The sequence below is a fragment of the Drosophila novamexicana genome, unplaced genomic scaffold, assembly GCF_003285875.2.
Source record: "Drosophila novamexicana strain 15010-1031.04,08,12 unplaced genomic scaffold, DnovRS2.1 tig00000817-arrow-arrow-pilon, whole genome shotgun sequence".
In the NCBI taxonomy this organism is placed as follows: Eukaryota; Metazoa; Arthropoda; class Insecta; order Diptera; family Drosophilidae; genus Drosophila; species Drosophila novamexicana.
In genome coordinates this window covers 2,511,580-2,655,758 of record NW_020824827.1, presented here as the reverse complement: position 1 = coordinate 2,655,758, position 144,179 = coordinate 2,511,580, and the positions used below count along the sequence as shown (strand labels likewise).

General features: G+C 43.3%; 4 protein-coding genes across 5 annotated transcripts in view; 2 read left to right on the top strand and 2 right to left on the bottom strand.

Moving 5' to 3' along the window:
* LOC115764026 (papilin) overlaps window positions 1-21,947 on the top strand; it is a 22,471-nt gene extending 524 nt beyond the window's left edge. The window contains exons 1-20 of the mRNA XM_030706858.1: window positions 1-1,006; window positions 10,783-10,843; window positions 10,904-11,082; window positions 11,147-12,175; window positions 12,234-12,537; window positions 12,592-13,481; window positions 13,770-13,816; window positions 14,798-16,555; window positions 16,630-16,809; window positions 17,047-17,217; window positions 17,310-18,337; window positions 18,396-18,579; window positions 18,642-18,839; window positions 18,925-19,095; window positions 19,376-19,950; window positions 20,014-20,164; window positions 20,617-21,063; window positions 21,171-21,329; window positions 21,400-21,516; window positions 21,574-21,947. The exon at window positions 1-1,006 is cut by the window's left edge and continues 524 nt beyond it. Of these exons, the coding sequence (XP_030562718.1) occupies window positions 984-1,006; window positions 10,783-10,843; window positions 10,904-11,082; window positions 11,147-12,175; window positions 12,234-12,537; window positions 12,592-13,481; window positions 13,770-13,816; window positions 14,798-16,555; window positions 16,630-16,809; window positions 17,047-17,217; window positions 17,310-18,337; window positions 18,396-18,579; window positions 18,642-18,839; window positions 18,925-19,095; window positions 19,376-19,950; window positions 20,014-20,164; window positions 20,617-21,063; window positions 21,171-21,329; window positions 21,400-21,516; window positions 21,574-21,737 (7,836 nt within the window). The 5' untranslated portion in view covers window positions 1-983 and the 3' untranslated portion in view covers window positions 21,738-21,947. The remainder of the gene's footprint in view (window positions 1,007-10,782; window positions 10,844-10,903; window positions 11,083-11,146; window positions 12,176-12,233; window positions 12,538-12,591; window positions 13,482-13,769; window positions 13,817-14,797; window positions 16,556-16,629; window positions 16,810-17,046; window positions 17,218-17,309; window positions 18,338-18,395; window positions 18,580-18,641; window positions 18,840-18,924; window positions 19,096-19,375; window positions 19,951-20,013; window positions 20,165-20,616; window positions 21,064-21,170; window positions 21,330-21,399; window positions 21,517-21,573) is intronic.
* A 466-nt stretch (window positions 21,948-22,413) lies between these two features.
* Window positions 22,414-23,246, top strand: LOC115763978. The gene is made up of 3 exons (XM_030706783.1): window positions 22,414-22,541; window positions 22,599-22,826; window positions 22,891-23,246. The coding sequence occupies exons 1-3, from the start codon at window positions 22,470-22,472 to the stop codon at window positions 23,221-23,223; spliced, it is 633 nt and encodes a 210-aa protein (XP_030562643.1). The 5' UTR covers window positions 22,414-22,469; the 3' UTR covers window positions 23,224-23,246.
* A 151-nt stretch (window positions 23,247-23,397) lies between these two features.
* Window positions 23,398-57,333, bottom strand: LOC115763977 (dynein heavy chain 10, axonemal). The gene is made up of 48 exons (XM_030706782.1): window positions 56,376-57,333; window positions 55,681-55,730; window positions 55,398-55,521; window positions 55,082-55,188; window positions 54,089-54,297; window positions 53,179-53,318; window positions 52,494-53,122; window positions 52,224-52,414; window positions 51,567-52,161; window positions 51,199-51,505; window positions 50,749-51,135; window positions 49,145-50,039; window positions 48,920-49,081; window positions 48,673-48,864; window positions 48,326-48,617; window positions 48,098-48,256; window positions 46,396-46,548; window positions 45,788-46,006; window positions 45,590-45,724; window positions 43,970-44,391; window positions 43,563-43,758; window positions 42,380-42,613; window positions 41,917-42,022; window positions 41,446-41,566; window positions 40,420-41,164; window positions 39,835-40,362; window positions 39,073-39,231; window positions 38,250-38,360; window positions 36,808-37,641; window positions 36,650-36,742; window positions 36,412-36,572; window positions 35,991-36,315; window positions 34,458-34,646; window positions 33,737-34,396; window positions 33,534-33,676; window positions 33,112-33,476; window positions 30,743-33,048; window positions 30,034-30,105; window positions 28,916-29,384; window positions 28,708-28,850; window positions 28,104-28,434; window positions 27,911-28,042; window positions 25,278-25,489; window positions 24,777-24,917; window positions 24,564-24,668; window positions 24,393-24,494; window positions 24,094-24,240; window positions 23,398-23,569 (listed from the first exon to the last, which is right to left on the bottom strand). The coding sequence occupies exons 1-48, from the start codon at window positions 56,914-56,916 to the stop codon at window positions 23,420-23,422; spliced, it is 15,189 nt and encodes a 5,062-aa protein (XP_030562642.1). The 5' UTR covers window positions 56,917-57,333; the 3' UTR covers window positions 23,398-23,419.
* Window positions 57,334-71,786: 14,453 nt separating this feature from the next.
* Window positions 71,787-134,225, bottom strand: LOC115764156. Of its 2 annotated transcripts, XM_030707032.1 has the most exons (7): window positions 133,613-134,225; window positions 104,800-104,845; window positions 84,160-84,308; window positions 82,827-82,918; window positions 82,459-82,569; window positions 72,387-72,656; window positions 71,787-72,328 (listed from the first exon to the last, which is right to left on the bottom strand). In XM_030707032.1, the coding sequence occupies exons 3-7, from the start codon at window positions 84,293-84,295 to the stop codon at window positions 71,951-71,953; spliced, it is 987 nt and encodes a 328-aa protein (XP_030562892.1). In that variant the 5' UTR covers window positions 84,296-84,308; window positions 104,800-104,845; window positions 133,613-134,225; the 3' UTR covers window positions 71,787-71,950. The 2 variants fall into 2 exon arrangements, with proteins under 2 accessions (XP_030562892.1, XP_030562893.1); XM_030707033.1 differs by lacking the exons at window positions 82,459-82,569; window positions 82,827-82,918; window positions 84,160-84,308; window positions 104,800-104,845; window positions 133,613-134,225 and adding an exon at window positions 73,461-73,914.
* Window positions 134,226-144,179: the final 9,954 nt, after the last annotated feature.

The window sequence follows — 144,179 nt, the reverse complement described above, 5'->3', positions numbered from 1 at the left end:
AGCAAAGGACCCTTGCTGTCGACATGTGTTCATCAGCCACGCTCGTTAGGGGCGTCAAATGATCTTCGACTTCAATTTGAACATGTGAGTCAACAACGCAGACAGTAAATCACCGGCCCGGCCTGGTGGGTACTTTCAACATCCACAGGCACAACCACACACACACGTATATGGGGAACACACACGTGCAACGCATGAAGATCAGTTGCAAAGTTGCCAAGTTGAATGAGAGAGAACCAGTTGGAAGTGAAGAGCGAAATGCAGGCAACAAAAAACTCGCATCGAACTCAGTCGCTTGTGTTGGCTTCGAGTAGCCGGTTCAAAGAAGGATCATACGCATTAAGAACTTCAATAAGTGATCCACAACAAAAAAAGAGAAGTATATGCTATAATTGCATATACGAAATAAGAAACGCCGCTCGGCAACTGCCTAAGCCCTTTATCCAGTTTGGGGCTGATTAGAGACAACACAAAAAAAGCAGCGGAAGCCCAAGCCCGCTGATCATGGCGCTATCGCCACAGTTGCTTTGACGCCGACGTCGACGGCGACGCTGACGGCGACGGCGACGGCGACGCAGAGGCAGCGGCAGCCGCGATGCTGAGGCAGACGCCGCCTTGTGGTGCTGCAACAGAATTAGAGCGATCTGGTCTCGTTCAGTTGGTGGCGTGCGCTCTAGCCCTGCGGGTGTACTGTGATCGTGATCTCGATCGTGAACGTGTGTTGCAAGGACGATAGCAAGGACGAAGACGACAACGACGCCGCGAGATTTGTTAGCCTTATATGTGTGTCCTTTTTGGCAATGCGCAGGCGCAAAGTGCAAACGAACGAATGTGCCCAGTGACAAATAAGTGTGCCAAATAATTAAAACTCAAGTGTGAAACATTTCAAGTGCCTGTGCATCAAAAAGCAAACTTCTAAATATTTGTGCAGCGCCAAACGCTGTCGATTAGTATAAAGCAGCAGCAGCAGCAGCAGCAGCGAAATGGATTTATCGAGGCGGTTGCGGTAAGCATCTGACAAATATGTATCCCACAGATACAATTGCCAGCCGCAGCAGCTGAAGCAGCAGCAGCAGCAGCAGCAGGAGTGTTTGGCTGGAAATTGATTCCTTTTGTGCTCGCCCACAAATTACAGTGTCAATGCGAATTTTAATTTCATTTGAACTACATGTGCAAACACTTGACTTGGCTCCCAGCTGGCAGCCTGGCAGCCTGGCAGCCTGACTGACTGGCTTCCGCTGATTGTCCTGCACACATGTGTGTGGGCGACTGTGTGTGTGTGTGTGTGTGTGTGTGTGTGTGTGTGGAAGTGCTGGCTACGTGCTGTCTGTGCAACAGGCGCTTCGCTGTTGACAGTGCGCGACTGACTGCCATTATCCTGGACAACATTTTGTTTGCATGCCAAATTACATTTGCCGCTTAATTGAAGTTTGTTAATGAAAATTGCAAATTTTGCAAACAATTTCGAAAGTATCCTTGCCGCCATACAATTGCTCTCTCTCTCCATTAAGTTAATAGTTGTTGCTATATGAGAAAATGCTCCTCACGCATCTTTAATAAAGCTTTCTCTATAGTCGTATGTAGCCATAAAATCTTAATGAAGTCATTCAATTCAAAGGATATCAAAATAAATATAGTATAATTGTAGAATAGAAATTTGTAGAATTTCTTTTAATATGATCAAAGTTCTTGCGGCCCACATATGCACTATCGATATTTCCGGTTACCTGTTACCTGTGCGGACAGCCCATTTTGCTTTTAGCTCTGGCATTGTTGGCTTTTGAAATTTGTGTGCGAACACAGAAATCAAATCAAAATTTCATATTGAAATGTAAATATTTATATGCGTGTGCCCATCGAGTGTGTGTGCGTGTGTGTGTGTGTGTGTGTGTGTGTGTGTGTGTGTGTAGGTGAAGTGCGTGTGCTTTGAAGTACTCCCAAAAAGAAAAAGAAAAACTTTGAAATGAAGCGAAACAGGCAACCGTTCAAAGTTGATGCTCTGCTCGGTGGCTCGGCTGATAGATCTTGATGGAGCTGAAGCTGAGGCAGTTGCTCTCACGCACACGACGCTGGACATCTATCTTTCGGCTGATCTGATGACCGCAGCGCACTGTGTGTGTGCGTTTTATTTTTGGCCAAAGTCATAAAGTTGCCGTCGCGGTGGCCGGTCGCCAATATGCCCAGAAACTTGTTCCTCCCATGCCAGACACTGGCGTGGCCTGGCTCTGGCTCTGGCGCTGGCTCTGGCCAACTGGCAGTTAGCGCATCCATTCGTCAAGTATTTTAAAGTTTTTCGCGAAAAACGCTGTGTCTGCCACTTGAAAAAGGAAAATGCTGCGCGTTGTCAACGGCGAGGTCGCTTCTTTTTTTTTTTTTTTGTATATTTCTGAGATTTTTTTTCAGTGGCTGCTTTGTTTTTTGGCCGCGCTATGTTCTGTGAAATTGCGTCAGAATGTGGCCAACACATGACCTCTTTAGCGTTGACTTTGCCGGAGGCGATAACGACACGTGTTTAGCAATAGATTGAATCAAAGTTTGCGCCAACATACACATATTCTTTTAATCTGTCTAACATACATAAAACAAACTGGATATTTATTCTCGATCTGAACGCGAGAAACAACTTGAATTAAATGCAATGCCTAATTGAGGGAATATTTTGCAAGTTTTCTTGCTTTTATTTTATCATTAGCTAATGATATTAAATTCAGCCTATCAGTTTTTGATCATTTCGTTTTTTTTCAAGCACATTTCTTGGCGAACAAATGCCTCAGTTCAAGTATTTTGCCCATTACCCAACTTGAAATATTTGTCGGTAAGTGAGTCGATTATTTAGCTGGCCGATAGCTGTGACTTGTCGCCGACATCAACTCGGCCCGGGTCAATAGACAGTCTGTGGCTTAATGGTACAACCTAAACATTTTAAGGCCCTCTCATCTATGTGTGGGGCCATTAACAACTGGTCGTATAAGACTCTTATTGCGAAACTTTGTGGCTCGTGACGTCTTTGAACTTGACTCAGACGCTGTTAATGTCGATCAGAGTAAGCGGAATAAAACAGATTGTTATTCAGCTGTAGATGATATGCCATGTTTATGTTCATAGCTTAATAGATATGTAGATCAAGTTAATGCAGAGCGCCAAAAATAAATGCTTACCTCTTATGTATATGTATGCGCCGCTCCAGTCATTGTTTGTTATGTTTAAACTATAATTTTCCGCTGAAAACCACTAAATTTCGACCAGCAACAATTTGAGCAACAACAGCAACAACAACATGACCAAATTGTTTATTGAGTGTTTGTTAGCATTCATCTAAGTATAAACAATAAATTCCCCAAATTGATGCTTTGAAAAGGAAAATGATACACGTACATGTGATACAAAGTGGCCCCAAGAAACCGGCGAATCATGCTGCCAAGACGGACACGATGGCACGAGGCAAACAAAAGCACATCGCATTGCATAATTGAGCCTTAATTACTATTTATAAATTGTTTAAACAAACGCTGATCTAATGTACTCCAAGGGGTTCCCAATGCCTTTGCTGCTGCTGCTGCTGCTGTTGGCGCGAAAAACACGCCGGAAATGTGCTTGAATTTTGAAATTTGATGTTGAGCATGCAGTTGGTGGAAAATGAAATTAACGAGAATATCGAATGATGCGGCAAATGAGCAACAAATTAAACACAAGTCCACCAAAGACTTGGACAAACGACTTCTCTTGTGACTCCTTCCATGGCTCAATTACGGTCCAAGTTCATGGCAGCCATGTTGCACGCTGCATTTGCAACATGTGTGCTTGAGGTCCCGACTGCCGACTGCAAACTGGCCCCCCAGTGGCAGTTAATGATCATGATCTGGCGAAGATCTGCAGATCTTGTTCCCATGGCCTTATGCATTATGCTTAATTAACAAAGGCTGCCGACGACATCGTGTTTAATTATTCCATAGCCCGGCGTTAAATCAAATGCCGGCTACCAGTTGCAAATATGTTAATTTTTCGCCCAAAAGCAACGCACATACATATGCACATACATAAGCATATGCATATGTATGTACATACATAATTAAATCGATAGTCGACTCTGCAGGCCCAGCATTTTCATGAGGTCGACGCACGCTGCAACGCGGAAGATAAAAAGGATGCCCCAAACAAACACACACAAAATATGCCGCCGCAAAATTGCAGAGGCCCAAAACAACAAAAAACAAAAAACAAAAATAAAGAAAAAGCCAAAAAAAATTTCGCATGACGGCAAAAATATCCAAAATTTGCCACAAGGGAACCGAGTGACAGTGGGCATTAGCAGGCAGCGCAGAGGCCTCAACGAGATGCGTCACATGCAGCAAAATGTGCCCAAAAAGCTGCGCTGCCAGCAACAGACGCAACAGTCGCAACAGTCGCAGCAGCAACAAGTGAGGCAGACAGAGCAAAAAGCCATAAAAATCTTATGACTGCCGGCTAAAGAGGCGAGCTGGCAGCTTGTTGTTGTTGTTGCTGTTGCTGCTGCTGCTGATGTTGCTGTTGCTGTGGGATGTTGCAGACGTGACTCAAATTCCGATGACAGAACCGGAGCAAAATAAAGCCAAAATTGAAATAAAATAGGGACATTGGGAGAAAAGCACAGGACAAGTTTTTTACGACAGCCTGCAACTGCAACTGCAGCTTGTTGCATCATTTAGCATTTATATAAATATACATATCTTGTACAGGTAGATGGCTTGATTTATCTGCCACCTTCAAAGCAAATGGCAATGGCAGCAACAGCCCGTCAGTTGATAGGAATTTGGAAGAAATGCTGCCGTCAGTGCTGGGAATAACAATTCCAGTTGATAATTGCGTAATAAATCAATGTCTGTTCTACATTTTGGCTGTCGGTCATTTAGTTAAAATGTAGTCGGATTCGCGAGCATCGTTTGGCTCTTCAAAGCGATAAATGTAAATAATTGCAATTGTTGCGCGTCACGTTGTCATGGCCAAAAAGGATGAGCTATTTTTTAGGAACGTTTCAATATCTGAGGCAATACGACGAGTTAGGTTAGTCAAGTTCGCCTTTTCTATTAAATATATATTTCTTGGTTCAGGTATTGCTGAAGATATTATAGCTTCTCGCTGTTATGTATGTTCGAGAGTTTTCATTAGATTGTTTTTCTTTTTTTATTGCATTTTAAAGATAATTGAAACCAAAATCCAAACCTGTAAGATTCACATGTTATACTTGTAATCCGTGTACTTGAACCCTGATCCATGTTATCCTATAGCGTAGTTTAGGATCCTCGTTAACTAGATTAGTTAATGGAGTTGACAAATTTAATAATATACTGAATAACAATATAAATTTACTTTTGAACTAAGCTCCACCTAGTTAAAAATTACGTCGACTTCTCTAAGAGAATTTGCTGTTACGAAGCCTTTTAGCATTCTGCCCCAAAAACTTTAAAGCGATAAGAGAGAATACTTAATCCTTATGCTTTATTGTAAAGTAATGTCCACATAATAATTAATTAATTAATGGAGGACTAAATATTTCTGAATGTCGAAAAATGCTTTTTATCCCCAATTAATAATTAGTACAGATACTCTAGCCTGATAGTATGATACATTCTATTAAGCTTGTGAAGTTGTTTGCTTCTTAAATTCCATAAAATATTCAAGGAAATTAATAAAATTTAAAATTTTAGAACATATTCATTAACTGTAGTTTTTATTCACGAAGCCGCAAAATATATCTTATTCAAGCGCAGACCATTTATTATATCAAATGTATGAGATGCTTGATGGTAAAATAGTTTTAATGCTATTTTAGCGAGGCTGAAAAATGTTTCTACATAATTTCATAATAAACGCCTTTCGCTTATGTTTACAATGTGTGTATACAAATACACATGAATGTATATCGCAGAAAAAATGTGCACAATTTTTGAGTTCTTCTATTTCTTTATTAATGTTGAGTATCTAATTTATTAGCTATATACTCAGTTAAATAAATATCTATAAAAAGTCTGCAGGTAATTATGTGCTAAAATCTTTTCGAGCAATGCGCATCCTGGAGATTCTATTTTCAGAACTGACCAGCACATAAACTGTTTATACATAGACTTGATAAATCGGGCCAGTTGGGCGCAACTAAGTACAAAGTTCGAAAGTTCGAAAGTTAATACTTTATGATTTTGTGCTTTGTTTTCGCTGTGCAATTAGTTATAAGTACTTGGAGTAGCACTCGCACTTGTATGCGTATTCGTAATTGTACAACTTTGGAGCACTTGAAGCAGCTTGTTGCAATCGCGTACCGAATGAGTTGGGCAAATAGAAAATTGCCAATGTTTGCCTGTGCCGCGAGCCATGAGGCGGGAGAATGAGGCGTCGACGGCATTATGATGCCTCTAATTAGCTGCCTGGCATGTTTGTTGTTTTTGGCGTTGTTGCTGTTGCTGTTGCTGTTGCTGATTTTGTTGTTGTGTCTCGCATATTGCAGTTCAAGTGCCTGCTGCCCAGCCGATGCAACATTTGCCATAAAAATTTGTTTACAAGTGTTTGTTGTGTTATGCAAAGTCAAACATTTTCGCCTGCCGCTGTCAGCCAGTGAAATTTATGGGTCAGTAAGTTGCTGCAGCTAGCACTAAAGTGAAATGCAGCAAATGCAGCAATCATTCGCCCTCTCTCTCTCTCTGTCTGTCTCCTTAAGTATGCCTATCTCTTTCTGTCTGTGCTAGAGCTTTACTGTGCATTCTGTTTGCTCATTTGCTTTGCTCGTTTGTTCAAATGCGTGACAAATATTTCATTAGGCATTTATGCACACTTTGTTGCTGTTGTTGCTGCTGCTGAAGTGCCTTTTAGCCCGAAAAGAGGCAACTTTGTTGGGGCTCGTCTGTTGCATAACCCTGCCCGCTAGGTGCCTCTCATTTGGTAAACAATTCCAGCTTAATGTTTATTATTTTCACTACTCAATTAAGTTTAATTAATTTTGAAATTGATAATTGGAACGCTTGGCAAGTGTTTCTGGCAGCCAGCAGGAGCCCAAGCGAACCCAAGCTGAGCCAAGCTGAGCCAAGCTGAGCTGTCAATGTCGTGTGTGCATGGCTTTATGCAAATGCAATTAAAATTTCAACAATGCAAACATTTACATCCGTTGCAACAAATGTCGACGCATCGTGCCAGCATCTTCATAGACTCATCCCCGCAGTCATCATCTGCAGCAGCAGCATTTACAACATTTACCTGACAGCAGCAACATTTGCCTGGCCACACCTCAGCCAGAATTTGGCGTTTCGCATTAGCCTGTGTTTGTCTTGCGATAATTGTCTGACTATGTAATTGTATTTACACGCTTCCATATGTGGGCGTGACAGTTGAAATGGCAATGCCAACGTATCCTTTCAACTAATGAGGCCACCTGGCCTGGGAGGCTGCACATAATTGCTGCCTGTTGTAACAAGGACAAATAAACTACACGCTCCCGAATCCAGCCACAATACTCTGGAATACAATGCACAATGGGGGTTATTGGGCTACAACTCTTCTAACCTTGGTAGTTTTGGGGCTTTATTGGCAACTTATCACAGCAAATGTATTTAAATGTTTGTCATATTTTGTGCATTCAATGATTGGCATCATTTTGACTTTGAGTTCAACGTTGGCTTGTTTTTTTAACTGCATTTCAATTTGCTGCAATGAAATCAGTTGCAATTCCATTGAGGCACATAAGAAATGCCAACATTTTTTACAATCAGCATTTAAAACGAGGGGGCAGCCAAAGTCAAATGATTGCAGCTGGCATCGAGTGGGAGAGACGCGGGGCATACGCATTCCATCTTCATCAAAGGCTCGGGTGCCTGCGAAATGAGTTTGAGGCTGTTGTGGCATCTGCATGGTACGCACAAATGTGCTGCGTGCTGCACTCTTTCATTGGCTTTCAGTACATTCTTGTACTTTTAAATAGAACACACTGCTGCCCCAGCTGCCCCAGCTGCCGCAAGTGCCACAAGTGCCGGGCCCAACTATTCAGTATGGGTTAATCAAGTGGCATGGGAAACAGCGCGAAGAGTCGCTCCTTATGCTCCTCGCCTAAGTGGGGGCGTTTGCTCGACTCGACCTCGTCGATGAGTCATGTTAACATAAACAAATCAAACGCGCTGCTTTCTATCTATTCAGGTGTGGAGGCTGCCTTCCATTTATTTTTGTTGCCGACTCTTTGTTTAGATTTAGCTCCGACTTGCCACATATTTTAGCTAGTTTTTGGCTTTTGTTTAGCATCGAATTTAAGTATTGTACAATTTGTTTGTGTTCTTGAGCTTGGCGGCTAAGTGCACGCACTTGTACAGTAAGTGCTATTGTTATGGCTGTTCTTGTTCTTCTTGTTGGGGCCAATAAACAGGCCCGTTATTTATGATGGCCATTGCAACATGTTAACCCACAAATGCACTTGTTGCTTGCCAGACATTTCCAAATACATGCACATCCATAGGATGTAAATTGAATGTGAACAAACATTGCCCCACAGATGGGTGTGAACCAAATAATCGACTCAATTTTCCTAGACAAACGCATATATTGACTCTACAAGTTGTTGAATGATTTTCGTATACCTAATCAGCAGGAGTTAACATAATGTATCATAACTAAACGTAAATGTTGAGCCTTCAAAATTACTTACATGGGGCAGATAATATTCAGAATTTTTTGATGGTAGTTCTTTTTCACCCTTCCATCGCCTTTCTATGTGATTTTCATCACTAACAAATGATTTCATATTGTTCAAATTCAGTAGTTACAAACAATTGAGACAGAGTACTCATCACTTTTAACTACTTACTCATTACTACTCCTACTTGTATTGTAACGAACTCTTGTTTTCCATTGTACTTCAGAGATTTCTCTGAGCCAAGCAACGAACAATGCAGACCATTGTTTGATTGTTTAAATGGAATCCTTTCATTTTGGCTTAAATGGGCCTGTAAATTGACCCGGACCACGCTGTCGAAAGTCGCCGCAAGCCGCTGCCTTGATCTTGGCCATTAGTGAGCAGCGAGCAGTGCTGAGCTGCTCCAGATTGACGTCCATAATCCAATTGGGGTCAGAACGAAGGCAGCACTAACATTGGCAAACATATATTAACCTGGACATGCCCCTGATGTTATCTCATTTTGTTGTAAAGTTTCAGCCGAATTTTTAGCATTTCCGCCTTTGTTTGACATTTATTTGGAGGCGGTGTGGCTGAATTCCAGTGGCATCCATTTGATGTGTACGGGTAATGCTTGGGCATATGTATTTGACGATTGCGGCAGCTGTTTATGTTTGTGTCACGTGGCATCCGCCATATGTGGCAACAAGAATTCTGTGTATAATGTTTTGTTTTCGGCAAGATTCGGATATGTTTCACGTAGTGGGAAAATTGTGCGTAATCAGCAGGCAGCCGCACATAAAAATGAAATCACGAACTGGTCGCGGTTTCTGCGGTCTCAGCAGATTTCACTGAATTATCCAATTAATCGCCTGGTCCGAGGCTGCGACAGTGTCCTAGTAGTGTATCCTGTTTGTATGACGCAATTGCAAAGGAGGCGTCTAAGCGTCGCCGCGCCGCCTCGAGCTCGGTTCAGCCAAGGCTCAATGGACTGTGAAATGTGTGCCGTAGCATTGTTGTTGTCCTTCTCGTTGTCGTTGCCGTTGTCATAGTCGGTGTTCTGGCGTTGTCGTGGCGCACTTGCCAAAGCAATAGGTGTCCTGGCATTGGTTTCAAAAGGGAAATGCGCTCAAATTGCATTAAAATGCCAACACAGAAGCATAAAAATTATGGCCACACACTTGGCGTGCCACACTGCCCTGTCATAAGCAGCACGCCTGCTGTGCCCCCAAGTCCCAATCGCAGTCGCAGCCAGTCGGAGGCGTCCAAGTGTAACAAAACGCAGGCTCCTTGCACGCAGCGTCAGAAATTAAATTGGCAAGCCACCAACAATGAGCCTGGCCTGGGGCCACTAAGCTCTGCTGCCTGCAACATTGAACGCTTTTGACATATTCACGCAACTTGTCCTCGTCCTCGTCCTCGTCCTCGTCCTCGTCCTCATTCTCTTCCTAAGCACTGCTCCGTCGACTTTAGCTGTGGCTGCGGCTGCGGCGTCGCCTTGTCTGTGGCATAATCATATATTCTCTGCTGGCGGGTACTTATTATTTGCTTGTTCTTTTCTTTTGGCAAATCGGCAGGAAGCGCTGCTAAATTATGTCTTGTTTATGTGGCACTGCATATTTATGGCCAGTGTCGCGCGGCGCAATAAAAAAATGTTCTTACCAAAAGAATGAAATTGCAAAAATTTGACTTGACCAACTTCCACTAAGCGCCCACTCCACCAACACCACGCCGCACAATGCAAAAACAAGTTCAATGTTTGTTTGCTCTGCCCAGTGGACAAAAACAAGTTCACGCTTTTGTTGTTGTTGTTGTTGTTGTTGTTGTTGTTGTTGTTGTTGTTGTTGTTGTTGTTGCTGTTGTTGCGAAGCCCTACAAAAGTTTATTTGTACACCTTTGAGGGACGTGGCGTGCCTCTTTTGAGAAAGTCTTTGACAAGTGACTGACTCGCATCTCCCTCTCTCTCGTCATCATTATTTGTCTCGCATCCGCCTTTTAGGTTTTTTTTAATGAGCCTGTGCGGTCAAGCATGCGGCAAAGTCAACAAATATTTGCAACAAGTCAACACGTGACGATGTGCCTCATGCTTTTTATGAATGGGCGAGCGAATTGTGAGCACAAATTTAATTAAATTGTTTCCAATTTCTCTCTACTTGCAGCTCAACTGCCTTGATAGCATTCATAGTACTTATAGGCATACAAGACTCACAGAGTAGATTCGTAAGTAAAACCCATGGCAAATCGTATCGATCGAGCTCTATAGCTATTATTCCATTGTAGCCTGGACTACGCGCAAAAAGACAGTATGGCGCAAATCTGTATTTGCCCGCCAGTTCCGTGACGCCTGGCGGCGAGGGCAACGATCCCAACGAGTGGACCGATTGGAGCTCACCCTCGGATTGCTCGCGCACCTGTGGAGGCGGCGTTTCCTATCAGACGCGCGAATGCCGCCGTAGAGAGTGAGCTATCCATATTGGAGATCCCAAAGATACTATAATAATCCACAATTTTCTTTCCGCTTAGCTCGAATGGCGAAGCTATGTGCAGCGGCGGCAGTCGTCGTTACTATTCATGTAACACACAGGACTGTCCCGAGGAGGAGCCGGATTTCAGGGCTCTGCAGTGCTCGCGCTTCGACGATACCAAATTCGATGGCGTGCTCTACGAATGGGTGCCCTACACCAATGCGGCCAATCCTTGTGAGCTGAACTGCATGCCCAAGGGCGAGCGCTTCTACTATCGCCAGAGGGAGATGGTCGTGGATGGCACACGGTGCAACGACAAAGACTTGGACGTGTGTGTCAATGGCCAATGCATGCCGGTTGGCTGCGACATGATGCTGGGCAGCGAGGCCAAGGAGGACAAGTGTCGCAAGTGTGGCGGCGATGGCAGCACCTGCAAGACCATCCAGAACACGTATACCTCTAGTGATCTGGCTGCTGGGTATAACGATCTGCTGCTCGTGCCCCAAGGAGCCACGAATATTCGCATTCAGGAATCTTCGCCATCGAACAACTATCTGGCCTGCCGCAATCAGACAGGTCACTATTATCTGAACGGCAATTGGCGCATTGATTTCCCACGTCCCATGTTCTATGCGGGCTGCTGGTGGAACTATCAGCGCAAGCCGATGGGCTTTGCGGCGCCTGATCAGCTGACTTGCAGTGGTCCCATAACCGAGAGTATCTACATCGTTATGTTGGTGCAGGACAAGAATGTGAGCGTTGACTACGAGTACAGCATCCCGGAATCTCTGAGCCACAGCCAGCCAGATGCACACACGTGGACGCATCGTGAGTTTGGACCTTGCAGCGCGTCTTGCGGCGGTGGAACTCAGTCCCGTCAAGTGACCTGCAACAATCGCATTAATTTACAAGAAGTCGATGAGGCTTTGTGCGAGGCTCAGAGCAAGCCGGCCGAGAGTCAGGCCTGCGGTACTGAGCCATGTGCTCCACATTGGGTTGAGGGCGAATGGAGTAAGTGTTCAAAGGGTTGCGGATCTGATGGCTTTCAAAATCGCACTGTTAGCTGTGAGCGCATTTCGTCTGATGGGTAAGTTGTGCCTAGTGCTCCAGTGAACACAAATGATGAAAGACATAATATTTCATAGTGTTCACACGGCGGAGGACGATGCCGTTTGTCTAAAGGAGGTAGGAAACAAGCCAGCAACAGCTCAGGAGTGCAATCGTGACGTCAAGAACTGTCCGAAGTATCATTTGGGACCCTGGAAGCCCTGCGACAAGCTGTGCGGCGAAGGAAAAGAAACCCGAAAGGTCACCTGTTTTATTGAGGAAAACGGTCGCAAACGTGTCCTGCCCGATGGGGATTGTGTGGAAGATAAGCCTGAGGTGGAAAGAGCCTGTCTACTGGCACCTTGCGAAGGTGTTGACTGGATCGTTTCCCAATGGAGTGGTGTAAGTAAAATTTATTAACTGCAGGCTCAAAAGGATTTAACCTTTTTCCGTTAGTGTGATGCCTGTGGTCAGAATACCGAAACCCGTACTGCCATTTGCGGCTCCAAGGATGGCAAGGTATACCCGGACAAGTTTTGCGGATCAAAGGCGCCCGAGTTGTCCAGACCCTGCACTTCTTCAAAGTGCGAGTCGCAATGGTTTTCGTCCGGTTGGAGCAAGTGCTCAGCAGCATGTGGAAAGGGCGTACAATCGCGTATTGTCCTCTGTGGAGTTTTTGATGGCAAGAGTATTAAAACAACAGACGACTCGAAGTGCGATGCAGCTACGAAGCCAAAATCGGACCAGGAATGTGAAGGCGAAGAAAAGGAATGTCCTGGTCAATGGTTCACTGGTCCTTTTGGTCAGTGTAGCAAACCTTGCGGTGGTGGTGAACGCGTTCGAGAAGTGTTATGCTTATCCAATGGCACAAAGTCCCTCAACTGTGATGAGTCTAAGGTTGAATCAATTTCTGAAAAGTGTAATACTCAGCCTTGTACCAAGGATCAAGTCCTGCCTCTCACTAGCACTGATAAGCCAGTTGAAGATGATGAAGAGGAATGCGAAGATGATGACGAGTTTGATTTGGTCACCTCTGACGTTACAGATGAATCAAATGTCACAGATGATGAGTCAAAAACAATGTCGACCACAGACGATTTAATGTTGAGTGACAGTCCTTATACAACTTCTGAAGACGCCTCTGCTTCTACCGACAGCACAGTCGAAGGATCAGGCTCAGAAAGCACTTCTGATAGTGGATTCTCAACCGAAGGTAGTGGAGATGATGAAGATACATCTTCGACGGATGCATCTTCCTCTGGATCCACGGACTTGTCTACTGAATCAAGTGGATCTTCTGATAGTAGTGATTCGACCTCAGAGGCCTCATCTTCTTCTGTATCGGGATCCACTTCAGACTCCTCAGCAGGAGGATCAACTGAATCTACTTCAAGTGTTACAACGGATTCCACAACAGACACATCGAGCTCGGGCTCAACAGACTCAAGCTCAACTGATGTAACGAGCTCAACCGAAGAGTCAAGTTCGACGGATGCCTCAAGCTCGACAGATGCTTCAAGCTCAACAGATGTCTCGGGCTCAACAGAGTCCTCCGGCAGCACTGATATATCCAGTTCGACAGATGCCTCAAGTTCCACAGATACCTCAGGCTCAACGGATGGTTCCAGTTCCACAGACGCCTCAAGTTCAACGGATGTTTCAAGCTTCTCAGACGCTTCAAGTTCCACGGACGTCTCAATCTCAACAGAAGAGTCCAGCTCGACAGATGCCTCAGGCTCTACGGATGGCTCTACAGATGGTTCTTCCAGTGGATTTACAGATATGCCTATCGAAACTTCATCATCAGGGTCTACTTCATCTTCAGAATCCACTGAATCTAGTAGTTCAACAGAAGGTGTATCATCTACTTCAGAATCCACAAGTGATGCAACGAAAGATACGACTGTCATATCGACTTCAACAGATGTTTCATCTTCGACAGATTCATCTGTATCTACAGATACGACTGCCTCAACAACAACTGAAACTACGACGGAGCAATCGACAGAATCAACCCAATCGACTAGTTCACCAGACTCAACTGAGAGCACCACAGAGGGTAGCTCGACCGCGTCATCTGAGACGAGTAATGCGTCTAGCGAATCATCCGATTCAACAACTGGCGCTACTGAAACTACAGATTCTTCAAGCTCAGGCTCAACAGAAAGCACCGAACAAGGATCTACAGATGGGTCAACAAGCAACGATAATAGCAGCTCCATTGACGCTTCTACTGATACATCGACGGATGGTGTAAGTCATAGTTCTACAGAAAGCTCCACAGATGGTTCGACTGACAGCTCACCAATAATTTCGACTGGCTCCACCGATGGCTCGTCTTCTGGATCATCTGATAGTTCTACGGATGGTTCTACTGATGTTACAACCGATAGCTCGTCCGATGGCTCAACTGACTCTTCCAAATCTTCGGAATCAACTGAGTCTACGACAGCACAAAGCTCTACCTCATCGGAAAGTACTTCGGAGGTTTCAAGCAGTGGCTCAACAACTGAAGGAAGCTCCAGCTCTACTGACGTCTCAGGCTCCACCGTCAGCTCAAGTTCCACCGTCTCTAGCTCCACCGACAGATCTAGCTCCACCAGCGGCTCTACAGAAACGACTGGAATTACAACTGAATCTTCTGAATCTACTGGCTCTTCAGCGTCTACTGATGGTTCTTCTGAAACCACCGGGTCCACCGATGCTTCCTCCACTGATGTTACTTCTTCAGAATCTTCCGACTCGACGGCCACCACCGAAAGTGGAGGTACTACCGAAAGTGTGGCGACTACAGATACTACGTCTGAAAGCTCAACTGGCTTATCAAGCTCAACTGGTAGTTCGCTATCTACGGAGGAAGGAACTACCAACGATATCTGGGGCACGTCTGATTCCGATGATGAATCAAGCACTCCACACAGCTGGGAGACAACTCTTACCCCGACAAAGGATAAACTACGTAAATGTAAGCCTAAGAAGAGGAACTGTGAAAAATCCGAATTTGGTTGCTGTCCTGATGGCAAGTCAACAGCCAAGGGACCATTTGACGAGGGATGTCCAATTGCGAAAACTTGCGCTGATACCGAATTTGGTTGCTGCTCAGACGGAGTTTCTCCAGCCGAGGGCAAAAGAAACAAGGGATGTCCGAAATCTGATTGCGCGGATACACTCTTCGGCTGTTGCCCCGACAAATATACAGCTGCCGAGGGTGAGGATAACGAGGGATGTCCAGAGCCAACAACTTTGCCCCCAACAACAACAGAAGAATCAACTATTACCACATCCACCGAAGTTGAAGGATCCGGCGATTCCACTTTGTCAACAGAGTCGGATACCGCTGTCACGTCTTGCTCTTTCACTGAATTCTACTGCTGTCCTGATGGAAAGACACCTGCCAAGGGTGAGAATTTCGCTGGCTGTCCAGAACAAGAAGATCGCCAAGGCTGTGATAAGTCTGAGCACGGTTGTTGCCCAGATCGTCGTACTCCCGCTGCAGGTCCTAATGGCCAAGGCTGTGCTGCTTGCACAAGCGAACCATTCGGCTGCTGTCCAGACAATCAAACGCCCGCTCACGGCCCACAGGGCGAGGGCTGCTGCATTAATACACCTTACGGTTGCTGCCCCGACAACATCCGATCTGCATATGGCCCCAACTTTGAGGGCTGTGAATGTCAAGCCTCTCCGTATGGTTGCTGTGCGGATCAGAAGACATCGGCACGTGGACCACAACAGGAGGGCTGCCCATGTGAGACCACTCCACATGGCTGCTGTCCCGACAAGATCACAGCTGCCAGAGGACCCAAATTTGAGGGCTGCCCTTGTGAAACAATGCAGTTCGGTTGTTGCCCGGATGGCCTCTCCTTTGCCAAGGGACCACATCACCAGGGATGCCACTGTGCCCAGTCAGAGCACAAATGCTGTGAGGATGGCAAGACACCAGCTAAAGGACCGAACTTCGAGGGCTGCACCTGCGTGGAGACCGAGTATGGGTGTTGTCCAGATGGTGTTACCAAGGCTCAGGATGACAAGTTCGGCGGTTGCGAAAATGTTCAAGAGCCACCGCAAAAGGCATGCGGTCTACCCAAGGAACAGGGTAGCTGTGGCAACTTTAGCGTCAAGTATTACTTCGATACAACCTATGGAGGCTGTGCTCGTTTCTGGTATGGCGGCTGTGAGGGTAATGGAAATCGTTTTGAGACCGAGGCTGACTGCAAGGACACGTGCCAGGAATACACCGGACAGCATGTTTGCCTGCTTCCAAAGAGCTCTGGCCCCTGCCAGGGTTACACCAAGAAGTGGTACTTCGATACAGATCGCAATCGCTGCGAAGAGTTCCAATATGGCGGCTGCTACGGCACCAACAATCGCTTCGACAGTCTCGAGCAGTGCCAGAGCACCTGCGCCATTAGCGAGAGCTTACGTAAGTAAAGGGTGAAATATATGAGTACCTAAATTGAATTTCGAATTGAATTTCTATTCCATATTCCATTATAGCCGCCTGTGAGCAGCCTGTGGATAGCGGACCGTGCAGCGGCAACTATGAGAGATGGTACTACGATAACCAGACCGATGTGTGTCGTCCCTTCAGCTATGGTGGCTGCAAGGGAAACAAGAACAACTATCCCACTGAACACGCTTGCAGCTACAGCTGTCGCCAGCCTGGAGTGCTTAAAGGTTTGAGATATTATTTGTTTATTTACCGTGGTTTGGTAGCGTAATGTGTATTAGCAATGTTTTGCCCTGGGATAGACTTAAGCATGAACTTTTTATTTTATCCTGGCTAATGGTATGTTTTTCCACAATTTCCTTTCCTTTGCTTGGCTTTTGTCTGTGCATGATTGCTTGTTACTTGCTATCTATAACCTGAACTCCTGCACGTTATCCTCGCCTCACACGTACACACATACCCAGAGCAATGCTCACTGCCTAAGCAAACCGGTGATTGCAGCGAGAAACATGCCAGATGGCAGTTCTCCGAATCCGAGAAGCGTTGCTTGCCTTTCTACTATACGGGTTGTGGTGGCAATAAAAACAATTTCCCCACATTGGAATCATGCGAGGACCATTGTCCTCGACAAGTTGGTAAGCTTTAAATGTTGTTGCGATCGCTTTCAATGTGCGAAAAGTTGTTTTCCCGAGGCTCAAACACTTTTAACACTGTCCCATTATCTTAGCCAAGGACATTTGCGATATTCCCGCTGAGGTCGGTGAATGCGCCAACTATGTATTTGCCTGGTACTACGATACCAAGGATGCTGCCTGTCGCCAGTTCTACTATGGCGGCTGCGGTGGTAATGAGAATCGTTTCACCAGCGAAGAGGCTTGCATGGCTCGTTGTGAAAAGAAGCCGGAGCCACCAACTCCTCCGCCAGCGCAGAGCGCCGTGGACGTCTGCGATCAACCGGAAGAACGCGGCAATTGTGACAGTTATTCGCTTAAGTGGATCTTTGATAGGTCTAGTGGTGCTTGTCGCCAATTTTATTATGGTGGCTGCGGAGGCAATGGTAACCGCTTCGAGACCGAATCTGACTGTCTGCAGCGCTGTGGCAGACAGCAGCCAGAACCACAGCCCCGACCTCAGCCAGAACCACAACCCCAACCCCAACCCCAACCACAGCCGTCAGGAAATCTGTGTGATCAGCCAGCATCTGTGGGCGATTGCGCTGAGTATGTGCTCAAGTGGAACTATAATTCGACTTTGGGTAGCTGCCAGCAGTTCTACTATGGTGGCTGCGGGGGCAACGATAATCGCTTCGATACCGAACAGGATTGCTCTGCGCGTTGCATTGCAGGCGTAGATGAGGAACCGCGCCCAGAATCCGAAACGGATAAGTGCTTCCGGGCCCCAGAGCCTGGCAACTGTTATGAGAACACAACGCGCTGGTACTACAATAGCCAGGAGGGACTCTGCGATGAATTTGTTTACACGGGCTGCGGAGGAAATAACAACAACTTTGCCACCGAGGAGGAGTGCCAGAATGACTGCCATCCCGCGCAGGAGACCTGCTCCCTGCCACCAGTGGCCGGACGCTGCAGTGACATTTCACAGCGGTGGTACTTTGATGAACGAACCGGTGCCTGCCATCAATTTGAGTTCACAGGCTGCCGCGGCAATCGCAATAACTTTGTGACCGAAAGTTCTTGCATAGAGTACTGTCGTCGTGATCAATCGCAACCGGAGCCGGAACCAGAACCACCAGCTGTAAGTTAATTAATTAGATAATCTGTTTCTATTGGTGCTCATGCTTTGTTTGTTTAAGTCATTTTCGGTGTGCTCACAACCTCCAGAGGCCGGAGAATGCGACAACGAGACCACCGCCTGGTTCTACGACAACGAGAAAATGGCCTGCACAGCGTTCAGCTACAGCGGCTGTGGCGGCAATGGCAATCGGTTCGAGACCCGCGACCAGTGCGAACGCCAGTGCGGCGAGTTCAAGGGTGTCGGTAAGTCAAACAATCAATATATAATTCAATAGTGTCCTAGTTTTATTAACGTGTTGTGTTAGACGTTTGCAATGAGCCGGTGACAAGGGGTCCCTGCACACAGTGGCAGACCCGCTACTACTACGATCGCGATAGCCAGACCTGCCAGCCCTTCACCTATGGTGGCTGCGATGGCACTGGCAACCGTTTCAACGATCTCTATGAGTGTCAAACGGTTTGTCTGGCCGGCCGCGAGCCACAGCCTTCGGGTGCGGCCAAAGGTAACAACGATAGATGTCAGAGCTGCGAGCACTTCGTTTAATATATTTTTGTATTTTGAATTTAATTTTGTCTGGACGTAAGTAGATATCTGCCGGCTACCGGTGATCATCGGTGTGTGCAACGGCCGCGCGGTACAAGAGCGTCGTTGGTACTACGACGATGAGCGCGGCACTTGCGTGTCCTTTATTTACTCGGGTTGCTCAGGCAACCAGAACAACTTCCGTTCCTTTGAAGCATGCACAAATCAATGCGGAAGTAAGCCTGCCACAGAGCTGACACTTAATACCAACTGCACCCGAGCACCCGATCACCCTGCACCCAAATCAATACCTAACCTAAATACACCAAATTCTGCACCCTGCCTCACTTTCTTCACAAACTTCAAGATGCTTGATTGGTTAAGCGTAGAAGTAGCATTCCTTAGTAGAAGTACTTAGTTAGAGCACGTTCACTAGACATAAGCTTGCACGCAAATTGGTAGATAAGCTGAATTGCCTATGCGAATTCCAAAACTGATCACTTTCACTTTTCACAGAGCCAGTCGAGAATGAGATCGGCAACGAAATCTCTCCCAGTCGCTGCGAAACCTACGATAACGAGTGCCGTGATCTGCGCTGCCCGTACGGCGTGCGTCGGGTGCCCGCCGAATCGCAGCCGGAGTGCGAGCAGTGCATCTGCTTGAATCCCTGCGAAGGCTACCCTTGTCCCGACGGTCAACAGTGTGCCATTGATGTGTCCAGCGCCGGTGATCGCGACAATCAGTTTGTGCCCGTCTGCCGTGACATCAACAAGCCTGGTGTCTGCCCACAGTTGGCGGCTAACGCTAGCGAATGCGCCCGGGAATGCTACACCGATGCCGATTGTCGCGGCGACAACAAGTGCTGCAGTGATGGCTGTGGACATCTCTGCGTGGGTCCAGCACGTCCCACACGGCGACCAAATACTCCGCCGCCGGCAGTCATTTACCCAGGCGAGGTGAGAGCCACGCTTGAGACTAAGCAGCCGCAGGAACTGGATGTACAGACCTCGATTGGCGGCATTGCAGTATTACGTTGCTTTGCAACTGGCAACCCGGCACCGAATATTACCTGGTCTCTAAAGAACGTGGTGGTAAGAATTCAACAGGTTTTCAATAAGAACCAAAACTTGATGAGCACTTTATATCCATTTTAGATTGACACGAACCAAGGACGCTATGTGCTCACCTCGAACGGTGACCTGACCATTGTTCAGGTGCGTCAAACCGATGATGGAACCTATGTTTGCGTCGCCAGCAACGGCCTGGGCGAGCCAGTGCGTCGCGAAGTCGCACTGCAAGTAACAGGTGCGTCTCAAATATATTTACTTAAACTATTCCATAAACATGTGCAAATTATGTAAATTTAATTTAATGAGAGGCAATGTGGGTGCACACTTTATTCATAAACATGATAGGAATTTAAGCAAGAATATGGTCAGCTTAAAGAACTTTAGGGTCAGCCGCAGTCATATTCACAAAAAACCAAGGACCGAACCAAACCCTAGGCTCATAGATGTTTGAGGAATTTTCGCTTAAAAACAGAACTTTATATAAATAATATAGGTTAATTATGTTTGAAAATAATTTGCACGTGGCCTTAAAAACTTCGGATTTTCGAAGATTATAGATACTTGTATTATATATTATTGCTTGATTTGGTGTTGGCGTCAGAACTAACCGATTTTTCTTTACGCAATTGTGCATGTTGCTTGCTTTTAACAATTTGCATGTTTTTGGTTACGTGTTGGTGTTGGTAGAGCCTAGAGATGTGCCCGCCTACATCTATGGCGATAAGAACGCCACCCAAATCGTGCAACTGAACCGACCGGCGTTGGTCCGCTGCCCGGCTGGTGGTCAGCCCGCGCCCCATGTTAGCTGGTGGCGCAACAATCACCTCTTCGGCATGGGCAGTGAGACGAGTCGCGCCGAGATGAACCGCGACTATTCGCTGTTCTTCCGCTCGATACAGTTGTCCGATCTGGGCCTGTATACCTGCGACGTGTACAATAACAAAGGTCGTCCCGTCTCGCTGCATGTTACGCTTAAGGCGGTAGGTCCAGCACGCGCTGTCAACAATGAGGATGCCAAATACTTGCAGTATATCATTGACCCGGCAACGGCGCCCGTCACCCAAAGGCCCACATATCCCTATAGACCATCGCGTCCGGTCTATGTGCCACCCCCTATTGTGCACGATCCGAGAAGTAAGTACAATTCGCATGATACTTTTACGGAATGGTTTGTTTTGTGTTTTTGGTTTGAGCATAGAGCTGAAGGTAATTGGAAATTTATATTAATTATCGCCTTATAGTCGATGCCCGAGCTGTTATTGGCCTGGACCCGCAAAATAGCTACACGCCCGGCTCCACAATTGCGATTGGCTGCGCGGTGCAGGGCAATCCGGCACCCAATGTCACCTGGACTAAGGACAACACGCCTTTATACGTCAACGAGCGCATCCAAATAACATGTAAGGCTTCAATCTCTCTTAATATATCAGAGCTTTGGTAACCTTTATCCCTCTCCTTCACTCCACGCAGCCGACCCGCATCGCATGGTCATCCATGATGTTACCACCGAGGATACCGGCGTCTATGGCTGCACAGCGCGCAATGCCTATAGCTACAGCACTAGCCAGGAGACAGTTACCATCGAATGTAAGCAACTGGATACTTGAGGAGGAGATAATACTAAAGTTTTCCTTGTCTTTGCAGCTGTCATACCGGTATCGCCCGAATGTATTGACAATCCCTATTTCGCCAACTGCAAGCTGATTGTCCAGGGCCAGTACTGTGTGAACAAGTACTATGCGCAGTTCTGCTGCAGATCCTGCACATTGGCAGGCCAGATAGCGCAGCCTCATCCTAATGCGCTTTAATTCCATACCAAACTTTAAAGCCTAGCAGCATTTTTGTTGGACTTCTGCATTGAATTGAGTTTAAACCAGAAAATATTCAGAAAATGAGCAATGTCACAAAACCAGCAGAGAGACCAAATAAGCCCGCCAATTGCATAGCCCACAGATCAAATAAAATAACGAACGTTTTGCTTAGTAAATACATATATACATATACAAATATATATCCTATATACGATGATTTCTTCCAGCACAAAAGAAAATAGTATTAGTACTTTATGTTTTTTGTTCCTATTTATTTTTGATTTAAATTCAATCCATAGAAGAAAGTGGCTAAAACTTATTTTCATTTTATAAATATTATTTAGTGTTTTTTCTACGATATTTGTGCAACGAGTAAAGCAATTTAAGTCTAAAAAATATTTGTAAATAAATTAAAATAATATAATAAAGAGTGCATATGTATAAATACTATAACTCTTTCATTCTACAACCACCCACACACAAAATTCATTTCAAATCACCAAAAAGTATGGCAACGCCGTACAATAAGGGATTATTGATTTTCCACCGAGCGCCACACGGCAGCTGTTTGTTGGATTCTGCGCTGTGCTGCCTTAGGGTGGATGGCTTGGAGTTTGGAGTAGTACACAGAGAGAGATAGTAAAATTTGTTTGTGTTTGTCATCGCGTGCAGTTCTTTTTATAACAAAATATTTAGAACAAACCAAAACATAGTTTAAGTCGTTGAAGTATGGAGGACAGCGGCATAGATAGTGAGGATAGACAGTCGAATATATATGAGGATGGTGCAGCGGGTTTGTTGGTAAGTTGTCAATTTGTTCAACACAGAAACGAAGGCTCATGGCCAGGCCCAATGCAGAAAACAGCCAGTGGAGCGCCCAAACATATGTCGGATCTGGAGTTTGAGGTGGCATTTAGGGGTGCCAGCAAGGTATATGCGCCCACGACCATTGAAATCGATGAAGATAGGGCTGCACGAGGGACGGAGCGCAACGAACCGCCAAACACCTGCCGCATACTGCAACGAAAACTAGAACTGAAGGTCGAGCGTGCCAGGCGCAATTATACACAGTTTCAGGAGGAGCAGGTGGGTGCACTAAATCAAATTGAAAGTCCTTGAGCTGATGATATATAGTTCATCTATTCTCTAGGCAACTAAAACACAAGCGGCAACACTTATACCTATTAATCGTTTGCCCATTCCGGGCGAACAGGAGCAGAAGCCGCTGGTCGATTATAAGTCTGAGAGCAGCGATGAGGCGGAGGAGATATCCTTCTTTCCTGCACAGCTGAGGCGTGCCAAACGACGTCAGCAGAATCACGAACTTACCGACACTTTTAGCATTCAGGAGATGACCATCGAGTCGGATCTGGACTCCGATGACAGCGGTGGCACGCAGAATCTGGAACTACTCTTGCCCTCCATGAAATCAAATATGTTGGATAAGTTGAAGAGCTGCTTTGGCTGCTGTCGGCGCAGGTAATGCCAGGAGACGCGGCAGAGCAAGAGACCGTCAAGGCACAAAACACGTTATTGAAAGGCACTAGAAATTCACTTGTAGACACAATATACATAGCGTACATTAATAATTGCCAATACAGATTTGCAAATATACATTTATTTGCGTTCATCTAGATAACGATAAAGATAATTGCTTTCAACACATTTCATCGCCATCTTTATGTATCCGTATTCAATGTTAGACACACTCCCTGCAGTATCCAATGACTCAGATCCTCGGAGGTGGCCAAATTCGCCTCGAACACCAGACCCACGCCCATGGCATTGCGTCGCAGCGATGTTGTATACACAGGCGCCAGGAATGTATTCTGCAAAGGTTATAGCTAATGTTATTGAGGAATTTAAATGGGTATTTTTACTACTGCAACTAATGGAAAATTACGAATTTAGTTTGAATTGTAGAATGTGCGGTATTAGGCAGTCTAGGGATTTCAAGTCGAAAAGATACTATTTAGCTTGTTCAGTTTCCTGATCTAGCCCTACTCTACTCTGTTCGAAAAAGCTTGGACTGGCTGTTCCTATACTCCGTCGCGGCCCCTTTGGTGGTGGCAAAAGTTAAAGCACCCCGCATTTAAAATCAGAAACAATTAGCACAACAGCTGCAGCCCCATTAGCTGCGGAGGATGCGGAAGCTGTTGGTAATTTAGTACACAGCATTTAAACAAATATCAGCGAGGGCGAGCACACCAGCCACCCCCAATTCACGTTTTACGCTCCGCCAACCAAACGCATATGTGTATACAGAATACAGGATACAGGAGGACATTAGTACTTGTCTTTTGCAGACGGCGTCGAGCCCAGGCCGAGAGCCAGCAGCGGAATAAATACAAACCTGTAGCTTAAGCCGGTGCGCTTCAATAGGCACCACGGCCAGAATGGCCAGCTCTTCAACCAGAACTTTTGGATGCGAGCGCTTCAGCTGGCCAACCTGCATGTCAAAGCGTGCCCCCTCTATGTACAGGCCATGCACATAACAGCCCTGCAAAAAGTTCAACGATTAAAATGCAAACAGAATTCTTAATTACGAAATTAGTGCCAGGCGAGGGTGGGCAGCACTCCTCTGCTGGTCACATGGGGGGTCATAGTTTTGCATTTAGAGCCGGACGGGCCAGACGATTCGACTCGACTCACCGTCGCTGGGCGCTCTTCGACGTCATCAGGCTCCGAGTAGGTGGTCACATAGGTGAATAGCGTGGACCGATCCAGGGGCCAGGCGTTCTTGCGGCAGGCAATCTGCAAAGGGGTAGGGGTAGCGCTATGTTAAGCAGGCTGCCATTATGGAGAAACTCATATGAAGCTAACCTGAACCAGGGCCGTGAGGTAGCTCTGCGGTATATGTAATCCGGACAGCCACATGACCAGCGGCTCGCCCGATATTGACCAATACTTGTACTGCACGGCGCGTTTCTAAAATACCAGGTAAAAGCGAATCGCTGATTAGTAGGTCTGGATCTGACTGATTTGGTCCGTCAGGCTGATTAATGAGCCGCTACTGTAGCCGGGACTGCGACTCACCTTTAAGTGCTCCAGCCAGCTGGCCAGCTGCTTGCATGTGGCCGGCGCCAGTTTGGCCCACGAGGCTGGCAGCAGGCCATTGAATAACGAGTTGGCAATGTTGTCCAGGATATTGTCCATGCCGATTTCGCCGGCGATGGCCTGCGGAGAGCATGCAATTAAATTAAAAGGCACAACGACGGCACATATGCATGCATGAATGGGTGAGGGGCGCGAGTATTTGTGTGGGCGCGGCGGCATCTATGCCAAGACAATGGCAACGGCAACGGCAACGGCAGCGGCAGAGTTCATTTGCATTTGTAAATTTATTTTGGCAACAAAATGCAGAATCGTATTCAAATTTGCTTATGGGCAGGACGTGGGCGACCACGAGCATTGGCACGAGTCACCAGCCAAGTTGGCAAATGCATAAACAAAATGCAAAACAAAGCTGAAGGATTTATGTGAGCTGCCCATTGACAGGCATTGCTAGAGGCACAGCCACAGCAATCTCTTAGTTACCTTGCGCAGCAGCTCCAGCGTCTTCTTGATGCGCACCACCAGTATGTTAAATCGGTCCAGCTCCTGCAGCAGCACCACGCCTGTGGGTGACAGACTCATTTGGATTTGCTTGCGGATGCGCCAGGTCTCGAAGGCGGGCGGAAGTTTTTTCAGTATTCCCGCAGCCACTAGGTCGATGAAGTCGTCTCGACTGATGCCGCCCGAACCCTCACCTAAATGGCGAAATTGTGAAATAAGTGAGGATTGACAATGGCAGAGAAAGCCACCATTGTTATATATGCAACATTTTGTGGTCTACACTGTTTCTTTTTTCCTACCCTTTTACATTTAATTTTTATTTATTTCTTGTTTTTATCCTCGACTGTTCCGATTTTTAATTGTCAATTAGCAAATACTAAAGCTCATGAATATGCAAATTGTCGGCAGTATTTCAGAGAGCTACCCTATAAAAGCAGAGCATGTTCGAATAGAAGCAGGATTAAAGGGGAAACTATTTTTATAGAGTACAGCTCAATTTATATTATGTATGATTGATTTTTGTCATAACCCCAGAATTAGACTCACAACAATTTGCATGTAGATCAGTGCTGACGCATGTTCCCATAATGTAGGGATTGTTATACCCTAAGCCCATTGAAAATGTCAACTTTGTTTTTAGAATAAACAGAATAATCATCGAAATTAAAGCCAACTCCAAATGGCTGTTGCCTTTTTACAGATATGCGCACATTCTTTGGCACAATAAGATATATCAACAATATCGATCAAAGAAAACGTGTGGTCAAATTTTCTATTTCCTATAAATAGAATTGCAATTGCAATTGTTCTGTGTGAAAGTGAAAAATGTGTATAAACACTTTCCATAAAATAGGGCATTTTTAGGCTAACGCCTGAGCAAAGCAAACATGCACGTAGCGAGTTCTTTGTGCATAAATACGAATGAATTTTCAAATAAAATCAAAATATTTATGTAAAATATCAGACAATGTAATCGATGTTCTTTACCTTATTAACCCTTTACTATTATATTGGAAATGGGTAAAATATGTATTGCATGGTACGTGCAAATCAGGTTCAGGGTATCTCTTAGTCGGGCACTTCTAACTAGAGCACACTTGCCACTGTCTAACTTGGCAGGTTCTTTAATAAAGATCTATTAGAATTATTAATTATGGTATGCTGGGCCAGAGATATGAGGTACCAAAAAAGTGTCCTTTTTCTCCAATCTACAGAGTATTTCCTAGTCAATAACTTTCCTTTCGTACAAGAACATATATATATATAAATATATATATATCACGGCAATTTAAAAAAAAAAACTGTTCGATTGTGCTTGGTAAACGTTAGTCCTTTCCATTTATTTTTTAAATCAGCTGCATCGGTGCGCCTATTATTTCATTTAAATGTTACAGGCTGTCTGCAAGCGAGGGAGCGGGGGTCTGTTTACGTAAAATACTTTACCAGTTTTGACATTGTTTGGTGTCCACTTGCTAGCTGCGTTCGCGCAAAGGTGTTACAAAAAAGCAAAAATTTGGTTAAATTGAACATATACATATATGTATATATGGAGTTAAAACATTTTTGCACAATCATTGACATGGCATACGCATGTACGTATGTGTGTTTGTGCATATATTACAGCATTACAGCATCGAGTGCGAGTGCGGAAAATGGAAAAGTGCTCTCTGATGGCGGTTTTAACACGCTTAAGCTCGTAACGCAAAATTATCGACTTTCGGGTGACGTTTTCACCAATTTTTGTTGCTGCGAATGCGAGGTTTAAACTGAATTCGCAGCTTTTTTGCGGCGATTTGTGGCGATTTGCGGTGTGCGGGTGGCTATAAATGCGTGAACGAATGTATCTGTGTGTGTATTATGTGTGTGTTTGTGTGTGTGTGTGTGTTTGTGTCGAGTGTGTGCTTCTATTTTAATTTTTAATGCATGCCCTGTTATTGTATGCCGGCTATAATGGCGCATGCAATAAAGTTAATTGCAAAACCGCAACTAATTAATTAAATTAAATTAAAAATTTAACATGCCCAAAATGCAACAGAAATGAAAATCAACAAGATAAAATGTAATAAACGGCTGACAATTGGCACACGCTGCATGTATGTAAATTAAACCATTTACTTGTAAATGGCTTCCGTTTTTTAACCGAACTGTCAAACACTTTATCGGATGCTGATACATGTGTAAGCTCATGTCGCAATCAAGCAGCAGGTCAATTTTCAAAATGCGTATAAAAAACTAAAAAGAAATATAAATATATATATATTCCTGAAGCCAAACCCAACTAATGAGCTTTAGTATTATATAAAGTACTACACATATTTACTATATACGAATAGAAAAATATTATTAATTGCAAATAAAAATAAATCGAGTTAATTACGACATATAAGATCAATAAATGAGCAAAACATTCTTAAGGACTGGGAAATCTATCCGAATTAAAAAATGGCCTCAGCAAACGGATTTACGAATTTTTGATACTTTAGTAAATATATAAAAAAAATATTTTTAAAAACTGAAAAATCTAAAAGTGTACTTGGTAAGCATATTGAATAAAGTTTGGCAACAAATCAATGTACCCAGAATTTTTTGGTGTACACCATTGGCCAGTCACTCACCAGTTTGTGGCTGCAACTCAATCAGGCTGTTCCAGATATTGCGCGCGGCCATTGTGTAATAACCGATTTCCGCGTTTGGATGCAAACCAAATACATCCGGCTTATTGACCAGAGGCAGTTTGTCAATGTGAGCTGTGAGCAATGCATTTCGTTTGTTAACCGTGTTCCACTAACAGATGCTCTGACTACTTACCAATGAAGTCCTCCTTAAGAACGGTCTCCTCGTCGGGCAGGCAATAGTCCACGTGCTCATCCTCGTAGAAGTGGAACGATTGGAAGACATCGAACAGAAAATCACCCATATATTCATTCATATAGCAGTTGGTAATGCGTCGATCGAAATCATCAATGACTCGGCCGCCGTACATGACCTCGCCAATGAGATACTTGAGACTATTCCAGGGTATCTTATCCTCGGCGCAGCGACTCAAATAGTTGCGCAGAATCTCCGTGCATACCTCAAAGTCCGTATCGTTGAAGTCGTAAGCTATGTTCCAGCCAAGCTTATCGTATTTGCGGCGCTCCTAGTGTATAGGGAATTCGAATAGGGAGGGCATGTGAAACAGATTAATTTGGGAAAAAGTAACTGCGCTATCAATAACAGTTTGTTGAGCAAAAAGCACAATGGCAGCTCCATCAATTGGCCAACTTGGGCGCAGTTGTGTCCAAAATGCTCTCAACAAACAGCTAAAAATGAACAAATTAATAAATAACGAAGTGCATGGCACAGACGGAGCAGCTGCGCCAGCTTTTCGTATGCAGCTACAAATTTGGCTTTTTGTTGTCTGAAAACTCACTTGCACAACACCATGGAAAAAGGCGAGCACATAGATTAATGGACGATAGGCGCGATGAGAGCATGCCTCCAGACGATCCTGTCGCACCTTAAAGAATGTCGAGCGCAGGTTCAGCTTCAAGCCGTTGGGTGGTTCAGTGACCACTATAGACAGATGGAGTATAGGGAATTTAGAGGCTTCTGGATTGTACGGCTGATGAGATATTTACCCTTGAGGGACTTTTGCAATATGCCGATGGGGAACGTCGGTGTTGGATCTGTGGTAATCCATAGCCGAAAGTCTGGATGCGGATTCTCGACCTTGTCCAGATACTTTTCCAATTCGCGCACAAATCTAACCAGCAAATGACCATTTTGCAGCATCAACCATTGACCCTGTCTGAGGGCGGTGTCTAACATTGTCAACGCAGTCTTCTCCTGCCCCTGGCCCAGCGAAATGTGACAGAAACTGCCCATGCCTCCAAGTACGATATCGGCTAGTTTAATCAGATCATTGGTGGGATCCGAGCCGGCACTGAGTATAAAGCAAACGGGAATCGAGGCGGTCGTTTGTTCATAGACGGCGGAGAAGCTAACAACCGGTGGCATAATATAGAATTCATCCATGGTCTCCACAATGTATTGATTTATGCAACGGAAAATTCGATCCACACGGAAGCAGCGCAGGAACAGCAGTTTCTGTGGTGAGAGCATGAGAAATTAATCGGCCTTAGACATTGGACATTCTTATAGCACAATGACAGCGACGCTGACTGACGGCGCTCATCGATGTGCCATATAGTTAGTCCTTGCCAGCACTTGTATTGTGGCTGTTGCCATCGTCCTTGTGGTTTCTAGCTTAGCTCAAGTGCAAATTGGGCTCGCCGCTGGTTTCAAGTGCGACTGCCGGCGTAAATTGCCGCTCAACTAATGGCTTGGAAAATTGATAAAATATGGTAATGCACACACCCACACACACAAACACACACACACTAAAGATACAGCCATGCTGGCTGACAAAAACAGGCTGCTAATAACTTAAGCAGAAAATGTGCGCCAAAGTTGCAGGACGTAGCAAAAGTCGAGTAAAACTGAACCAGCCCAGACTGTGTGTGTGTGTGTGGGGGTTTTTGTGAGAGCATGGGTGTTATGTTCGTGTGTGTGTGTGTGTGTGTGTGTGCGGCTTGTACATAATAATCCACTAGAAACGAGCATAAAGTACGAAATCCAATAACGCTCGATGGCAACGGCAGCTCCTGGCAAGGACCTACTCGGACTAGGGCCAAGCGGCAGTCACTTGAAGCTAAAAGCATGCAAAGCAAAAGCACACAGGAGCAGCGGCACTTGCCTGGAATGCATTGCATTTGATGTTGTACTCGCCGGGGCATTCCACCTCCTCAGGATTCTCCAAGTCGTACCACTGCACCACCACGGGCCATGGGCATTCGCCGATAAGTGCAAACAGAATGAGCATCGGCAACGGAAGCCATTGAATGCCACATGCCAGTCAAGAACAGTTCCAGCGACCATCCAATGTCCAAAATTGTTGTCGTCGTCGTCGTCGTTTTTGTTGTTGTTGTGTTTATGTATTTTTATGGGGTAGTCACAGACGCAGTAGTTGATAACAGGGCATTGAAGTTGACGTTGACATGAAGATGGCGTACCATAAAATCGTAAAAGAAAAAGAAACAGAAATATATAAAAATGTTGAAAGTATGAACATGGATTGCTTAACCCATTAACGAACGCATATAGATAATGATGCTGTAAAGCATATTGGCGTTTCCTTAAAGGTAAGCAGAAAAATCAAGCATACGCGCTCTAGTCGGAATTGCCCGACTAGCGTATACTCTGTACAGACACGCACACAAGCATATACATATGTATATATAGCTGGACTTATATATATATATATATATACATATACATATATGATATGTTATTTAAGCTTGACTAAGATGAGAACTATTGCACATAGGTGTGTGTAGTATGATATCATATATCATGTTATAGAATCTGACAATATATGTATGTATATGCCACCCAAGAGGGCCTACCTGCTTCCACTCTGCCAAGTTAAGAGTGAAATGATCTGGCAGCGAGCCAAACGTGTCCGGAAAATCAAAGGCTAATTTGAGGACATCCTCCCAGCTCTTTTCAGGCAGCCATTTTGTGGGATTACTGCGCTCGCTCTTTGTCAATGCGATGCTGCCCTTGATGAAGAAATCAATTTCCGCCTGCGACAGGACTCCATCACGCTGCGCCAGTTTTGTGGCGATCTGGAAGGAGAAGAGCAGCTTGTGTCGCTCAAAAATGCCCGTGCAGCCATAGCAATAGACATTCTCGGTCAGTGTCTTGATTATGTTGTTCAGACGCTTGGCCAGCACCGTGTCCGGCACAGCTTTGCGCAGCGAGTAAACGAAAACATCAAGATAGGCGGCGAGCGCATACTGATACATGCTGTTCACCGTGGCCATGTCGGCAAGGGCAAAGAAGAGGACTGCGCCGCGCTTGGCAGCCGCCCGATAGCCGTTGCGAAGGATTTCAATGTCAGCGGCAGTGTCGCTAGCCAGTTTGAGCTGCTCCATGACAAGGCCGGCCTTGGATTTCGTGTTCTCCAGAGTCTCGACCAGCTCGACGTTGTCCAGCATGTTGCCCGTTGAAGTGGCCAGCTCGCGCAGGAGTGAATCTTCGAGCTGCTGCAGCAGCTGTTTATTCTCGCTGGTTTGGGCTATAAGATCCGAGCGCTGCTGCTCGAGATCAGGACGTTCGGTGCCAACCACAACGCTAAGCAGCTGATCTTCCAGACCAGTCTGGGTGACTGTATAGTTGATGACCAAGGCCTTGGCGTAAACAGCGGGATCGAATTTGGGATTGGAAAACTTGGTGGTCAAATAGAGTCGGAATCTGTGATCCCAGTCGACTTCCTTATCGCCCAACATGGTAAACTTGCGGCCTCCCTGAACACGAATGTTCTTTTGCAGAACGTCATCAATGACAGGATCGATGTAGTCGTCCACATCCTCGAATAGTACAGGCAAGCCATACATTATGGCCATTTCCAGCTGCTTTAGGAAGTCCGAATCGCTAAAGGACAGCACCTTGAGATTATTACGATGTTCCCTTTTGCGAATCCACTGCAGCGCCTGCAGTTGAGGATCTATGCAGAGTGGAAAACGCGAGGCGCGCATCGTAAGAATGCCGTTCTGAATGGAGAGCTCATCGGGCGGCAGGCCCTCGTTGGACCACTGTGAGATCTCAACATCGGTGGTTAGATAACTATCAATTTTTAAGGGCAATTTCGCAGGTATGCCCAGCGCAACGATATCCTCCAGCCAGTCGTCAAACACCATAGCCTTCCGGAACTCCCATGTAAAGGCACCTGTATAAGCCAAGAACGAGGCACTGATGAGGCAAACGCCAACGCTGTCGATCAGCTGTTGGCCCAGGCTGGCCATTTCAGCGCTCCAACGTATTAACTCAGAAGAAAGACCACTGATCAACTTATCGGATGCGATCAAGCGGCGTTCGGCCTGCTGCATCATCTCGGTCAAGGCCCGCATTTGCTTCATGGAGGTGGCATAGTGCTGGTTTAGCTCATCTAGTTTCTCCTCCAGCTTTTGAATCTCAGAGTTCAAATGATTAAGCAGCTTTATTTGCACGTCCTGCTCCTCAACCAGAAAGTCGACGCGCTCTTTCTTTGGCTTGACCTCGCGGTAGACATCAAAGAAGCCCAGCACCGCCTTCACGAACTTTAACAAGCCCGCTCCGGCTACGGAAATTTTCCCCATATCATCGAGATTTTGTGTTTTCATATGGGTGCGACAGGAGGTGATTTGCTTCTGAGTTAAGGCCTCGCAATCCATTTCCATTAAGCTCTTAAGGAAGTTCACATCACTCATCATTCCCTTGGCACTCTTCCAGCTGATCTCCTTGATGCCCTTCAATATGGCAACGCACTCGCATACAACCTGCACGGCTGCCGGGGGCGTGGCAAAGGAACGAATCTCAGTGATCTGGGCTTTTTCTAGTTCGGAAAGCGCACGACGCGCTTCCTCTAACGCTGGCATTGCATCAGCCAATATCTCCTCAGCCTCTTCCTTTTCAACGGCAATTTGCTTGCCTTTAATTTCCACCTCGACGGACTTTTCAGACGCTTCGGCTTTTTTGGTGTTTGCCTTTAGCGTGGAAGACTCTATGGTAACCAACATGGCCTCGCACTCCTCTGCTGCAATGGCAACATTTTTCTTCTGCTCTGTCACTATAATGCGCAGCTCGTCGATCTGCACAGAAGCCTCTTCAATTTTCTTAATACCCTCCCCAAGCCGTTCGCGCTGCTGCATGATGTGCTTATGCTTCTCCTCTGGGTAAGGTAAAGGTAATAATAAATGTAAATCAATCTTAAACTTGGCATCGTCAATCTTACCCAGTAATCCCAGATAGGTGTTGATGTAGTCCAAGTAGTGCTTGGGCGTTACAAAATTACTGCGCCTCAGCTTCGTTTGATAGTCCTTGGAATAGTCCTGAATGGTCATATGAACATGGACCACATGCTCGATGATCGCCTCGCGATGCAGCGGGGGTATCATGGGGTGCTCGGTGAGGAACAGCTTTGCCACCGCATAGAGCGCTTGCTTGGGCCAGGGGAATACCCAATCTATGTACGTGCTGCCAATGAGACCGGGGAAACTACGGCAACGATTGCGGAGGGCATCGCCAGCTGGAGACATGCAGAGTACCACGTGTAAGTTCTCGGCGCAGGTGCGCAGGAAATACGCCCAAACAGAGTCTCTGTAATAGGAAGAAGAAGTATTAGCTGGGGTTTGGATAAATCTTTCAGGTTCTCACTTGGATGCAGAAAGACCCTCCTCTTCGGCATACTTTCGCACATGATTGACAATACCGTCTTTATCTTCATCTGCAAATAATGCAGGCACTTGGCCCACCGTTAGAATGTTGTTGATCAACTCCAAGAAGCCCTCCTCGGCTATCTGCAAGTCAGGAGAGCTGTAAGTCATATCAATTATAATTTGAACTCATTTAATACACACCTGTGCGCCTGTAAACAAGAACACGACCTTCTTGCGCTTAACTCCCGCGATGTTGTACAATACTTTAAGGTCCTCGCGGAACGAGGTTTCGTTGTAGCCACGGGAAATTGTGATTTCAAATACCTCGCACTCGGCCGCAAAGGCCGAAAGGCGAGTGACACACTTCTTGCCGCAGCCCCCGACGCCAATGAGCAGCACATGACCGCGATTCATGCGCAGTGTGCGATGCACCCGAGTCAGATGCTCTAAACAATCTTCGAACAAGACTAGCGTCATTTTTTGTCTACGTTCGCAGTACTCGCCCAAGATCTCGGTGAACAATGTGTAGACCGCTTTGTAATCTATGAGATCTTCGTAGAGGCGCGGCTCAGATTCGTTGGTGAAATTGCGAAAATCGCCGAAAACCAATGGATCACGTAGCACAAAGTCCTTGAGCGATAGAATCACCTCCGGGCCCTCATCACCCTCCTCATTCTCCTCTTCGTCCTCTTCCTCCTCACGGGCTGCGGCAGCATCTTCGGCAAGCGCATCGTATAGCAGTCGAGCCTGTGCTTCTGCTGCTGCGGCTTCCAAGTCAATGAAACCATGTTCTTCCTCAAACTCGGGGGGAAAACGTTCCTCCACCTCGGCGGCCAAGTTGCGACGAACATTGGCTATGTCCTGCGTGTTGAGGTTAAACAAATGTAATCGACTTTACAGGAAAGCTTTCGGAAAAACTTACCGTTTGCGAAATAAGACGATCGCATATTATTCTGGTGAACTCATTACGCCAGACACGTAAGAACTCTCGAAGGCCCTTGAAATTCTCGGGATGAATCAAAAGCATGCCGGCAAAGATGCGCGACAGATCCTTCAGATTGAAAATGTAATGGAACTTCGATGGCGTTGGCGGCAGATCTACAATGACCATCTGACGGGCCCGAAGGACAACAGCAGTAATTAGAACAGGCACTTGCAAGTGGCAAGTGGCAAGTGGCAAGGGGCACGCCCTACAAATCAATTTTATCTCTTCTGCTAGCAATATGCATTCAAATACTGAGCATCCTTTGCGGGAGGTGGAAAGGGGTCCAGGGGACCTGGACAACTTGCATTCACCTAAATTTACAGCCATTATCGAGCTGCAGTTGCCGCACCTCTCCAGTGCTGGCAATTCAATTCAAATAATTCATTTTATTCCATTTCGTGGGACATTAATATCTTTTGGACTGGCGCGTCGAGTGTGTAAAGAAGACATACGAACTAGACAGGCCTGGGTAGGTACTACTCTACTTCTGAAACCGGAATCTGCAGGTGTGAGTAAATCATATTCCATTTTTTTGGTTTTTTTTTTTGGCAGTCACTGTTGGAGCTGGTGCTCCCTCTGCGTATGCTGCTTGTGGCAATTGTGGCGACAAATGCATTTTTATCTGCACGCAATGAAATGCGATAATATTTTAGTGTCAACAATTGTTAAAAGCACCATAAACTAATGCTCCTGCCTTCGGAGGGGGGGATGGGGGAGCGTGCTGCGAAAAGAGCCTTCTACAGTTCAATACTTGAACATAATCAAATTTCGCTCCAGCCAAGATGTGCTGGCAAAGATAGGCGGAGTACCGAGACAGACCTAGACACAGTCAACTAGGCAGCAGTCGAGGCGGGTGACCATTGTGTAAAAGGCCAAACAGCAAATGGCAATGCTACCAGCCCCAGCCACAGCCCCATCCCCAGCGCCAAGCTTGGCCCTCACTGGAACGGCACTGGCATCAACTGCCACCAGCACTGAGCTGTACTCGAAAAACCAATGGAGCAGCCATGGAGAACGACGCTCCTCTTGGTGCATTACAGACCATTGAATAATTTCCATTGTATGGCAGCGAGGCAGCAAAGCAGATTATGAAAAATTGCCTTTATTTGCATATGTAAATCGAATTTCATAAAATTTGTGAGAGATTTTAAAGCGCTCTTCAGAATGCGATAGCTTTTTGTTCGCCCCGCACAAGAATTCATACAAATTTCCTACAACAAAAAAATATACAAAAATATTTAAACTGTTTTTAACAGTTTCTTAGAATAAAATTGGAGCGTATCGTTGGGGGGTATATCGAATATGTTTCGTCTAACTACCTTGAAAATGTTAGTTCTTATAATAATAAAAATGGTTGAAGCGAGGGGAGGGAGGTTTCGACCTGGGCTATGGTATAGAAGATTAGGGTAATGCTTCACCAATATTAGTGAAGAGAAAAATTAGATTAAATCAAAACAATAAATATCAAACCTTGAATAACTTGAGGGTCATCACTACAATCATGTCAGCAACCATCATAAAGCGCTGCTGGAACTTGGAATATATTAAATGGCCTTTAAAGATGGACGAGTAGATTTGGATGAGCGACTCATCGTTGGGGAATACGATGTTGTATGTGGAGAACATGCTGATGAAGCGCGGATCCACTTCGTTGCGGCCGCCGCCAGCGGTACCCATGGCGGCATAGAACGTCATATCCTTAAACTTCTTCCAGTTGAGATCCTTGTCTCGGTCGTACATGCCACCCCGCTCAAAGAACAACTTTAACAACGCAATGGGCTGCTGCGTGCCATAACTGTGGGGAAGAGTCGAGTGAAGTGCTTTGCAGTAGGGGAGCGGTTGGGGAGTCTATCAGCTGTCGCTGGCAGTCGCCTATTTGGCTTATACTCACTCATCCACCTGCGGCATGTTCATGTCATCAATAAAGCAGGCAATTTTCTTGCCCATCGGTGGGCCATACGTATCCTTGGTGCGCTTCTCGACGGCCGCCTCTAACGTGCGCTGCACATCCAGCGACGAGGTTCTCGATGAAAAATTAATATTGAGTATGACCTGAAAAAGTGGGAAAGGTTTGAGAGAAAGCTATATTGCGTGCAGCTCTTCGCTTGTGCGAGACATTTTTCAATTACATTGACAGACGGATTGAGATTGCGCAAATATTGCATGATAGTAGCCGTCTTTGATGTGCCAGCCTCGCCCACCAGCAGAACGGGTCGTTTGATCTGTGAATCCAATCGAAATTAATATTATCGTTGAAGAGACAGGTAAATAGCTCTAGGCTACTTACATCGCTCATGAGGCCAAGCAGCCGATTGGTGCGCGTATTGTCCACGGTGGGTACGAGAATTTCACTAAACTTGACGGCTGGATCGTGCTCGTATGTCTTCACGACCCACTCCCAGGCCTTCCAGCAATTATCCTTCACATCCCAGAAGTAATCATACAACGTGGGCTTGCTCTGGGGAATCTGTCCGCCTTCGGCGGGCGACTTCTGCGTGTCTTCGACCAGTGGGAATCCGGCAATGCGTTTCATGAACTCATCGAAAATGATCTGATGCCTCTCAAGCAGACAGGCGCCGAGTGAGCCATAGACAGCCTGCAAGAAGCAGCACTCCAAGCTGTCCATATTGTAGACTTTGAGCACAGGCTCATCCGAATTCTTGTTCTCGGGCGGTCCATATGTGGGCAGCAGTGCGTCATACAAGTTGCAGAACTGTGTGACCATATTGAGATCCGTTTGCATAATAACCATCTTGAGGGGATTGCCTTGCGTGGTGCCGTCCAAACCTTCCAATATGAACGCTATGGCATTCACAATAATCTTCTCGAAAAAATTGTTAAGCATCTCTCGCTGAGGCTCCGGCCGGGTCAGTACCCAACGCTGCCAGTACGGACTGTAGCGCAGATTCTTAGGATCCACATAGACCATGCCGGCACGCGAGACGGTGGCTGGGGAGGCATAAAACAAATTGCCCACCTCAAAGAGTAGCGCACAATAGTTCTCCAGGCGTATGCGCTCCCCGTTCGCCAATGTTAACAGCTTGTTATCATCCATAACAGAGTTCATGTTCTCAATCCAAAGTGCATCCACGTCGCCATCAAAGCAGGCATAGCGGCGCTCCTGTTTGTGTTGAGCGGTGTTGAATTGCATTAGCCTGAGTGTGTTATTCAATGCCAGCAGATTCTGACTGGCGCTGGCAAAAGCTATGGCTATCACATATACACCGTCACTGGCGTAGTGGGCAAAGCTAGTGCAAGAGATTACCTCGGCGGGCCAAATGCCCGAGTAAGCAAAAGAGTTGCCAGGAGACTGAGTATGTTCAGTTATTGCCGATAGGCAATGCCTCGGCCGCAGGTTGTGCAATGGGATGTATTAGCGAATGGCATGATTTCCGCATGAATGATACACATGGAACGCCAAACCAACACACACCATGCCACCTCCCATTCACAGCCACATCCTAGAAACTCGCGTCTGTTATATTCAGCTAGCGTCTGAATTGACACTGAACGTTGTTGTGTGTGTGTGCGTGTGTAGGTGAGCCTGTGCGTGTGCGAGGATTAGCTGCTGTTGCACTTCAATTCAAATGGGATTACTATGGCGGCCGCGGTGGCGTCGTTGGCGAAGGTGCAAGGTGACGCTCTGTGTGACCCACCGGTGGTTCGACAGCAGCCAGCGCAAGCCAGCGCCAGAGAATATTGGGGAGGTGTTTCGTTTCCTGTACTTACCTCACGCTCTATTGGCTTATTCATTTCACGGAATATATTTGAAAATAATCCGTCGATCCAATCTCTCGTCTCCATATCCAAATAACCATATAATTCAATTACCGAGCAAGCCTGTGAGAAAAGTTCACATTAAAGAGTTTTTCAAGAGCTATGCATGTTTTTCCTATATGTATTACACATGCAAATAGTATTTGTTGCCTAGAGTACAACATGCATTTGTTTTTAAAACTGTGTACTCTCAAAATGAGACATACATAGTTCTGGTCTAACTTGTGAAAAACCCATTTAACGTCTGCAATTTAGTCGGACTCTGTATCTCTGCTCTGTTAACAACTACTTATTGCATAAGTTTCTATTGAAACTGGACAATTTTGAGTGCACTTATATTTTCTATTGTGAAAGCAAAACAAAGAGAACTGTATTATTAAAGGGAAACAAAATCACATGAATGTCCCACTGCTAACCAGCTGGGTCATAATGGAAGAACTTGACATAAAAACTGAGGGGAAGGTCCACAATTAAGCTCAATGCAACGAAAAATGAATACTCTTTCTTTCCTTTTATTTTCCCCCAACTTTCAAAGATAATATAAACTGCATTAGTAAATACTATAATCTAATAAATTCATATACTTGTAGTTAGTGAATTTTTATGTTTTTACTATTTAAACTTTTTAAGAAAATCGTATGCTCCTAGTATTCAACTTTTGTAAACATAATGTTGTAGTTGTTATGCTTTATGTTTAGAGTATAAAAATTGTGCGAAACGTAAAACGATTTGTGTGTGTGTGTATGGAGGGAGGCAGAAGTGCCGGACCACTTACCTTAGGGTTAAGCACAATGCACTTGGTGGGCAGGCCCATGTGGCTTTGCGCTTTGACCAGGGCATTTATGACAACAGTTTTGCCGCCACCTGTTGGGCCCACAAGCATGGTCGAGTGGCGGGTCATCATGGTCTCATACATTTGCACCACTTTGTCTTCCTGCCGTCGTACAGTGTGCGAGGGCAAAAGGTAAAGGTGAAGGCGTTGCCGTTGCCGTTGCCGTTGTTGGGGTTTGTCATAAATGATGTCGCCAGCGGGCGGTCGGTCAAAGAGACGAGCGCCATGACATCAGTTGGCCAGCAGTTGACATTGTGTGTGACATTTGTGTCATTTGTGCAACGTTTTGTTTGATGAAAATGGCAAAATTGGATGGTAAAAATGGCCAGGTGGAGACGAAGGCAGAGAAAATTGTATTAGTGAAAATTGTCAGCAGAAATCAGATAGTAGATGGGACACACAGAGAACTGAGCAAAGTTAAAATTAGATGTAGGCAGCCGCACGAGGGTGGGGGCAGTTCTGTTCTGTCCTGCAAAATGCTTTGTAACATTTCCACCATTTGCGATTATGCGACAAAGCGCAATTTACAAAGTGTCAAAGTGTCAACGATGACAACAGGACTGCAGCAGGACAACTCCAGCAACTACTTCTATAGCTCTTTGGTCTGTCTGTCTGTCGGCTAGTTTTTGCTTGTCAGCCATGTCATGACTGTGCAAAACCAGCACACGCAACACAGAAAGCCATTGGCAGCGTAGAAGCACTCACCTGGTCGGGCAGTAGTATGTACCCATCGTTGACAAGGACGTGACGCGTTGCTGCATTGAAGTCTGGATAGCCTATGCGTGGGCAATCAATGCCAGGAAACAGATCCTTGATAAGGCCCAAGAACAGTGGCACATCTTCGAATATGAATTTGGGAAAATTCATGTCCCGCAGCACGCGCATCAGGACCACCGCCTCGGGCAGATCCTCCGACTGACGCTTCATGACGCCAGCCATGCGCAGCACAGAGTTGAGAGACCGCAAACCCCAATCGTAGTGGCACTGCTTGGAGAGCTGCTCCTGAGCCAGCGAATAGAGTACTGTCATCTTCTTTGCCAGCACCTTGGCCGTGAGGAAGCCGTCGGAGAACAGCGAAATCAGGCAAATCAGCTCCAGATCCGGCTTAATGCAGGTCACAGGACGGAATAGAGCTTTCACCGATTCGGGCAGCTCAGTGCGGCCCGCATAGCCTGGATTCATGGTGACAAATACGCCGCACTTGGGATCCAGACTGATCTCAACGCCTTCGAACTGTCGGGGGGAAAGTTACGAAGTGTTTAACAAGATTACAAAATGAATTTTACGCACCACAAAACGCTTGAGCTTGCGTATCAAACCGTTGCGTATGGTCTGCAGTTGTGTGGAGATCACACTGAGCACCGATATGTCGATACGATTGAACTCATCAAAACAGCCCCAGGCACCGCATTGTACCAGGCCAGACAGGATGGTGCCCACGGCCCTGTAGTCCATGCCCTCGCCACAATTTGTGACCACACAGAGCAAGCCCATCGCCTTAGCGAGATCCTTGACGGTCTCGGTTTTGCCAGTGCCGGCGGGTCCGGCCGGTGCGCCGCCTAAATTCATGAGCAGCGCCTGGGTAATGGTTAGGTAGATGCGATCCGTCAGCGGCGTAATGACCAGACGTCCATTCAGACCCATGTACTCGTAGCCGAAGTCGAAGCTACCGGAGCACTGCAGCACATGCAAGTTGTCATAGAACTTGACCCAGTAGAAACGAAGCTGACTCTCCCAGCTGAATTCGCTGGCATCCAGCACGTTATCGCGCACAAAGTTATCTATAATATCCCGGGCATGCACATCAATGGTGCAGATGGCCTTGAACTTGAGCCGATCGTTGCGTGATAGATTGGAGCGCACTTTCAGTACGAGCTCCTCAATCTGATAGTTGCTCTTCATGAGGAAATCCTTCATGGCACGCATGTTGCCATGGTTTTGGGCCTGATCGAATGCCTCCTCCACCTCGGCCGTCCACCAGACTTGGCTGGCTGCCAGGCCCACCATGCCCTGGTAGTTCATTAACCAGTCCGGTCTGTGGAAATCGAAAGTGCCCAATGACTGTCAATTTAATGCAATTGGCCATAAATATGCCGGGACGTGCGCCCCGGCCGGCTTATACAAAATAAAATAATAAATCGCGCCAAATGACAAAATTATACAGCACTGTCTCAATGTAAATCGCTGGCCATAAAAGGGGCTGGAGCCAGATGGGTGTGGCAGTCGGAAGCGGAAGCGGAGTCCGTGTCACATTTGCGACTGGCTTTAGCCATCATACATATATATATATATATATATTTTATGTTGTTCACTTACCTTGAAATGACCAGATCGGTGCCGAAGTCGTAGATGCACGTCTTGGTTATATAGCGATTCGAACGGCGCATTTCGTCCAGCACATCGTTCATCCAATGTTCCACGCGACCCTGCGCCCGGGCTGTCCAAAAACGAAAACAATAAGAACAAGGCCAATAACCACATAAATAAACCCCAGTCGCCAATATCAATAAGTGTATACAAAAACAATAAAAATCAGAGTACCCAAATTACAAAAACAACAACAATCGAATGCCCAATCATCTCCAGCAGGGGAAAATGGCAGCGCCGACTGCCTTCAAATTAATTAAAAGAAATTGGTCAGCCAGCCAGCCAGCCAGCCTGAGCAGAGAGCTGAGCCATAAAAAAGTTCAATTTTAAAATTGGCAATCAGTGCGTAGGGACTCTGTCCGCTTGCTGGCTGATTGGGAGAGGGATTGGGAGCGGTAGTGGGACTCGGGGTGTACTTACTGAAAACGCGAAACTCCATGACCTCGCCCTCGCTGGATATCATGGCGGTAACAATTGTGTGAGCGCCCTCCTTCACCAGGCGTAGCGACTTGATATTGTCGTACATCTGCGGATGCGGAATGAAAATTGTGAAATCAATGCGCAGGAATACATTTTTATTTATAAGCCAAATAAATTCATAAAAATTTACCACGGCTCTGGCCTGTGGGTTTCGACCAGTGCATGTGCTGCACAAATGGCGTAATTTCCGCCTTGGACATTGGCCAGAAAGCATAAACAGTGACATTAACTTTTATGGCAAGATTCTCTTACACTCGCACATACACACACACTCGCACACTCACGCCCAGCCATACATAAAAATAATGTTGCTGGCAGTTTAGCAAATCTGTTGTTGTCACACTCATAACCACACCCAGATTCACCCACCCATACTCACACATGGTCGAAAACTTCAACCCACCTTAATGATGTGGTTCTGCACTGCAGATGGCTCGCTGCTGCCCAAAATCGAGAGCAGCTCATCGGTGGATATGAAATAGAAGCGCGGGAAAATGCGACGCTTTGAGTCCAAATATTCGTTTAACGACTTCTGACAATTTTCCAAGCCAATTCCCAGACTTTGTATATCCAATAAACGTCCGGGCACTGCACAAAATGGCGCCACTAACGGATTTTTGGCACAATCGACCATGATCTGCAGTGGAAGAGGAAGCGGCAGTTAGAACAGTAAATTATTATGAAAAGCAATGAGCGCAACAAAAAAACAACAACAACGATAAACCATCAAGCATAACACAAAAGAAAAATATATTAACTTGTTAGTGCTTTGTTGAAATACCCTTGAAAAGGCAACTAAAGAAGAGAAATTTAACTACAATTCATGATAAAATATTATAATATTTTTAGATATTATTAGACCTAGACCATATATGTTTGCCTAATATTAAATATTTTACACGAGTTTTCACTGAAAGGGTATTTTCACTTTAAGCAAGGACGGAAATATAACTACTGTCCTTGTAAGCTGCATAAAAATATTAGAGAACACATTTGTTTGGAAGGGTATAAACATAATACGAATGTCGAAAGCAAATCAAAATAATAAATCATTTCATAAATGGCATCAAATATGTCGGCAAATGTTGCAAATGAAACGTAAAGTAAACGAAGCGAGTGGCGAGCAAGGTTAAGTGAAGTTAAGCGTCTAACACAAACACAAATCTACACACTCTCCCATACCCACACACACACACACACACACTCGCAGACAAACGGGTGTGTGTGTGTGTGTGCTTGGCAAGGTGAAAGCGTTTGGCTTTGGTAAACACAGCGCCGGCTGACGGTGCGTATGTGTAATGTAATGTAATGTGTGTGTGATGTATGGCTGTAGGAGCTGAGCTGTCTGAATGTAGGCATATATAGTATGTATTTGTAGTAGTTGTATTTGTGCGGCAACACAATTACGAATACGCAAAGTGGTCGTTTGCATGCGTATTATGTTTACCGTTAAGTAAGGCGTCGCCATATTGTCGGCGTACATTAAATCAACTCAAATAAATTGAGTAGATATTTTGGAAATGGCAGTGGCGAGCAGGCAAATAACCAGGATAAACAAATATATATACCAAACAGCAAATACTAACTCTGCGGTACGACTTGTCAATGTCGTCAAACTTGCGCGCCTCCTCCGGCAGCTGTGTGCGTATGTCGCCCCCAATGAAGATGCCCTCCAAGTAAAGCCACTTTCGCTGTACGACCAGCCACTCATCAATGATTTCTGAAATGAGCGCCAGTGCGCGTTCCCATCGGTTGACGGTCTCCAGAAAAGGGCCAATGAATCTGCAAACGAATAGTAAATAGATGATAGAATACTCCAGTTGAGAGGGATGTCAACTATGAGATACCATGTTCATGGAGATAATTTTATTAAATAGGGGAAGGGTATGTGAATTTTGAGTGTACTCTCGACTAGCAAAATACCATGTATATAGTGCTAATTGTGATCCCAATTTCGAATATCTTCAATAAGAAGTACGCTGGCAAAACTTACTGACTCGCTCCCATTGACTGCAAGTTCATGGCATTATCCTCAAGGACTTGCGTTATTTCATCAACTGGTCCCAATATCCAGCCACGGTCCTCCATGCCCTTGAAGTGCTTGTTTACCTTGAAAGTCATCGCAGCCCATGTTTCCTCCACGGCGCGTACGCCTCGCTCGATTTGCAGCTCCTTGATGGCGTTGGTGAGGATCTGCTCGGCGATTTCCTGATACTTATGCAGTTGCATGGCAAACATGTTGTCCAGCGTGAAGCGTGCGGGCGACATGTCGAAATATTGTCCCGTCTTCTCCATCAGCTGAAGCCAATGGCGCTCGCGCAATGCCTCGTGCTTGAGACTGACCATCAGCGGAACCGTGGCCTTGAACTGCTTCATGTGGATCTCCAGCTGCTGGCCTGTGGGCAGCTGGCGCACCTGCAGCGGCGAAAGGGTATAGGATAGAGGGTAAACGGTTAGTTAGCGCCGTCAAATCAGTTGAAACAATAGTGCGGTGGTCGGCTGCTGTCAGTTGTGGCTGCATACGCATTGAATTATGACGAAAGTGCTGCGGCTGTGGCTTTGTTGGTTTGGTTTGGTTTTGGTCAACGGCAGCGGGCTTGCTGTGTTGGCCAAAAAGCGCAGTCTGTTTACATTTGCGCGCGTTGTCCTCGCCTCTCGCTCTTATTGTTTGCACATGCACACATTCGATGCATGGCTGGTGCGGCGCTGTGCGGGCATAAATTAAATTCCAGCACGGGCAACAGCAGGGAGCGCAGGCTTGTCAACATGGCGAGGAGGAGCACAGTGCAGTCCGGCGCTGGCGTCAATCGACACCCGTTGGCATTTTAATTATTTTCAATATTGAACAAATTGATTTGCATTTTGGGACACTGATTATGCCTGCCGACTAGGCCGTGAGGCCCATCCAAAATTATGCATGATAAAAGCTGCATTAAAATGTGTGCATGCCAACTGATTATATTCAAATTTCCGTACATTGTGCTATTTATATTAATGATAAACTAATGAAATAGTTTGCATGCTAATCTATGCATGTAATCACTGTTCAGAGATGCGAATGTAGTCCCATTCAACTGCCAACCGCGCCCACTTTCAGTCCGAGTGCGCCCACTTTTCGCCAACAACTCGGTTCATTTGTATGAACAAAACTTTTTGGCGCGACAAACTTTTGGCCTGGCCAGAGTGAAATTCCTCAGAAACTTGTTAGTGAAGTAAATAAATCAATTTGTCATAATCAGTTTAGGTGCAAAATTTCGACGCTGCTAGGCCAAATTTCACTTTCCTTGTTTGTTGTAAAGGGAAAAGTCAACAAGTTTTCAGAGTTCGACTATCAGACATGCCTTCTAAAATCAGGCGCATATGAACTTTATGAATCTCAAAAATTGGTAACTCATACGTCAGATTCAATTTTAGATACGCAAGAAAATCTGGGTACCCAAAAAAAAAGTCTACCCGCTTGATTTTATGCCAATACAGGGTATCAAAGCGAACTGAATGCAAAGTATTTGCTTGTTATTGTTTTAACGCCTCTGCAATTTTATGAAAAACTCCAAGCTGGCCGAAAACTTTGCCAATTAGGCAAACTTTTTATCTGAAACGCCTTAGGACTTACCGCTTTGGGCATTTTACGGAATTCCTTCAGATAGCTCTCAACGCCCTCGGTCAGGAAATTGGGATCCAAATCGACCCACAATGTCTTGCCCCAGATCTCGCGGCCATTCTTTTGCGATCTGTACAGCTTGTAGATCTGATAAGCGAATATATATTAACAACTTTTGTTTGGATACTGTCATATGGATTGGGTCGTTACCATCTGCAAGCCCTCGTACTCGGATTGTACGCGTGCAAATTCATGATAGTCCACCATGGGCATGTCAAACAGACGCTCGGCATTGGCCAACTCCTGACGCCTCAGTTCTCGTTCGTTTACTTTTTGGCCATACGGATCCATCAAGCGTACGCCTCGTTCCAGCTCGGGGCCGCAGGAGCCAGGTCCGTTTTCGTCCCAATCCTTGATGAATTCATCCAGCTGTGGAGAATGAAAGGACAACGCAATGTTAGTGCAGTACACTCGTCAAGTGGCACTGTTTGATTGCTGCGCTTTGTGCAGGGCTCGCAGTGCCACGCCTTTCGCCTATCGCCCCTCGCGCCTCATGCCTTAATTCAAATAATAAACACTTCAAGTTAATTCATTTTACGCCGACAGCGCCGTTACCGCTAACAACTGGCAATAATGGTTGAGGAAAAATCCAATTAAAATGCCATTGAAGGGAAATAATAATAGAGGGAAACAAAACAGAATTGCAGAAAACGCAAAATTGAGGAAATGCAGGGTCGACAGCGCCAACTGAAGCCCCATACCTAGGCTCTGTCTCGCCCCCTCAGTGAATAACGCCTGGCATTGTCTTGACAACTTACATCGTCGCAGAAAACGTCGATTTCTACGGAAGTCATCTCCGCGAACTTTTGCTTAATTGGTTGCAGCTTCTCCGAACGATACAGCGCGGATAGAAATAGACGCTTCCAGCGTTTCTCCAGATGATGGGCCATCAGCATGTCCTCATACGAGAACTGTAAAATAGAAAAAAAAAAAAGGAGAAAAGACATGAGAACGCACCCACATTCAAATTAAGCAATGTCCTTCAATTATTGCTGAGTGCAAATAATAATCATGAATAGTGCCGAATTCCACTAACGAGCAGCCAAGTGCCGCTTCCACAACCGCAACTGAAACTCGGATTAAAAAGACTGCTCCAGTCTTGCGTGTTCGCCTAGACGATGCCCTATGAAATATTTCTGTTTATAAAAGTGCAATTCTCTTCATATGATATACATATATTCTTATTCTGATATTCTGACCTTACCCTAAAAGTGCCAAAAATATCTTCTACTATTACATAGGATTTTTAGAGCCCTATCCACCCGTTTTAGTTGGTTACTGGGTATGAAAAAAAAAATAGCACAGCTTTCAGGGCCGTCGCCGCAGTTGGTCGCCGTTGCATAAATTTTCATATAGCCTTAGCAGCTTTTGCGCTGCATGGCTGCCTGTGTGTGTGGGTGTGTGTGAGTGTGCATTTGTTCATTCATTAATTTATATAAAATGCAAGTTAATTCCGTTTTGTCTGGGCCAGAGCTAAGCGCCGCAGCCGCAACGAAATGCCATCAATAAATGAACGAATCTAAAATGGTGGACACACAAAATGGTGGACTAACTGTGCCGGAGAGTACCGTTAGCAGTTAACTGCTGCCACCCGCTGGCTGTGTCTAGTTCGACTGTTGCGTTTATGTAACCATTTTGTGTGTCTGTGTGAGTGTATGTGTTGTGCCAAATACGGAAAGCCATTTTCAAATGATGCTCCACTCACTGACCACCAAATATGCATATGTAAACAGTCTGTAGCTGCAGCCGGCCGCGAAGGCTTTATAGGATTTCGAAAAGGATTTCCAGAACAGCTCATTTGAGTACCCAAATATGCGCATGGAGCAACTTGACATAAGCGAATTTCGTTAAGCCAGTGAATATGGCTCTACATATTGGTTTTATTAGATTTAATTATATCATGGAGAGTTGGATTGATGACATTTGGATACAGACCCGAATATGACAATTATTCGACTAGGACTAGACACTATGAACACAAACATTCTAGCTTCCTTTTCTACATACATCCACAAATTACACATACACACACAAGCCTATTGCTGCAATCCATCCGAAAGTGTGTACATACCAAATCACAAGGCTCTACCTCGGAAAAATCAGTTTGTGACAATGTTGGAAAAAAGAAGCTACCGACGTTTTTTTTATAGATTTAGCGGAACCGGTCAACTTATCGATGATTTGACATATTTTTATTTGCATGCACCATAGGAGAGCCTACATATGATGCCGAGATCGGCGTAATTCAGCAGATAGATAGGCAGACAGAAAGAAAGAGACGGACGGTCAGACTGTCGCAGCTGAATCAACTTGGCTCTTCAGGTTAAAATAGAGCATATTGTCGGCATACTCTCTATATAGCCAACGTTCTGTTAGTATTAGAGATTGTGTTTATGGAACATATTTCAGTTTTTATATATAAAAAAAAAAATGAATCGGAAAGACAAACAGTTAGCTTACCATTATTTGGTGTTCACTTAGCACTGTGAAGGTCTCCTGCATCTCATGTATTTTCTGCTCATTAGTCAACGTTGACGACTGGACGGTGGCTATGGTTTGCATGACCAGCTTAAAGTCCTCCAGCTCGCGTGTGGTCTTATTAAGATTCATGCTCAGCAACTAGGGAGAAGTAGATGAGTAATTGAACTGGTAGAGAGCTAGTGGACCATATGGCTTGTGGCTACCCACTTTGATTTCGTTTCGCATGTTCCTCATATTGTCGTTCACATGCTGCAATAGCACCTCGCCCAGTGTGGTGCACCAGTCCTTGGCGTGTTGTTTGATGCTTTCTAGTAATGGGCTCAAATTTATGCGCACACATCTGACGTCATGGTGCTGGCGCATTTGCTGCAGGGTCTCCACAATGGTCGAGTAAAATGTAAATTTCTCATCGATTTCGACCAGTGTCACTTGGCGTTCCACAAACTTTTGGCATATCATTTCCTTCTCGAAGGCCCACAGATTGAAGTACTTGCGAAATCTGACAATGCCGAATGGAGGCATTTACATAAACAGGCAGGAATATTTGTACTCACTGCGACACAAAGCCTTTTGCTTCGCCCACGACTTTTGCGGCCAATTCGTGTACGTTTATGATAAGATTCACTATGTCCTTGATGCTCACGACATCTTCGTAAAAAGTATAATTATATTTCCACGATAAGCCCGCATCAATAAGCGGACAGTTGAGGCAGGTGCCACTCATCCAACGTGTAAATATTTTCAAGCTGTGTTTTGTTATGCGACGCGTTAGCAAGGGTTTGTTCAGAATCAAGTACTTACCGTGTCAGATAATCCTTGGCTGCGGTAATAATGATGTTCTGCAGCTCATTTGCCGACGGTTCTAGCACAATTTCGGACATGAGCAGCACAGCGCTCACCTCAAACATGGGCTCATTCGATAGCAGACGATTGATATAACACTTTAAGTTGCTATAGGTCATGCTGTGGAACACGAATGCAGATGAAGATGAATTGTCTTTATACACTTTTCAGTTAGAAACTCACTCAATAATACATTTATAGGTCTCCTCCTCCCAAAACTCGTAGTAATTACGCATTTTTTCCGAGCGGCCCGTGAATGTGCCCAATACCAAGCTTTCTAGTTTAATGAGCACCGGTCCCAGGGAATCGTAAAGCTTTTTCATCTGGGCCGCTTTCTGATTACGCGACGACTCCAGCAGCTCGAAATATCCTTGACAGCTGTAAACACCCGTACCACAGGCAATTTCTTGATAAATTTTCTGAATATCTTGTTCTTCCTCGGCCTGCATGATTGTAACTATCTCGCCGGTCGTCGACTTGAAGGTGCGCGCCATTGAAATTTTCATGGAGTCATGGGCTATGCTATGGCTAGGCGTTGTGCTTGTTGTTATGGATTCTTTGGAATCAGATACTTCGTCATCCAGATTAAACAGATTATATTTTTGGATTTGATCGATACGGTTGCGCAAGTCCATGCGTATAAAATTGATTTGCGATACGATTGAAGTCAATTTTCGCAGCTGCGAGTTGATCTGGTCACAAAACTTGCCAATGTTGAATGATATCCAGGTGTAGCGGCCCACGCCCATTTGTATGAACAGCTCTGTGTCGTAGATGTGTTCGCGCAAAAATACCACTTCGGACATGGACAAATTGCTAATAAGCGCATTGTATTGATTGATTACCTCGGACAGCTTTTCAAAGTCCTTGAATAGAATGTCTTTTCTCATAATGGCAGTGCGCAGCACCGTGGGAAGCGTAAAGCCCAGCTGCTCAAATAGCTGACCCTCGAACATAGTGTCGAACACTTCGCGATTCAAGTTGACTACAAAGTGCATGTCATACTCGATCAGAACCTTTTCACCAACCAGTTCTCGCCAGATTGGCAACAAATGTTGGGATTCCGCACGTATGAGTACTTGTGGAAACAGAAAGGAATGCAGATTAATTTTATATATAATTAATAATAGAAACTGTTATTGGTAATGTGTAATGCAACATATCAGCAAATTATTCATTTGATTACTTATTTTTTGAACAATGAACTAGAAAACTGCAAAATTACATAAGTACACAGCTTCCCGTAATATTGATATGCACAGTAAAGCAAATTTTCAACTATATTTAGAGCAAACTTTGGATTAATAATATAATTAAATACGGACTATAAAGGAATTTGTCCTCATTGCATAGTTACAGGGTATTAAGAAATATTTAAGACGTAGTAAGACTAAGTATTAATTATGGAATTTTTGAATTTGAAATTGGACATATATACTTCTGGCTTTGCCATGACGAAAAAACATAAGTTATTCTTAAAATATAAACAGAGTTTGTGCTGCCTGAATAATTAAACTGTGAGCAACCATTTGGGTCGAATGTGAGCGCTAAGATGGGGTCTTGGGAACATATATCTCCAAGCTGGAAAAAACACAAATAAATATGGTTTGTGGGGCTTAAGTTTCTGAGCCGGGGAAATTGGTTGTTGGGAGGATGAAATACTTGGTATTATTTTGCGAAGTACAGATAAAATGTTGGTACCAACATTATTCAAATGCTAGCACTATAATAAATATAATGTTAAGGAGAGTGATGTGATGAAATAGAATCAGGGCTTGTCTACTCACCTTCACAAGTCTGCATGCACTCCCGATCCCGTGCTGTGATATCCTTTGGCTTTCGCTCCCTCATACTAGCCAAAAAGGAGGTTGCTTTGCTAAGCTGCAGGTTCGCATGACGTGTCTTGCCCACCATCCACATGATCATCGCGGTGAGTACCGTGAATCGATTGATTTTGCACATGACACCTATTTGAGCGGCATCTACAGCAGCTTGTGTGTTCTCACCTTCGTCCTCCTCTAAGAAGCTCATCGAGAGTTGTCCATGCAGACTGTTTTCAGATTCCATTTCCATTAGGCTCAAGCTACCGCCATATTGTGAATTATGCACTTGCAATGCTGAATTGCCCCGGCTCTTGGCCTTCAGTGTTTGCGTGGCTTCCGATATATAATTCACTATTTTGCGAATGAAAAATTCGATTAGTAGAAAGCTTAATGTTCGGGGTAACAAACACCTACTGGTTTCCTCCTTGCATATTTGTATGTTCAATATGTATGAGCGATTGGTATGGTTTATTATAAAAGTCGAGTTCTGCATATATTTCTCGAAGAGTATCTTTTCGAATTGGTACATGACAGTCATCAATTCGAAATATTGCTTGAATGCGCTGCGCTTCAGGAAGCTATTCTGCATAGCCGGATCGTCTTCCACGGTCTTGAAGGCCAATACAGAGTTTTTTAGTTTTCTGCCCAGCAAACGCGCCCAACAGACGGCGCTTATTTTGGCCGGTTGCAGTTTTGCCATTGGCGGCGTTTTCTTATGGTGCTGTAAATATATACCATAATAACAGCGATAAAAAAAATAAATCGGCGACAAATTTACGCACCGTGAAGACAGTTTCCACGTTGTTAATCTCGCTAACGAAGAATCGTAAGAGATTCTCATGTTTGGTGGAGACGAACTCCTGTAGAACCTTGCGCGTATCGATGGAGTTTGCATTTATTAGCAGTTTAATACCCTTTTTTGCTGAGAGCAGCGAGTTAATGCTCTGATCAATGACCGCCTTTGCCTCAATTTCTAGCATCTCGAGCCGTCTATTGAACTGCTCCAGCGAGTACTCCCAGTTCTCCCAATTGCTGGGCAAGAACATATCATAGTCCACGCTGCGAATCAGATCATCTAGCAATCGATAGATCTTACGCATTAGATTATCCACAATGGCCGGATCGGTGATCAGTGCCTTGAGATTGCGTCCAAACAGATTCTCATACTGTATAAACACGCGCCCCACATACGCAATATCCACGGACACTTGGTATATATGATTCACTTCTTTGAAGAGCGCTTCACGATCGAACTCCCAGCGGGAGCCGGCACCGGACTCCTCAATGTGCTGACGGCTCACCTTGTAGGCCTGTTTCCAGCAGCGCAACAAGTTCGCACAGTTGTTGGCCGTCTCATAGGTGTACGAGGCAGAATAACTGACAATTATAAAGCCATAAATAATTGAACTTCAGAAACCTTCTCTCTACTCTGTACTCACCGAAATATATTGTCAAAATTAATTATTTTTTTAACCTTCTGCACGAACAAATTGGATATTTCACAGAGCAGCACTTGCATTTCGGGATCACGACAATAGTAGCTGGACATGGTCCAGATGTGGCGCAGCCCGACCATAACATTTGGTATCTGCATTATGGCCATTTTAAAGCTGTCATAGTTTTGTATTTTCTGAAGAAGAGATGGAGAAACAAGGATAGAGACTAGAGACTTGAAGCCGATGTCAGGCTGATTTCTGATTTCTACACACCTCCAAGTAGTCTGTTACGGTGCCCAAGTAGTCTGCGTTCTCTTTGGCCAATTTAAAGCGATCCTCTGTCTTGGCAAGCACCTTATTCCACTCGGCAATCACCTCGGAGCCATCGTTCGTCAGTCGGTTGAGTACGGCCAATACAAATTCTGTTTTCAGTTGTTCCAGTGTGCCGTATAGATCGATTTCCATTTGATGCCAGTAGCGATACTCGGCCATGGGTGTAAACTCATCCAGCTTGCTATCTTTCAAGGACTTCATTGTCTTATTCAGATACTTCATCCAGCCGTCCACCACATCCTCAAGCTGTACTTGTGTGTAAGTGGGTATAAGCTCCAGCTTCCTGGTATCCACCGGTACGCGTATGACCGCTTCTTCGAATTCGGTCTCCTCCTGGCCGGGCAGCACGTAGGACGAGGGCAGATTGAAGGCCCACACAATATGATTGATAGTCCAAACGATTTCACTATCGAACTCCTCAATCTCCTTGAGCAATCGACGCTGTATTGGCTTAATGCGTGGAGGGGTTAACTCCTCGGCAATATGTTCCGCTTCCACCTTAGCTTTGGTCTCATTCAGCAGCTTTTCCCAGCGCTCGGCAATAGTAAGCTTTTCAGGTTTCTGTTCCGCTGTAAAAGGGCTTCAATGTATTATCCCGCTATCGAAATTCTGGCAAGTAACTTACCCTCCTCCTCAGATGATGATGGCATATCGACGGGTACATGGTGCATCTGGTCTTCGTCCTCTTCATCTGCTTCGGGCTTGCCTGTTGCCTTTTTGGCCTGCTGCAGCTTCTTGGCCTGGGCTTCCATTGCCTTTTTCTTTCTGCCATGTCAAAGAAAATAAATAAACAAATGAACACAATTAAAGTCGCTCGACATGTAAAATTAACACAAAGCGTAACGAAAAGCCGCTGATAAGCGAAATGAGCAGCAAATGCCAACAAAGGACAACAAAGCGAGCAAACAGGACAAAAAGGACTTCACTCCGATTGCGCTGGCTGCCATGCGACGAAGGCATTTTTTTTAATGCACAAGTGTATGCCTAAAAAGGACGACCAGAACAGCGCTCACTGGTCAAGTGGCTGCTTGAGTAGGGGCCGCAATGAAAGCAATGAAAACCCAATGCACGGCTGAGTGAGGTTCCACCAGGATGTGCCATAAATGTTGGCTTCCAAACCCAATGGTGAGGGGGGGAAAAGACAACACTGATGTCGACGCTGGCGCTGACGCTGACGCTGGCGCCGTTGATGGCAGCATGAAATCCGATTAAAAATAAAAATTCTTATCGGATGCGCTGTAATTTATGTGCGAAAAGGGTTATGCAGGATCCCGAAAAACAAAAAAAAAATAAAAAGAAGAAACTGTAGCCGCGTCGATGGCAACCAGTGATAAATGCAAAACAAAGGGCAAGCGAAAAATGTGCACGGAAAAAAAAAGTCGAGCAAAAAGCCAGTCGGAGCAGGCACTTCAGCCAGCATATAACCAATAAAGCGCGGGCGTTACGCCCTCCTATTGCCCCTACTGCGGAACCCTTGCCACCCGTAAGCGAGGCGAACGCGTTGCCGCGCGCTGCCTTTGTTAAAAGTTAAATACTTTTGTTGTTTAAGCGCTTTCAAACGAAATTCCGATGGTTTGGATAGCTCCAATAGACCCGGCCCCGATTCCTTGGCCTCGCTGGAAACATTCTCCCCGGCATCGCCAGCGCCGCCGCCACCCTCCCTCTGGGCGTCATTACTCTCCATTTGCTGGGTGTCCGCGGTGTCCGGTTCGCGAAATTGAAATTGAAAAGCGCTTTTGTAAACCTGCAATAGAAAAAAAAAACTAAATAAAAAATAAGAATAAAATTGGAAATTTCATATGCTGTTCTAATAGGCCGAGTCTGCTGTGTGTGGAGAAGGCAATCTAATTGATTTGCCGCGTTGATTTGCCAAAACCAATTTTCAAAATTTTCAACAAATTCCCAATTTATTTTCATGCAAAGAGCAAATATTATGGCAGTTGGGGTACGCTGCTGCTCTCCCACGGACCGCAAAATTTGCAAGCTGCCAAGTCTTATGGGCGGACGGCGGGTCGAAGTTCAGGGGTTGAGTTTGCCAGCCAGCCAACCAGTCAGCCTAATGGAAACCGCAACACATTTTGAGGCTATGATGAAGCAATTTGCGTTGAAGCTGTCCGCTTAAGGCGTTGTGGGCGTGAGGCTGTTGCCACACCCCTCCAAACCCTCTGAATGCTTGTTGTGCGCTGAAGCGCAAAAATCTTTCGCCACAGCGTCCATTTTGATAGATGACTGCCTTGTTTTAGGAATTAATTACAATTCGTCACATTTTGTTTTGCGGTTAAGCATGGACGGCCACGGCCGAAAATGGTCTAAGCACAAGGGGCGACGGCGGGGTAGGGCGAGTGTGGTTCATATTGAAGCTCTATTGGAGAACAATGGGCACTGCTCCGAAGCCGTTGATTGATTGAATAACGTTTTATGGGGTGTGAAATGAGCGAAAGGGCGCAAATTTGAGTGATTCTGGTTTGCGGATTGTGTTGCGGCATTAAGTGGCGCATTTTGATGACCAGCTTACTAGTCGGACTTACCATCTTTAATGTGTCTCGCAGCGAGTCAATGAGGTTGCCCCTTATGGAGCCTAATAGAAACAGTAATGGCATTTCGGCAAAGCATTGCGATATCTCCCTGAACCAGGCTGGAAAAAAATAATAAAATTGATGAGAAACTGCACAATAGAATGCGTTCCATTGTTTATCACAGTTATCAAGACAATATGAATGGAATTATGTATCCATTCGTTTAGTCCCCAATAGAGATTAATTGAAAAACATGAGTTAAAGAAACATTAAGCATTATATATCATAAAATATTATATTTATATAATCTATTTTACTTGCAACTTACGAATTTCTCTGGCATTTTTGCGCATTATGTAAACATATCTTATTTTCGGATCCATGGTATGAGACTCCATTTCGCCAAAGTGACAATGAAGAATTGGTGTTTTCACATAGGCGGGAACAATTTTCTAGAAATGGACGAATATATTTATAATTTTTAATTTGTCAATGAAATTTGTTTGTACGAAAGAGTATAAAAGCCAGTTGAAACATAATTTTGTGACCAAGAGTAGTATGTATGGTATCTATATGAAGTGAACAGTTGCTTTCGACATGCTTGTACCTACCTTAACCTCGACGTAGACCGGAACGTAGCTTTTCTTTTTGGTTTTGCGACCTGTTGTAATGGGAGGATAAGATTAAGTGCATTAACATTGGCGAATGGGCGGCGTGTCAGGTGCAGTGCAGATAGATGAATGTGACTGTGAGCTTGTGATTGACGTGCTGAGAGAAGATGCAGTTGGGGGCATTTGCATAGCCATTGTGCCGGAACTTTTCGGTTCCATTTAAATGCAATGAATGGAATGAAAGTTTGCTGTTATCTTTGTGCCGGGCAAAGCAAATCAAATGAGCTACATTCGCGAACGCGCGAATGGTGGGCGTGGCGCGTGAATTCAAATTAAAAGTTGCAAAAGAAATGAATATAAGGCAGGCGCCCGAAATGAGGCTCCTAAATATTTATGATGTGCTGTGGGCAGCGTGAATCAAAGGGAGGACAACGATTTGCGTTTGATATTAAGTTGGACGGGTAACGAATTTATGCGTTGCATTCGACCATAGTGGGGGGAAAAGGTGCGGGTGCAAAACTTTCCAAATTAAAAATGGCGTAAAGAACAAAGGAACATCGAGCAAGTATGCGTCATATTTACCATTATCCATATCAGAGCTGACTGCACGAATGAGCGCGAGTAGAAAGAAAAAATGTGTAAGCATGTCGTTTCGATTCTAGAACCAACATCTGTTAAGGATAACAATTACTTACGTGTGCGCTTGGAGCGTGCTGAGCTTTTGGCGCTGCTGGCAACTGTGGCATCCTCCTCGCCCTCGGCCTCACCCTCGGCTTCCGTCTCAAAATCGGTGGCTTCGGCTGCCTCCGTTTCGGCTTGTTCAGCGGGTGGCTCCGGATCCTGTCCGCCTTTTTTGCGCCCCTTGCCCTTAGCAGCACCTTTCTTTTTTTTCTCCTTTTTCTCCGGCAGCGAAGCTCGCGGCACTTCCTCCAGCACAGTGATCTCTTCCTCCACGAGCCTGTCGAAGAACGTGCGCCACACGTACATGATGACGCGATCCAAATGTGCCTGCCGTTCATAGCGCTTGTTAAGAAACTGATCCAGAGCCTGCCTATGTTCGGCAATCAAAGTGTTGACATAAACTGGATCGAATACGCCCAACTGGTTGGCAATGATTGTCTTCAGCCATACGACTCGAGGATCGTCTACTTCGATGTTGTCCCCCGAGGAGCTAACATCCTCGTGGACCGATGCACTCACGGTCTTCTCCGAACCGCTGCGCGTGCTGTAGGACATTGGGAATGGCGGCGCTACCAAGGCAGCCCTCCTGACTTACTTGGCTCTGGCTACTTCAACGCCCGAGTGTGTTTGTGTGTGTGTGTGTGTGTTTATTTGGTTACCGGTTGCCGCTGAGGTTTGCACATCAAACGCTGAAACGTTGCCGTGCTCTGGATAGCTACTTGAGTTCCTTCTCCTGTTGTTGGCACCCTCCTTATTTGTTGTTGTTGTTGTTTTTTTTCAATCAATTTCAGCTGCCGCTGTGCAGTTGGTTTTTGCGCTTGTTTGTTGTCTGCGGTGCCGTGTGCTGTGGCGTGTTGACTCGCCCTGGCGCGCTGGCGTCTGCAAATCCTTTTATGTAACCTGGGACAACGTCTGCGGCCGCGGCGGTTGCCAAATGTTGCAAGCCAAATATAAACGCTTTGAAATGTTGAATGCGCTGCTCAATTTGTAGCAACGTTATGTGGAAAATATTTCATTTCCTTTCATAATATACATATACATATACATATATATCGCCGCGCTGCCTTGATTTTGTGTTTTAAGTTCCCAACTGTGAAGTTTTGCTTATCCTCGTTTTCATTGTTGCTGTTCTTGTTGTTATTATTATTATTATAGATGTTGTTGTTGGGGATATTGTGGCGTTGCCTTGGCTGGCTGTTGCCATTGTTGATGTTTGCTTAGCAACCAGCTCTGCTCCAGCACATGCCCTTTTGCCACCTGTCAGCTGCACTTGCAACATGCAACAGCGCCGGGTCAAAAGTGTTTGCTGCCCTCGGGGCGTACGCGTTGCGTAAACAAAACACGCAGCGCTCACTTAATGGCTATGCACATTAGCAACGTGCCAGGGACTTTGCCAGGCAGGTCAGCCCCACACCCAATCCCACCCTAGCGCCCACTTCCGCCCCGGGTCAAGTGACTGCATCGTGCTGGATGCTTGCCATTGGCTTAATAACTGTTTAAGTGAAATATAGAAATAGAAATATTTACAAAGCTATTGCAAATGGTGTGCCCATTTGCTAAGCCTTCTAAGGCTTCGCGATGAGTTTACTTTGAGTGTTGCAGTCGTAGACAAGCCACTTCCCCGCCCGAACGCGCCCCTCACTAACAACCGCTCAAATCAATTGAAGACGCCACGTCAGCTGCTTTGATTGAGATGCCAATGCTTTAGGGGGCGATGCAAGCGCGGTCTGTTTGCGTTCAATCAAAGATTGCTGCCTGCTTAGAAATGCCACAGAGAATATATATATTTTGCATATACTTCATATAGCACTTACAGCGACTGCTTGAGTAAACTAATTTCGAGAGCTGCGATTTTAAATGGGAATCACTTGATTGCAGTGCGTCACTTTGTTTCATTTAGCTCAGTATGAGTCCCATGCATAGTAAAATCCAAACAAAATTAGGCGTATTACCAAGCTTCCAATAATCCAAAGGCAGTTTGTTGCTGTTGACACTTCCTCCGGGCAATGAGCTGCTCCTTGATCTATTCCTGCCGGCAGGTGCGACGAGAGTCGAGCTCAAAACTAATTGAAATAAATGAATGTTTTGTCATCGAAGCAGGCAGACAGGAAACCAGGTTGATATCTGGCCAACGGTTGGATGTCGGATAAAGTGCCGCAGGCACCAGGAGCATCATTAAAATGCTTGGTTCAAACTGTGCGTATACTTAAAATAGATTGTTCGGGTAACATTCGGTACCTTGTGGCTGTAATTTTTATCCGTCATGTTTTTATTTGTATTTATTATTGCGTCGCTTGACTTTGCACCAAAGCGTTCATTTTGTTTGCAGGTGAAATGCTTCACGCAGCCCGCAAAATGAGAATTTATTGACTTGTGTGTGTGTGTGCGTGTGTGTGTATGTTTGTCCTCTTCTATAAGTGGGTATGTTTGTGCTCTGCTGTTTCCGTTTGCGTCTTCTATCTGCACCACATGAGTTTGATAAACACACACACGCACACACACACACACACCACAGCTTTGACACAACTTGAAGGATGCTCGCGCCTTGTTTGCATTTGCGCTTAATAACTCTCAAGCGCTGCCAAGCATTATAGCAACACATAGAGACACACACACACACATGCACATAAATAATTAGCCGCTGGCATTAGTTATGCGCATGTATGTCAATGTGCTTAATTGCAAGTGCAAGGAGCTCGAAAATGCCCTATGAGCCAGGTGTGATATTACCTTAGTGAAAACATATCATATGTACTTTGCGTACCGTTGATGTAATTGGAATCACTTTCAACTATTTAAATGTGTGCTGGTGAACTCAGATTAAAGATGCAGAGTATTTCTTGAAATTCGTCATGATGATAAATTTGATCGTGCTTATAGTTGATAATAATTGTTTGAAATATCACATTAACATCAGTTATATTTGCGCATGAATAAACAGAACAATAAGCTTTGTCAAGAAACCTTGACTAGGCTGAGTCTTATACATATATATATATATATATATATATATATATATAGACTATAAAAAGAGAAGCACGTAGGAATGCTAATATATTTCTGAAAGAATACTCAAGAGATAATAATATATGCCCATATATATACAGGCCATACCTTTTTCGACCACACTCCACGGAAGTAGTTCACAAAAAAGTTTGGTCAAGAATGTTCTCCCAGCATGAGTCTTATGCTTCCATGGTATGCTGTTATATTTTTGAAAGGAGACTCAAAAGATTTTAATGTATGAATTATACATAATTCTTGCTACAGGCCATGCCAAATTCGACGAAAGTAGTTTCATTTTTTTCAGTTCAAGGTTTCCCAGGTCCGGCAAATTTCAAAGTGGTATTAAATGAGACTGTGCCTGTGCCTCTGGCAAGCCTTGATCAGTCTAATTTGAATTCGTTAGGCCTAGGCGTCGTCAGCCTTTCACACATGTAGTGCTGGTCAAGCTGCTTATCGGGCGGGACAGCAGCTTACAGGCCACAGCACGTTGCATGCAGCAGTTTACGGAGCTGTCGTTGTATATCCGTTTCCGCAATGCAGAAACTTTCAGGCTGTTGCAGCTTCGGCTTGCTGGCCTGGTGAGAAGGTCTTTGTTCTAGCCTATAAAATGTCGGCAGACATTTCGAAATGCTCTGGCTGTGTGGCTGGGGTGGATGCATTTTGAAGCGGGGTGCCTGCCGGTGCAGCTTTAATAAATCCTTGCGATTCGGCTCCCCGCTGCCCTTAAATCCGGTCAAATACAAATAGGCAAGCAAATGTGTCCATTAGTGTGCACAGAATTTCCCATCTTATCTGTCTGCAGTCGTTGTTCATGTGCGTCCATTAATAAACATTGTCAACTTTGAGGCGACGCCTGCAGTGCTCAATTGCAGCGGGATGGGCACTAAAGCCGCAACAAGTTCTGTAAAATTCCATTGCACATTGCACATTGGCAGGCTCGCATACTACTACCAGCCTCCGCCTCTGGCAACTGGCAGAGATTGTGCGCTTTGCGGTTATCTAATGAGTCGACGCCTGAGAGAAGATTCAGCCAAACGAACCGCATCCGATGCTGCTGAACTTTCCATTCGGGAGCTGTTCAACCCTTTGATCAAAGCAATTGCCCAATGCAGCATTTTTGAACTAATAAAGCGCCAAACGGACTCTTTTCATTTCTCTGTCGGTGCGTGTGCTTTCGTGTAGCCGTAGCACTGTCCAACAAATTGTTCTCTTTCAATGCAATTTGTGCAGCTAGGAGTGGACCTGCAAAACCAGCGATGGCAATTTATCGCTATTGCACTTAATACCGATTTTTTTAGCTGTTGTCGATACATACATATCTAATCATTTACTATATAATGTTCCTAAAATATAAATTATATTGCATATATTTAATTACAATAGGATTTACCCTTTGCAAGCGTTTCCCATAATCCAACCAGGGAAGTGGATTTTGCAAGACAGACCTCTGAAAATGGGAACAAATTGAAACACGTGGACCTTTAATAATATAAATTGAGAATGCTGTTATTAAAGTAACCTCAAACGGCATTCTCATATTGAGGAGAAAGAATAAAACTCACATTCTGTTTTGTCAGTGCAATTTATTGACCTCACCCATGCGCCATGACTGCAACATGTTTGGACCCTTTGCTTCTACATTAGCCATGCTGTTTAGAGCTCAGGCTAATTAACGGCACAGTGATTGCCCTGATATTTCCATTTGCTTTCCCTGCACAAACACACACACGCACACCTCCTCACACACATACACATATATATACTCGTGAACGTAAAGGCAGACACACTCAGCTAAGTAAAAAGTAAAGTTGGCTACAACAATATTATGCAAAAACAACTTTTTTGAAAAGTCAAAAACTTTTTGACTGACTTAAGTTTTATCATATTTTTGCGCCAGCGAATCTCAGCCAAAGATTCGCCGCCGTCGCTCAGTTTCAGTTCAATTTGCATACGCACTCTGAGCATTATTTTTATTTACCTGATTTAGCGTTGATTTATGATTTTATCTCCTGCAAAAAAAAAAAAAAAAAAAACTTAGCAGAGATGAGAGAAAAAACGCGAGCAGAAAACTCAAATTGAAATGCAAACGTGGCCATTGGGCCCCACGGCACGGCTGGACGAGCAGTTGCTGCTCCTTCTGCTCCTGCTACTTCTGCTACTCCTCCTATTTCTGCTTCTGGAGCTGCTTGTGTATGCGACTGGGTTGGCCATAACTCAAAGCTGAAGCTTTGTTGCTTACCAATTGCTGGCATCGCGTCACGTGTTTTCATTTGGCTTCTTCGCTCTCATGCCAAGTGCTTGGAGAGATTGTCACGTTGCCGTTAAAGGAAATCGCTGGCAACATCATTCGCTCCTGAACAAAGTCGGACGGGGAGGGGAATGGCTGTTAAAGGAGATAAGAATCCGTTACACTTGCACAGTTTGTGTATTGCATCAACTGCATTTGCTGCCTTGGGCAAGTTGTGTCAGCAGAATGCAGCTCCTCAAATGATAATGTTTTCCTTGTGCTCTCCGGGCTAATTAATGTCGCAAAGATTATCCAGGGACGGTTATTCGTAATTAGGATAATGGATATAAGCGCCCATCTCTTGGCTAGGCTAATTACTATTTGCCATATAAGTATATGTCAAAGAGAGTCTGAACTGCCTGTTAATATTTATCTCTGACCGGTTCATTGAGTGGATGGTTACCTTATGTGATGTACGTGCACCCTTATCGCGATTTTCAAGAGACTTTTGTTTATAATCTGATTCACACTTAAATAACTAGATGTAAGTAATGGCATAGCTGAGGCGACGATCAAACATAATACCTCCAGCATGTCGGTGATGATATTACCAATTTTTGTAATTTCTCTAGGCTTCTCTAGTTTTGCTTCCAATTCAACTATAATGAACAAAAAACAATACAGACCTAGCTATCCAGCACGTTGAAGACAAAATACCATTACGATTAAGGGCTAACTGCTTTGAAAATATAGTTGTAAACTTTGGTGAAAAAATCTTGACATCAGAAAACTGGCTGAAACAAAAATTTTTCTCAATAAAGCATATGTTGAGATAGTCCGAAGCCTGTTAGATATTGTTTAAATATAATGAATAAAGTGAAGCAAATAAATGTGGAGATACAAGTTTGATTATAAACAGGCAAACAGACAGACCTGGCTATATCAACCCGGCTGTTGATACTGATCAAGATTGTATAACCTTTTATGAGCTACAAATTGCATAAAAAAAAATTATAAAACGCTCTACAACAGTAGAGTTTATATAGATGAAAACATAATCAATTAATTGATATATGTAAACTCATTAATTTATTTGAATAGAATTAATTGAAATGGTTCATGTTCATCAAAGTAATTGCATGCACAATTGAACGGCCGTTAGCCTGTCTTTTTCTGTTATACAGAAAATGAATACAATTTCTTAAATTAAATATGCTATTGATGTTAATTTTATATCTTTTTTGACAGCCCGACAGGATGTGCTGTCAACGGCTGCTGTAAGGACGACGAGTCGAGATCAGCAAATATTGGGCTCAGCCCCCGCTGGCCATTCACCAGGGGCATGTCCTGGCCGATGGCAGCCGTCATGTGGTAGTTTCATTAAAATATGCAAGCAATTTTGCGGTAGAAAAACACTCGAAACTCTACAAAAGCGACGACCTGACGAACCGCCACACATTCGTTGGCCCCCCCATACATGCGAGGTAGGTCCCAGCGAATTTTTCATAATTGCATCGTTTGGCACAGTGAAATATTTTGCAATATTTAACAGGCACTGGCACTGGCAGCGGGAGCGGCAACAGCCAGCTGCTGCAACTGTCAGTCTGGTCAGGATCGAGGAATAAACAGACAAGGACGAACACCACGCAGAAAACGAGCGCATGGAGAGCGCATTTATTTGTCACTTATCACAAGAGGCTGCCGCTGCCACTGCCGCTGCCGATGGTGCCGCCAGCCCGGTGGGCACTTTATAATTTCCATATCCACACATACGCACTGTAGAACACTGGGCTCGAAGCTTTTGAAGAAATTTACTTGATTGCTGCGACACGCGCACACACACAAACACACGCGCGCAGACGTAAGCAAATATGGGCATATGTGAGTGGAGCTGCGGTTTGGGCCAGGACCGCGGCAGAAAGTTTTTATTAATTACCTGCATGCGGTGGCTGTCGGTCACGCGAGGCGTATGAGTAATATACGCAAGACACTCGTGTCCAACGATGTTTTCATTTAATTTCATGTTTTAATTTTCACGCAATTAACGCACAAAACTTTCTCTCCTCCCCTCTCTGTTTGCCTATCTCCTTCTTGAAAGTTTAATTGGCCCAGATGACTGACGACACCTGCTATTAAATACGCAGAGCCAAACAATTTAAGGCGAAATGCAATTTAGTAAATGGCAGCTTAACGGAAGCAGCGGTGCGCTTTTATGTTTTCTAATAAATGAAGTGAAAATGTTTTTAGCAAACAAATTTATGAGGCGTGCTATGCCGAAATTATGATAAAAGATTGACGCGTATGCTTCTGAGAACGTACGTATGTACGTTCTGGCGTGTATATGAGCGCCGGGGTGAGAGCCAAGCAAATATGCGCAATTTCGTGTTTTGGCAGCTGAATAAAATGAAGCACCGAACCAAAAGTGGCGCGTACTCAAATGTAAAATGTTTGTTTGCGGCTCTGGCCTCGTGGGCAGCAGCGCGGGGGGTTGGTGCCAACTCTTCGGGAGGGTTAGCCTTCGTGCAAACATCAATCACAACGCCAGTGCCCCGCGGCACGGGCCTGGCCCAGGGTAACAAGTCAGTTTATACAGAAAGCATGAAATAAGTGTGTACATAGCAACAATTCAGAAATTCAAAAGATGCGCAATGAATGTAGGCATGTGCCAATATCTGTGAGTGTGTGCGCTTGTGTGTGCGCTTGTACAATCATAACTGCAGTGTAGTGGAAAAATAAATATGGCGCCAAGTCGCGATTACACACACACACACACAAGCTCGCGCAGGCACAACACACACCACGCTAATTTCCGTCACGTTGGGCACACAAAGGAGTGGCAGGACACGTGAGGAGCTGGCAACCCAAAAACGCCAGCATGCCTGTGTGTTTGTGCGCGTGTGCGTGTGTGTGTGTGTGTGTGTGTGTGTGCGTGCGTGTGTGCGCGCGTAAGCGAAAGTCGTCTTGGAAACATAAAACTTGCAACATTCAACATTGTAAAGCAGCTTCAGCAGCACCAATTGGCACTGAGGCGTAAAAGGCAGCAGGAAATGCAATAACAACAACAACAACAACGACAACAACGACAACAACCAAAAGCATCAGTTGCTCTTCAAATTGTGTTGCATGAGTCTGGGTATTCTGAGCTCTGCACCACTTTTTTTTTGCGTTTGAAAATGGTTTCAGAAAAAGCAACCTAAGGTTTTCAGAATGTGACATTAAGCTTACAGTAAAGATGCCAACACTTCTTTGCCAAATTAACTTTTAAAATCACTCGAATAATATGCAGAAAACAACTTGTTGTCTGACAATTTAAATAAATAATGTTGTAGCGCAACAAAACAACTTTTGTGCATATTGAAAGTAACAAGACGAAAACCACAATAACTAGAAATTCTACTCATACAATTATTACATTTGGTGTTACATATGCTTATATATATATAACGTATATATCTTTTGCTTCCTAGATTTCAACATATTTTAATTCAATTTAATGGTATTTTAGTAGCGTAACATAAAGCATGTTTGTTTGTAAAGGTCACTGTCAATATTATTTTACTTGACAATATATTTCAACAAGGCTGAAAGCCCAGTTTGGTTTTTGATTGAGTTTTTTAGTTTTGGTTTCAACCTTAGTTGTCACTTTTTTTCAAACTCATAGCTCTTCAAATAAATATTCATTAAATTTCTAAAATCTACACTATCGTAAGGGAATTGTCAAGAAGTAAAATATATACCATCATCTGACCAGATTCCAGGTTCGTTTCAGCGCTAGATTAGTTAGGCTTTAGTTATGTAGAGAGAAAGTTCTTGTCTCGATTAAGAAACAAATGCTTTAAATTGCATATAGAAAAATATATTAAGAAAAAAACAATAGACTTATTGCTTAAAAATATGCTTGTAGCAAAAACTGAAACGTTCATTGACATCAGCTCAACATTTTTTCCTCAACCACAGTTCTTTTGTCTCAACCACAGCTTTTCTATCAAATAAAAATGCAAAGTTCTGGCTAAAGTTAAATTCTCAAATGCCAATATAAACTTTCTTCTTTCTCTCTTTGCTATAAAATTATTTTAACGCACAGAAATTAAATCAGCTTTAAACCAAAAGGCCAGGCCAAAAACAGTTTCAAATAATTCAAAAAGAAGAAAATCAACTAGAATTGCACGCGCTTATAGCTCAAAGCATATTTGCTTTGAATACCCCGTAACTATAATAATGGATGAGGTTGCATCAGCCGAAACATGTTCAGGTCGAGTATGCTCGACTGTAATACCTACACGCTTTAAATATGCTGTGGCTTTGGTTTATATCAAGGATATATGAAACATTCTTTGTAATAGTTACTGCTGTCAACGGCATTTGGCAGCCTTCTTTGAACCTGAAACCATATTAAATCGAGTTGAATTTGAATAGCAGGAACTAAGCCGCAGGCAAGTGAAGTTAGGCGACTCCAGAAACAGAATTCAACACTAATTTTCCTAAAACCATTGCTTGAAGTTTCCACAGAGCTGTGTGAAGCATGTAGAACAATAAAAGCGCGGCACAGTTTCGTTGATTGAGGGCGGGAAAGCGGGAAAGCGGGGTGGAGCTTGTTGAAGCGCATGAAAAGGGTCTGGGTAGGTTCTAGTGACTTCTAGCCGCGATTTTCAACTTAATTAATTAAAAGCAAATTAAAAGTTTTAATCTCTGCGCGGCAAATTGTTGCTACAAAAGGATTTTCAGTTGGCCCAAAATTCCAGCTGCCTGGCAAGGGCCAAAAAGTGTCTACAGCATTCCATGGGGTAAATATGAAGAAGGCTCAGCTGATGAACAGCAATAATAAACTGTGGCAAAACATTACAAACTGTTGTTGTTGTTGATGTTGTTACTGTTGCTGCTGCTGCTGCTGCTGTTAATGCTGCTGGCAGTGTCTGATGTGAAAACAATCTTGCCGATGTGCACAGCAATAGCAACAAGAGGAACAAGAGCAATTTGTTGACTTGTAAAAGGGTTGGCTTTGTTGGGCTGTTTAGTTCTCTAAGCCAGTGTAAGCAGATTTTATCTTAATTCAATGGAAAATTAACAAATTTTCAAAAGCCAAACAGCGGCTGACACAACACGCAAAGTCAATTTGTTAAAATGATTTTCATTGTGTTGCCAACAACTTTACCTGAGAAGCAAAGAGCCCAGAACCCAACAGATAAACTTATTTTCAACAGCTCGACTCAGTTGAGCTTAAAGCTGTTTACAAGAAACTTTGCTTTCTCTTGGACAAATTAATAAAATGAGTTTAATTCTGGCTTGGCTTGCGTTCTGTAATTATTAGCTGACCGAGCTGTGTATATTAACGGACTTTCGGCAATTTAAAGCAACTTATTGTTTTTTACTGTCATGCTGTTAAATGTGCAGCACTGGCACGATTTTCACTTGATACATGACAGCAAATCAGAGGCTAACCGATTGCACGTAGCAGCAACATGACCAATACAGCCAATACCCCTCGCCTGATGCTGAACATCACTTGCTGAATTTATGATGTGCTGTCATCGCTGTCGCAATGTGCTGCATTCATCACGTGGCCGTCAGTTGCATGTCCAAGGCGTCGGATGGCTGTCATAAAGGATGCTCATCAACGGCTGCTAACGGGGCTGTAAAGCGTTTATGGGCTGCACAAGAAAGCTGAGCTCTGGCCGAGTGGAAGCTCAAGCTGGAGCTGATTCGCATCGAGAGACACGCCTGCAAAATGCAAGGAATATTTTGAAATGGTTTCTTTTACTAATTGTGCGGCTTGCAACTCACAGGCTGGCACATTCAAATTTATAGGCTGTCTTAGTTGTTGTGGGCGTGGCCAGCGTCTTGTTTTGCATTTACAAATTGAAAATTTGCTGGCCAAGAGCCGCCGTCGCCTACGTCGCGTCCGCCGCCTGCCAAGTAACGTCTACGAGCATGGCGCCGCATTTAGTTGCAACATTTTATTGGTGACTTTTTGGCAGAGTTTGCCATTTGGTGTTGTTGCTGTTCTTGCTGCTGGCGCTGTTGTGGATGCTGTCACTGGCTGGTGTACTCGTAAATGTCAGGCCATGCATTTGCATTTCAATTTCCATTACAATATACAATTTGGAGCACCAGCGCAGCGTTTGACGCCCACCTAAAATGCCACGCCTCCGCCCCGTTGCTGTTTGGCCGCGATTAGCGCGCTATAAATCTACAAATTTTGCTGCATTTTAACAATGTTTTTAGCTTCGCTGTGGCAGCCAATATTCTCCGCTTCTCCGGCTGTTGTTGTTGATGCCAGTGCTGTTAAATGCATGCAGCGGCCATAAACCAAATCATTCAGCACAGCCACGCCCCATTGAGAGCCGTAAAACAAACATGCACGTTCCGAGCCCCGATCAAATACTCCAAAATATCCAGCTCATTTGGCTAAAGCTTGCTCCGAGCTGGGCGCATTTGCATTATTTGTTGTCCCGTACGCATTTAATTATAAGACCAGCTTTCGCATTTGTCATGGCGTACACTGATATTAACATATAACCCTTGCTGTATCTCATCCATGCCTTGCCACGATTTATTCAATATAAGGACTGATCAACAATTTAAAGCAACCGAATTTTTGCTTTACTATACGTTTCTTGAATTTAATATCTAACGAAGAGCTTTAATTTATATGCTTACGGAAATAGACATAGAATTTGCTTGAAAAAAATAAATGTGTTCTAGCGACAAGAATTTTATAATTTGTTTCTTGTTTCTAATTTGGCCGCTTGTAAAATGCTTTTATAATAATCAATTTTTGTTTGATGTTTGTAAGACTTCAGGAATTTAATAACTCACAATTCCATATTCGATGCAAGACTGTGGAATTGCCAAGATAATATTTTGCTATTCGCAGTCACTTAACTTACAAGCCCTTTTCAAGAGGTCTATTGCGTATGCTCCCATTTATCCAGTTGCCAGGAGCGACCCTGGATTTGAGCTTTCGTTGTGTTAGCAAAGTTTTCACAGAATTCACAGCGCGCTGTTAAGAGCTTCTGTTTTGGGTAAATTATTGTGGTACTTGTTCTTTAATCCCTGTGTATAGCATCAGCATGCGGCAACATTTTGCGTTACGCATACGCCGCATATGCCTGTGTGTGTGTGTGCGTATGTGTCGATGACACAGCAAAGCGCGTACGAGGGGAACTTTAAGCATGAGCCCGATGAGAATGACTGCACAATTATGAGGAAGCAGGGAAAATGGGCAAAGTGGCTGCGTCTTGCCTGCAACCAATGGATCGTAAACATTAAGGGCAGGTAAGCGATAGGGGCCAGGTTGTTGTTAGTGCACCTACCGTGTCTATAACAGATGCGCGTGCACCTCGCGTTGCACTCCTTGTGCCTTTTGAGTCTACTGAATCTGGAGCAGCAGCAGCAGCTAATTAAGACAAACTAACCTGTGCTTGTGCGTGTGTGTGTTGTCTGGCCTGGGATCTTGGAGAGTGTCCTTGGACGTTGCGGGTGGCAGCGCTGCTCAAGGGCGATCCAAAGCCTCCCTTCGGCGTGCGAGTGTTTTGATATACGGCTTTGTTACAATCACAATGTGTTTACATGGCGCACAACAGCAAACGCCGCATGTGAGACCCGTGAGCCAAGTGCACTTAATTTGTTTGCTTAATTTACAAAACATGAGAGGGCGATGGTAACGGCGCCATCGTGGCAATACCTGAGCTTCAGCCAGGCCAGCATATGTTTGTATGTCCTGCCCAACGGCTTGGGCTGATTCGTGTTAAGTCTATTTTCTGCCTGTTTGCATACCACTCGCCACTTTTGCTGGCAGATGCCATTGCATGTACTTAGAAGCAAGTACTATATGAAAACAAGGCCATCTCCACCGTTTATAATGCCGTGTAAGTGTGGGATTGGTAAGTTAGTGTGTGCTTGTAGTCAGCTTATTGCCGAAATTATGCAATGATATTCGTAATTGGTTTTAATCCCCAAAACTAAAATAGCAGCATAATTGGCACTGCACACGCAGCTGGGTATGAAATAATTGTTATGCTAATTGAGCGAACTTACTAAATTCGACAGGCTTATGGTTGGGGTCTTCTTTACGCCTCATGAGTGCTTTTGTATATGTGTGCGATTTTATTTAGCTCGAATCATACTTCTCTCTATAACAATGAACACATATCGCACATATATTTAATCACACATAAGACACTTTTTTGAAAGAATATACTCCCAATCTCTTACCACACTAATTCACACAATTTCGAATTGGATCTCATAATGCTGAATTAATTTTGTGTGGCACATTTGTCAATCTAAAGGTAATTTAACCTATTTAGCGTATTTGAGAAGCTTTCAAGAAATTTATAATTCGAAGCATTTACATTTTTGCTAATAAAACTAGTTTGAGTAATTGTATTTTATTTCTTTATTTCGTCATATAATTTTGCCATTATCGTTTATAATTTTGAGCTTAGTTCTTTACGCGTTGGCGTTTTCTTTTTTTTTTCTATGGCGTGCTTTGATTTGTTTTCAAATTTTATTTATTTTTTTTGTGGCTTTTCTTACCACTCATAAATAATTTATAATTATGCGTATTGTTTAACATATATTTCTGTTACTGTTTTGACTTTTCTCGCTCTTTTGAATATTTTCGCTACTCCATTGTTTGTTTTGTTTTTCGTTTCCTGTAGTTTAGTTAAATTTTACATTTTAGTTTTTGTTTTCGTTTGCAAGACGTTTTTATTTGTATTTGTATTTTTTTTATTTGACAATTTGATTTTCTTGTTTGATTTACAACTGTTTAGCTTGCTTTTCATTCAGTTTTGCTTTAAATATAATTTTCATGTAATCTGCCTATTTCTAAAAGAGGTTTATGCGTCGCAAAGTTCAAAGCTGCTTTCAAGAGTATTTGATGAACTTTGTGGAATTTGCATGGCATGCAGAAATTTCCCTTTTCTTATAACTAGAAATTTACGAGGATTTTGCACAGCACATAAACCTCTGCAATTAACCCTATTTATAGATTTTGCTCTGCTTCAAATATTAGTTTTTCTTTGGTTTACAATTATTATAATATTATTCAACTAACATTTACTCTCTAAATTCATTTAGTTTGACATTTATTCTAATCATGTAGTTATATAAATTTATTTCAATGTAGCCTAAAATAAAGTTCATATTTTGCAGCCAAAAAAATGCTTCACAACAAATACGAAATGTGCAACAAAAAAAAAACGAAGCCACAAATTAACCACAATGCGAAAATTCAATTAAAATAACTTTACTCCCATTCATTTTATTTATTGGCATTTTCATACAATTCTTTTTTTTTTTTATTATTATGTCATAATTAGCCTTTCATTCGAACATTAATTAATATTTGTTTATGTTATTTTTACTTTACGCGCCGTGCATTATTGCATGTATCTATTGTTGTTGCGTTCATCTTGTTTATGATTTTCGTTTTGCCTTGCATTTTTTTTTTTTGGTTTGTGTGTTTATATTTTTTTTATACAAATAATATTTACATAGCTTACGTGTCTAGGCTGCGGTTGTTGGAGGGTAGGGTGTACTTAACATATAATTATTTTTTACTTATATAATATTAATTTTTTCTCTTTCGTTAGTTATAATTTAAATTAGGTTGCAAATGAGTTTTTTCTTTTTTTTTTTTTTTGCAAGTGCATGTATTGTTTATTTTAGTTTATTGATCTTTTAAATTTATGTTTGTGTATTTGTGTTTTATTTGCAGATTTTGACATCACACCACGCCTTCAACATGCATAATGCGTGTATGCATTAAGTATATATTTTTATTAATTATGTAAACATATTTTCGTAGTTGCGCTCGGATTTGTTGTGCATGTGTTTGAGCGCAATTAATTAACCGCCGGCATTTTGTAATCACTTGTTTTCAGCTCAGATTTTATAAATTTGCAATAGGTAATTTAAAATAATTGGATTTTAATCATAATCTTAACATTTCTGTTGCGGCAGCGTGAAAAATATTCATTTTAAATGCACGACTCTGGCGCCGTTCTTTTTTTTTTTTATTTATTACTTTTTTTTTTTTTTTATTTGTTAAGCGTACAACAACAACATAAGTTATAAGGGTTACCCACAAGGACATGCCGCTTCGCGTTCACAACGCGAACCCGTTTTGAAAACATTTCTTTCTTTATTTTGTATTTTTAATGTTCTTTTTTTTTTTGTTTTGTCTTTTGCTTTTTTATAATTTGCAAGCTGCACTTTTGTGCATTGTTTGCATTTGTTATTTTTTAATTACACTTTGCGGGCAGCTCGTTCGGAGCCTGTGCTTCTTGTTGTTGCCGTTATTGTGTCTGCTCGACCATTTGCTTATGTGGCATGTCCAGTGTGTCCTGGTCACAGCTGTGCCGCCGCCAGGGTTGCCACGGCCAGAGTCAGCACGCCGATAGCACTGCAGCTGCACTGTGCAGCGCCGGTGAGTGCTGAATTATCCGGATCGCCATTGACATAGCGTTTGGAGCCCTCGAGGCCCAGCAAATTGGGTGAAATGGTTGTCGGCGGTGCCATGCTTAGCCCAATGCGCTGCTGCACATTCTTGTGGAACACATGCAGTATGGATACCTCGCAGAGCAGCAGTATGCTGGTCTGATATTTGGGCATTGCCTGGAAGAAGCCCTGCAACACCTGGCTGTGCGGATAGATTTCCAGGGAGGAGTATGTGGTCGAGCCCTCAAATGCGTCCTGCGTTATGCGCTGCAGCGGCGTTTTGTATACCTGTCACGGCATTAATCAGCACCTGGCGATTTACTACAAATCTTAAGTTTGTACCCACCTTGCGGCCGTTGATGTACCAAGTGATATTAGCCGGCGGATAAGAGGGTCCCACTGTGCACACGGCCTTGAAGTTGTCGTTGACGCCAATCACCTTCTTGTCCACCTGCATTGCCGGATCGTCTTTGGGCAGCTCAATCACCTGCATGTACGCCGACCGTATATCGGTATGGAAAAGCGGTGCATCTTCGGACACCTCACACTGATAGCTACCGGTGAGATCTCGTGTGACTCCTTTCAGTGTGACCGACGTTGCATCCGAGTTGGTGAGCTGCAACGAGAAGCGTCTCTTTAATTAAAAGGCGAATTTCAACCGCAGCTCAACCTTTGAATTTCTTAATTCAAATTGATTTAAAAGTAATAAATTGCATTCAATAGACGTCATGTGGCATGAGCATTTTGTTGATTATACTCTTTGCCAACAGGTTTACTAAGTATAAACAGAATTTAATTCAGAAACGAAAAGTAAAAAAAAAATTAACGACCATAAATTGGAAACTCATATTGATTTTTTTTGGTCAATAAAAGCTGAACAGACAGTTTAAAATCCTGCTTAAATCCCTGAAATATATTTAATCTGTTTTTAATTGAGAATAGAGTTGAATATGAATATGAATATAAGGCAGCACAGAATTCCACACACAAAAATGAAAGTGAACTGGAAATGTAATAATTTAATAGACAGTTGCTTTCAAAGGTTGCGAGGCAACATTTAATGAATGTTCATATATATTAATCAATTGCAATTAATTGCACATGCAGGTTTCAAAACCACGACATAATTTATGGTCTCAGTAGATTTAACTGGACAAGAAAACTGTGTCATCATCATAGGAGAGGGTGTAGAATCTTCGTTAGCATATTGGCAAACAAATTCTTGTTGCTGGCAGCCTTTTGGCATTTGTTCTGATAATTGGCAGCAACCGCTGGGCCACTTGGCCCAACTCGAGCGTAGCCTGCTGCTCAAAATCCACTTCAGCACACCAACAGCAACAGCACTCGCGATTAACGTGTGTGTTGTTCGCTTTGTTGCAGATTTGAGATGCTTGCATTTAAGTGCGAACAACCCTTTTACGTTTTGCATATGCCGCCGCCCAATGCTGCACATGTTTTTTGTTCATTTGCATCTATACTAATCCTCTCTGTGTTGCTCCGCCTGCCCTCCACTGCCGACTGCCAGCTGCTAGTCAATGCTCCATTGTGTTGGGCTCCGGGCGCCCACTGCTATTTACGACTGTTTCAACACTTTAGCGCATTGCTCTCCTGGCTTTCTATTTAGTTGCCGCTGCCATTGCCGTTGCTGCATGGTCATGTGTTGTTTTCCGATATTGTTTTAGTTTGTTTTTTTATACTTGTTCAAAAAGTTAAAAGAGTATATTCGCTTCAAGCAATAATTTTCAAGTGCTTTTGGAACTGAAGACACTATTATAACCGGACACCCATCAGTCCGCTTATGGAAAAGCTACAAAGATCTTATAGAAATAGAAACAAAATAAAATTTCACGCATCGACAATTTCTCTTAATTAAACAAAATAATAATTTTAAAATGTTCTTTAAGAGATGAAATACTTCTTCTTGGTGCGATTTTACAAAAAATGTCGTTGATATTTAAACAATCAAACGAATTTCATTTGCATCAACACAAATATGAAGCGGAATTCTATGTGAACTATATTTGTCAAGAGTGAGAGTTCTTGTATAGTTATTGGAGAGTATTGAAATAATGATGAAAAGCTTGCGTCGACGAATATTGACGGGTTATGGGAATTGTCCGTAAGGGTAGCTTTCACTGGATATGTAGGATTGGTTTTGTTAAGAAGTCAGGAAATTCTTTATCTAAATATATAGATACTTGAAATTTCATAAATGATTTCTGTATATTCGAATTTGAATGAAAAGCTGTTGATGAGCGCCTCTATTTTTAAAAATTTCAGCTGATATCATAGCTAATGCTGTTTTTGCACTGCGAACGAGTATTCTGCAGTCGGTTCCACCCGACTTCAACATACTAAGTCCATTCGTAGATAATACTATCGATAAGGGAGCCACAGTAGCTACGCGAGTGCCGTAGCAAATGCCATCGCCATCAAGCCAATAGCCACAGCTGGTTTAGTGCTCGCGGCTCCTTTTTGGCATATTGGAATTGGCATTGGCTGCTGGCTGTTGGCTGTTGGCTCCCGGACCTGGATTCTGGGTGCTGGGCACTCTCTGGCGGGTTGTGGTTTTAGTGGCTTTTGGATTTGTCGACGTTGATCTCGTTACGCAATCGTAAAATGAAAACAAATGTGAAACGTATTGATAAGGTTATCTATATGCTCTGTGTGCGTGCTGTTCGCGTATGTGTGAGCTATGAATAAATGTGCGATATGCCACAGAATCCAGCTTAGTAAGAGCCGCATTTGGCATCCGGGAACACGAGTTATGAGTGCAACATTCTAGTTGCACTGCAGCAGCACAGCTGCATATTTGCAGTCGGAGTTGGAGCAGGTCACCAGTGCCTGTTGCACAGCTGGACGGCTAGCGATTATAATGTACAACGTGAACAGGATAAGCCGCTTTGAATAATTATCCCAGATGCATGGCGTTATCTGTGGGCATAGCAGATACATAAGCACAAACAATAGCCAAACATTTTAAAACTCTATGTCAAATATTTTCTATTACTCCCGTATACTCTATGTGAGTTGCAAATAAGTATACTCGTTTGCAAAGCAATAAGATAATGTTGGTTTTGTGTCTTGATTGCCATTCCTCTATCGAAGCAGGAGACAAACAAATATGGAATTCACTAGGATCATGGTGTATCAGGATTATTTGTGATGTTAGCCGTTTTCGAGCTATAATTACACATTTTTTAATGAGCACTTCTGTGAATCTAAGCACTGATCTGAGCACATTTAGCTGACTGCAGAGCATTAAGCTGCAACAGTCTTGCTTTTTTTTTTTTAGTTTTTAGCCAGATAATTAGATGCTCTTTATGAAGCTGCAGCTGCGACTGGCTGTACGCTCAACCCATTCAGAGCATTAAATGGCGTTAATTATGTAATCAAACAGACATATATGTGTGTGTGTGTGTGTGTGTGCAAACATATACATTTATATTTGTATGTAAATATTGTCCCTCTACAATTTATTTATTTAGCTGTTTGTCGTTGACGTCGTCGTTGTTGTGCTCTGCGGCTGGCTGGAATGATGATGATGGCTCCTGCGCCCCACTTTGTTGTCATATTTATTTAATTGCATATGACTTTTGTTGTTGTTATTGTTGCTGTTGTTGGTGTGCCGTGCTTCGTGGCTGGCGGAAACGGAAGTGGCAGCGCCAGGAAGCGCGCCAAACAAACGCAAATGTCTGCCATTTTGAGGAACTATGTGCCCGGTCGAATCACAGTCACACACACACACACACACACGCACACACATTTTAGTTACTCATATGAAAATGTAGCGACATTTGTAGCTGCTCTGGCAGGCCGTAGGCAAGAGAAATGAATTCTAACTAAGCCCCAACTCAACTCAACTCATCTCAGCCCAACTCGACTCGAATCGACTCAGCTAAACTGAACTCAAGTTGCTTTTGTTGTGTTGGAAAAGTTTTTGTCGTTGCGCTTTTTTTCCTGTTTTTATTTATTTGTTGGCTTTTAATTTCTATTTATATTTTATATTGCTTTAGTTGCCGCAGCTGCAACTCTGTGGCATAAAAAATTATGCTACTAAAGCGCAATTTTGCATTACAAACATACGAGTATGCACGTGTGTGCTTGTGTGTGTGTGTGTGTGTGTAAGTGAGTGTGAGAGTAAAGTATTGTTTCAATAATTCTGGCTTTATGAAATAATAACTTTACTGCAAAACCGCTTCGCCGGCTGAGCAGCCAACGTCGAGTTGTAAGAATACAATGAATTTCGTTGCAATGCGCCCCTCTCGACCCCTCCCCGATCCTACAGTGTGTGTGCGTGTGTGTGTGTGTGTATGGCCCACACTCGAGTACTTTTGCAGCTGCAGCCACGCTTCTCGTTGCTGTTGTTGGCTCCTCGCTGAGTTTCCGCTGTTTGTTGTGCAGCAATTTTAATTTTGCCAACGCTGTCGCATGCAGAACACACACACACACGCACACACATAGACACACATGTCGGCACACATACAAGCGCATATAAGTGTGTGTGGCTCAGCTGCAGCCTCGTTTGCATGCAACACTTTATGAATTATTGCTGTATCAACTCAAGTCGCGGTAGTCAGCCAGCCACACACTCCACACACACGCGCGCACACACACACAAGGACACGCACATGCACACACAGGCACACACATGGGCACGTATTATGTCATTCCGAATTTCCGTTGCCTCGAGCTTTGTTGGAACTAACGGCGCTAGCGTTGGCGGCTCGTTCCCGCTTCCATTCCCGCTTGCATTCAAAGCTCCCGTTCCCCACATCTCCTCCCCCTGCTCTACAAGCCAATCCCGTTCGCCTTTATAGTTGCCCGTTGGCATTTTACAACTTTGACTGCCTAACGCGCTGAGCGCAGTACGCAGTGCGCCTGGCAAAAACCGACCACAAATTTACTGAATGAGATGTTTCCGGTGCGGTTGTTCTTCTTCTATTTGTTGCTGTTGCTGTTGTTGCCCATTTGTTGTTGATTTCGTTGGTGTTGTTGCCGTGCTGCTGTGAACAATTTTTGGTGTTTGGAAAATGCATGGCTTTTTATTGTGCTCATTGTTGGCGACGGCGGCACACGCCATGTGAATGCCGTGCCAGGGAATTGCGCCGGGATATGGACAGTGTCAGATGGACGGACCTACCAGCTAGTTACGAGTATATATCTATATATATGTATATATGTAGCCATGCTCTGTGCTTGTCTTGAATGCAATGTGCATTTCGCATTTCGCAACTCGCATTTTTATTTATTATGTTTATTTGCAGCCATTTGTCAACCATTTTTGCCAAGGCCGCCAACCACATTTTCAGCCACAACAACAAATACAATCTGCAGCGTACAGTCTGTAGCATGCAGCTTTACTAATGGTAATTGAAGTTGCCAGGAAAAACTGATATAGACAAGGTAAAGAATTCACTTCCCAAAGTTTAATAAAGAGCACTTAACGCTTGTAACCAGCTAAAAATATGAAAATATTGTTGCTTTTATGTAGCTTGATAAATTTGAACAAAAACTGTTGCAACTATGATTTATCTTGAATTTTCATTTCAGCTAAAATTGAACTGCAAACTTTCATCTTTAAGGCTTAACTATATATATTTTGCAGCTTATCTCAATTTGAAGAAAAGAGAGAGTAACAATTTGATATATCATAGCTTATAAAGTATTTTCGTAAATGTAACAGATTTATGTATTTATATTAATGCTTGCGAAACGAAACTTTAATAATAATCTCTTACGTAAAAGCACAACTTTGTGCTGTACATGCAAGCTTTGCAATTACTTTTATTGCAGGCATAAGTAAACTTTGGCTTTCTATACACATTCAATGCATTTTATTACTTTGCACATATCACTTACGTTTGTAAAATGTATTTTAGATTAATGAACGAAGGTTTTATTAAAGCATCTCGAATGTAGTAAGTAATTTTACTTGCTTAATATAAAACTGAAGCATTCTGGTAAATATAATTTGTCGCTACGAACATATTCAAAATGATTTATCCTGACTGGCACAGCTTTCACTGTAAGAGCTAAGAAGCTGATATTTTTGCTGTAGTTCTTTTATCACGGGTTTTAAGATTTTCCACCCGCAAGTGGATAAATCGAATAATAAGGTTGAATAATACTTTTTTGTTTTCCATTCTTTGTAAAAATGATGCGTGTATCGTATCTTTGATGGGAAATGCTCGTGAAAGGTATTTCGTTTATTTATTAGCTTCAAGCTGCACTCTATGTAAACTATAACTTTTATAGGGGATATGAGTGGTAAATAGCTGTCTTAAAATTTGAGTAAAATCAAGACTAGCAACATTAAATTAACTTGCAATAATGGCAATTTGTTATGAAACCTTAAAAAAAAGAGAATTAGTAAAATATATCACTCTCCAAGCAGTGCTCAATTAAACTTTTGCAAGTTCCAAGGCCAACGACTGCGACGGCTACAACTAAAACGCTCTGAGGCTGTGGCCTCGCCCAGTGTGCATCTAATTAACAACATTCAGAGCTGTGCGCCTACCCACGAGGAGCCAGGGCCAAAACAAGCCAAATTTATCCAGCAACTGCGGGTGGTCTGGTCGGCTGGCTCATGCCGGGCGCAAAGTTTTTGGCCACTTCTGTTGCCGGCTGCGTCTTCTTTTTTCTGCAGGCGGGCGGCGAGTGCATTAATTTTAAGGGCACATTGCTGTGCATAAATGCGAGGCGGAGGCGTGTCGGGTTATTAACAATGTTAAAAGCAAACGCCAGCAACAACAACAATGCCGGGAGAGGACACTAGACCAGAGGACACTTGGTGTGTGACTGCCGCCGCCATTACCGCGAACTTAATGCGGAATAATTCCTTCCGTGTTGACAGTGTGCAAAAAGTTTTCGGGGCACAAATTTCTGGTCCGTCCGACCGACAAGGATGAGTGCGAGCAAGAGGACGAGGCCCAGGCTCAGACAGAGGCCGTTTGGTTGGTTGCTCGCTTCGGATTTTTTATTGTTGCGGACAATGAATAAGCCGCAAAAGTTTTGAGCACTTGGCATATCCTATTCCTGTAACTGGCACCCTATATTCCACTCTCCCCCCTGGCTGGCATATACCCGCCGCCTGGCACAGCGGGTGGCCCTGGTAATTGTGTGTTTTAATTGAAGATTGCCAACGTGGCTGACGACGCTGTCTCTAAATTAAAAATTTAATTACATTTAACATGATGATTATTATTTCTCTTTTTGTATAACCACAGCGCAGTAATCGTTGCTGTTCTTGTCGCGAGTGACATGCGACATGTGTGCCCAGGGGGGTTGGGGTGGTTGGGTGGGGTTGTGGGCAAGGTATACATATTTCTATGTTGAATGACTTTTGAAGTTTGTTGGCGCGTCGCGGGGGTCTACAATCAGGCGCCCCTTGCTGTCTGTGCCCATGCCTTGATCTGCATACATTTACATTCCAATAACGCTCAAGTGGACGACAGAAGTGCACTTGGTCGGTTGGTCGGCTAGCCACGCCCACGCCCATGCCCACGCCCACGCTCCCGCCCCCGCTGACAAGTGCATTGCATGTCAGTCACAGCAGCAGCAGCAGCAGTATCAGAAGCAGCTGCCATTCAAGTGTTGTCCCGAGCACGAGTGTGACTCTGAATGCACGCTTATCGCTCTATATGGTCTGCCTACATACACACACACGCACACACACACACGCTGACATACATGCACACATGCACACCGATATAAATGCATATGCATAATCATAATAGCCACGGCCTGAACTTTTCTCATTAAGCGTGTTTAGCTGCTTGAAATGATTTAGGAAAAGTAAAACAAGTCAAGTTATAATGTTTTAATCTCAATTATGGTACTTGCCACCATTTCGCCTGCATCTCTTTACTTAGCCCGACTTGTCTCAGCCACCGGCACATTCGTATTCCCACACTCCAAGTGCAGATTGTACAGTGATCACTCTGTGTGTGTGAGTGTCATGTTTGCCTTGGCATAACTTAAAAATTCCATTTCAATTTGCATTTGTGGCTCTGGATGGCCTTTGAATTTTGCCTTCGTTAGCAGCACCCGCAGCAGCTATCAATGTAAATTAGAAAACGTGGTGCTTCATTTCGATTCGTTGCCTTGGGGTGTGGCATATTTTCATTTTCGTTTTCTTTTTCTTTTGCTGTGTTTATTTTTTCACTTTCAAAAGCTGCCTTTCAATATGACCGACATCTGCTGCTGCTGCTGCTGCCAAGCTGAGAATAACCTTCAAACTTAATTGCAAAGCGCACGTTTGCTAAATCATTTGCATTAACCAATGGACACGACGCTCGCCTCTGACCCGCCTCTCACCCATCTTGTTGCCTCTTTCTGTGGCTGTGGGCTTTTTCACCTTTTGCGGTTCATAGCTCATTGCATCTCAAGTAGTCCGTTTGTTTTAGCACAGAGAAAAGCGAATTTGCTTAAATTAAAAATTGTAGTTTAGTCCTTAATGCCACTTGAGCATGCCGCGCCCCTAAGTAGGCTACACAATATGCGCATTGATTCCAATGCCAGTGGAGGGTTTTTAGTTTCCGATCCGCTGACTATATGAACCACGGCATCAAAATATTCAGAATAAAACATAAAATATAATTAACATGAAATGCTAGCTGCTTAAATTGCTTCACCAAACGCCGCCCCTCCCCCTCAACCAGTTACAGGCAACTGTAATCGAAATATTTAATTAGTGCGAAAATGCTTTTGAATGCCAATTAGTGGCAAATTAACATTTCCACAGGGCTGCTCGTATTGAACGGAGTTTTTCTCTCCCTCGTTTTTATAATTCTTCTCTTTGTCTTTCTTTTTATTTTCCCAGCTACCGCATAGAGCGCAAATTAAAGACACAATCAGAACAAATTAATCAAGTCCGATTGCTGCTACCGCTGATTGATGTGGCCTCTTCTGCTCCTGTTCCCCTCCATCCCTTTGGGTTTCAAAGAGCGAGACAGAAAGCGAAAGAGAGAGAGTGTGCGAGTGAAATGGCAGACATTGACAGGATATGGTGGGCGGGTGGCAAATTATACTCATAAGCGCATATTTCGCCCTGTTTCGCATTGTACTATATGGGGTAAAACAAACATTGCCCCATCTTCCGGGCCCTTCTCTTGATGCTATTATTTATTATTATTTAAGGTCGGCCACTTGCGAATTTGAAAAATGTTCCATGGAGTATTGGTAAATGAGTTTGGAAATTTTATGTGCGGGCGAATGAGTTTTCAATTTATATTTCGTGTTCAAAAAAATAAGACATGCAAAAATGTTGTTCATGGCAAATTCGATTTTATTTATTTATGATTATACGACAAGCGATTTTTTCCAGCGCCTGTGGCGCATTGTAGGGTGCCCTCGGGTATGTGGGTTGGTCAATCAAAATAAACGCTATCATTTGAATTTGTTAATCATAATTTAAAGTATTATTTTATAAGCTTGAAGGAAAAGCAGAAAATTGATTTAAGTATTCAACTAATATGCGAGCCTTGGAAAATGTTTCGGTTTGAGAAACATTCTAAATGTTGTCCCAAAAATGTTGTCGCTTTGCACTTGGCCCGCAATTTATTACGTACTTTGCGGCTGTTGTTTTTATTAATGAGTGCAGTACAGAGCAAGCACTGGGGCTCTGCAGATATGATCAACTATTACATGCCTTACATGAAAATCATTTAAGCTCCACTTACTTGGTAATTGACTACCTAAGTCAGAGAGATTGTTTTCTACTCGATGTAAATCAATCTGTGCATTCATTACAAGCTGTTACGACGTACGTTCAGAAAGTAATACACCCAACTATATTTGAAATATAGGGTATATATACAAACATGAATGCGAAACGTATTCAGCGCGAGGTTGCTCTGCTTCAGTTGCTTCTAGTCGCGCCATAAAATATTTTGCACATTGCGCAATATTTCAGTTAGTTGTATTCGCACTTTTCAAATTGTGCAGGACTCACACACACACAGTCACACACTCACACACTCACACACTTACATGACACTGCCAGAAAATGGCAAATAAAAATTGCGCATAACTGCCAGCTACTGTGGTTGAAAGAGTGAGAGAGGGAGAGTAAAGAAAGACAGGGACAGCGTGGCCGGCAGCTTTATTGGTGTTGTTGTTGCCGCAGGCTGCATTTGGCGCCCCAGTCGCCATTGTGCACATTTAAATAAATATTTACACAATATTTGAATGTTTTCGCAATTCCATTTGTTGAAATGCAAACTTTGCTGCAACGAACAAGACACATACGCGGCACTACGGCGGGAAATTCTGCCCGATTTGTACGTTTAATTGACAAAAAATGAAAAAATGAAAACACAATAAATCTATTTATTTAATAACAATCGGCGTGCTGACGCCTGGCTAAGAGACCGGCGAGATAAGCCCTGTGTGATCGCATGCTTAATTTCACTTACATCAACATTAATGCCTGCAACAGGAAAGACAAATGTGGGCGTCGCCTCGCGTGGTACATAGCGATAGAACTCTTCCTGGCCAAAGTACCAGCGCACCGAGTACAGCGCCGCCTGCAGAAAAAGAAGAAGAAGCAGCGTTAATGAAAAGGTTGACTGGATGGCCGCCAACAGAAGAAGAAGGATACGTCCTCGACAACGAGTACGAGTACGAGTACGAGCACGAGAATAAGGACTACGACAGCGAAGACAAAGTGCTAGTAATTATAATAATTAAACAAGCCGTCGCCGTCGTTCTCGAGCCCGTGTCCGTTCCTGTGCTCATTCCCATTTCAATTGTCGCACTCATTCCCCAAGGAAGTCTCACTTACCTTCTCCAAATCGTATTGACAGGACAATGTCGCTGCATTGCCCATGATGACTGCTTCCGGCACGAATATCTTAAGATCCTTCAGTCCATGAGCTGTACAAGTGAAAAAAGGAAAGCAAAGCAAAGGATGAGAGATACACATTAAGGCCAGCTGAAAAAAGTAATCAGCTTATGATGCAGTCCTATGTCCATTCCTGTTAACATTGCGAGCCATTTAAGTGTGTGTTAAAGTGCATCGCATCGAGAACTTTACGGCGAGCGGAATCCATTGGACTCATGGAAAAGCCTACGGTTTGAACTCGATTATGTCACGGCATAAAAACTTAATTACACGCGCTCAGGGATCGGATGCGCGAGCAGTTGGAATTGTGGGTGTCTGCAGCCGGATCCGTTTACATGTTAATTTATGACAATGCATCGAGCAGCACCGTGCGGCTTGAATTTAATGCAATTTATTTAATTTTTATTTTCGTATTCATGTGCATTTTCTTTTTTTTGTCGCCCTTTGCTTTAATTGAGAAATGTGGCGCATGCTCTGTTAAACAATTAACATTGCATAAACGTGCGCAACACGGCGTATGAGCGATGCGGCATAATGAACTTAATTTGTCGCCATTTAGATGGACGGAAAAAGGGTCTGACTGATTTGGACTTTTATTATTTGTATTTGAAATACAAATACGTAGTTAGATAGTCCGTTACCACTGCCCAAAGGATAAAATGTTTATTTTGATAATGTGGATAACAATAAAAGGAATGTTATATTTTACTTTGACATGTGACAGTCGTGTAATCTGTTGCATAATTGTTATCGCTATGAAATCAATCGTATTTTAAAATCTATCAATGATTTTATAAGCGTTATCCCTTGACGGCATCAGAATAATTGAAAATTATATAACTCCTGAAGAGTAGAAATGCCCTCTCTGAAACTGGTCAATTGGCTGACCCCAATGCGGTAGGCCGAATTATGGCAGCTTTAATTGAACAAACCAATATTCATCAAACGCTTTACAGTTCAGCTCGACTGGTCGTGGCGAGTGCCGGGTGAATTATGTGTAATATTTTATAAATTGACTGGTTAACGAGTGTGCGTGCTTTTTTATGCACGAGTGTGGGTGGAGTGCAATGCATAATGTTAACAGTCATGGGGAAAATTAAATAATCAATTGTAACCACATTTGAGCACGTAGCTTGCATAATAAATGCAGCGGCAACAGCCGACAAAGAGGCACAAAGGGCAGGCAGACAGACAGACAGACAAATATACGAACTTAACTAAACTATTTTATGAATGTAGTATAAGCTACACTTATTTGTGTAAGCATACTTACCGCTCGGCAATAAATTGGAGATTATAATGCAGCTCAAAGCCAGCATATTGAATACTGCATGCAAAGCGGGTAAGCTTTGCCTCGGTCTCAGCACGCAGGATCTTCGTCCTTTTACTTTTCCGCCATGGCTGCCCATTTTTATAGTTGCGCTGCAAAGAGTTTGAGAGTTAGACGCATGTGTGAGTAAAAGTTGCAACTTGCATGTTGCAAGTTGTATGTAATCATATTTGAATTGATGCTCTCGTGCTTATTGATAACTGGCCTGGCCTGCTTGTTAAACTTGCCACATGCACCCTGCCACAGCCACAGTCACAGCGACTGCTGTCGCTGCCGCTGTTCCCGTATAACGCACATCCTTTGTCAGTTTGACAACTTTCTAAGGCTTTTAAATGACACGCGTACGCAAGTTTCAGCAGCGTCGACGTGCTTAAAAACTTTGCAGCAAGACAAAAACCTTTAACTAAGCAACACAAACACACACATATCAACACGCATACGCACACACACACACACACATAGACTCATGTTAGCAATACCCATACGCAGCGTGCACCAGCAGCAGCTCGATGCACAGTGTGATGGAAGACGAGCACCGACCGGTGTCTGACATTTCAAATAGATTCAATGTGTGTGTACGGGTGTGTGTGTGTGTGTTTGATTGGCAGTCGAATAGACAGACTGACGGACAAGCAGACATATGCTCAGAAAGCTGACCACAGCATTGAAAACAATTGTCAGCTGCTAGTTGCAGTTGGAACTTTCCTGACGACTTGGCTGTTCGGTTTGCTGCTCTTCTTGCTGCTGTTTCATTGTATCAATTAGACCGCAACTAACAACAACAACAACAACAACAGCAACAACAACAACAATAGCTACGATAGCAACAACAAGCAGAAAAACAAGATATCGAGCAACAGTGTTATGCTGTCGTGGCCACAAAAACAAAAGCTAATGGTCAAAAGTTACAAATGTGGCACATTGCCAAGCAACAAAATTTGATAATGATATTAAGGCATTAACTCAGGGCGAGCTAAGAACTTAAGCCTGGCGTCAGGACTTAGAGTTATTTGGCTCTTTAGCAATTCGAGTAAGCAGCACATAAACATAAAGCTCTGGAACGCAGCTTAAATGGCATTTTCAAAAAACACAAATACATACTCCAATACGCACAATATTGCGTAAAGTGCCATTAGACGGGCATCGGGTCGGCTCGTTCGCCAAGCAACTCTCCAATCATTTTGTGCTTTTAAGCGAGAGACTCAAAGTTATTGTCCCTTAACCACAGACAACAACAACAAAAAAAAAGAAGGCAGTAACAAAATACAAGAAAGCCATTTAACTAACTACTGGCTGAGATGCGAGCTGTGCATTTTGCAAGCCCATCGAGTTGTCGGAGAAACCTTTTCGACATTTTATCTACAACCATAAGCGTTTTGCAAATTGTCCAGGATATTGGGATGCGTGTCCTTCGATTTGTTAGCCGGCATGCCTGCTCTCATGTGAGCATTTAAATTAAATTTAAATATTATTGTTGGCAAGTCGATTAAGCCCGGGTCATCATTTCAACTTTAATGTCTTTGTTTTATGGCTGTGAACGCCGCAGCACGCAGCTATATGGTATACCGGGCAGCGTTCTAGGAGTCAGTCTCCGTTATGATGTACCAATACAAATGCAAATTCCTTGTGGTTGTCATGACCTTATCCCATGCTCCCGCATTCCGCCCAACTACTAGCCCGATTGTTATTGTTGGCTGGTTCTGCTGCTGCTGCTGCTTTTGTTATTGCTCATGCCATGGGAATTTCCGAAATTTCTATTACGCATAAATTTTATAACAACAAACTCTCAATTATTTCATTATGATTTTAATTAAAATTTTCGATCAGAAACATAAACTTCGCTACTGCGTCAATATGACTGCCGGACGACTTCCGACCGACTGCTGTGCCCTCTAGCCCTTTATTTAAGTTACAAATCTGCGTTAATTTTGGGCTGAGGAATTTGCTCATTTTAAATTTATTTAAATTACTTACTTTATATATAAACATTTTCAAATAAATACACTTCCTCTTTCTCAAAAAAAAGACCCTTTCTAAAAGTATTTCAATGAGTTAATCTTTTTTACTGAAAGTTGTTTATTCTACAATATACATCTTCTTTCTTAAAAATCGAGAAAAAGGGTGAGTAAATTATATGAGTATATTTGCATTTTTGAAAACTCGATTCTAAATGCAATGGTCCGAGGAATATAATTACAGAAAAACCTGTTGTTTGAGTTGTCTCTTTTTTGTTTTATATAATTACATGCGCATAACTTTATGATTCTTTTTGCTGATTTTTATGGATACGAGGCATAAAGAAAACGTTTCGGCACTTAATAATTCAATAAATCTTGATTTTATTCTATTTAAATGCCGTTTTGTAGACAAAAACCAAACGAATTCTAATGGCAAAATGTTGAAAGTATAATTAAAAAAGTTACAGCTAAGCTCAATAAAAGCAACTCGCCTTCTGTGTGCGTGTGTATGCTTGTGGGTGTATGTGTGTGTGTAGGGCGACCCTAACTTTTTTTTAAGTGTAATAAAACAGTTGATTATGACGTCATTAACGCAAGTCTAAGCACGCTAGCAAAATGCCGGAAACTCTGAAAAAATAATCAAATTAATTTTTTATGTAGAAAGTTTGCAATTTACCAATAAGCCGCGAACTCATCATAAGAGCTGAGCCTCGGAAGCTGCGTGAAGCTTAGCGCGGAGAGAAGATGTAGCTAAGGAGGGCGTGGTAGGGGGGGGGGGGGGGGGGGCAGAGGGTGGCAATGCTAACGTTGCTTATTCAAATTGGAAATTCAATTGAAAGTCAAATCAAAACAAAACAAACGGAATCCCGTGATTGACAACATTTCAACTGATAATGAGCACTTTGCTTCAAGGCCAGAGGAACAGAGAAAGAGAGAGAGAGAGAGAGAGAGAGAGAGATAGAGCGAGAGATAAACGAGAGTTTGAGTTAAGTGAGATGAGAATGAGATACAACAGGATGTGTCAGCACTGCTATCGGCACGAGTATAGGTGCTGTCTGTACTTGTAGGTGGGTACTGACATTTCTTTCGTGGCATAGAATAAAAAAAGAGAGAGATAGAGAGATAGAGTGCCAGGTCACAGATGGCTGACTGGTGTCCATGACGGAAGTCATGACGTGCAACAATGCTGACCCAGCAGTGAGGCTGCGGCATCCTGGCTGCTCTCAATTGCCAACACTATTGATTTCAGTTTCAGTTTCAGTCTTAGTTTATTTAATGCCAATCTACGCCCTTTGAGCCGGCCACGTAGCCAATTTGCAGATAGGTATCGCCAATATGAGCAGAAATTGGCTTGCTTAGCCGATTAAGGTGGGCTTTAACAATGGCAACTTGAGTCCAGGCTCAACCATACTTAAAGTGTTCAGACAGCCGTGTGTCGGGGGCCATCATTCACGTATATACGTACTATATGATTCATTTGTTAATCGCCAGCTGTCAGACCAGCGCACACAGCTACACGAAAACAATAATCGCAAGTCAAGAGAAATCGCTGCCAACACACACACATATATATATTTACATAGATATGTAGGAAACAAATACTTATTTATATAAAGCGTTAAATGCGCCTTTGATTGATGCGACACTCGCTCAAGGGCCACTCATTAGGTTTAGTGCCACAGTGTCTGCCACACACACGATAAATCCAGCTGCCAGGCTCTGCAGAAGTTCCTCAGACTGAGGAGCCGAGCCTCTAATCAATCAATCTGTGTTTATGCTTTGCCTCAGCACAATGGCAGCACAAAGGGAAAAAAAAGAATAAAGAAGAACGAAGGCGGCGCATAATGAACAAAGCGAAAAGCGAAACTTGGCGAAACAATTGCCTCAGTTGCTGCATCGTTTGACGAATGCCCCCAGGCAAATCTCAATCCAAATACGGAATACTATAATCGGTTCCATGCCACTGGTTAGCCAAGCATCAAGAGTGCCGCACAATAAAGGCAACCAGCAGCCACCAAAAATTCCTTCTATGTTTGCTTTGTGCGGCGTTGGCGTTTTTACAACTTCCGTTTCTGGGACAGAGTTCATCACAGGTTCACAGAGTGGCAAAGGCATTGGCGAGGGGATTGGCAACGGCAAAGGCAAAATTCCTGATTGCCAATGAAGGATTAATACGCCGGTTGCTCCTGTTCCTGATGCTGCTGGTGATTTGAGACGCTTTGATTGCAGCAGCGTGTCGCTGCAGGCGACACTCACCAGGACCCTGCGGAAGCTTTGTGTAATGACACAAAGGATTGCAAATTGCCAAGGCACTTCCTGAGAGGACATTGATTTTGGTTTCATATTTTCTTTTTATGATAATAGTGTCAGTGTTGCATGCAGATCATAGCCACAACTGCTCGACTTGGTCAGCAAGCATGGCCACAATCGGATCCCAAGATTTGGCTTTAATTATAAGTGGCAGACTAATGAGTTATTTGCTATCCATCACAGATAGTACAGGATGCCCCATTTGCCGTAGCCTCCTGTTCAAAATTGAATCAAGTACTAAATGCGGTTTGCCATTTCGACTTGCAGCTGACTCCGGCACCAGCTAATTGCTGCACTGAGTACATGCGGTCGATGCGGCCGGAAGTGGCCCAAATTTGGTTGGCCATGATGATAACGCATTGCGCAGTAATATGCATATGTAACATATAAAAATAGATAACATTCACAGAAGAGAGTACTAAGTAGCCGAGCGAATATTGTCATGTCCGCCTGTTTCTTTCTATAAGAAGTGTGCCCATCTTTTTCAACTGCAATGAATCGAATGACTGAATGAATCGAATGACAATATACAAACAATATTTCGAAAAATAATCGATTGTAAGCACTAATAAAGCTCAATATTTTAACTCTCTCGCTCAAGGGTTTGTAGACGCTTCTCTAGATCAAGATTCCCATCACAATATTAACATGGGGGGAAACCGTTGACTCTTGATTCGTTGAACTTTAGGTATATTTTCAAATAAGCGTGGATATCGAGATAGTATGGACAAAAGTAATACTTATCTAAAATTTGGAGCAAGTGACTTGTCCCGGACATGGCAGCGGAACACCCGCTGGTTGTTTCAATAAGTTTTCAATAAGATCAAATAATGCATTTTCGACATTTTGGTATTTGTACTTGTAAAGAAGTTGTATGTAAAATGTTTGGAACCAATTAAAGATAATTTGACCAAACAAATTTTCAATCAATATTGAATCGGGATTAACTGTTACTAATTATATTCACTCGACCCAAGCAGGACTATTGTGATTGAAAGTGCATTATGGTAAAGGGTAATATTAGTTAATGCAATGAAAAGGGAAGTACATAATGTTGTTGCACAATCCAAAAGATAAAGAAAAATGCTGTTCATTGTGTTGCAAACTTTATCGCAAAGTTATTATAACAGAAAAGGGTAGAAAAAAGCAAGCTCAAATGAGTTGACATTTTGAAAGCCAAAAAGTTTGCGCACCCACGCAAAGATACAAACAGATAGAACGCTAGAGAGGGGGTGAGATTGCGAAGCAGAGTTGGGGAGAAAAATAGAGAGATGGAAGAATAAAGCCGAGAATCAGATGAAAGCCATCTGAAGTTTGTATTAGTTAGTTGCTGGCAATGCCAAAGTCCAAAGTCTGCCGTCCGCTCGGCTTGCGGGCTGGCTGAGGCAAACACGGAAAATGCATTTGCAACTCGAACTGTAAACCTCGAAACCGATAAATCACATGGTGAAAAACGGGCATTAGTATATTTTGAACAAAGGAAACTTAAAGGATTCAAGCTCTGACTGTCCGTCGCTGCCTGCTGTCGGGCTGCCGGGCTGCCGGGCAAGAAGGCAATGACGAAGTCCAGACGACGCCGGGGCCCTGTTTGCATTTGGCGCTGTCCGCTGCTATTTATGAAAATAGTTTTTGGAGCAAGTTGCTCTCAGAACCGACCCTGTCGCTATTGCTCCTCTCACTCTACGTCTGTTTATGTGTGTTGTGAAAGTTTTCTAACCACTGAAAAGTTGGGCAAATTGTGGCCGAACAATGGACGGCAGTGTTGTGATTTCTCGGCTCCAATTTCAATCATTTAAGTTGTGTTGGCAACGTGTGGCAGCACGAGCTAATAATCTTTGCCGTTTATCAGATTATCGGCTGGAAATTCAATACATGTTTACGCAAGCACAAAGAAAGCTTCAAAAATAAACCGTATACCAGCAAATGCGAGTTGCATAAATATCGCAACGCTCGGGGCACAACTCGCATCAGTTTCCACGTCAAAGTCACTCACATGCCGTTTTCACTTGGTTATTGTTCATAAGCCACGGAATTTTCCATTGCCTGTCTATCGGCGCTGCTTTTTACTTGTTAATTTACAAATAAGCAGCATAATCTTGCAACAGGCAACAACCAAGCAATGAGGCAAGGCAGCTCACGGAAGATATTGGCTTACATTGCCCGCCGGGCTGAAACTTTGTGCGTATATCGTGACTGGCTGAGCTCAATTTAGTTTAACTTAAATAATTAATTACTTGCCGTTGCCTGAGTTATGAAATGCGCAATTAGGCGTATTTAATATTTAATTAAGGGCTTATAGCGATCCAACAGCAACAACAATCCAACACGGCCAACTAAACAACGCGTGCCCCGGTGTGCACGCAAACACACAGGAGGTTATGGCACCGGGGGAATGGAACGTGCCAGAGTGGGGGTTCCTGAATCGAGGCGACTGGATTAAGTGGTAGCTTAGGCAGAAAAAAAACAGAGGGGCGAATGGCATATAAAGTTCGCCAGGGAATAGGTGACTGAAATATTGCTGGACAGTCCGCGTTCGACGGTGCGTATACTTGATTTGCAAAAAGATACGCGAACAACACCACAAGCTATATTAAGAAATGTGGCATGGTGGGGGGACGGGCAAACAGATTGATAAAATTCAACTACGGGATAAGCAGCTCATGGAATAAAAGATGCTACGAAAGATTGCTAAGTGATAAAAGAAAGTGACTTGAACTGAATTTTAAGCTGGACAAAAAAGATAACCTGCGACAGGAAATGAAAAAGTGAATTATTCATATTAAAAAAATAAAATAAAATATAACGAAAATAACCAAATACTTTAAGAACTATTGAAGGTAGGTATTTAAGGTTCAAATAAGCAGCAAAAACTTTAAAGCATGGACTGGATATATATTTTGATGTTTTTATACCCTGTAACTATTGCAAATGTGGCTGTGTGCAAGTGTAAGTGACAGATGGACTCCAAAGCAGGATTGTCCATCTAGATACACGACTACCCGACTACTTCTTAATAGTTATTAATAATATTCATGTGTACTGAAAATCTTCTTATATGATTTAATAAATAAATTACAGCATTAATTCAATTCTGGCTCCTTACGGACCTATTCAAATACTTGGGATTAAAGAACAAAGTTTAATGCATGCATCGGTATCTTCATGTGGTTGCATCCTCATGTGTGCGTATCTTTTAGTAGGTATCTTGAATATATTCTCAGTTATTGGATCAGATAAACTTGTAGATGTAAAAATATGTTTATGAAGCAGCCAAAAGACATGCAATTGGCCATTAGGCAGCACTAGAAATACTTTCAGCTAGTTAACTTGCTGAAGATCCCATGTAGATACAGAGGCTATAAGAGAGGCACTGGCTGAAAGTCTTGATAATTTGCTGCTGCCGCCAGAGTTTACCATCCAGCCCTCAGTTGAACGATTTTTATTTTACACTCATCAAAAGATAAACGAGACAAGCTAATGACATTCGGGCTTAATAGTCAGGGTCGTTGAGGGGTACCGGGTAGAGCTGACAAGTGACGAAAGCGATGGCGGCAATGAACTGAAAAGAAAATGGCGGCGGCGGCGTCGCCAAGACAAGCCATAAAATGGCAGAAGAAGCCTTGCCAAAACAGAGAAATAGAGAGTGAGAGAGAGCAAGCAAAGAGAAAAAAAAGTGTTTGGCAAAAGACAGACAAGAGTTGGGCGTGGCCAAATATCTGTGCCTGGCCTAGAAAAGGGCGCAGCAGATAAGAGTCGTTTATGATGCCAACGTGCCATACGACGCATTCAAAGCCATCGTACATCTTAAATACACACATGGACATGTGTGTGGCAATGTGTGTGTGTGTGTGTGTGTGGGTGGATGTGTGCGTGCATGCCGCAAGACAAATTCAAATCCCTGGGTAATTAGGAGTTGCGTTCATGTCGTCGTGGTAATAGTTTTATGTTGCCACATTGTTGGCGACACGCTGCGTGGCAACAACAACAACAACAACAGCTACTACAAAGAAACAACAACAACAATGTTGACTGAGATTGAAGCGTGCCCCAGCCATTTTGGGGTTAATGTTTGTCTATGCCGTCGCTTGCGTGACATGCAAAGCTTCTGAATAGTTAGCAGCAACTGCTGCAACTACGACAGTCCGCCAACCCCCTCCCCAAAGGGGCCGATCCACACTCGGAGAGTCAGCTCCAAATCCGGTTTCGGTTCTATGAAATTTAGCATTCTTTGCAGCTGGCTCTCATCAGCTGGCTGCATTTAATTTAATTTGCCGACGATATTCCCACTAATTAACCCGTTGCTTAATTTCATTTTGTCTAATTTATTATAGAGCTGCACAAAAGTTGTGGAAATACATGTGGGAAATGGGTTTTTTTCTTTCGGAATGTAAATGGTTGGGGGGAAGGTTGGCTTTGTTTTGCTGGCTTATGTTTGCGCATTTGGCATTTTTATTGAAGCTAAAGTTTTGCGGCGGCTACATGGCCAAGGATATAAGAATACATTTCAACGAGGATAAAATTATACATATTTATTTTATTATGAATTTATGATTTTGTTTTTCTGCTGCTGCTGCTGCTTGTGCTCGGGCATAATAGAAAGCGGAAGCGGAAGCGTGAAATGAGCTTTTTGCATAAACAGCATGGCACACCAACACACACACACCAACACACACACACCAACACACACACACCAATAAACACTCACACATAGACTCGCGTTGCCCTTGCAGGTGGCAGTTGCTGTTGTTGCTGTGGCATTTTATGACACGAAACTCATAACTTTTGGGGCGCTGCTTATTTTGCTCATAGTTTGCCACATAAATTCACAGACAAGTCGCTGGCATCGTTGCCGTCATTGCAATTCTTCTTCTTCTTCTTCTTCTTCTTCTTGCTGTTGTTCTTGTTATTATTGTTGTGGTTGCGGCAGCCGCTGTACTAAATAAAGTGCAGCAGCCTTGCAGGCGCTGCATCGCCCACAAGATAAAGTGCCATTTGAAACTTGCGGTTGATATTTTTGTGCCATTTTTTGTTGTTTGGTTTTTTGTTTTCGAGCTAAGGCCGCGCCCATTTTTTGAAGTTCCTGAGTGCGCTTGCAAATTTTTTATTCGGCATTTGGCGCTGAGACACGAATACAACTGACATGGACCAAATATGCAACTCAGAACAGATTCTTCGTTGGGAAAACTTAGTCTAAGATTTGTTGCTGTTTTTGTTGTTGCGGATGGTGGCTCATTTGGCATTGCAGGTGATTAAAATGATCAAAGCGTCGGCGCTTGGCACGGCTAAATGTTAACGCTTTTTATGCGCCGCCTTAGTTATAATTTATAACAAGAAATAATGCGCCATTAAAACTTTGCGAGCCCAAGGAAAGTGGAAAGTGGAAAGCGGAAAGCGGAAAGATGCCCAGTTCCAGCCCCAAGCTGGGAGCTGTCGCAGCTGCCTCCCAACTTTGCATGCACGTGTTGAAAATGCTAGCGATACAAATCTAAGTCAAACTTGTGGCAGGGGCATGTGGCATGTAGGGCAGCTCAAAATGAAATCAACGCTGGCAGATAAGAATCGTTTGCGTTGCAAGCTCGTTAATACATTTTTGATGAGACACAACAAGTGGCAAACACTTGGTCAGGCCAGCGAGCAGGGCAGTATGGCAGGGCAAGTTATGAGCAAACTTCTGGCTCACACACACTCACACTCGCGCACACTCACATATATACTGACACACTTTTGGCCGTTTGCGTTGTTTGCCGTTGCTTTTGAAATGTTTCTGCCGTTGCCCACATAAATCAAAGCAGCAAACTAAAAGGCAGCCACAGGCAGCCGTGGGCAGCACGGCAGCCTGGCCGACAGGCTGACAGGCTGCCAGGCAGCGCGGCAGGTGCAGGCTGTATCAGGCAGCAACTACAGTTAAATATGTTGTAACAAATAAAGTACAGCAGTTGGCCAAAAGGGATCGGGCAAGTATATGGGTGGTTGGGGGGCGTACAGTCCACTGCTGCTACTCGTCAGCTCATTCATATTTATGGCATTTTTGCATTCAGCCGACATCATTTCGTAATGTAATGTGAAGACCAGTTACAGAGTGCTCTGCTATACCCCGTTACCCTGCGTCCAACTTACTTGCCCGTGCTACTTTGGCCCTGCAGGCTAACTGAAATCAAGGCAATTGGCACGTTGCTCATACGCAGCGTTGGCCCAGTGGCTGGGCCTGACTGTGGCTCTAGCTTGGCTGGCTTTATGTTTTGGTCATTTATGAAGCTCATAAATTACACAAAAATTTCTCCGTTGGCTTCTTTGGCGAAAATTACTCGCAAAAAAGGAATTGTCTAATAAACTTTGCAATAAATTCGAGCATAAATTTTGTACACAGCGTCGCAGTCGAACTTCAAGCGTTAAAACTATGCCAACAAAAGCCATTAATTCCAGTCAGCAGAAATGAAGTAAAGTGTCAGTTCGTGGACCGTGCAGACACTGGAACTGGGGGTCAGAAGGGTGGTCAGTCGGGCCGCCAGCAGCGGAAATTAAACACTGCTACCACTGGCCTCTGTTGCTGTTGTTGTTGTTGGTTTTGCTTGCTTGTCCAATGGCGGACTCATAATTAGATGATTTAAAGTTATCGCGAAAGTTGCGATGCTTGCACCTGGCAGGTGGACCAGCAGCCTTTTTCTCCCCATTGGCTGTTCACTTTGCCAAATGTCTTTTGGAACTTAATTGCAAAGTTTGGCGCTGACTGTGGCCAAATTGATTTTGTTGAACTTTGGCGCATAAATTATGCGATTTTTAAACAGCATAGTGGTTGAGGCACTTATATAAAGATATATATATATACATAGCATGTGCGGCATTCGTTGCCAAAAGCTTTAAAAACATAAATACATACATACAAATAATTTGGCATTAATGAAATTCACTTTGTAGCGGCAGAGCTTTGAACATGCCGCGGGCTCAAAGTAACTGAGAGCATGGACCTTTCTCCAGGACCAAGCAGAACAGGGCAGGATAATGAGCACACACGAGGCTGATGATCTTTTGAGAAGTGTGTGTGTGTGTGGGTGTGGGTGTGTTGGCCTATGTTTGCCTGTATGCAGAATGGATTAAAAAACTTTTGATTAACCTTATCAAAAGCAAAAGCAGTGTAAACATCGCACAGACACAGCAATCAGTACAGCGATGCCAACAAGGATGCGTGCTTCGAGCAGCAAAAAGTCTCATGCAAGTTGTTAAAAGAAAATAAGTAACTTTTTGACAGGCTGCCGCTGCCTCTACCTCTGCCTCTGCCTCTGCTGCTTCTCAGCACACAAAGCTCACACGAGCTAAACTGTCAGCCTAAATGTTTTCTTTTTGTTGCTACTCTTATAGTTGTTGTTTTTTTTTTCGTTGTTCTTCCTCTTTGCACAAAGCAAAAGCATAGCAAAAAGTTTTTATTTTTAAGAAGGCAACTCGCTTAGCCTTTTACATCGTGCAGGGCAAGGCAAATAAATTAAAATAAATGCAAGAGGGCAGCAGAGTAAGTCGCTTCAAATTTTATGAAGTATGGAGTATTCAAAGATGATAAATTGTTTCTTAAGATTTCAAAGCATTGAGATGTTATTTATAGCGCAATCCAGCCTTGGATTTCTGTAGTAAGTCGAAACTCTTAAAAATATGTTGGCGTGCACCCATCAGGATAGCTAAAAGGACATGCTCTTTATTATTGTCCGTGATACGGGGCAATATGGCACACTGAGTAAACGCTAGGTAAAAAACTCATTAGTGCTGTCGTTGCTCATGCTCATAACAATTATGTCTCATCAGCTGCATAAAAGAAAACCTTCGCCTTTCATTTGTTTAGAACTTTCATATTTTCTAATTTAAATTAAAGCACAAAAAAAGCATAATTACACATGAACGCATTGTAGTTGACAAAGCAACTGCTTTAAGACAAATTTTTAATAATTTTTGTCAACTCCCATCCATATTTAGTTTCATTGTTGTCGGGCGTTGCCAGCACAACGGCTCCATTGTCCCTGTTGTGGCCTAATCAACCGACTAGGTAAGGAACTGCTTTCGTTGAACATATTCATATAAATTGTTTCGTCTCAAGTGCACAAAAGAACAAGTTCGGTTTTCATATTTAAAACATTCATATTTTCTTAATTAAATTAAAATAAAATAAAGGGGAGTCTGTCCTCCTTCTTCCGACAAAAATTCACATGTCTGCATTGTAGTTGACAAAACTATCACATGGAAAGAAATATGTTTATTAGTACTAACTTCCATTCATTTTCCATTTCTCTGTTGTTTTTTAATAAAATATTTTTGCTTTCTTCTTTGTGAAAATAAAATTTTAAATAAACACATCAAATAGAGAATCGCACCATCAGCTGAACCGTATCTCTTAAGGCTAACTGTCTGGGCGAACTTTTTTCATGTCATTAAAATAATTGATTAGTAAGGTTTTCGTGCTGTAAAGTATGTTTTTTCGTGCTGATAAATCCACAAGCTTATCAATTTTCGTATTCAAATATTCCCTCATTAACAGTTTTATGCTTCATTAATATTACTTTATACCCTGTATATCCATTCACACTGTAAAAAACAATATTCTAGTTTGGATATGTTTTCCAGCTATTCACTAAAGGGACACAGATGCATTCTGAAAGCGACAAGGACATTAGAAAAATACGTTCACATGTATTGGAAAATATTAACTTTTGAATATGGAATGTATGTATGTGTATGCTAGACTTCCTGATTGATTAATTCGCCATCCCACTGCCAATTACCAGAAGCTTTTAATGCTGGCTTTTAAGAAAGAAATAGTGAGCAAAGTCGCTTGAGTCCTAGGTGCAGGGTATCTCTAAGTAGAGCACACACAACCAAAAGCATACTCGTATTTTTCCATAACTTTTTTCTGTTTTACCTTTAAGTGCAATAAAGCCACAATTTGGCAGCCGCAAACGCACACACACACGCACACACACACACACGTCCATGTAAATGTCTCTCAAGTGTCGCACCTTTTACGCATTTACGATTTTTAATAGGATTTGCGGGTACAAAAATAAAAGCCAACGTCGGGGCGTCACGTTTACACAGTTAAATGTGCTTATCGCTGGGGCGTCGCACTTCAATCAGTCAGCTGAAGGGTTGGGGGGCGTGGCCCAAGAAGCAACGATGTTGTTTTCTGTTTGCTCTCAAGGAATTAACATGTCACATTTGACGTGCGTGTTCCGCTCCCTCTGTGCCTCATATTTGTGTGTGACATCCGGCGTTGCCTTTTTCTTGATTGCCAAATGAGCATTACTTGATTACCCGCAATTGCATTTGCTGTAGTCGTTTTGCGGTACACACACACACACTGACACACACACTCGCACAGAGCGCCTAATTGCCGCATATGCGACATAAAAACCCTGATTTTTAACTTTGCGCTGGCAGCGCTGCTTACAGCATACTTGACATTACTGCGACTGCGGCTGCAAGCATTTTAGGTCAAAATGCTCAAAAAATATGGAAACTACATAATACTTTAAAACTGTGTGTGTGTGTGTGTGTGTGTGTGTGTGTGTGTGTGTGTGTGTGTGCACTTGTACATAAATGCTGCAACAGCTAGCAGTAGTTTTGTGCTGCATTTAATTACATTCGCCAAGTGGGCGGCAGCGGGAGGTGGAGACATTCGAAACACTTTTCGCACGGCCTCGGCGTCCGCCAACCGCCAGCTGCAAGTTGCTGGTTGCAAGTTGCAAGTTGTTTTGTGCCAGCTAAAAACCCGAATGCAACGCATTTCATTAACACAGCGCAACTTCAGCACAACAATGGCAAGACAAATACACACACAAATGCACACACTAAGGAGAAATTCCTTTTTTTGTTTTTCTGTGCTTGTCGCCAAACATCTAGCGATCCAGGCAGCAGCCAGGCATCTGGGCAGACACTTCAGCCGTAAGCCAAATGCTGCCTGGCATATATATATATATATATATATAAATGCACACACATAAAACAGTCACACACAGACACACACACACACACACACACACACACACACACACACACACACACACACATACACAAAAAAAACAATGCACGCACGCACACACATTGCTGACGACCTCAATTTCCAGCCCATAAACATTTGTCCGCAGGGCAGAAATAAAAAGTGAAAAGACTCAAAAATCGGTTTACATTGTGGGTCGGTCAATGGACCGAATTTCATGTAAAATAAAAATTAGTAACAGAAACAAATTTCAACTATACAAATATAAACAAAAGACAGCTGAGCATAATACTACCTGATATAAAAGCCAGAATCCGCTTGATTTAAATACCCCTTAATTGGCCAACTAAGCCTTTTACCTTTTTAGTTTTTAATTTAAAAAAAAACATGTGGTACCTATTTTCTTTAAGCCCATTTTGAGTGACATGAATATGTAAATATTTGTCCAAAGGGGAAACCACAAATTTCTTTTGTAGCATAGATAGAGATTAAATACATATCTTGTTCGTGACTTTCATTTATGAGAGAACTTTTAAATAAATTTTTCAAAATATAATTTCCGCGAATGAAGGGTTGCTCGTTTTGGAACGTGTTCGTTATGGGAGCTTTCATTTTTCTCATTTTTCTATGACATATTCAAAGATTTCAAAAGAGAGTTTAATAAACACAATATTCAATATTCGATATAGTGAAGAAATAATATCTGTGCTTCCTTGGTATCTCCCAGTCGAGTAACCCGGGCCAGAACACTCTTACTTGTTTGTCAATTCATTGGGATTAAATTGAGGGTTGAGTGGCGCTCGAAATTAGTTCAGATAGGATACAGGAAATATTATCGTAATAAAAATATGATGGTAATAAATATTCAAAATATCGTAAATTTTATTGTAGTTTAAAAATAAATGCACAGCTATCTTTAACATATATATGCACTCTTTTATGTCGCCAACGATATTTTAAAGTATTTAGGCGATGGAAAATAATAAAGACCAAAAATCATTAGCGTAGGTGGATGGCTATAAAAATATAAATATATTTGTGGAACAAATGACACCTTAAAAGTTTATTTCATTTACTTTGCTTTGAATATATTATGAATACGTATTTTGTTTTGTATTTGGTTTTCGAATTCAGCTAAGATTGTAATAAATATTTAGTATTTTCTACTTGCATATGAAAAACTCTATTCATATTCTACCTAGCTGTAAGTTTGGGTAACAACATTATTGCCCTGGTCGAACAAGAGGCAAGGTTTCTTGTGGAGCCGAAGGCAACATGTTTACACAAGCAAAACAACAGACATATGTACATGTATGCGTACATATTAATATATTTATAGAGATAGTTGCTGTTACATGTGCTATCTTCAATATACGCAGACAGAAAGCGGCAGCGGGCGAGTCAATACGCTGCCTTAATTGCTTACAAGTTGTTTTTGTTCTTGTCGCCGGCCGTGTTTATCGTTTAAAGTGGAAAGCCTGACCCCAACTGACCCGGCAATTGGCCGACTGACCAACCGACTGTCCAACCGACCGGCCGACTGACAACGGACATCGTTTTGTCGGCCCCAGTCTGTCGGCATTGATTTTTATTGAGCTCTGCAACCTCCCTCTCGACGCCACGAATATATATCTACGAAGCGGGCCTCAAACTGCCCATTTTATGACATTTTTAATTACTTATTTTGCTTAAAACTGTGTGCGGAGTAGGCGAATAAACAAATGTTGTCGCAAATTCTCTCTGTGTGTGTGTGTGTGTGTGTGTGGGAGGGTAGGTTATAGATGTATAGAATCAGCTTTATCCATGTTGGCTTCATACACTTGCAAAAATATGGCTTCGTTTATAGGCAAATAAAATAATGAAAATTGCGATACGAGAATGCTTCTCAGCAGCAGCGGTACCAGCAACAGAGAGAGTGAGAGAGAGAGAGAGAGAGCAGCGGAATCATCACCAGGAGTCCTTTGTTTGTCTTTTATTAGGATAGTAAAAGTCTTTATTGTTGCTCTGCACGCTGCTGTTCGAGGCTGGAATTGTTGTCCGGCCTGTCTGCCAGTCAGACGGCCAGCCACTTGACCAGGCCCAGCATAATGACGACAATGACGATGCCGTTGTTCTTGTTGTTATTCTGACCTTTTGTCCAGCAGCCTGGCCGCTGGGGCATTGGGGCGCTGCCCTGGCAAATTTTTATATAGTTTACCATATTGCTTTGTCATTGTTGCTGTTGTTGTTGTTGTTGTTGCTGCTGTTGCCGCTGTTCCTACAGCTACTGCCTTTTGCTGCAAATATTTTTGAAAGAATGAGGCCAAAAGGCAAACTCTAAGCATGGCATCATTTGGAACGCAACCACAATCCGGCCGAGGGACATTGACGAGAGGACAAACAAGTGCTGCCAGCTGTGTGTAACTCAATTCTCGGCGTTGTCTATGCTGATGTCTAAATGGACATATGCAATTCGGAGCTGGCTCGCATTTTGATTGTGTTCATTTAGCTAAGTTTTATGCTGATTTACTTAGGCCGCAGCCAGAACGACAGAGCGACAGCCATTTACGACATTTTAACGCCTCAGTGATAAAATCTGAGCACGCGATATATAAACCCCTGGTCAGGCAATAAACTGGGCGCACAATGAACCGCAAAATGGCGCAAAACTCATTGAATTTAGACTGTCGAACTTAATGCCTGTATCTTTGAAGTTTATCCTATTCAATTTACAATTTTCAATACCGAATGAATTGGGTCGTTGGGGCTCACAGTTTGTTTGATTGAAATTAATTTCAAATGTCGTTTCTCACTTGGCGCACGCCACAGTTACCAGGGCGACCCTGACCTCGGGTGCAAAGGGTTCGCCGGATTGTCTTTGTGCCTTACCCTTACCCAGCCGGCTGCCGTGTATCTAATGAATATTTAAAATCCAGCACGCCCTGCAGACACAGACGCACACACACTCACACACACACAAGCTCACTCACACACACACAGAAAGAGCTCTCATGCTGGTTGCGCTGGCAGCGCATTAAATAAAATTGACAAGTATATTGAATGTGAAATTTATTTAAATAACCCGAAATCGTTGGCGCTTAAATAAATCCAGTTTAAGTGCGGATTTTCGTCTATGCGACGTGCACAAAAGGTAAGCACAGCGTCTATACAATACTTAAAAAGTAGCTGACCCTGCAGCCCAGCTAAATGGTATTTCAGTTTAAAGCACATGTGTTTGCCAACGTTTTTCTCGACTGACCATGCCTTGGCTTTAAAGTAATAAAATATGTTTGATATAACGCATACGCCACGTGGTACGGCAGCTATCTAGCGATATGTGTGCTTGGCTGCCAACCCTGACGCCGCCATCAGCCCCAGAACTCATCTCATTTCGCATCAACAATGTAGCAAAGTTTCTGGGCCATCGCAGACCGCAGCGGGTTTCAGCATTGAAATAGCAGAAATTTTGATTTTACGACCTTGTTGCCATCATTAACGTTATTTTATGATGACGCTGAAACGACCTCAAAATATTGTGGCGCAACTTCTCTTGGCCCTGGGACTTGCACTGGCTTAGCACGGCCCCCACCAGCAAGCTATGATGCTCGGAAGTATAAGTAAAAAACCAATAAATGTTAATGAAAATACAAGAGACAAAGTTTAGTTTTGGCGGCAGGGGCAACGCCAGCCCCCGCTGCAGCATGTGTGAGCCTACTTTGTTCCTGTTGCCGCCTCCCGAACGATTATGTTATTGTGTGCGTGGCATCGAACATAAGCTGATAATATTATTGCGCTATTAATGGGCTCAGGTTTTTATGGGACTTTTAATCGCTTTTGTTACAGTTACCAAAGTTGCAACTATAACTTGACAATGCTCAATGCCGCACACAAAGGGATCGAAGAAAATGTTGCGTGTGACTATGTATCTCCAACTCTCTCTCTCTCACTCTTTCTCTCTCTCAATTTGCTCGCTCTCTGTCTTGGCTTTTTTTTGTGTGGCTAGCAGTCAATGCAACATTTAGTTGCGGCCAAAGGCAAAAACTAATTGCGAAGCCAAACGCACTGCCAACAACTGTGGCTGTGGCAAGGTGTGCGCCGCAAGCGGAAAAGCAATTTAGCAAATTCTTTGTCGTTTGGCAAATAGAAAAACCAACTGCGAGTGGCTGCCCACCCCTTTAGCTGCCTGCTGCAAAATCAATTTTAATGACACGATGGAGAAAAAGCAGAGCGCTAAATATATACCCCATATATATACCCCATATATATATATATATATATATATATATATATATATGTATAGAAAACCGCTTGAATAGCAAAGAACTGAAGCGAAGCCGACAAACTCAAATGGCACGTCTATAAAACGCCTCAGACCCTAAATGCACTGCAATTGCTTCACGGGGGTGACATATGCAACCAGTCATTGCTTTTGTTGTGGTTGCAACGAATGAAAACATGGGTAAACACCACAAAAGTTTAGAAATAACTTAGAAAACCAAAACCCAAATACCCTAACTTGATATTTACAGATAAAAGTATTATTACAAAATAAAAAAATTGTTTGCTTGGGCGGAGATTGGACAAGCTTTTCATGGCGGACTGTAAATCTTTCTCTGGAATGCCTCTTCACATAATTCATGCCTTTAAGTGTATTCAAGCCGACATAAGGTGTATTGTACACACTTTGCTGCTGCTGCTGCTGCTGGAGGGAGCATCGCATAAAAGGTGTAATGAAGGAGCAGCCAGAAGAAGGTATTTCTTTGTCGCGTTGGCTTGTCGCAATTAACGTTCGCGGAAATTCCTGGCAGTCAAGCAAGCAACGGCAGCTGGCAGCCGGCGGTAGGCAAGCAGCGAGCCAAGCAACGCGCTGGTGCGTAAATAGCACGGAAGTCGTTGGGCCCACGCGGCGTATACGTGCTTTAAGCAAGAGAGCGGGAGAGAGAGAGAGAGAGAGAGAGCCTCAAGCTAGCAAGTGACCTTCTCTAGGAGTGTGTGTCAACTACTTTTGTTGCATGCTGCATGTTGCATGTTGCATGTGCTTGGCAAATAGCACTTGGCTTAGTATGGCTTCATGTCGTCCCCAACCTGCATTTAGCGACTTCTTTTTTTGTTCGCTGTGACAATTTGGCGGCCTACTTGTCGTTGGCATGCCATATGCCAGCCGTACACAAAACAATTGCAGCCATTACAGTTTGTAATTTGGTAATCAGCCATACGAATCTGCATAATGGCAATTCGAGCAGCAGTAGCAGTTGGAGCAGCAGTAGCAGTAAAAGTGCGGCGGGCTTCGCTGCCGTTTAGGTAAACCAGGCAAGAAAAGTTGCCAACTTTTAATTGAAGTGAAAACGACGATAACGACAGCATTGTTGGCATTGCTATAGCTTTGTTGCCAGCCCAAGGGGCTCTGAATGAGGACTCCGCATGGGGCTTTAACACACACACACGCACACATACACACAGATACACGGGCCCTGGCACACACATGTCGTCATGGCGTGCGCCATTGCAAAAACAGTTGCGGAATTGCTTTTTAAGCCCACAGCGCGTAGCATAAAAAAGCAGCAGAGCCGTACTCTAGGGTCCCAGGGATTGTGCTGGGCTGCTCTGCGAGGGGGCGCTGCAATTGGGATGGGAGGACTAAGCCTTTAAAACTCCAAACTTTTGAGCTGCTTGAAGTTTGGGGCTATGCGTATTTGCCTTTGTGGTCCGCGCACACACACACACATGCATATATCCCTTATTCAGCTCGTATTGGGCAATGTGCAATGTTTTGCTTGTCTATGGGTCGTTGCTAACCTGTTGCCGCGCCTAGCCCTTAGACTGGCTATCAAAGTGTTCTTTGCGATAGCACGGCAAACTTGCCAGTAAATGACCTTGAAGGGAGTGGCTAGCAGGTTGGTTCGTGGCGGAGGGGTGGTGAGTGGGCATTGCTTGCATAGCAGCACGCAAATATGTCGCCTGGCCCAGCTGTGGCCGTGGCACACGCCGGCGTGCCATATTCAAGACGTCGCCTTGAAGAACCCCGTGCGCCTGCCTAGCTACCAGACGACTCGCCTGCCAGCCTGGCTTTGATTTATTGATTTTAGTCTTGGCACACAGCATACAAAATGAGGCGATATTTGCCGGGCCCCCATTCGGGCCACATGTGGCTGCTGGAGCTCAGCAGCGCAGGACCCGCCGCAGTGTATATCCATTAGCTGCCGCCAGTGCCAGTGCCAGTGGCAGTGCCAACTGCTGTTTAATAAGCCACCACATTTAAAATATGCCAGATAACTAGAAAGTGGAATGCAGCTGCAGGCCAAGTCTGCTTCAGCAAATGGCGCAAGTTCAATTAAATCAAAGCTCGAGCATATTTCTTACCCGTTAGACAGTTCCGGCGCCAGACGCTGTCTGCTGGCGGCAATGTCTGCAAGTAAAAATGGGAAGACAAATTAAATTACGTTTAAAGTGCAAGTGGACCAAAAAAAAAAATAATAAATGCCTGACTTTGCTATGAAATGTGAACAAAAAATATACGTAATATGAACGGCATTGAATTGATATGCTGAAGCCAAGTAAAATCAAATTGCAAAAGAAGCGTGCTCAACCTTCAGATATCCTCATGGGAGTTGTAAAGTATGTATATCTTAAAAATTATAATACAGATTATAATAATTGCTGAAGACTTCGCTTTTTTTATATAATGCATAATAAAGATAATCATTTAAGTTATATAATTATACATTCTTCCTTTATTTATTCGCTTGATAAAGATAAGACCGCAGTAATCGATTCCAGCGCAAACTAAAACATGTCAAAAATAATCAATTAAGAAAATAAAGGTATTGATAAATCGAGAATTAATATAGCTGGAACGAACGGCTAAGCTAAGCTACGATTTTTCTTTAATTATATACTATAATTTGAGAGTTCATACTTCTGTGTGTGTAGAGTGTAAAGTGTGTTGAGAATTGAGGACTCTCTGTGGATTACTGAAGTAATTCACTAAATAAACGAACCTGAAACAATGCTGTTCATTATGTCGGCACACACACTTAAATTGGCCTTTAACATTAGTTGGCACAGATATGCCCATTTCGAGCTACGTCATCATTGCAGAGTATAAGAAAAGAATCCGCCAAAGTGTGAGAAATGGAACCGGCGAACGCCTCGCGCAATGAAACGGAATAGAATCAAGGCAACAAAAAGAAAAATGAATTGAGACTACACATAAAAGAAATGAAATCCATGTGGGCGGTGGCAGGAACCGGCAAGGCGAAGCCAAGACAGACCGGGCGCAAGATAAGTAAGAGAACAAAATTAAATTGGACATTTATCAAGAGATTTTTATTGATGCCCCAAGTGCCGGCCAGAGCAAACACAAGCACAAATACAAGCACAAGCACAAATACAAACACAAACACACACGACGGGGCGCCACAGCCGACTGGAGACAAAGTCAAGTGGCAGGAACGACAAATGCGGGCAATTATCGTTTTGAGTGTAAAGTTTTATTGGCAAGCGGAAAGTTGATTTTATTTAAATGTTGCCACTGGCGATGGCAGCAACAAATTGCGGCAAGACACGCAAGCATAAATTAGAGACACGCCCCTCCCCTCCCCTCTTTCCACCAGCTCAGGTTGGCTAACTAATTGCGGCCATTAGTGAAGCGGCAACAACAACAGCAGCAATGGAAACAATTATTGCGCATTTAATCACCTGCTGAAATTGTAATTGTGTTGCATACTTTTTGGCTGCCACTGTACGTACATACTTTTCTGTCTACAAATAATTACACGGCCAGCAAAACAAGGGCCCCATAAAACAAAACCCGAAGGCCGTCGACTAGAGAAATTCAGACGAAACATGAATTGTTGCCAACGCGATTTTGAATTTATTGCATGAAATTAACTTTCACAAAATAATTCACATAACTTTGGGGCGTGCCGAAGGGCCAGCCAAAGTGGCTTAATAAAATAATTTATGGTTTGGCAAAATGCCCATTTACCGCCACACAGCCCCAACCCTTGTCTTACTCTCCGCCTCTCTCTTTCTCTCTCTCTCGCTCTCTTGCTCGCTCTATCTGTGCGGATGAGCGCTTGTAAGTCTGTCCGGGCGCAGTCAAGTGCAAAAAACAAAGCAAATTAATTGCAAGTCAAAGCGAACCTTTGACTCCATGAACACAACGCACCTTTGCACACACAATTACACGCACACACTCAGACACACACACACACACACACACACACACACAGAAGTGCTATGGCAATGCCTTCATCAATATATCCTTTAAAGCCCAGCTAGCAGAGCCTAATCAAATGGGACAGCAGCTGCTTTTCCCGGGCTGCTTTACAGGCTGCTGTCCAGTGATGCGTACCTAATATGCCTTTGGCCATGGACACGCCCCTTTGACCGGATAAATGTGTATCTGACAGGGGGGCTGGGCCATGCCCGTTATAGCCCGTTGCCTTTGACTGAGCCAAAACCAAGGCAAACCAACTCTCTGGCCACCGAAGCATTGGACTGCCGGAATCAACAGCTGCCAAACAGTTGCCACGCAACTTCATGTTATCCAGAAGCATTTTCACGCGTTTTTTGTCAACAAATTTCACATCCCATTAGCCAGGCGTAAATTGTGGCAGCAATAGAGCATCATTTTATTTCATTAATTGAAGTAATGGATTCGATATCGAGCTCGAGCTCGAAATCAAAGCTGCCACTCATAAGTTGTAAGTGGTTCGGTTCGGTTCGGATCCCAGCTTCATCTTTTAGGGTTTCTGTTGTTGTGCGTTTCTCATTTCTCGTTTCCTTTCTATCTGCCTGACACGTTTGACAGCCTGGCGTTTGTCTTTGCTTAGTGGTTGCCTAGCAGACAAATGACAAAAATCCAAAAAACAGACAACATATCGACAAACATATACCCTTTCAATGGGTTTTCTCTTACGACAAGACGATTTAAGCTATCTTTAACCAAAAGCTACTTTTTCTATGAACCCCCGCTCCTCACGCTGATAAAAGTTGTTGTAAATCAATTAATTTAACTAAATTAATATTATTTTATTTGCAACAATATTGTCTAATGATGTATAAATTAACTTATTATTTTCTCAATTGCTTAAGAAATCATAATTGTACGATCTGGCAGCAAATATGTAAGGCCTGCATCAAGAAAAGCAGCTATATCCACTTTATTATTCGTCGTACTTCTTCTTTATATAGAAGACGTACCACACAGTTGCACAGCTGAAACACTTTTTAAAAGGGCATCTAGTATGCTCAATAGAAGCAGTCAAAATTGACAAAGGGCACATGTGACAAAGATGGCGACGTCGGGAGCTGCTGCTGCTGCTTAGGGCTGGTTGCTGCAGCAACTTCTTACACTTGAGGTGACAGTGCAACATGTGCGATTGTCGAGTGTCAGCGGCAAGCATGCCACAGACAATTCCAGTAAAAGCTTTGCGCCGCGGACAGTTGCGGGTGCTGGCGGCTGAAATTAAACGCGACCCTCCAGCCACCCGGCCCGGCCACATCCTGCGCTGAAAGTGTTATCGTGGCAGTTGCAGCGATGCGGCTAAGCATCATAACTCAAGTCAGTGCCTGGCGACTTGTCCTGCCACTCGTGCAGCGTGAAAAACCTGCCAAGATGCTGAAGAGTCATCCTAAGGCGTCGCTGCCAGCATTATGCATGCGTCCCAAAGCAGCAGCAGCAGCAGCTGTTCCAGCAGCAGCATCTGCCTTTGCATGCACTTAACATGTTGTACCACAAAATCGTCAGCCATATGCGGCGCATATTAATTTGATGGCACTCATATTTATGCCAAAGCAAAGCGATTTCCTTCTCTATGCTGTGTTGCCTGCTTCTGCTTCTGTCACTGTTGTTGCGACATTTTTTGACAAGTTGCACTCAGAGTCAGCGTCAGTGTCGCTGGCGAGTCGTTGTTGCATTTGCAATGCGAACAGGAGTCGCAGCAGCTGGTGCAGTTGCTTTGCATATGGACGGACAAGTGGAAACAGAGGCAGCCCAGAGAAGGGCGCTATGGCAACTGCAGCTTCAACTGCCCCCCCATTGCGACTTTTCATCTTTTTTCGCAGCACTTTTGCTTCGTTTTTTTTTTGTTGTTGTTCTGGCGCATTCTACTTTAATTATTTCAGCGATGCTGCCGAAGCCACTGGTAACGACATCAAATTTACATACGCAATTTCATTGTTGCCGCAGGATCTGGCCATTGTCATGCTGCTTGTTGTCCGTCGCAGTCGCCGTCGCCGTTGCCGTTGCCGCCGCTTGTTGCAGTTTGCCTCGTCTGTCTGTCCCTTGCCACAAACGCATTTTATATTCAAATTTTTTCGCTGTTGTCTGGCAGTCATCGCAAATTCTGCCAATAGTTTGGCTTCCTTTTTGTTTCTGTGCACTTGACTTTTGCTTGGGGCCTGTTGTGTAACCTCTGTTGTCGTGGCCCCTCCCCCACTCCACAAAAACTCCACTTGCTGCTTATGTGCTCATAATAATCAGTTGCAGTTACCGCCCCCGCTCGAATTTAGCGTCGATTTTACAGGCACTTACACACACACACACGCGCACACCCGAACCCAGTCGGAGCTATAGCCAACAATAACAAGTTTCTGTATGACAGAGGGCATAGAAGATTTGTGCAAATTTATGGAACAGCCAGGCTAAGAGCAAGCAGTTGCAGATTCCATTTACATATGATTACATAGAACAGAATATCATGGTCGACAGTCTTCGGCACTTGTATAATTCAAATGCAGCAGGAACTGCCTCGAAAGGATAACGAAACCACTTGGAATATATCCTTAACATTATTTTTTTTTAGTTTCTTGTATCGTAAATACAACAATTGTTTGTCTAACGATACAATAAATGAATTTTGATAGCTGAAAATAGGGAGATCATTTATAATTTAAAATACGGATTATTAACATATTTGTCGAATAGCTATTGAATATATAAATTCAATCCCAGGATGTTATGGCTACACTTACAGAAAAGTGTAATAGAGTTGGACTTCGCTGCATGCCTCAAAAGCACGAAAAACAAAGAAACAATAAATTCCGATAAGGCAAGATAAAGTCATAGAATCTAATTTCACACCTATCTCGTACTATCGATAAAAATAGTTGAGAGGAACGCGTCATTTGCACACATCTATTTACCAAAATCTAATTTAAGGATCATGACCAATATGTCGCGTTTTGCAGCTCTACCGGAGAAGGTAGCGTTGCGTAACGCAATATGTAGTCTGCTAACTTATTTTTGCATAAGCTGTAATGTATGCATAATTATTCTAAATAAGTTGCCATCTATGGCTTTTAATGCCTTTCGCGGCAGATTGTTTATGAAGTTGAAGTGCAGTTGATGCTTTGGGGCTGTCCAAATGTCAACAGACAGCTTTTAGGCCTCTTGATAGCTGGGACTCTTCTCAAGTTAAATGTGACGCAATAATGGGCCGAAAAATTTGCATTTCTTTTGGAGTGGCAAATGCAATAAACTCCAAAATAAAAGCAAATAAAAAGTAATCAGAATTTCAGATTTGGCCATAAAGAAAAATAAACACACGGGCTAACAGAGCCAAAAGGAATTAAAAAGTGTGCTAAATAATTCATTTTTGAATTAAAATATAAATCACTTTCACACCATTTTGCCGGCCGCCATCGACACACACAGCCCTCCCTTCCAGCTCGCCCCTTGTTGCTTTCTCGTACTCGTCCTTTTTTTCCAGGACACTTGTTTATTTTATTACTTTTGAACGACGCACAATGCAAATGAGCGGGCAAGAGGAAGCGGCGAAAGAGAGTCAGGCAACGCGAAATCTTTTTAATATAAAACTGAATTACTTTGAGCAGCGATTTCCGAGAATGTCCCGAGTGCCCCGCACATTAAAATTGACGAACTGTAAAGGCGTTGGCACGCCCACAATTCTACTCCGAGCCCTCCCAATGGCCCAGCAGCAGCAGCGGCACCCAGGCTGCCATGTTTGCCACAGCAGGTCGCCTTGGGTTATTAGGGTAGCTTATTAACGTGGCCAAGAGCACGATATAGACCATGACATAGCCAGGGCATCATTATCGAGTGCTTTGCGGCGACGCCTACCTATCCACCCCGCTAGCGCAAGCAATTTGAACGCGCTGCGTTCTTTTTTAATAGGATTGCGTTTTTGGGAATTACCTGAGCTTAAGGCGAAGTGCTGACAGAGTGGGCCCAGACGGTCGAGCGACCACAGGAAGCGGAAGGGGCAGCGGATATGAAAACGGCAACGGACACTTTTAATTTCTCAAAATGGCAACTCGCTGACATCCGCCTGGCGCATTCGATTCATTGATTTAATGCAGAATAACAGAGCGGATGCGGGTTACGGCTACAGCTTCCCGACTGAGCGGGCAGGCAGGTGGGCTGGCAGGATGCTGAAAACTGGCTGCTTTTCTTTCATTACCCATCTTGGCAGCGGCGGAGAATTATTGAGACTTGTTGCAAAAGTTCATATCGTGCGAAATAATTCAGAAAATGCCACAGTGCCACAGTCTGCTGGCATGCCCACAGCCAAAGGTGGCCAACTGGCTGCTGGCTTTCAACCTGGTTACCTGTCTGCCTGGCTGGCATTGCTGGAATGGCTTGAGAGTGCAGCGCCCGGCACAGCTACCCCAACCCGGCTTGTCATTTGTGTTTGTGAAATATGCGTTCAATTTTTTACGCTGCATTTTTCGCTTATCTGCCAACTGGCAACTGGCAGCAACTGCAGCTCCAGCCCCAGCCCCAGCCGCAACCACGCTAAGGGGAGCGCACACATATCAGACAGCGGAGAAGAAAATGCTCATATCACGTATACGCAATGTTGTGGCTTGTTGGTTTTCTTTTGGGAGCGTGCTAGCACACTGCAAATTAGCCGCGTAACAGGGGGAACTTATAGAGGCGGACGGGCGGGCAGAGCTGCCTGAAGGACTGCTGTGGTATGTGATAATTTACTCATTTCATGTGCCATTAGCTGTCAAGAGGCGCCGCGCTGCCATTAATGTTCACGTCTGTCTCTCGACATGTACATATAAGTACATATCTCTATGTGCGGCAAGGGTCGTGGTTGGGCCCGGTTCTCGGTTCTAAGTTCTTGTCACTTCATATTTATGTTTTATATTTTAGTTAGTTCGTGTTGCTCGCTCGTTCGCTCTTGTGCCACATATTTATTATGGCGCACTTTTGTGGCGGCTGCCTCTTTCAGCTGAGCTTTGCAGCCTGTGACCCGTTTTGGACATTGCATATCTGCGCTGTATCTCAAAAACTTTCCCATGCTACACACAACACAACATCAACTCGAGCAAGCACAAGAGCTAGAAAAAAGAGCGCAGCCTGGCGGGACAATGGCTTTAGCACTTGCTGTTGCCGCCTGTCCGCTGTTGCACTTGAGCACTTCCTGTGGCCTCTCCAAATACACACACTCACACACTCACACACTCGCACACACATACTGCTATCGTTGCACAGACAATGGCAGCTGCGCTTTTGCAGACGTTTTTGGTGGCGCTTCCAGGCGCTACAGAGTCAGAGTCCCCGGCTGTGACCTAAATTTTTACCAAATTGGATAAATTTTTCGCATTTTCGGTTTACTATTTCTTTTTTTTTTCACTTTTTTTTTTGCTGCAACGCTGCGACGGCGACTATTTTAGTTGTTGTTGTTGTGGTTTTGCCTGCTCAGCTGCTCAGCAATTCAGCTTATTGTTGCCGTTGTTGTTGCAATTTCTCGCCACATTTGATTTATCTTGCCTTATGTACAAGCCAAGCAACATATAAGTGCGAGTATGTACAATATTGTGCCATATCAAGTTTTTTTTTTGCCCGCTGCCTTTATCTCTCGCCATTGCTTTTTTGTCGCCCAAGTGAGTGTGTGTACGTGTGTGTGTGTGAAATGAGTCACCGACTGGTTCACTTAAGCGGCCGCAACTACTCCAGCTACAGCTTGAGCGTCAGCTTCAGCTTCTGCTTTTGCTTGTTTGCCACTTGTATCTCTAGAATTGAATCTCGCCCAGTCGGCGTCTTCGTCAGTCAGTAACCAGCAGCTGCAAAAACAACAACAGATACAACAGGAATAAGAAGCGCTGCTCGCTTTGTCGTCTCTTTGGCCGCAGCGCTTTTTGTTTGAGGTTTGCCCGTTGCCCGTTGTCCTATTTTGGCTACGTGTTAGGCATAGCAGTAAGTTGTTAGTCAAGGATTGGGTTGTATGTCCGGGCTGGTCTCTGTGTCGCCCGAAGCTTTTAATCATGATTTACGAGCTGCTGCGACAGACAGACCAGAGGTAAATATAAATGGAATTTTAAAATGTGATCTGATTTAATTATGCAAGGCTGCCCGAACTGTAGGCAACAGCCAGGTTCTGGCAGTCGGGCGGACAGAGCACGTTTGGTTTCTTTTGTTATTTTATATTTGTTTGTCAGCCCAAAAAAACCAGACAAGCCACGCGTCCAAAACAGGAGAGCTTGGCGCCATAGCTGATCATTTGTTAGACGGAAACCAGCAGCAGATGGTAGAGCATAAAAAAAGAACTCTCTAACTGTCACCGTAACAGCATCATGAACAACAAAGAAATAAAACTCTTAGCTAATTGAATTTGCATTGATTCCTAGTACTTGGGCTACATAAGTCATAAGCAATAAGTATGTGCCCAATTTGATTTGTAAGCGTATTTCCTGGACATTCTACACAGTATAGTATATTTTAATTCTTCTCCTTATCGAATTGGCTTTTTACGTTGAGGGTGTTTCATTCGAAAGAAAAACAAAAGAAATATTATCAAACAAGTTTAGTGTTTATACTTATATCTTGGTTTTTGTTTCAAGCAAGCGTTTGGTTTTACCATAAAAAGCGTAGCATATCTTTATGGTTATCATTAAACAAAAATTATCATCTTACTTTTTCTCGAACAACAAAGTGCACATAGTTTTCAATAAGCTCTTTTTGCGAGTGTATAAGTTTTAGCTATGAAAACTAAACCTAAAAGAGCTTACAAATATTTACCATTTTAACGGACATGAAAATTTCTCGCAGTTGGAAAATCTAAGTTCCCTTTCCCATGTCATGAGCTCATGTATAAGAGTTTTAAAGTAACAAGCAATAGTAGATACACAAAGTTCAATAACTTAAGAGTAACATATAACAAAAATCTTGCATCACATAAATGAATATTAAAAGCAGTTTTAAGATGAAATCTGAGGATACTTAAGTTTACTTTTAGCAATACAAACAACAGTTTTCAAACGAAACTTGTATCTTTTGGAAAATAAATTTGTATTATATACAACAAACGTTTCTCCCATGCAAATTCCTTTGCATTGCCAATTCACTGACTCCCACTTTTACATGTGCCCAGTAAAACATGCCCCGTCACGATATTTTGTTGTTATTGTTATTTTTATGCCTGCATGCTCTGTGCGTCCTAAGCTAACCCTTGTCGACGGCTGGAGCTACTGACTGCTCTCATTGGATCTGTTGTGGTCTGGACAGCTGCTGCTCTCGCTTTACCCACGCTTGGCATATTCTTTTGTTTTGCCCTCGGCACTCGCTCCGCTGCACTTTGTTATATTGCAGCCAATTGGCCGTGGCGTAGGCAGCCGGCACAAGGAATTTATGCAGCATGTTGTCTATTAGCTATTAGGGTCAATGTTTTTGCCACCGCTCGCATTCGTGTTTGCATGTGGCTAGGTTTTGTGGCATCTTTAAAAATCAAATTCCAACAAATGGGCGCGGGCGTTCGGCATGCGAATACATAATGTTGATGTTGATGGGGCCCCATTGTGTGTTGAAAACATGCTATGCAAATTGCAAAGGAACAATTTCAAATGAGACATATTCAAAAAAAGGAAAATGCGAAAGAAAAGGAACAAAAAGCGCACAAGTAGTCACCCAAATCCCCGAGCACGACACCGCACACAAACACAAATAGCAGCGAATATGCGTGCGCACGTGTGCGTGTGGTATTTGTATACATATATGCGCAAATATACAAGTATTTGCAGTTCTAACATCAAACGATTTGCTGTCGATGCTCACAGCTTCTGCTAGTCCTGGGCGTCCTTTTCGCCCCCGTCGAGTGTCGAACGTCGAATGTCGAACGTCAACAACGTTGTTTTCTTTGCCGCTGCCATCGTTGACATCGTCATTTTCATCGTCATCGCCATAGCCATCGCCATCGCATAGTCAATATGTTTTCATTCAATTTGCAAAACATTTTCATAAAATTTCCCACAAGAAAAACATTGCGCACATCTAAATGTATATGTGTATATAGTATACTGATATTCCTACGCTTGGCTGATATGCAAGAAACTTTGGCATGCGAGGCACAGCCTCGGCATTGGCAATGGGAAATTATGCGAAATGTGCTCGATTTGCGTAAACAAGCCGGAAATGATGCTGCTTGCTGCCTGCTGTCCATTTTCAAAATGAGCACTACTATTCGAGGGGTGGCACTGATTCCCCCTTTTCCCTTTTCCTTTTTCCCTTTCTCCCTTTCTCTCTTTCTCTCTTTGTAGCCACAACCGGCTTGCAAAGTATTTATGCATTTATTTATTTGGCAAAAGGATCAGTCGCGTCTCCGCGCTCGGACTCATTGTGTGCCTATTATGCTAATTGAACAGTATAAAAAGCGGGCCACAAAATAAGCAAAACTCGAGCTGAAGTTTATAGGCGGTGCGCGTGCTCTGAGCCCCAAAATAGGCCTCGGAGCGGACCGAACCAAAGGCTCATAAAAATTTTACTCGCAGCACAACTGAAAAGTATGTAAATGTCCCGAGCACGGGGCGAATGAGCAAATATTTTTAATAAAGTTCATGTCCTAAGCTGCTTTGCTGACCAAACGCTCCACGCAACATAATTAGAGCATTGCCAAGTTGAAGTTGTTGTTGTTGTTGTTGTTGTTGTTGTTGCTGCTGTTGCTGGAGCTGTTCTTGTGGTTATTGCAAATTGAATTAGTAGCCGCCGCAGGAAGTCGACAGCCAGCAAAAATCCTTTTCCCCATTTGCCTTTATGCTACGTGCCAGGCAAATCAAAGGCATTGCCTCCGCCTCCACGTCCGCCTCCGCCGACCTGCCGTTAACCACAAATGGAAATGCAAATTTTCTGTTGCCGACGCGACCGCAGCCCATTGTATATCCACCAGCCCCGGTCCCTGCCCCGCCGCAGCCGCGACCCATTGCAGCAATTTAATTTCTTAAGCAATTTTCATAATCTGCAGCAAATTGTTTCTGAATGCTGCCGGGTCTCGACCCAACCGACGCTGACGCTGGCCTGTTACATTTTATGCAGTTGGCTGTTAGGGCTGGCTGCATTTCAGCCACAAGGCAGCTGTCTTCTCAGCCTCCCCACAACCCACCGCCCACCGCCCGCCACCCACTGCCCACGATCCACCTGCCACCCCAAGCCCTCACGCGCACGATTTCGTAATGCACTAGGCAAAGTTTTAGCTATTTTTTATTAATTTTCACTCGCTGCCTCTTGCGCCAGCCTTTGACCAATGACCTCGTCGCGCCCTTGAGCCACGCCCATCGCGCTCTCGCCACCGCCTGCTGCATAATTAAAATTGCAGTTAAATTCTAAGCGCGGCCACCGGCAACTGACGCAGCAGCTGCTGCTGCTGCTTCTTTAGCATCGTTCACACCAAACAAATATAGCTTGCAGGAAGTCTATGAGATACCCTGTAAGCATATTTCTCATTCAATACGTGACAATATTTCAGAAAGGATTTGACAGCTTCATATTAAATATAGAATATTAAAAGTGTTTTACGTATAGAATATTATATGCCTGGAGAAATACTTTCTAAGCCCTTCATAAGCTATTTTGCTTTTCCAGATACAATAGAAAGTGACAACTTGCCAATTTGTGGAAAATTTTCAAAACTTATTTGGCGATAAAAATAGTTGATATTTTACATATAATATATATACAAATATTCTTAAAAGGGTTTGTTCCCGTTTAATATTAACTTCTGTAGATAACAATTAGTACATTTAACAATTGTTAAGCAAAAATGTGTCTCAATCCCAAGAGTATTATCTAATTTGCACATGATACCTATTTAGATGTGCATCTCTCTTAATGGCAATAGTTAGATTTGGAGTAGTTTGAACTGTTCTTAAGCGCTTTGCTGCTGCTTGGCAGCTGGGCCAAAAGCTTTTTGCCATGCAATTGCCTCACAATGTGGCATTTAGGTTTTGCCAACTATTTGGTGTGCTGCTTGCGGGCATTTAACAGCACCTGACAGCCGTCTCCCCAACTAACTATATCCTGTTTGCCCAGCTGCCCATTGACTGCAGCTAATTGTCGCCCCATGGGCGTCGTATTTGGCATGGCCAAATTTCGCACACACAAAAACCAATTAAGACGCCCGCGGCATGTTGTTGCATGGCCCAAAACACCCGACCGACCTGCTTACACCCACGGGGCGCAGTGAGCTGTGCGTGATAAATCAAATTTGGTTGCCTTAACAATATTTGCACATACGGCGTCCTGCAAAACACAAATCAAATCAAATTAAAACATAAAGCGTGCCTGTGTGCATGTGTGTGTGTGTGTGTGTGTATGTAACACATGAACATATGTTCAGGCGGTAAGCGGTGAGCCGTTGAGGCTGAGGGTTTGAGCTGAATTGGATATAGTCGTTTATTATTCCGGGCGCATGCAGCCGCCATGTTGAGCCTAGCGACGCGTTTATGACGCTGACAGAATTATGAGGCCTACATGCGTTGATTTCTGATGCTGCCGCTGTCGTCGTCGCCGTCGCCGTCGCGTGTCTCCCCTTTAAATATTTTCACGCAAATAAACTAAACTGTAAGCCGATGCGCAGCACAGGCTTTCAAATGGTTTTTGCAGCAAATAGAAGAAAAAAAAATCAGAAAATCGCAAAACGTGCTTCACATATTTGCTGAACATGGCTCATCCTCCGGCTCTTACCCATGCCCATGCCCATCATAAATACATCAGCCGGGTGCAGGCCTGCCAGGAACACTTGAAGCCAGCGACATCATCGCAGACGCCGCCTGTCGCTGGCAGCGTGTCACGCGACCTGTCAGCAAGCATAATCTGACATTTTTATTAAAATGTTTGCGCAGTGAACATTAACTGCGACAACTTAGAGGCCCGGCCAGACCCTGAGGAGCAGGACACCAGTACACCAGGACTGCCTGACACTGAGCCCGACTCTGCCTGTGGGCATCCAGTGCTTGAGCCGGTGCTCGCCCTGCTGCTCACTTGATAATCATCTTATTTGTCATTTGCCCAGCTCATCATTGATTGTCCTGTGCTTCCTGTGCGCAGCATGATGAGCTGTGCTTCTGCTGCTAAACACGCTAAGTAAGTGTTCCTTTGTGCGCATTTCGCACCTGCCCTTTGTTAGCTTTGTTTCGCTCGGCTTGCCTGGCCTTGTCTGGCACACCAAATGTCCGGCACTACCCACTCGTTTTTGCTCTCGTTTAAATCATGATGCAGCATTGCCCTGGCAACTCGTTTGTACAATTAAATTTTAATAGAGCTCCGCAGGACGCTCGCATGCATTTACCCAGTATATTTGTGCGTGACTCTTCAAGTGGAACAATGATGACAACGATGACAATCAATCGCTTATATTGATAAATGCATATATTTATAATATTTACTTCTATTATCACAGCGCAAAGATTGAATCCATTTAATAATGATAATAACATAATAATAATATTTTGTTATAGAAATGATAGACAAAAGAGCAGATATCTGGCAAGCTGCGACTAGATTAGCGCCTAGTTTTCACAACAAAATTCTAAATCATTTTAAATGGTATGAAAAAAAAGGTCTGCTAATGTAACTAGGGATCATTTAAATTCTATTTTAAACCTCGTTTGCTGCATAGCACGCGAGAATAACGTTAGGGTGTGGCATTCAGCTGAAAGTGGCCGTAAGTAGGCAACATAACTGCGCACGGGCAAACATATACATATACGTCAGTTCACACACACACTCTCAGTCGTTTGCAGCTTACGCACACCCATGTGACGTATTTGGTTTGCCCGCTTGATGCATAAATAAAAAATCAAGCATAATGTACAAATTCATGCAAAGTACATTTTCATGTTGCTGACAGCGGTGCAAAAAAAAACAAGTAAGAGGTTCTAGTCGGGAGCTCCCGACTAGGGGATACCCTGAACCCTCTTCTTCCAACATCAAATGCATATATATATTCTATTTTAGAAGCTATATGTCAAGTTTGGTGACTCTAGCTCTTATTATTTACCAAAATTGCCCAAAAAACAGGATATCGATATCGATTTTTATCGATTGCTTGGAAACGGAGCAAGCTATCGATTATCGGAAACAAACTCGATCTGCGTGGGAACTAGGAGCACCTTCATCTACATCTACATTTCAAGTCTCTAGCACTTATAGGTTCTGAGATCCTTGCGTTCATACATACAGACGGACGGACGGACAGACGGACATGGCTAGATCGACTCGGCTATTGATGCTGATCAAGAATATATATAGTTTATGGGGTCGGAGATGCTTCCTTCTGCCTGTTACATACATTCGGCTTTCGCACAAATACAATATACCCTTATACCCATTTTATATATATAAAAAAATAAATAAAAAATTGAAGTATAGCTGAGCACCTAAGCCTATGCAATATATTTGTATCTTGTTGGGAATATATTTTAAAATGTGTGCTAGCGTGTAAAAAGCCCTTTGAATTAACGCCAAATGGTCCCTGGCGTAGTTCTATACATCTTTACCTCTGTATATATATATATATAGATCCTTATGGGGTTTGCAGTAAACGTGTTTTATTTATAGTTTGATTTTAAACATTTTTCGAAAAGTGCTTAATAAATTCTTTTTTTTTTGATATTCTCATAATTTGTATCAATATTTTTTATTTTGTATTAATCTTCTTATTTGAGCGTATTTGCTTTTATTAGTCTCACAAAAATAAGAAGCTTTTCATATATATTTTTGAAGAATTATTTTAAAGCCCAGACTTGAAATATTGTGTAAATATTTATAATTGAAATTGTATGCATTTGAAAATTAAATTGCACCATTCATTCAATTGAAGACTTTCAGCGTTAAAGCACTTATTGCGTCGATCGCAGGCGTGCCCTTATTGAAAATTGTTCAATTTCAAACAATTTGGCGGTGCACACATTTCTGTTTGTTTTGGCGCCAGCCGCTTTTATTTTACTTCTGTTTTTTTTTTTTTTTTCTGCTTGCCTTCTATTCACACACGCGCCCAGCTGACGCAGCTCGAATCAATCAAATCAATGTGGAGCTGTTGCCCCAAACGGCGACGGCGGCGGCGGGGTTCAGGTTGGGTGTTTGGTTTTGGTTGTGGATTCGCAAGAAATGCCAAACAATAAAAAGCAAATACGGTCACAGATAAAGAGCACCCACAAACACACACACACACACACATACACATAATACAAAGTGGCGTAAACTAACTAAATAACAGTAACAATAACTTAAGTGTGCTTTTTGTATTAGCAAGGGCAGCGCACGCTTGATGGGCCACTGTTGGGCTGTTGGACTGTTGGACCGAGGGGCTATCTCGATATCTGGCTTCAGCTCAGACCACAGCTCGGGATCTGCCTGCTCCCAGCTTGGGGCAACTGCTGCAAAGTTTTTATTTATACACACGTTTCGTGTGCAGCAGCTAGGACAATGGGAATGGGAATGGCAATGGCAACGTTTCGTTTGTAACGTTACGTTACGTTTCGTTCGTTTGTTTGTTTATTTGTCGTTTGCTTTGTTTCGTGTGTGTGTGTTGGCAATCTATGCCATGCTCCTAAATTGACTAGCCAGGCAACTGGAACACACACACACATACAGGGCGGAGCATGGCAAACACAGCAGAAGAAGCGAAAGAATCCCATACGATTGTTAAAGCTCACGTACCGCACACACAACAGTGAGACCATCGGCCACATGTCGTATACGTAACGTGGCATATCTTTTCGCCACTGCCCCCAGCACCGCCCTGTGCCCACCCATTGAATCTTTGTATTCGCAATCAGCCACAGAGAGTGGCTAGCCGCGCGCCCATGCGACAAGTGCTCACATTCGCACAGAAATACACACTTACACACACACACACTTGCACACTCTGAAGTTTCGATACTTTTAATTATTGCGTACATGACCGTAACACTCTTGCCGGACTTTAGAGGTGACAGCAGCCAGGTCCGAGCACAGCGCCCGTTTAGTGCACGTATGTATTAATCAGAGAGCTGTGAACTTTTTTCATTCTTCCATGTCCTGTGCCCTCGCTCCGCTTGGGGATATTGTGTGTGTTGTGTGTTTGTGTTTTGGGCTGCGCTAGTTTCCTGACTTTGTACCTTTGGCCAAAAAGTTGGCTTCATTAAAAATCAGTCGACGTTTCATATTTTGAAGAACGTGACACAACGTGCCCAAAATCTCAAGAGCCCGAGGCGTGGCTGGGGAACAATTATGGAACAGCATGCCCATATTTTGTGAGCAGGCCTTGTGGCTAACCTGATTGACGCATAAACAGGCAATTAAATATAAAAAGCAGTTTCAATTGTTGCAATCACCTGCAGCAAAGGTGCGTTAAATGAATTACCACGCACGCGTTTCAAATCAAATTTACGAAAATTTAATTTCAGGCTCGCTTTCATGCTTCGGCAAATGTGCGTGCGTGTCCTCTGTGATACGCAACACACACACAAAACACACACGCACACACACACACAAAACACACACGCACATACACATTCCAAAATCTGAGAAGGCGTGCGTGGGCGTATTTGCCTGCGCCGGGCCGTGTGCTCCTTCTATGACCGGGACACGGGCACGTTTCTAGATTTGTTTACTTTGTAGCCAGTGCGGCGCACAAATAAATTTCTATAAATTCTTGCGCGGCATTTCATTTGCCGTACTCGTTGTCCAAAAATGCCAGGACAGTCAGTCACAGACCCAGACACAGACAATGTTTCGAGTGCACCCCACAGTCCGCAGTCACCGCCCCACCTCCTCCCAGCCAGAATCCGAGGGCAGCGGAAGGATCGGGGCCTCTGGCTTATTTATTCATTCATTCGCTGCGCTCTCGCAGCTCGTGTGTGTTTGTTTGCAATTTTCTGTGTGAGAGCATATACTAGAGTCGGATGACAGACACATAAGCAGCCAGAACGGGACCAGCTACAGCAGCAGCAGCGGCAGCAGCGGCAGATGCCTTCAAATAGCAGCTAGAGACAACACGCACAGTGACCCCGGATTGCAAGCGCCCCATTCCAAAGCATATTTAAAAGCATTGCTGCCCATAATGTTGACCCGAATTTTTGGCAAAGTGTGTACACATAAATAAAGCAACAAGAAAATGAATTTTTGCTTACGATCAGGTCGCACCTTGAATGCCCTTACAAAACAACATTAAATTAAATTGAGTGTAAATATAATTAGGTCATACAATATAAGTAACCCGAAATATACCAGACTTGTTCATACGAAACAAGGTAAATCCCTACTTTAAATATTTTAAATTAAATTTGCTTAGTTTGCAAATCTACAGGATCTTCTATTTTAAAAGGGTATTGCAGGGGCTTAGGCTATTTGAAACAACCACAAATGTTGAGCCGAGGGGGACAGTGTACTGTGTTGGGTCAACAGACGGGTTAAGGTCTTCAATATATTTTATCTTTGCAGAGCAACACTTGGGCTGGAAAAATTGCTAAAGCAAAATAAATAAGATTCGATTTATGTTTGTAGTCCCAAATACGTTTCTCCAATGGGTTTCCGTGTTTATTTATAGACGTTCAAATAGTTCGTTTAGCATCCTTTCCAGTTTCCTTTCACCATACGGCAGCCGACACTCGGCACCCGGCTTTGGGGACTTTTATCACACAAGCTTTCTGTTTCACTTTCAGGCCGCAAACATTTTTATTTGCGTTGCGGATTTGTGTATTGTGCGCCATGTTTCGCTTCTGTGGCAGCAAATTTTTAATGAATTTACACGTCGTGGGGATTGAGGGTTGCCTGCCGTCTACATTTTATACGGGTTTCGACCTCATTTCTTATTCAAAACACATTCGGCAAATATTGATACGACCGCAAATTGTTTAAAATGCGCAATATCCACAGTCGACAGTTCAAGACAAATTGTTAACTAAAAGCGAAAAACGCAAATCACGCGGCTCTCAAAAGTTTCTCTGTGCTCCTATCGCCATACGCCCATGCGGCGTATACTTGATTATGAACAATCAGCCGCAGCATTTGCCAATTCCCTTTTTAGCAGGGCAAAAAGCAAGCTAATTGTATAATTAACGCTGCCAACAGCCGCCCTCCTAACCTAACCCGATCGAGTAAATTAAAATTGATGCTGATGCCAATTTTTAGTTAAAAGTTTTTCCAAACCCGCCACAAAATGATTAATTATGCCTTCAAAGCTGCACGTCAAAGGAGTGAATTTTACTTTTTCTATCGCTACCGCAGGGTATTAGTTCGTAGTGCTATGCAAAAATTGGAGGGGGGCGCGCTTCGAGCCGGATATCGTTATAACCACATAAAATTTGTGGCTTTTTGTTGAGAATCATTGCCCCATTGGTGCTTCATTGTATAAGTGTAAAAGTTTTTCGATTATACAAAAGTTGATGGCAGGCACACACACACACACATACACACACACACACATTTGCTAAGCCTTAAGCTAATTTAGCAATTTTTGCTTTGAATGGGAGATAACAAAAGCAGAAAAAAGGGGAATTTTAATTGGAAGTCTTTGACTGCACATAACATTTCGATTTCGCACATGTGTGCAATTCTCAGCAATGGCTTGCCAAGCGAATGCATACGAAATAAAAAACACAATTTGATTGATTTATCTGTCAGTGGATAGGCGAACAGTAAAATGTTCAGCATGCACAAAGCTCGCACAAGGGGCACAGAGCCGAAGCTTGAATGTAAAAATTGCAATTGTTAACTCAACTGACTGTGCATGAGTTGTTGTTTTTTTTTAGTTTCCTGCCAAATCCCGCTCTCGACAAGGCGTGCTGTCTATTTTCTGCTTATTTGAGCTGCCTGCATGTCCTTCACTGTCACTTAGCCAGCTTTGGGCCCAGGCGCTGGCCAAGCAAAAAATTATGCAATATTTTTGTTGCCCTTCTTTTGGGCCCGGCCTGCCTTTGTATAGGCCCATGTATAATAATGGGCAAACTTCACTCAAAACTCGCATGCCAGGCGTACGCAGCGCATGCACAAACCCATAAACTTGCCACATTTACATAATATTACAAAAGCCAGCCAACGGCCAAGAAGCAGCAAAAGTCTCTTGGCACGAAACGTATTTCACCAATAAATTGAGGAAATGCTTAGCTGCGAACCAAGTCCTCTGGCTCAGTCACATGTTTGTCATAGTTTAAGGCAATGGCTGGATTTTTGATTTTTGATTTTGCTCAAACCTCGCTGCTTACATTTGCTTTCCGATGCACATGCAGAAAGCATATCGACACATGCGCCAGTTTTGTTGACTGCAAATTTCGATGGTAACTTATATTGTTGCTGTTTTCGCTTTTTTTGTTTTTGGTATGCACAGAGTTTTGTTAGCATTATCAACAGCAGATGTGTGTGTGTGTGTGTGTGTGTGTGTGAGTGTGTGTGTGTGTGAGTGTGTGAGTGTGTGTGTGTGTGTGTGTGTGTGTGTGTGTGTGTGTGTGCGTGTATGTGTGTGTGTGTGTGTGTGTGTGTGTGTGTGTGTGTGTGTGTGTGTGTGTGTGTGTGTGTGTGTGTGTGTGTGTGTGTGTGTGTGTGTGTGTGTGTGTGTGTATGTGTGTTCGGTTCTATGCAAAACATTGACCAAATTTGCACAAAAATGAACTGAAAAAACATCAGATACACAAGATAGCAAAAATTACAAAATAGAACCAGTAAGCGCCCTCTAGCCTGAAGTGCTCGACTGGGTAATACCCTTTGCCTAAGGCCGAGTTGCCGTAACAACTATTCTAGCTTCCTTCTGTATACAAACACAAAAATATACCTTATCGTAAGCCGCATACTGAGCACTTTATGCAGTGACTGTGTGTTCTTTTTCACCCAGCTCCTCTCCATTTGAAATGCTTTTGTGATAAGCTTTGTCAGATCTTTATGAAATTCGCATAAGTATGGTATTCAGATGCGTGTAAAGCCAAACACGATGCATACAAAATGTATATTTTTCAATATTGGGTGTATCGAGCTCCGAGATACGATCCATGAACAAAATTTCAATATAGTTATTATCGATTTCGGGGAACCTAGGCATGTTTTTGTTCAGTTTCTCAAGGACTAGAAGCGCCAATGGCATGCGAGATCGGAGCGTCTATTGCCTATTTCATTTTCACAAGCAAGAAATCGACAAGAAAAAAGGAGAATATATATTCCAAATTTCAAATCTCTAGTTTTTATATTTTCCGAGATCGATCTGCTAAAGAATATATACTATATGGGGTCGGAAATGCCTCCTTTCACATGAATTTGCATAAGACTATAAACCGTCTTCCCATTTTTAATTGGTGCAGAATGTAAAAAGAAGAAAAATGTTTAAGCTGAACGTAATTTCATACTGATATTCTGTCATATAGTTGTGCATGTAAAGAAACAAAAATAAACAGTGATGATTCAATAATGTCACCAGTCGCTTTCATCTGCTAGAAGAAAATCCTTTGGATAACTCTATTGATTTTTATTCAGCTGGCAATTCAGATGCCAAACAAATTTATAATCAACTGCTGAAAGCAGATTTGAGCAAAATAAGATGTAAGAAAATAAAATAGTTTTTTCAATATACCAAATACAATTACCAAAATGCAAACAATATGAATTTGTCACAAATTTTTCGATTTGCACAAATGTGATTTAATATTTTAAGCTGATGTTTCGCTTAAATACGTATTTGGTTGCTTTAATCTGAAAATTAATATAACATGCATACATGCATTAATTAGTGCATACTATGCAAACAAACACTTAACAAACTACTATTTAATGGATTAAGTGATTTAACTAACAATATGATAAATAAAAGCTTTTAAGCATGAATCGCCTTTGCCGGGCCCTTATTTTATCATATTTCGAGTGATACTAAAACACCTTCTGGCTATTGTTCTAATACGATAACCCCAAATTTAACTGGAACTGGAACTGGATTTCGATATCGATTCTTATCGATAGCATGGAAGAGCGCATGTTATCGATGATTCGTGTGCATGTATTTATTTCTATGTATATGTATTTATAAAGGGATGTTTTTTTATTTAAGGATATTTGTAAATTGAACTCATTACAGGGCTGGGGCTCACCTAGGAGGACATTTCCCAGTAGAGCGTGCCTAGATTCGCGTAGCTTAGCAACATTAAGAGCTCTTAAGCTCTTTTATTTTTCCAGCAACAAGAAAATCAAAACCTGTGCGAAATGTCAGTCGGAGGCCGTGTCCTAAATGTAAATGTTTTGCAAGTCTTCGATTAATTCATTTCAGTCGGGCAGCCAGGCGAACTGTCAACGTGCGCCAGTTGTCAATGGTGTAGTTAAGGGCTTAGTTGTGGCATTAGGCGTCGATTTAGCATTGGCCCCGGCCGCACTTCAAGCGGGAAGTTTTGTGCGCTGAGGGCGCTTAAAAGCGCTTCGGGCCAGGCTTAAGCCAACTTATAAGTGCGCGTGATCACAGATATACACACACACGCACACACACACACACACACTTACACATTGAAGCAGTGTCAGAGAGCTGATAAAATGTGAAGCGGATTAAGAGCTGGCAGCAGCCTCCCACTCCGACTTGCGACTACGACTGCGACTGCGACTGCGACTGCGACTCAGGGCGTGTCGCCGTTGTACAATCAGTAAATGACACTTGATTCACGGCGCAAGTGGAATTTTTGATAACTTTACCAAAAAGAGAGCGGCAAAGTTGGTCAAAAAGTTGGCTGTCGCTTTAATGCGTATAAATGCTCAGCTAGGCCAGACCAGGCCAGGCCGGGCCGGGCCAGCTGGCTGAGAGTGTGTATAAGTAAGTATGATTCGATGCGGCACTTGCCGCTCTCAAAGTCAAGTTAAATCCAGTGCTGACTTTGGGTGTGCTTTACGTGCCATCGTCTATGTTTCTTTCTACTTTCTGCTGCTGCTTCTTCATTTTCCTTTTTGTTATCCAAAGTTGACAAAGTTTGCAGCTTGAACATTTGCGCCTCAGCGCACACGCAAACACAAGCTCACACGCACACACACTGGCATACGCGCACATATACATAATTCAAGAAGAAGCTGGCGACACGTCACACAAATGTCGCCAAAAGCAACTCTCAATGCGCGCCATCAATCTTGGCCCTGCTCGGCGCAATTGAATTATTACATCGGGTCGAAAAGCGTTTTGCCCGCTGGTCACTTAACCAGCGGCAACAACAACAACTACAATAACAATAACAACAACAACAACATCAACAACAACAACAACAACAACAACAACAACAACGTAACTTAGCAGCCAAGAACATAGCGACACTCATTTGCAGTCATGTTTGTTTATACAAGCTTCCCATGCTCCTCCCTCCTAGCTCTGGGCAGGGATGTCACCAATGAAACATGACCATGTTCATGGAGAATATGTGACTAAAAAAAAAAGCTAGAAATTCAATATTCGCTGTCATACTCTGATTATTAATTAGACAAAGAACTGTTTTCGTTTGGATTGAATTACTTAAAATTTAATAGTCAAGTCCAATTTTAGTGTAAATATTTAATTTTGACTTGCGCTATTCCTGATTTTTGCTGCTGAAACGCTAAGGTCATTTCTTCAATCATAGGTAGGTACATTACTAAAAGACAGATTACTGTAGATCAAGACAGCCTTTTGGTATAATGCAACAAAATATGTTTGATTTCTTGTTTGATTTCGTTCAATTAACTTCAATATTTATGCACTATAACTGTGCGGCTTTTTAAATATATCATGATATATAAGAAGAACGGCTGGATTCTTATTTTTAAAAGTAATTTGAGCGTATAATACAGTAAGAATACAATATTTATTTTAGCTTCATCTCTGCAAGGTTGAGAAAACTTAAGCAAATTAATTTAATTGTGCTCTGATAGCAGGATTGTCGAAATGCTATGAATAAGCATCTACAAAATGGACATAAGCTTTTACCCTCCTACAAGTGCATATCCTCTAAATTATGAACCAGCTGTTCTGTTCTGGAACTGTTCTGAATGAAAGTCAAATTGGGCGTAATATGAGTCTCCGAATTGAAAAGCTAAGCAAAGCCTAGTTTAACCGAACTAGACTTTCATTAAAACATCTGAATCATTTGACAATGCATATTAAATACACAGATTTTAGGATATTTTAGTCAAAAGGAATTGTTGACTTTGAATTTTTAAAATAACTTCTTATACACAATTCAGCTGCATGTGTGTACGTCATTAAACTCCTTCGTAACGCCCAGAAGAAAAGTGTGGATGATCGCTGCAGGACATTTTTACTTTATATGTTAATTTAAATTGACAATAGCTTGAAATTAAAAATGAGGTTATTTCCAAATCAGATAAAATTAATATTATTGTTTTGTTAGAAAGGTACTTTTGACTGAACATAAAATATTGTAAGATATTTAGGCCTATATCTGATATATTCCAATAACATCTGTGTTGGGAGATGCCTGACAAAGTCGCAAGTTGTACTCATATATATATTTTATATACATATATACTTTAGCATTTCACTTTAAACTTACCCAAGCCAACAAATAAATGTTTCACTTGCTCAAAACTGGCCAAAGTTTGGCTACAAAACGGCCGAGTTGCCGGCACTTGTGTGACTTGTTAACCTCTGACCTAGTGACTGTGGCAGCAGCTTGTTCATTTTCTTGTCGTACGCACAGAAAATTAAAACAATTTTAACAGCTACTCTCGATGTCGTTTGTCGCTTGTCGTTTGTCGCTTGTCGTCTACGTTTGCTCCATAAATAAAACATGTCAACTTGTTATTGCCGGCCCCAGACAGCGTTTGAGCCTGGTCCGGTGCGACGGACGTTTGGCCTGCAGCTTGTTATTGTTATTGGTATTGGAATTGGTATTGCTTTTGTTATTGAACTATTTACATTTGTTGCCGGCCGCTGCTAATTTACGACTGCTTCCACTCGGTAGGAGTCGGCCCTTTTGGTGTCGGCACATTAACGTGGCCTTAAAGCAGCCGGCAAATTGTTGTTCATAAATAAATATGCGGCGCATAAATCGCTGTGCCATAAACAAGCCCGAGCAGACGTCAAGCGATTTATAGGCATTGATTTTTCAACGCCTCCCGTGAACGTGATAGGAGCTGCTCCTACCGCAGTGAAAGTGAAACTTTTTTGGTCAAACAAGCTGCCAGGTCAACCGCAGCACGCTTAATATGGACTACTATATTGGCCATATTGGACGTTTAGGCCTTGTCGCTATTGCGCCTGCTGTCACGGCCCGACTGACACTTATTAGATAAGTTTTTGGAGCCGGGTGAGGCTCGTGTTCGAGCTCATCATTTAGCCATTCGCATTGGCAGACAGACTGCGATTTTAATTACTTGGCTTGGCTAAAAATATACTTATATTCGAGCGCCAAGGGCCTGCACTCTAAAGCCAAGGCTTAGGCGCCGCCATTAGAGACTTCGTTGTCTTAGCCAGGCATTTAAATTGATCAAAAATATAGCAAAGCGATTTGGCCAGTCTTGGTCTTGGCCCAGACAATTTCATTCAATCTATAAGTAATTTCTTTGCCGTTTTTATCACTGGCCTGCCTTCTGACTGGTGGCTGGCATTCGATGAGCTGAGACCACCCACGTGATTTGAATATTTTTCCAATAAACTTCAACAGCTTTTCAACTTTCAGTTTGAGGGGCCCGGCCAGCTAGGCCGTCTGTCTTTATCTATTGGATTTAAATTCCCAGGCTCACTTTCATGTCCGGCTGAGTGTTTTTCCTGCTTCGCTACGCCTCAATTTGCTCCGCTTCGGTCTGCTCTGCTCTGCTCCGCTTTGCTTTGCGTTTGTGCTCGCGAACATAAGCTTAATCGAATTTGCCGCAAATTGGCAATAAATTTTAATTCTGAATAGATATCCCAGCGCTGATGGAAGTTAATCAAAGCCCGACCACGTTCCACACTTCAATTCTAGCCCCGACTGGCCCCGGCCGGGCCTGGACTTCATTTACCTACGCCCGCCCACAATGCAGTTCATCTTGACTATGTTAGCTGTTTTTCTTGCTTTTGCTGCAGGGCAATGCACTTTGCCCAAAACCCATTCAAATTGTTAGCAAAACCATCGCGTTGCAAGCACAAAACACAAAAAAAAAAACACAAAAAAAAAAAGGAAACGAAAGCAAGCAAAAAACAAAAAGAGCTCAACGGTAAACAAGAGCGGAAGGCAAAAACAACGCCTTTCACCTTAGCCAATGAATACATTTTTTTTATTTTTTTGCCCGCCATTCATCCACCCCAAAGCTTGTCGCGGCTTTTTTTGCAGGCACTTCATCAAATTTATTCACTCGACGCATACCCTGTACTTGATGCGCTCGAAGGAAGGAATAAACTTATGCTCCCATGCAAAACTGCAGCTTATCGAATAGAGAGAGCAATGAGATTAGTTACCTGAAGATCTGCAGGTGATAGACAAAATGTATTGTATCTCTATGTGCTTGAATTACACGAACGGTTTGCAGGTAATCGGCAAGCTTATCACTCGAGTTGTTTTTCGCATTATAGCCCTAATCAACTAAAAGTGCCATGGCAACCTAAAAATAACAAAGACAACAACTGCAATGCCAGGACTAACGACGGGACATGGAAAATGTTGTTAGTTGACATCGCTGCTAAAAATGCCGCCGGCTGCATGGATAACGAGCAGAACGATTACGCCCACTTTTCCCGGACGGGCTGGGATGGCTGGCCATCACTCGGCGTCTGTCTGTCGCCTAAAACTCAAGAGCTACGCGAGTAGCCAAGCCGTTTGCCGTGCGAATGGAGGCTGAGTTGGCGGGCCGGCAATGGAGCGGGCCGAGGTGGACCGCGGCCAGTTGAAAATGCAACGTTTTGACACAAATTTCATTTTGTTGAAGCGCCATTGAAGCAAAGATATGAACCGACAAAAAAAAAAAGAAAAACAGAGTACAACAAATTGTTGTCACGCATCCGCCTGCGTTGGGCCACGCACAGTGGCTGCAATAAGTTGTAATTGAGTTGCACTACATTTAATTTCAATTTGGTTGCTGTTTACAAAAAACCCCAAACGAGTTCCGACAAAAGTTTCTCAAGTGCGAGTATTTATTTACTTTGCGCGCAGTAATTTTGTTTGCATCCTGAGTTAACTGCAAATTGTAAACGGTTTTTAGAGCTGCGCGCCAAAAGCAAATAGACAAATTCCCGAGCAGATGGGCTTAAACAGCAGCAGCCACTGCTACAGATACATTTCCAGATACATTTCCAGATACAGATACAGAACCAGCTACAGTTGCAGATACAAATTGATGGCAGCCACTTGTTTCGGCTCGTTAAACTAAGTTCTCAAGTGCGTCAGACTAGAGGATTTGCGTGTCGGCCGCAAAGTATGTAATGCGAAAAGCAACTTAATTTACGTCATTGCCACCATGTGCACTTTACACTTTGTGGCAACGCTGCACTGCAAAAAGCGCCTCTCTACATGCTTCTCACTTAAACAAAACGCGACCAAAACAAAAAACTAACAACTTTGCAACTGCATAAAAATGCAAATCCCATAAAAAAAGCAAAACAAAAGTGCCAGCACGAGTAAGATTCAATTCACATACCGTAGTATTTTATTGTTTGAATGGTATTTTATCAGATTCCTCTGTTTTCATTAAGTTTTTATACAAAATTGAAACTGCATTTTTGTATGCCTGTCTGTAGCGAACAATTTAATTTTGTTAAAAATGTGCAAATCCTTTTTGTATATACACAAATAATAGTCTCGATTGTGACTTTGAGCAGAGGCAATGTAACCGACAACGTCAATTCGATTTTTTGTCCCAATTCTTTTACACTTGTCGCTATATTAAAAAACTTATTACACATAATTGTTTTTCTGGTAACGTACGTGTATGTCAGATCAGATACATGAATTCAAAAAAAAAAAGATGAAAATCATGCTCTACAGAGAAATACCTTACTCTTAGTAAAAAAAAATGGTGCAAAATGGAATGCAAACATTTTGCTGACCGAAAATCGTTTGGCAATGTATATTGAATTAATTTTGACAAATTACACATTTCAAAATTATGCGAATGCATCACACAACAATTGTGGCCTGTAGAGATATTGTTTAAGATAAAGAAGCCTGATTTTATTTTTTGATAGGGTCTTTCTTTGATATCTTCAAGCTCAGATACTGAATGTTCATATAATTCGATAACATATATCGTTCAGTAAGAATCCGCTATTTTAAGAGCGAAATACTGTCTACTAAGAGAACATAGTCGCCTTTCCCTTGCATCCCAGGTATGACCAATATGTGCCGATATGTGCCGACCAGGGTCAAAACGATCTGTGGGCAACTGTTTCGCCGGACTCGCAACAAACTGTATGTGCCACAAGAAGCAACTGTTTTAAATCCAAATTTGTTTAATATTTATTTGTTTGACTTTCGGGCAAGTGGCATACACATGACTTATTACTGCCAATGAATGGCTTTAATCGTACACACAATTGCGAAATCAATCGCTGGGATTTAGTGTTTCGTTTGTGGCAATCAGCTTGCCATTCTCCGGCTACCTTCGGTCTCTGGCACAACAACAACAACAACAACAACATTGACAACAACATTGACAGGCAATGCTACCTCTCCGGCACGCAGTCCTTGCTTTTATGCGTATCCTATATGGCATTGCGTTGTGCTGTCATCAATTCGCAACGCCAATGCGTGTGTGGCACGCTTTAATGGGAAACTCTGATTGCGCTCGAATGGCTTCATTTATTTTCAACAAAAAAAAAAAAGGAAAAAGAAAATGCAGAAAAAAAAATGAAAGAAAGCACGCGAAAAAAGCAAGAGAAAACAAACTCGACAGTTGTACATAATATTTCACTTATGCATGTGTGCCCCCCAGTGAGCCAGTGTATGTGTATGTGCGTGTGTGCGTGTGCGTGTGTGTGTGTAAGTGCAAAGTGAAATGAATGAATGGCATGCGTAACGTTAGAAAATTTGTTATAGCAATTTGAACTGTCAACGCGAAACCGAAAAAGTAAATTAAGAAACATTTGAAATTTAATTCACTCCAACTGACTCTATCCCGCACGTGTGTGTGTGTGTGTGCGAGTGTGTGTGTGTATGTGATATAGTCACAAATGTAACTGCGAGGCAGTCTGGCAGGTGTCAGCTGCTGACTGCCAAGCGACTCTCGTGACACCGAGCCCTTGGGCAAAGTAGCAGAAACAGACATGCAAAATTAGGCGAATGTCACGAATTTAAAATAACTTTTAATTCATTCTTGATGAGGATGCGGCTGCTGCTGCTGCTCCGAGCTCTGAGCTTGGCGCTCGTACCACATGGCGTATGAGTGCGGCTGGTGTATGTGCCTTAGCTGGCTGCCACGCCTCCTAAGTGGCACATAACTCGAGCTTAGCATAAATGTTCGTTTAGCTCAGCCCCAGATCCTTGTCGGAGCCAAGCTACAGAGCAATTGGGGACTATGCCATATAATTATTTAGTTTCCAGCTGGGCGGAATTTGTGCGCAGGCAGTCGAGTATGTAAATAGCAGGTAGTCAAGCGTACGGCAACAGCAGCACGCAGTCTGTGGCCAGAGTCGCCTTCGATTGCCATAAATCAAGATGATTTGAGGTGTAGCAGAACGGGGAGGGGGGAACGGGTGCGGTGTCAACTGATTGTTGCTGCATATGCGGTTGGGCCAGGTGTGCCTCAGCTGATGCACACAGCCAAAAATACTCAGTGCAAATAACAGAACAGAGCAGCCGCACGTTCAGCTGAGATACGAGTGGAGAGGAGAGGAGGGGAGAGGAGAGGGGTGGAAAGGGGTGGAGAGGAGAGCAAAGCTGTGCGAGTGAAAACTTTGCTTAAATTATGCATCAGCGCGCGTTGCTCTAATGGAAAAGCGGTCGGCCAGGTGGCGAGGAAAAACTTAAGCGAAAGGCAATATAAAGCATGGCCAAAACAATAACAACAACTAGACGCTCTGCCAATACTAACCTCTTTTCCGAGCTGTTTCAATAAACTGGCGCTGCGGATGCTGCTCCTGCTCCTTGCTTCTTGTTCCCGCTGTTGTTGTTGTTGTTCTTATTGTTATTGTTTCAGCTGCTGGTTATGCTTTCTAATCCATGCACGTTTCGCTTTTAATATTTATTTTGCGCTTTTTCACACTTTTACACTCACACGCACACACACATAATCAGCGACGCACTGAGATAGAGAGGCAGCGACTGGGCGAGTTCAAAGGTCGGCTGCTTTGCTTTAAGGCCTTTGAATATCGATGATTATTATGCTTGGATTTTTAACATGCACGCCGCGCATCGCGCCGCAGTTCATCAATGCAAATTGCTAATGTAAATTCAAAGGGAAACTTGGATCTGTCTATAAAAGCCGGCAATTACTTATAAGCGTAAGTCGTATTAGTGGAGATTTCCCCAGCTGTATTAACTATCGTCGAAACTGTATAATTTTGTCAACTGGCACTCGAGACGAGCTTGGAATGTTATTTAGTTTTTGCATGCTCTTAATTGTTGTTGTTTACTTTTGAAGCTGGACTGTTCCCAGTGGAACGAACGCGTTTCGAGCGCGAATAGATACCGTTACAATAGACAACCGAACCGAACGAAAGACATATTCGAACTGATTGCAGTCGAGCGCCGTAACGAAGCGCTGCCGAAAGCACGCGAGATGACGCACGAATCGTGCAAAGCGCAACGAAACGAAATGGAAATGAAACACAACGAATGCCAGCTGCCGAGTGGAATGTGGATGCTGTGTGCCAATGCCAAATGTTTCGGCTGCTGCTGATAAGCGGCTGCTTGTGGCTTTTGACTTGCAATTGGTTTTCGGCCTGCTCAGCCTGACAACAATTTATATTTTGCACGTTGCGCGCATTTAAATGCTTATTGTCCATCTCTCTCCCTCTCACACACACGCCCACTATGTGTCTCTGTGTGTGTGTGGCAGTTTTTTAATCACTTTAAAATGTATGCGACACTTTTAGTCGACACGTGCGTGTCAAAATGTTAGCGCTCGGCCAACGGATTAAGATCAAGAAACGCACGGCGATTTGTTGCCAACTTTATTACAGTGACAAACAGGTCCGAGAGCACAAGCATATATATATATATATATATATGTGTGTGTGTGTGTGCTTAAATTAATGGAAATAATTCTGGCAGCGCAGCAGGCAGCAGTTTCCTTTTACGAGCGCGTAATAAGAAAGTGTGAAACGTGCAGCCAGCCATGAACTGGACGTGATGCGTGGCCACGGTCGCAGCCAGAGTCAAACCTGAGCACACGTTAACAAAACACACACACCCACACACACGCACACACACACAAGTGCACGCTCACTTACGCTAGAGTTTTTGTAAATTAAAAGCCTGGCAAAATTAAAAATGCCAACGCCGCATAAGAGAGCAACTGAAGAGCGCCGAGAAAGCGAAAGAGAGGCATTAAGTGTTAGCCGGGCGATGTTTTGGGTTAGTGGGACATTTTTAGCGGAGTCGTGCCCTGCGGTTCTATGGGGTCTGGCGCTGCTTGAGCCAGCAATTAAAATCAAGTTGGGTTTATTTACTAAGGGCAAAGCTATCACACAGGTGTGTTGCCATGGCATGCGTGTGCATTTCGCAGCTACAGCTAGCTCTGCCGGCAAGCTCTAAGTGCACTCAAGCGGCAGGGACGGCGCCTGGCAGCGTCATCGGCTCGACTCCGAACTCCAGCTGAAGTGTTTGCCATTTGACACTCTCTTGAACTTGAGGCAGACTTTGACTGCGACAGCGACGGCGACGGCGACAGCGAGAGCGACAGCGACTATGAGTACGACAACTAGGAAAACAAGGACAAGAGTTTGCTAAGTATTTTTCAATTAAAACGTCTGCGAAACTTGCACGCATGATAAGCGCAAAAGTTGCTCATTGTCAGCGCCTAAAAGCCTGCTACACAATGCCAGTCAGTCACAACTTTGCCCTGCCAGACACACACACACACACACACAAACACACACACATGCATAGACAAACAGACACTCGACTCGGGCGCCAATCAATCTCGCTTCGCCTTAGCATACCAAAATATTGCCATATCAGACTCTCTTTTTAATATCGTATGCGACATATTTAAAACAGTCGGCAGTTGGGCGTCGGGCAGTTGAAAAATTAACTTGTCTGACACTGACGAGCTGGCCATAATGACAACTGGCGCCAGTCCCTAAATAAGCCAACTTATAACTAGCTCTAGCCGGCTGCTAGAGGCTTCCCGGTTAAGTGCTGTGCCTTGGCAACAGCCCTGTGACAATGCTGACGAATGGCAACTGGGCGCAGCCGGCGGACTGGAAATGTACAGTAATGTTCTGGCAGCCCAATTGCGTCAGTTGGGGTAGTTGTGGCTGGGTGGGGGGAGGGGCTGGGCAAAAGCAGTTTAAGTGGCACAAGCTGCAGGAACGCAGCGCCTGTTGCTCTGTCGCTCTGTCGCTTTGATCTGCTGACATGAGCTGCAAAGTGAAGCACGTGTTGGCATAGCAATTTGCCACGGCAACAACAGCAACAACAGCAACAACAACAGCAACAACAATGACAGGCAAACACTTTTATGTGCCGTAATGAAAAACTGTTATCTGTGTGCGCAATTTGAACGCAATTTGGTAACGCGTTTCGCCACATAAAACTTAAGTGACCCGAAACACACACACACACACAAAGACACACACATGGGTGTGGTTGGGGGAATTGCTCTTCGAATGCGTTTTGGCATGTTTGCGTGCAGCCTGCAAAACTGTTGACACTCGCAGAAAAGCCAAAAGCCAACAGCAAACAGGCAAAAGACAATGTCAATGACGTTTGCGGCCGCTGCGAGTGTGAGAAATGAAATTGTTTGGTGATTATGCCGCATTAAAGCCAAATGTGGCATGCATAAAGTGCAAACATCCGTTACCAGTCACCAGATACCATCACCATCACCATCAGCATCAGCATCAGCATCAGCATCAGCATCAGCATTGCCGTCAACGTCAACGTTTCACAGTCGACGCACTTCAATTTTATTGACACGCCCAGCGGCAACGCCTTGCCACGCCTCGAGTCCGGGCCGTGGGCTGAATTGTTTGCAACAGATTTGTTGCAGCCGCGACGGCAACAGCAACTGCCATTAACATTTGGCCAGGCGGAGGTGCAGCAGGCTGCAGCCGCAAACAACTTCATTGAAACCAGCCAGAAAAGTGTAAGAACTAGCGGGCAACGACTGCGCGATACCCTATGCCGGGCAAGAAAGATCCTTTTCAATAGAATAGAAAAAGGAGCATAAGCTTTTAATTACAGCGACTATTTAGTAAATCACACCTTAATATGCACATTTAATTAATATACTCTTCTCTTTCGCTATTCAACTGTATATTAAACTGTATTTTTTTATGGCTCAAGGCTCTTGTTTGCTACTAAAATTTATTAAATATTTTTGCTGCACTTGAGCCCGTTGTCGTTGTTGTTGTTCCTGTTGTTGTTGTTGTTGGTTATACACCTTTTATTATTATGCTTCTTTTCAGGTTACGCTTTGTTGCAGTGTGGGCAAAATTGCAGGCAAGCTTAATCCATGAGAAGCTCTTGGCTCATATTTTTAGCAGCGCACAGCAGAAAGTGGTAGAACCAGCATGCGAGCCATCCTTTGCCCTTCTGGGATTTTATTTTCAAATATATATATATTTTTTTTTTTTTTATGCATTTTGCATAATTTTCATATAAACATCACTCATACGCCATGTGCAGCATGCAGAGGCAAATAATAAGTAAAACAATTTTGCAAGCTTAACACAAATGAACACTTGTGGCTGCTCCTCGTGGCCCGCTAGTGCCTGCTTTGGGGCTTATGAGAGCGGTGCCTCTTGACAGTTTCCGCCCATGCACTTGTCACTTTTTGCGCAATAAACTTTTAATTTACCAAATTACAGCCGCAATTGATCAACCATTGCCGCATAAAAGTGTGCTATGCTTTTGTGATTTATGCCAAGACACGAGCGTAGTCTGAAGGTGATCAAGGGTCGACATCGCATGGCAATCAGAATTTAATTAAAATATAAAATAAAATAGCGGACATAACAAATTTGAAAATATCCAAACAACAAAAAAAAAACACAATTCAAAGCGTGCTGTGAATATTATAAATAACAAATATATATCTGACAGTTATTCTCGATAGAACTTTATTTTTTTTAATTAAATTGCAACTTTTGTGAAAACAAAGAATGCATTTTACTTTGCATGCAACTATTTTAACTATACCAAATTAATATAAAACAAGTGAGAGTGCGCCAGTCGGGAGTGCCCGACAGTTTTATACCCTGAGCTGCTGATGACTATCTCAACAAGCTCAACAAACTTGAGCTGTGCAAGCCTTAGAGGAAGCTATTCTTATTTAATTTTTTATTTTTATTAATTATCTGGCTGTAATATTTAATGGACAGACAGGTAAGTACATAGACATGGCTAGCAAGAATATATTTATATATTCTTTATGGGTTGGGAAATGCGATCTTCTACCTGAAAGATAAATCTCCACAAAACCAATATACCCTTCTTACCAATTTGCAATTTCTTTAGGGTACAAAAAAACACATAAGAGAAAGGTTGACTCCAAGCTGAAGAACAAATCACATAACTGCAAAACAATCTATCTCAAAGGGTTCGACATTTTTTGATATTTTTATTTCGAATCTTTATTAAATATATAAAAACATGAAATATACTACTTAATATTTTATTTCAAATATATTTGTGAATTCGTAAGAAATATTTTTAAAGCTTACTTGCAATTGATTCTGACTACAGATCATTTGTCCATTTTAAAGAACTACCCAAACAAGTTCATACCTTCAATATCTTCCATTTGAAGAACATCTTATCGTGATGAAACGAAATAATGGAGATAAGTTTCAATACAAGCTTGTGCTCTTAGCCAGACTCAATGTTCTCCTTGAATTTACGTAAATCTTTCAGTTACAAACTGTCAAATAAATTCTAGTGCAGCACTAACTTCTGTCACTTCAGGCTAAAGTTGGAATGTGATGTAAGTACTATAAAATCGTCAACAGTAAGTTTGAAAATGCGCTTGACATATGCAGCTTTTACACATTTCGGCCGACTCTATTGTACCTTTTGCCGATATTGTGACTATCTAGTGGGCTTTTATTCTGCTCTTACCTGTAAAACTTTCACTGGCAGCACGCTTTAGGCCGGTTCAAGGAACTGCCTCCGTTTGGTAATTAAACGTCAAGCAAAAAGAGAAGAACTAGAAAACAAAAACAATGCAAACATATTATCCACTCGCTTGCACTGTAACCTCTTGTCTATTGTTGTTGTTATTATTGTAGCTGCTTTGTTTAGCTTATAGTTGAGCATAGTTGCGCCTTGCCGAGCCAAATCCAGAGGTAGGTTGTTGTTGCTCCTATTGTATTGTTTATGTATCTTCAGGATAATGACGCGCTCTTCATTATACGATGCTGCTCGCGCTGACTATGGCGCGGCTGCCTCAACTCCTACCCCTTTATCTTCTCGGGCTGCTCGGGGCGCTTTTGCTTTATGTTTTTGTGTGCTGTTATATTTATTTTTGTTTTTTTTTGTTTTGTTTGTATTTCCTTTTTTTAAGTTACTCCGCTCATTGCGTGAAAACTTTTCGACTCCTAGACGTCGCGACGTTTTCCAGAGATAATAGAAACTCGATACGCTGTGCGCATCTAAGCTTTATCTATGGCTGTCTTCTCCATCTACATTTTCCGCTGTTTTGGCATTGTTTCCCCCTATAGATTGCCTTGTGGTCCTTTGTTTTTATTTGCCCACACCGGCGCAGCGGATTTTGCAAGCAGTAAATTTAAGTTGCGGCTCCCTCAGCTCCACTGTGCACTGTGTGCACTGTGCGGTTGAAATAAAAATGTTGAATCGTCATAAATGGCTCCATAAACTACGTCAATAGTGCCCCCGTCCCCATCCTATGTCCGAGCCCGGCATTGTATGGCAGACGGTTGCTTGCCCACGACGAGGACATCTCAACCATAGCTGGCAACTTGTAAGGAATCGTCGGGAATGAGCATAAAAATGAAAATAAAAATAGTTGGCCAGTATAAACAACTCCGTGATTTTTACATAAGACCAACACTCGCCAATGTCCATAGCCGTATCCGTGTCCGTGTCCGTATCTGTATCTGTATCCATGCCGGAGTCTGGAGCGTAGTATAAGTTCGAGTCCAGCCACTTGACGTACTGCTGGCCCTTTGTGCGCATTTTTTTCTTTATTGTTTGTATTGCGACGTCATTGCCATGGGCGCAAAATGCTAGCAGGAATTAATTAAAATGAATGAGGGGACATGTCATAAACAAAAGCAGAGTCAACTGTTGACTAAGCGAGTCAGCCGGGATGGCTGTGTAGGGGCGTGAGCGTAGGCATGGGCGTGGGTGTGGTGCTTAGATAAAACCACATAAGAGAAGAATCTACAAAAATGTAACCAAAAGAGACTCCATAAATATTTCAACTCTCTAGCTCGCGAGTGGCGCCATCTATCGATGCTGTATTGCTCTGTGTGTGTGTGTGTGTGTGTGTGTGTGTGTGTGTGTGTGTGTGTGTGTGTGTGTGTGTGTGTGTGTGTGTGTGTGTGTGTGTGTGTGTGTGTGTGTGTGTGTGTGTGTGTGTGTGTGTGTGTGTGTGTGTGTGTGTGTGTGTGTGTGTGTGTGTGTGTGTGTGTGTGTGTGTGTGTGTGTGTGTGTGTGTGTGTGTGTGTGTGTGTGTGTGTGTGTGTGTGTGTGTGTGTGTGTGTGTGTGTGTGTGTGTGTGTGTGTGTGTGTGTGTGTGTGTGTGTGTGTGTGTGTGTGTGTGTGTGTGTGTGTGTGTGTGTGTGTGTGTGTGTGTGTGTGTGTGTGTGTGTGTGTGTGTGTGTGTGTGTGTGTGTGTGTGTGTGTGTGTGTGTGTGTGTGTGTGGTGTGTGTGTGTGTGTGTGTGTGTGTGTGTGTGTGTGTGTGTGTGTGTGTGTGTGTGTGTGTGTGTGTGTGTGTGTGTGTGTGTGTGTGTGTGGGTGCTGTAAAACAAGTCATAAATTACAGCCGAGCACTGTCAAAGTTCAGCTGACTGCGTTGGCCATCCGGCCAACAGCGAATTCAGCCAAGTGCCAAAGAAATGCTGCACAACCAGCAAATATTGCGCATACGCCGCGTGGCCGCTGCTGCATGCCGCCGGCTGCCCGGCTGGCTGACTGGCTGGCTGGCTGGCTGACAAGTGCAATGAACTCAATTTACAGACGAAAAAAGTTATGAGCGCAACATTTATATTGCGATAAAAATTGAGCTGCGCTGCGCCCGTCCAAAAATGGCCAGTCAGCTGACGTTTAATTAGCAAGAAATCAAAAAAAATAAACCCCAAAAAAAAAGTCTCAAATAGAAAAGCCAAAGAAAAGGGTCGCTGCACAGACTTTGATGTGGTTTTGAATGGGACCCCTAGCTAGGTCAGGCGGCACATGGCCGTTTCTAGCATTTTCAGCTGTAATTAACCAGGCCATAAGCGAAAAGCACGCAGTCATGAAACGTTCTCAAAAACTCTGCAGAGCTCACATACGCGCAGCGGCAAACCTTTAATTTGACTGAACCCATCGACTCAAAGACACACAGACAGAAATAAATACCCAAACTGTGTCTGAAGCCAACTAAAACCCACTCGACACTCGACTCGACTTGGCTCACGCACTCAGCAAGCTAATTATGGTGCAAATACCAAATAGATGACTCAGCAAAAGGCACTTAACGCCACCGAAATACGACTATGTGCGCGTGTTTGTGTGTGTGTGTGTGTGTGTGCGAGTGGTAGTGTATTATTTCATAAAATATTTTCTTAGCTGCTAGCACAAAAGATCAAGTCAAGACATAAATCTCGACATTTCAGTTACGCAAAGCGAGCAAACAGATGATGGAAGCTGCGAAGCCGGCTTAAAGCAGTCAGCAAGAATAAGGCGAACGAGCTGGAAACTAAAATTCTCTACCAGCATTCATTTGGCAACTTGTCTGTAAGCACACACGCACACACACACACACAGGCGCGGAGACAAGCACACAAATAATAAAAATACTCGTAGCATATTCTCGTTGTCATTACTTTTGTGGTGCTGACACAGCTAATAACGCGGCACATGATTGTTGCAAACGCTGCGTATGAGTAATCATAATGATGCCCCAAGCCCACGCGCACACACACACACACACGCAACAAACAAACACACACACACACGCGCACAGAATGTTATCGAATATTTTTGGGCAATGCGTAAATTATTTTCACTTGCTAAAGCACCAGAGAAAAGCGTAGAAAACATAATGAAAAATCGCCTAAATTTTGTAGCTGCAGCGGGCGCTGAAATGTATGCTACAGTTTTTTTCTTTGTTTGATTAATACCTCCATATGGCAAGTGGCAAGAAACTCGTCGCGTTCAAATCACATTAATAAAATATAAGAATTTATGGCTTGCTTATTATGAGTACAGACGACAACAGACGCAAACGTATTGGGCCGCATACAGGGTGCCTGACATACGATTTCGGCAACCTATTTCAAGTGCGCTTTTATTGATAGTTTATGTTTATGTACAAAGCTATCTGAATTGTAAGAGAAAAAAACCTAAGCGTTTTGTATACTCTATTTATTAATTCGTGTTCTGTAAATATGCTTGAAAGTTGCCAACTCATCTGCACCCTGCTCACATCGAGCTTACGTGCCGTAGCCCCAGCGAATGTCATATGAAAATTTACTTAAACGCAGTTTTCCGTTCCATTGACAAAGTTTGCCCAGCAAAGTGCTCGAAGAGCCAACAATGACGACTCGCTCGCTCGCTCTCTCTTCAAATGACACACAACAAAGAAGCCAACAACAAGCCACACAAAATAACTGAGAAAGAGCAACCATAGCCAATACGCCGAGCATACTTCTATATGCTATACATTTTATAAATATGTATATATGTATATGTACAAGGAGTACAACAGTTCTTCGGCAGCCTGCTAAGTGTGCGCATTTGTTAGACTTCAACGTGGGCCACGGATTTTATGCCGCATTTAATAATGCCAACCCACAAAAATCACATCCGCCAATTTAGAAGGCAGCGCAACGCTGGCAAATCGAAGCCATGTCCTTGACATTTTCAGAATATCGGCCAAGCAGGGGCTGGGGAGTAGGAGTAGGCAGTTCGAGTGACGTCTACTCATAAGAAAAATCAGCCAGGACAAACTTTGCAACAAAGTTGTCCTCTACTTATTTGTTGCCTTTTTCACAATTCATTAAATTTGATTAGAGAACTTTTGCCATAAAAATTACGAAATTGTGCCGTTGAAGGCTCACTTCGTCTGCGGATTCCGGCTGCATGTGTGCATGTGTTTGTGTGTGTGGAAGATTTGTGTTTGTTGTGCGTGAATATGATTTCGTGCATGTGTGTTTGGCTAAAAGTTTTCAACTGTCAGGTGGCAAAAGCCAATTGGCTAGCCATTGGAATTTTTCACAATCAATAGCCGCGTGCAGCCAGCCAACCCCTAAGAACGCCAGCCCATTATTTATATCAGCTTTGGGCGCCATAAAAAAAAATGTATATAAAATATATAATTTATTTTTGTATATATTGCTGAGAGTATGTATTCGTAGCCTCTTTAAGCGGGTCAGCAGAACGACACTTGGCAGTTCGCAAAAGTTTGGGCCGTGTGACTTATAATTAAATGCAAACGCTCGTTTGCGATTAAAAACACAGAAAAAACGTAAAGGCAAAGACATTGCCGTTGCTTTTAAGACTAATTAATAATTGAAGCATCTTAATGGACTTGTCCCAAACGAGCAACAACTCGTTCTCTCTGTCCTCTCTCCAACCCCGCTCTCTCCAACTCTGTCTCTGTCTCCGTCTGCGTCTGTTTCCTCTGTGCGTTCGTAACAAAAACTTCCTTTTAAGTGCAGAGGCAATTGAATTAAGTTCCCACTCAAAGAGAAATGCTTTTTTTTTTTATTTTTTTTTATAAATATTTGAAAACAAATTAATAATACAAATATCTGCAGGTTCCAGGCTAAGCCAAGCGACAGATACGAACACGACGGACATGTTTCTAGCTTGGCTGCATTTAATTAGTCTGCGACTAGGAAACGCTTATTAAATTTGGTTATAGCTTATTTTGACAGAAATTTTACACAACAACAACGAGGGCTGGGTTGAGAGCACTACACATGAATGCCTGCATATTTCAGACGTATTTTGGGCAGGAAAAATGAAAATGTATACCTTTAAGCTTGACCCAAACATAAACTCCAACTGACCACACCCACTAACTGCAAAACATCCCCGACCACCGCCCACCGCCCACCGCCTACCGACCAGAGCACATCAGCAAACTATGCGCTTGCTCGCTCGCCATTATAAACCAGCAGCAGCAGCAGCAGCAGCAGAGCAGAGCACATTGAAGATTCCGGTATTCGACATAATGTTGTGGTTGAGCTAAACGACTGCATAGAACAAGCTTTTTATGCCATACAGTGCCTGTTAGCAATGTCCACCCAGTATCCATATTCG

Bases quoted from the DNA above. Each gene is read 5' to 3' on its own strand.
- LOC115763978 (XM_030706783.1), top strand. From the start codon at position 22,470: ATGGAGGACAGCGGCATAGATAGTGAGGATAGACAGTCGAATATATAT. The intron at 22,542-22,598 runs GTAAGTTGTCAA...GGCCCAATGCAG, and splicing joins ATGGTGCAGCGGGTTTGTTG to AAAACAGCCAGTGGAGCGCC. The intron at 22,827-22,890 runs GTGGGTGCACTA...TCTATTCTCTAG, and splicing joins CACAGTTTCAGGAGGAGCAG to GCAACTAAAACACAAGCGGC.
- LOC115763977 (XM_030706782.1), bottom strand. From the start codon at position 56,916: ATGTCCTACAGCACGCGCAGCGGTTCGGAGAAGACCGTGAGTGCATCG. The intron at 46,007-46,395 runs GTAAGTTGTCAA...CATTCTCCACAG, and splicing joins TCGACGTTTTCTGCGACGAT to CTGGATGAATTCATCAAGGA. The intron at 34,647-35,990 runs GTTTGATATTTA...CGGGCCCGTCAG, and splicing joins TGACCCTCAAGTTATTCAAG to ATGGTCATTGTAGATCTGCC.
- LOC115764156 (XM_030707032.1), bottom strand. From the start codon at position 84,295: ATGGGCAGCCATGGCGGAAAAGTAAAAGGACGAAGATCCTGCGTGCTG. The intron at 82,919-84,159 runs GTAAGTATGCTT...TCACTTGTACAG, and splicing joins CTCCAATTTATTGCCGAGCG to CTCATGGACTGAAGGATCTT. The intron at 82,570-82,826 runs GTAAGTGAGACT...CTTTTTCTGCAG, and splicing joins GTCAATACGATTTGGAGAAG to GCGGCGCTGTACTCGGTGCG.